The sequence below is a fragment of the Notothenia rossii genome, assembly GCF_949606895.1.
Source record: "Notothenia rossii genome assembly, chromosome: 1".
In the NCBI taxonomy this organism is placed as follows: Eukaryota; Metazoa; Chordata; class Actinopteri; order Perciformes; family Nototheniidae; genus Notothenia; species Notothenia rossii.
Window position 1 is genome coordinate 24863085 of NC_136912.1, and position 135870 is coordinate 24998954.

Consider the following 135870-nt stretch of genomic DNA (forward strand, 5'->3'; position numbering starts at 1 on the left):
TCTAGCTGTCGTGCTGTAGCCAACTTCAAATGTAAGAAATCAGAAAAAGTCTAGCACTTTAAGATCATAAAATATCTAGATGGGTTTTCATGTGTCAAATATATTGGTGCATATACAATTGCACACGTGTCATGACGAACTGTTATCAGTTTAATATGGACTATATTTTTCTTCTCCAAAATGTGTGGCACACATTCTTTTCCATGTCACCATGGCAAAAACAAATTGACCATGACAAAACCAAAAGACCAATTCAATTTTGAAGGCTGTTTTTAAAGGCTTTTGTATTTTCTTTAGAAGAGTGACTCTTTAATGTCAAAAACAGGTCAGAAGGAACTACTCAGAGCTTTGCAGTCAGCTGTGACGCACACCTAACAGAGAAGAATACAACTAAAAGCTGCAGTCACTAATTACTCTATAGATTAAGATGAAGAATTATTGTGAATTATTTCCAAAACATGCACATGTATTACTATGTCTGTCTTTGTGAAGCCCTTTGGTGCAATACACTGATTTTTTAAGCGCTCTATTGATTAACTAAACGTATTCCTTGAAGATTTTACCAAAAGAAAAAACACATGATCGTTTCTACAATATGATACTGTGTTTTACATTAAACTACACCAAAGAATATAGTTTAACATTTGCTCCACATGTAGAAAATACGTAATTAATTCACTGCTGCCATAGACCAACATGGCGACTTTAGCCCAAAAGAAAATCCCATTATCAAAGAGAATTGGATATCCTGGATATGAAAAACACCAAGTTATAGTCATGTAAGTACACACTCTAGTGAATGTGAGGTTTGGGGAATAACAATAAAACTAGAATGAACTATCAAAAAGCAGCAAGTTATGATCCAAAGCAATATTAAGTTAATTCCCTTTTGCTCTAGTCATTGTCCTCTCTATTAAGTGGTGAGCACCAACCGGGTTTCATATATTATATCATTGCAGTCTATCTTAAACATTCACAGAATAAATTCATGATTGATCCTGCTTACTAACAGTACCAGAGGATGCAGTAAAAAAATGTTCAAGGCAGTCATATAAAAGTGGTAGAATAAATCGATTGACTATTGTTGCCTGGGAACAATGGAGGATAAAAAAATAGAAAATAAAGCTGTGGTTTATGTTGCTATAATATATGTAAAAGTACTATATCACTTCATCTTCTGAATAACTCAGAAGGGTCCTTGGAACCCTTTGGGTGTGTCATTATACAAATATTTTTTTGCTTTTGCTGAGAGCCTATGGATCTGCATTAGTTTTTGGATCATGGCAATTTTTTACAGCGGTTAAATAATACATTTCATTTTTTTCTTTCAAAAGCTTCTACTTTTTTATAACACTCTTTTTGTGTATGTGAATTCAAAACAGCATTAGGATATGATGCCAGTCGGACAGTCCCTTGTGAATCGGATTGAGAAGGTTTTTACTTAATGCTTCCTGTCATTCAATTGACTTGCCCTCTTTTTTCTTTTAATCTGGGGGACACATGGCAGACAGGCTGAAAGCCCAAAGGGTCCTTTCCTTCTCCTGTTGGTAAACAAGTCTGATGCGGAAAGACAGGCAGAATATCCTGGACTCACTGCAAGTATATTATGATTGGTATCCACAAAACTGACCCACACTATGTGTCTCCTGCTAGAGGACATATTATCTAAAATAAGGTAAACATGCACATAGAACAATTTTCCCAGATAAATGTAGCCACGCCCTAAATCATACCCTATGTTATCCTCTACTTCAGTGTTTCCCAACCGGGGGTACGCGTACCCCTAGTGGTACGTGGGTGGTCCCCAGGGGGTACGTCAAAAGATTTTGAAAATTAAAACATTTTTTTTTTTTTAAATTGATTTTAGATTTTTTTTAATTACATTTTTTACAGGAAAACTGTACCCAAATAAGGAATAATGCATATTCTGTAATAATGTAACCACAATTGGGGGCATTCAAATTAAGTAATAATTTACTGGCTATATATTATTATTGGCGCGGCGTTCAGTTTCCCGCCGGACTGTCAGGTGTTACATCATCATCATCATCATCATTGTAGTGGCGCGCTGGTTTTCTTGCTAGTTAGCAAAATATCAACATCCTATCAAGTGAATGCGCTGGTGTTTATTGAGATCAAAATTTATGTTAACATAATCATTATGGATCAATGGCTGAGTCGAGCGGGTTCATCCAGAAACAACAGCACAGGTGATACTGCTGAATCAGGAGAACCCGTTCTCAAGAAAATGAAAACAGAGAAGGTGAAGAATCGTCAGTTTGGTGAACATTATGTGCTCTCCGGGTTTACGGTCACAACTACAGAGCCACGGCAGCCAATGTGTTTCATCTGTGGCGACGTGCTTTCTAATAATAGCATGAAACCATCCCATTTACATCGGCACCTTAGTAGGCTACTAGACATCCCGCCTGTGTGGGTAAGCCTGCAGAGTTTTTCCACCAAAAGCTGGCTGAATTTAAGGGAAGCCAAGAAAAACCAAAGAAAGCGACATTGGTCTCAACCAAGGCCTTGGAGGCATCTTATGCCGTGTCGCTATCGTTGCTAAATCGAAAAAGCCATTTACCATAGCCGAAGAGCTAATCTTGCCTGCTGCTATAATTCTCGCAGAAACTATGCTCGATAAGAAAGCAGCTGATGTCCTGAAGAAAGTGCCGTTGTCAAATAATACTGTGTGCCATCGGATCGACGACATGGGAATTGACATTATTGACCACGTGGTGGAAAGATGTAAAGCGTCTGGTACGTTCGCTTTGCAGTTGGACGAATCAACGGATGTCAGTGGGGAAGCACAACTGATTGCGTTTGTGCGTTACAAAGACACTTTGGAGATGAACGAGCACATCCTGTTTTGCAAGAAACTCACGGGGAGAACTACTGGACAGGACGTTTTTAACGTTATTGACAATGTTTTCTCTCAACACAAGCTGGATTGGAAATCCTGCTCTCATGTGTGCACAGACGGCGCTGCGGCGATGACCGGCAGAGTAAATGGATTAATGGCCCACATAAAAAAGTTAAACCCTGACGTTACATGGACGCACTGCATGATTCACCGAGAAGCATTAGCTAGCAAGAGAATGAGTCCAGAGTTAAACGGTGTTTTGAATGATGCCTTAAAAGTGATCAACTTCATACAGTCCAGGCCTTTGAATCATAGACTGTTTCAGTCACTTTGTGAAGACGGTGGGTCAGAACATAAACAGCTCCTGCTTCACACTGACGTCCGCTGGTTATCCCGAGGGAAGACGTTACAGCGGCTGTTCGAGCTACGCAATGAAGTGAGGGCATTTCTGTCGGAGCACACACACCCACTTGTGGCTATGTTCGACGACGCTGACTGGGTAGCTCGGTTGGGATACCTCTCTGATATTTTCAGCAAACTCAACCAGCTGAATCTCTCTCTTCAAGGTAAAGACACAAATGTTCTTAGCTTGTATGACAAAGTGTGTGGATTCATGGAGAAGATCAAGCTCTGGCAGAGCAAATGTGAAAAAGGGGATACAAGTTGTTTCCTGCAGCTGAACGCATACATTGCTACTGGTGAATGTGACAGAGCTCCAATTGTGAAAATAGTACACACACATTTGTCCAAGTTCAACTCCTACTTCCCTGATATTGACAACAAGTCATCCACACTGGCCTGGGTGCGTAATCCATTTGTGACGTGCATTAACACCAGCATTCCCGCCAGACTGCAAGAAAACCTCATAGATGTGTCCTCAGATAGGAGCCTGAAGATGTGGTACTCAAGCACACCACTGAGACAGTTCTGGTGTGGTGTGGAGAAGGAGTATCCTGAATTGAGGAAACATGCCCTGAATGAACTGTTGCCTTTTGGGTCCACATACCTGTGTGAGGTGACATTCTCCGCCATGACCCACATCAAGACTAAACACAGGAACAGACTCAGATTGGAGAATAACCTGGTCACAGCTGTTGCAACAATCTCCCCCAGACTCACAACACTGATGAGGGAGAAACAGGCTCAAGTGTCACATTAATTGGTGAGTTACCTTACTTTTTTTTTTAAGTCTTTAAACAATGGCTATTATAATGTATATGATTATTTATGATTGAATATGATTTAAGTGTCACATTAATTGTCGCATTGGGTCACACAGACAAAAATATCCCCCTCTTCTCTATCTCTCCTCGTCACTTCTCTCCTTCTTCCACTCCCAGGTTTCACCTTAGCTACACACACACACACACATTTCACACACACACACACACACACACACACACACACACACACACACACACACACACACACACACACACACACACACACACACACACACACACACACACACACACACACACACACACACACACACACACACACACACACACACACACACACACACACACACACACACATATTCAGATCTAATTCTATATTTCTTTCTTTCTGCTATTACCCTGCCCATACCTATACCCCCCTCCCCCATGCTGCTATGGCACCCACATTTACCCAAGGGGATCAATAAAGGAATATCTCATCTGATTGTATCATATCGTATCGCATCGTATCTCATCTCATCTCATTTCATCTTATCTTAGTTTTGTTGCAGATTCTTCAGTGCTTTGTTAACTTAATGTTACAATGGGAATGAAGTGATGATGTCAGACCTCAGAACTAAAGCTTTACTTCAATAAACTGCCAACCTGTGTGACCATGTGACTTTATCCAGGTCATCCACACACACACACACACACACACACACACACACACACACACACACACACACACACACACACACACACACACACACACACACACACACACACACACACACACACACACACACACAGACACACACACACACACACACACACACACACACACACAGCCGGTCTGCCACAATATATAGACTATTAATATATCCTGGGGATCACCACGATTGATTGCGTAGTAGGGGGTACTTTAGGTTGGCTTGAAAGGCTTTGGGGGTACAGTACTCAAAAAAGGGTGGGAACCACTGCTCTACTTCAATTGGAAAATAATATTTATAATTAACATCATACTGTATGAAAGAAAAGTTAAAACTACCAAGTGAAACCATAACATATATTATAATAGTTGGATAATTTTCTCAAAGCATTCTATCAAATCTGAACTTATTATGCAAACCAGTGAAGTCACCACCTGCTGTCCATATCTTTAAAAAAAAAGATGGAGTCAAATGCAAACAAATGCGTAAGCACGCGCGCAACTCTGCCCTGATCAGTGCATGACTCATCTGAGCATATGTAGGGTTGTCTACATGTATCACCTGATTGGCTGCTTTCACGTGTTGTTTTGTGTAGGCTCGGTGAGTGTCAACGATTGGTCTATTCAGTGTCAGCTTCTGAAAGGGAGTCAAAGTCAAATCTGCAGTGGCAACCGGCTTTTGTGCTGTCAAGCTTATAACTAAATAATTTGTAGCTGTCTTTCAGTTCGCCATAAAACATTACTCATTTCCCATTTCAGCCATTTCTGAGTTCCACATATTTCCATTTATGAAACGGCCTCCTGTAGTCAATGTTATTCACAAAGCGTCTTTGTTGAAATGTGCAATGCTTTTGAAAAGCCCCTTTGATCTTATAAAGGATCCAAAATGTCTTCATTAAATATTCCTGTCACTTCCGACAGATGTGCTTCTCCTCAGTAGCGCAGAATGTCCTCTCCTTGTGCTGCCAACACACTAACGCTATAGGCCATTCTGCACTATTACAAGCCTAGATAATGAATTATCGTGACAATCACACTTTAAAGGCGGCACCCAGGGAGGAAATAATGTCCATATTTGGAAACCTTCCCCCATAGTGATGAGGGCAGGTTACACATTCCCTAAGGTTCTTAAAACATAACATAAATAAGGTTAAACTGAACAGCAAGTAAGAAGGGTTAGTCTTAATTTGATTGCAAAGCCACAAATGCAAATAGCAACAGTTACATGAAAAAACACGTTTTACCGTAAAAAAAAATACATATTCCATACAGCTTATTTAAAACATCCATATAATAATTTATTGATGGGGCATCAACAGTTTCCTTGGCATACGGTATGATTGTTTTTAAAACTAATTTCACATCTCATTGAAATGCTATTCCATATTGGAAATGGAAATGGAAACAGAAACGATTATTACAAATAAATAAAAGGGTGTGTCCATTAGAGCAGCGTCCACACGGCAGCGTGTCTGAAGCTCGACTAACGACCAATCGCATGAATCTCCCCCCCCCCCACACACAAGCACGCGGTTTGATTGGCTCGCTAGAGCTTGAAGTCGAAACTTGAAAAGTTGAACTTTTCTCAACTTTTGAAGCGAGCAACGGAGGGAAAGCGAAGCTACGGAACCACAATGCAGTTCGGCAAAGCGTGACGTCACCCCATTCAAAGTGAATGGGAAGCTGCGTTGAAGCTTCAACGCACGCTGCCGTGTGGACGGGCCGTAATACAGTATAGATATATACATGCATGTATCGATCCAATTTTCCAAATTTAGAATTAGACCATTTTTAACTTAATAGTTATGGTTCACCCTACAGATAACATTCTGTTTGTTCGAGCCTCATATACAGTATGAACTTATTGACCACCAAAGGCCAGACACATAAAAATAAGCTGAGAAACATATGATCGAACAGTTTCCCCCATAACATAGGCTATTATCCAGCAGTCACAGAGACACATGTTTTTTATCCATCTGAAGTCAAACACTTTTTATTCAAGCCGTCACTAAAAACCGCCAGCTTTTGATACAAATGTGTATTAAGTTATCTGGATGCCAATGCATGGTTATCAACCACTATTATTGGTCTGCCTACTCCCTGATCTGAGAAGGCAAAGATAATACTAGTGTCCCTGCCTGAATACACTCAATTAGCACCCAAAGGTATAAATAAGCCCAATTTATAATGATGTTATGAGCGAAAAGCAGATGCAAACAGAATTAACTATAGATGTTGACTCAGAAATATCTTCTAAACTCATGTGGTGTAAATGTCTTTTTAACTGTGAATTTGACAGTAGTCAAATTTCTGTGCTGCACTTATACAGTATAGAGCCGTGGGGAGTTAATAGAAACAAAAATCTTCAAAGCGCAGCGCAGCATGTGTCAAAAGCTCCCCTTTAAAATGCTTTTGTGGAGGAAAATGTACAATAAAGAGAAACAGTCTAGAAGAGGTATCTAGAGAATATACTGTAATACGTCAGCCATCCAACTCGCCAACTCAATTCTCAGAAGTACTGGAGAGTACAAAGGTTAATATAGATCTGGTCTCAATGTCAGCAGTGGTAATTATTCCGGCAAAAAAACAACCTCTGATGACGACAGTGGACTGAGGCAGACCTCTTTAAATAAGCCCTGACAGCAACATCTTAGCAATGTGTGAAATATGTCAAAGGCCCCTCAACATTGATCTCACTAAAACAGTTCCGGCCATGCACACCATCACAGCGATTGCCCTTGAAAACGCATGTCAGCTTGTTAGTAGATTCTTCAAACTGTGGCAAAAAGAGACTTTGATGACATGAAAAGACGTTACAGGCAAATAGCTCATTGCAAGCAGACCTCTAGTGGAGGGGTGTACAGAGGTCAAGTGATGAATGTAGGTATTGGAAAGAGAAGAGTGGACATCATTGGGCCTAAGTGACGTTCTAAAATAGAAATATTGGCACACACTTAGGTTTTGTGGTTTCATTCCTCTCAAGGAAAAAAGATGTGGATGGAGATCTTGTTGAACAATCAGCAAAGAAGTTACAATAGACTTTTGCTTTATGGCACTTCTCCAAAATGTCATTCAAAAGCAATTACCTCTCCAGTGCCGAACCCTTCGCTCTGAATTTTTTTCCCGCACGATGGGATGTCTGTTTTTCAGAAGCCAGGCTATTCATAATTGTGGCAACTGTAGCATTCAGACCATTTCACTGCAGTGTTGCTTTTAATAAGCAATATGTTGCATATACTATATCATCAATATTTTGAGTTTACTTTATGAAAGAGCAAGCAAAGTCTTTAAAAAATGTATTAGAGTTGGAGACCAGGCAGACCTTGTCGGTTATCCTATCGGTTGAGTGGAGGTGTAAAAACGTGTGAGAGCAACTCAATGAGATTTTCTTTCTTTTTCTGCTGTTAACTATGAAAAAGGGCACATCAATATAAAAACAACAACAGTCAATACAACTATTTTTGTTATAGCAACATATCGCAGAAGTTAACTTCTAACCTTTGGGTCCAAACCATTACAGGATGCGTTTCAGGAATCAATAGTTTCAGTTTAATGGCTCTGTAAAACCCATATAAATATATAAAATGCTAATTTGATGCTGTTGAAAGCCTACATCTCGGTCTGAAGACATGTTTTGGAATATCAACATAATAATACAATAGTTTTGAATGAATGAATAAGCAAAGTTAATAGGTGCATGTGAAATGTAAAATGCATGGACAATGTTTTCAAATGTTTCCCCCCAGATTTGCCAATGGCAACGAAAGCATAATGGTTATTACACTGAAGTAACTTTGTTTAGGTAAGGGAACGATTGACTTTTGTCTATTGAAATCAACAGGGTTGTCTATGTTTCACATTCACCAAACTAAAGCTCAGCGTTAATTCTATCTGAAAGACTACCTTGACATTTATTTCATTCTCAATTTTCTTTCACTCACTCCTCTAACTGCTGATCATGGGCAACCACTTTTTTAGTTAACCAACAAGGCGTTACCCCAATCACCAGCAGCCAATTATTGTGCTGCTGACAAACTTTAAATCTCTTCTCCTTTCTTTTGCTGTCAGATGTCATCTCAGGTAATATTGCTGAAGCCCTCCTCCACCCCGTTCACCTCCTGTTTTCACATCCAGTGCCCGGGTTAAGCTCATCAGAAATCCACTCTTCATCTACTCCAGACTTCATTTTATATTATATGATATTACAATTTGGTCTCACCACCATCATTATGGACATTTCTCATCATCTTTTGCACATGTCAATAAATATATTTTTACTCAGAAATACGTCTCTCTTGATTGAAATGCTTCTGTGGGCTGGAAAGATCATTCTGTCGAACACAGAATATGTTTGATCCAACATTTTAAACGGAAATTAATGTTTTGATAGCACCATCCACTCCCAGACAAAAGTAAACGATCTCATACAGATTCTTTGTAGCAGTCTCAAAAGCAGCAGGAAGATAAAACAACACAGACTCAGTTTATTGATTGGCAGCTCCTGATTCATCAGATGTACTCCTATTCAACTCCTTCAGTCCTTTCAGGAATCACAAAGAAAATGGAAAGAGCTGGCATTTAATTAACCACTGACGTGCAATTCATATTAGACGTGTTCGTAACTCAGTCCAACACATTGTTATCTTGACAACCCAGCGCCGCACAATGCCTTTGGATCACATCTGGGCCCTGACACAGTGTCATACTCCTCTACGACCTTTCACTGGTTTGCCAAGAACAATCCGCACCACAAGCGCTGCTAATAATGAAGGTGACAGAAAGAGAGAACGGCGCTCTTTTGCCCTGGGAGGTGAGGCTGATGAGGTCAACAAGGTCACAAAAAGTTTGCCTCTGCCGGACAACAACTCGCTCTCAAACTGACACCTATTGAAATAAAACTCAAGGAATTAGGTCCATGGATTTGATCAATAAGGTTCGACTCTAGACACATAAGTTAAGCTATAAATATATCATATACAAACAAAATGCAGGAGCCTCTCTTGCTGTTTTATTGAAGAGATTCTGTATTGCATCCAGCATAAAATCCATCCAAATATTGCGCTAATCTTTTTTGATGACATTACAGACCTTACATAATTTGGATGGATTTTTGACCCCACAGATTGATGAACCCAGAAACAGTAGTGCTGACTAAGCATGTTACACTATGAAGGGTGCGACTATAGATTCCATATATTAAGATATTAGATGATTCACGGATGAATGATGAATGATGAATGATGAATGAATGATTCTTTCAATGTTTACCTCATTTGCATTCACAGGGGCTTTTGTCGATGAAGTTTCCCCTGAAAGGCTTTATCGTGTTATGAAAAACCGTCCATATATAAACACCATATTGGCTCAATTTCCCCAATTTTAAATAGTTTGAAAGCCAATCACCCAACTCCAGGTTCTTCATGACATTTGCAGGACTTCACAGCTATGCTTTTATTTCTCTAACAGTTAACCTTCTTGGATTCTGTTGAGGGACTGACAATGGCAGAATAATAATCTGTGGCTCTGTTCCACTTAGTCATGTAATGTATTTGGCTTAGAAAGTTCTCCTAATAAAACAACAAAAAACAAAGTGTGTCCATGTCCTGTGGAAAAATAAATAGAGGTGTCTTCTGATTTGACCCCTATCAGCAACATAATTTGTGTGTGCAAGTGTGGTATACAGAGCCATCAGTGGGTTGATATACCTACAGTATTAGTAATTACATGGTTAACATGATTTGCATTTAGTATAGCTCATGTTCAGAGTGTGGTGAGAATTGTCTGTGTGTTTTCTGATAAGGAATGGTTGGTTTATTGTTTGATAAATGTAGTGTTATCTAGCATTATGTGATGTCTAACTCCGACCAGCAGAGGGCGAGTTCGCTACACTGTGTTCGGGGACAAAGAGAAGTCTCGCGTGAATACATTCAGAGAACGTAAACACACACTTGAGTGAAGTCACGGGTCCTTTCTCATTTCGTCAAATCCCCCTCCTCGATTCCTCGACTCCTCTGTCCTCCGGTAGTGACCCGGAAATGAATTTCAGCGCGCCATGTTGAAGGACATCTAATTTCTCTAAATGCACTTCGAGGACCGAGGATCGAGCGTCGAGGAGGCTCTCTGGATGAGCTATAACCGAGGATACACTGATGGGTCCTTCGCGGCTCCTTCGCGGATGCATTTCCGGGAACGTTGGGTATAAAATAGGCGTGACACACCGCTGTAATCATTTCAAAACCATGGCGGGAGCAATGCACAAATGTAAGTGTTGATAATGATACGTTGCATTAGTTATTTAAGAAGTGAAATGCGCGATCCAACTCCGCCCGTCTTTATGCAATTCGAGCCCTCTAACCGCATTCCTTAGACATTTCACCTGATATTCTTTATGTTTTTAATCCACATTTTAACTACACCCAATCCTGCTACAGCATGCCATGATGTTTAAAAGAACAGTGGGTGGTCACTGAAAATGTGTTCTGATATCTGTTTTTCACAGAAAATTCAATTCAAATCCTTTATTTATCCAGGTGAAATCCCATTGAGATCATTGATCTCTTTTTCAAGGGAGTTACATCAAGCATGAAGCCTTCTTTACAATTAGACATACAGAAACACACACGTTTACTGAAGATACAAGGAGATCTTTATTTTATACAAAGCTGAATATACATTTTATGATTGTGACTTGACTTTTTGCAACCCAAGGCATAACTGTCTATAGTCATACAGAAAGTCTGTCACGGTTTGTGAAACAAGCAGGACCCAAATGCAGATATAAACTGAAAACTTCCTTTATTTCAAGGCTATGATCTATATAGACAATGACAAAACAGAACACTCACCGCAGAACGAGTCAGGGAACAAGACGAACCGACCAAGACAGACAGACAACCCAGAACTTAAATACACACAAGACTCAATCACATAACAAGACACAGGTGAGGAGGGAGGAGAAAACACAGGGGCCCAGGTGAACATAATCAGACAATTAGACAAACCAGGGAAACTAATGACAAGAGGAAAAACACAGGGAAAAGGACCAGACAATAACCCAAAGGAAAACATGACATGGAAAACAGCAAAAACACCCAAACCTACAAAACTATAAACGTGACATAACATGAGAATCGTGACAAAGTCATGGCCACTGATTTCTGCTTTTTAAATCTCCAACTCAAATAATTCTGCGCATAAACCAACCGTGTAAAGTATCCAAATGCAATATTATTATAAATGATATTAACGTTGAGGCAAGTTACTGCATGTAGCTCAAACCCTACATAAGTAAAATTGCTAACACATGTCTCTTCTTTCTTTTCAAGTTCAGTCAAAGCATAACAATATATATATATTTTTTAACACTTTCTTAAGAGATTGTGTGATGGCCTATTTCACATACAATTTGTAATAAAGATATGGGTCTGTAAAGTCCTTTGCTCTAAATAAACTTGAGCAAGGTGAAATTGGAAATAAGGCATATAAATGGACTAACAAAATAACTGAGTAATGCATCTGGCCAGTAAATGCATTTTTCATCGGTGATGAAAACAAACGGGTAACAAAAAAACTGTCCATAAATAAAAATCCTCTCAACAATAATCGTGGTCGTTCAGCTGGACCGGGTTGTGGTCAGGAGCCGAGATTTGGTCTGCCAATCTGTCTCTCCGGCCCTGTCCACCTCGCTCCCCCCTCACAGGACGAGGTGGAGACCTCTGTAATCGAACACTCAAATACCTCAAGAAGAAGCAGGATGGCTTTGCGCATTCTCGCTTTCCAGCGCTGGGATCGGCGTTTCTCCTGATTCCTGTTGTTGGTCAGAAGTTTTTGCGGCGGGTTTCATGACTCAATTTGTGTCGTGTGGTCACTGAATATGTTTTTCGTTGTTGAGATTTAAATCACAAGTGTGCCTGGACCTTATATAGCCTGTCAGGTCCCTCATGATTCGTTAATTATTTGGATTAGAAATTCGTTACAGGTGTTTTGTGAAAGAGGTGTGAGTTGATGATTTATCATGTCATTTAGCCTACTATTTTAAAAAGGTTAACATAGCCTATAGTATAGTGTATAGACAGTCATTGTTTTTTTGTGTGTGTTTGTATGTGTGCATGTGTGAATATATGAAACGTACATAAGCCTCCTTTATGTCTCCCTTTATTTGTAGGGTACTTTTTATAATAATGTTTTAGTGCTGCCCAATACAGAAGAGATGCTAGTATGTGTCGAAAATACTCATACATTCGTGTCATACTTGTTGCAAATGGAATTAAAAGTAAATATGTGGGGGAACAGTGTTCAGTTGATCTAACAGAGATTACAAAATACAGCGCTCTAACAAAACACTCACAGCTGATGCAGCTGTTGCCACGTCATAATTAACGGACGTCGCTTTAATATGACCGCGCAGAGGAAAGGAGTTCTCATTTCTCTAACCGCCTGCTGCTTCCCCTCCTCTCTCCTTGGTTCCCCTCCTCGGCTCCTCGGCTCGCATCTCCTGTGGGCGGGACTAAGTATCGAGGATAGGAGTCGAGGAGGGGAGTTGGAGAAATGAGAAAGGGCCACGGTGTGTGTATGTGGCGAACCGTGATAATAAGATACATATTTTTGCTCTTTGCAGGTAAGAACGGAGAGTTGGAATTGTGTAATTGATGGGTGAATATGTCATGTGTGAGTTTATGATCCCGGTTGGATTTTATGTAGTAGTGTTTATGTAGTAGTGTTTATGAACGTTACTTGTTCAGCAACTGCGTACTGAAAATGGCTAGCCAGTAGTTAGCACTGGTGGCCTAGTTAGCTTGAGCGAGCGTGAGACGGGAGAGTAGAACAATGAGCCGGTCTAAAGAGCCCGGACTGCTCGTGTATAGTTAATAGATAAATAAATAAGTTAAAAGAGATACATAATTGATATTGAATGTACAAGATGAAACTGGTTTGGAATAGCAATGGAATAGACATGATTATTGTTTGGATGTTGATGCAAATGTTCATTATGTTTCTGTGTTAGTATAGGGAATACGTGCAGAGAACTTAAACAGACACTTGAGTGAAGTCACGGTGTGTGTGGTGAACTGTGATAATAAGATACATATTTTTGCTCTTTGCAGAACAAAATAAAATACTTTCAAATTAAATGTGTAGTGGAGGGCTACTTCACTCCGTACCACGCTACATATTTTGGTAGCAGAGGATGGTTAGATTCCGCCCCACGCCCAGCCGCATAGAAGCATAGACGGACGAGCAGAGGAGGACCATAGAGGAAGCAAGGGACTAAGTAAGCAGGATACTGCTGACGCTGGAGGAGAGGGAGCTCATTTCCCTGTGTGAGCATCTAAAGTGTAACGCACCTGTTGGGGGGTTTGCCAGCAAAACAAGACGCACCCTCAACAGGTTGGTGGAGACGACGTTAGATGAAATCGAGAAGGATGAAGAGTCCGCAGAGTCGTATCAGCAGTATCTGCAGCATGTGCTGTCCTACCTGGCCTCTCTGAAGCCGACACCGGGGGAAACTGAGGCTGAGATTGTAATTCAGGAGACAAGTGAGTTAGAGAAGTTGAAAATGCAGTACCAGAAGTTTAAGCAGCAGATGGAAGAGGAAATTGGGGCGTTGGAGGAAAAGATCAAGCGGAAGAGACAAGCAGCAGGAGGAGACACTGCGCCTGCCAGCGTGACCGCAAAGGTAGAGGACACAGGGACTGCCACCACAGCACCAATCAGACTGCCCGAGGTGATGCTGAGGCGGGAGTTCCGGATAATTGGACAGATTGGTGAAGCGGGGCAAAAGGACAAATTGTCCTACACAAGCCTCATCAACCAGATCGAGTCTGGACAGAGGAAAGGACATGGAGAAGCGGAGATCATTGAAGCAGTCACACTTGCTGTGAGCCCAGGTCTTCATCTGCAGGAGATGTTGGAAATAAAGCGAGAGGTGACGCTGCACACCCTCAAGACCATACTCAAGGGTCACTACAAAGTGGACTCCTCCTCCGACCTACTGCATCGCCTGATGAACATGACACAAGATCCAAAGGAGTCAGCGCAGAATTTCTTATTCAGAGCAATAGAACTGAAAGAGAAGCTACAGTAATGAGAAAAGCCAGTGATGATGATGCAGGTGAGGAAGGTGAGCAGTTTAGCCCAGCGCTAATTCAGAAAAAATTCCTCCGCTCCATAGAGACTGGTCTTCACAGTGATGCGGTTAAGTTCCAGTTCAAGCCGTATCTCAGTGACCGTACTGTCACAGATGAGGTGTTAATTGAGCGAATCAGTGAGGCCGCAAACTTAGAACAAGAAAGACAAATAAAACTGAGAAAGTCAGTAATAAACAAGGCCCCAAAAGTCAGTGAAGTGCAGGCGGAGGTGTATCCACCTGACGCCTCAGCGGCAGCAGTTGACACTGTTACTCACCGTGAAGCAGGGGGGGAGAGTAAGAAAAGTCAGGGACCCAAGACAGAGACAGACTCAATAGGAGCGCTCAGGGCGGAGGTTCTAGAAATTAAGAAGTTGATGTTGCAGACAGTGGAGGCCACAAAAGCTAGACCGACAGAGAAAAAGTTCACACCCAGCCGTAGTCGGCCCAGGGGTTGTAGGGCGTGTCAGGAAGCTCACATAGGTGACTCCTGCAGACATTGCTTTAAGTGTGGGCAAGAGGGGCATCTCTCCAGAAGATGTCCACGGGCCAGAGAGCAGCAGGGAAACGAGACCGGGCTGCCGAGCCGGGACCCTCGGTAGCCCGTGAATCATCCAGTCTCAACATGCAGAAACCTGTCCCCCCTCCCGCACCTTCTCAAATCTCATCAGTCAACTACCTCCCACCACGAAGCAAGGAAAAACTCATCAAGTTGATTGCGAAGAGACACATTGTCCACTGCACACTGGATATGGTTCCAGTAGTAGCATTATGGGACTCAGGTGCGCAGGCGACCATCATTAATGAAGAATGGAGAAAGCTGCACTTACCACACAGCACGGTGCAACCTCTCAGTGAATTGTTAGGCTCAGAGATTTTGTTGGGAGTGGCCGCCAACCAGACTGAGATTCCCTTCATGGGTTGGCTGGAGGTAGAGTTTAGACTAGGGAAAGAATCCGCCAGGACAAAGCCACTTCTAGTACCTATTTTAGTGTCAAGTGACCCACACGTAGCAGTGGAGCCCATAATTGGCTACAACGTGATAGAGGAAATAACAGGAGAGTGTAGTCAGACAACAAAGACAGAGACCATCCATACTGTGTGTCAAGCCTTCCAGATAACAGTCAAGACAGCACAAGCAGTGCTTCAGCTTATCCATGCCCCTATTAGTGAGGAAGATGTAGGAGTTGCACACACAGGAAAAAGAACAATCACTCTGGGCGCTGAACAGATCACAACAGTGTATGTTAATGTCAACACTGGGACTCAGTATCATGGCCAAGACCTGCTTCTAGTCCCAAGTGTAGAGCCGACATTGCCAGAAGGGGTGGTGATAGAGGAGGGTCTAGTCAGGGTCCCCAGAAAAAGGTCAGGTTATGTACCAGTCCCCATCGCCAACACAAACAAATACAGTGTTACCCTGACTCAGCGCACTGTGGTTGGTTACCTGCAAACAGTCAAACCCGCCTATGCGGCCAGTGTTGAGCAGATAACCGGAGGAGAGGGATTAAAATCACCAACTAACACCGCATCAGCCCCAGGTGACAACTCAAAAAAACATAAACCCGCCTGGTGGGATCCCCCGGTCGACCTTAGTCACTTAAACGAGGAGCAAAAGAGGATCACAAAACAGCTGCTGAGAGAGGAGTGTCACGCGTTCGCATACGACGATGATGACATCGGCTCAATTCCCTCACTGAAACTCCACATCACGCTGCACGACACTACCCCAGTAAGAAAAACGTACATGGCAGTCCCAAAGCCACTACACCAAAAGAGTGAAAGAGTATATCCAGGATTTATTGAATCGGGGCTGGATTACTCCTTCACGCTCTCCGTACGCCTCACCGGTCGTGTGCGTACGGAAGAAGGATGGGACTTTAAGACTGTGTTGTGACTACAGAGAACTGAACAAAAAGTCAGTTCCTGATCGCCACCCCATACCCAGAATCCAAGACATGCTGGACTCCCTCACTGGCAGCTCCTGGTTCTCTGTACTGGACCAGGGGAAGGCCTATCACCAGGGGTTCCTGGACAAGGAGAGCCAGCCCCTGACAGCTTTCATAACCCCCTGGGGTCTGTACCAGTGGGTCCGAATCCCATTCGGGTTGAGTGCGGCGCCCGCGGAATTCCAGAGGAACATGGAAGATTGTTTGCGTGGCTTGAGAGATGAAATGTGTCAACCGTATCTGGACGACAATCTGGTCCATAGCTTCAGCTTTGAGGACCACATTGAGCACCTGAGAACTGTGTTACAGAGATATCAGGGGCACGGGGTTAAACTCAGCCCCCGCAAGTGTGAGGTGTTGAAGAGGACGGTGAGATTTCTGGGACGGATGGTGTCTGGACAGGGCTACACTATGGACCCATCTGAGGTGGCTCCAGTCCAAGCCTTAAAGGAGAAAGCGCCTACAACAGTGAGAGAGCTGAGAAGAGAAATGGGATTCCTTTCATACTACCAAACATACATCCCAAACTTCTCCAGAATAGCCCAGCCTCTCTACCAGCTGCTCTCAACAACACCTGATCAAATGAACAGAGAGAAAGTCAGGGCCACTACCAGGAAGAAACCTAACACTCCTATACATTGGACAGATAACCACCAAAGGACATTGAACTCTCTCATAGACAAGCTGGTAGAGCCTCCCCTTCTGGGGTATCCAGAGATGACCCAACCATTCGTTCTCCACACAGACGCATCCCAGGAGGGATTGGGAGCAGTACTGTATCAGAAACAGAATGGTAAGATGGTAGTTATAGGCTATGGTTCCAGGACTCTAACACCACCGGAAAATAACTATCACATGCACTAAAATGGGCAATATGTGAACGGTTTCGGGATTATCTTTATCATGTCCCACACTTTGTAGTATATACAGATAACAATCCCTTAACCTATATCCTCTCAACAGCTAAGCTTAATGCTACAGGTCATAGGTGGGTGGGGGAGATGTCCGAGTTTGACTTTTCCATTAAGTATAGGCCGGGAAAGAGTAACGCAGATGCGGATGGCCTATCCCGCATGCCATTAGACATTAATGCGTTCATGAAACAGTGTACAGAGGAGGTGGGTCAGGAAATGTTCAGTGCAGCAGTGCAGGGAGTCAGTGTGCAGGGAGACAACCCCTCGGTCTGGGTAGCAACAGTCCCCATAGAGACACTAGATTTAGTGAGAGATGCGAGTGCACACCCTCGATCCAAGTCTCTGACACCAGAACAGATATGAGACAGTCAGGAGAGAGATCCTGTCATAGGCCAATTTCTGCATTATAAGAGGGACAATCAGCACCCGTCCAGGAGAGCTTTGAAAGCAGAACCGGCAGATGTCAGAGTATTAATGAGACAGTGGGCAAAGTTGAATGTCAATGAGGAGGGAATTCTCTTTAGGAAAGTAGGAGATAAACAACAGCTTATCCTCCCAAAAGAGCATCGTCAAAGAGTATTCCACGAGCTTCATAGAGAAATGGGACACCTCGGGGTCGAGAGAACTTTGAACCTGATCCAAGATCGATTCTATTGGGCTCGTATGTACTCTGACATAAAACAGTTTGTCACCCAAGAGTGTGAGTGTCTCAAGGCAAAGCGACCTCACAAAGCAACCAGGGCTCCCATGACAACCATTGTCACAACACGCCCAGGTGAGCTAGTATGCATTGACTTTTTACACTTAGAGACATGCAAACAGAGATTTGAGTACATTCTCATTGTGATCGATCATTTCACTGGTTTCGCCCAAGCCTACGCCACGAAAAACAAATCTGCTAAAACTATTGTTGACAAGCTATTCAATGAGTTTGCACTCCGCGTCGGATTTCCAGAGAGAATTCAACACGACATGGGGAGAGAGTTTGACAACCAGTTGATGGACCAACTACAGAAGAGCTGTGATGTGCGGGGGTCCTACACAACATGTTACCACCCCCAAGGCAACGGGAAGTGTGAACGGTTCAATAGAACTATCTTATCAATGCTCCGCACCCTCACAAGTGAACAGAAGGTTGATTGGAAGAGCTCATTGGCAAAACTGGTGCACGCGTACAACTGCACCCGCAGTGGGGTCACAGGGTTCTCTCCCTACTACTTGCTCTACGGAAGGTCACCTCGTTTGCCAGTAGACCTGCTTTTCAACCTACAGCCCAGAGAGGCAAAAGAGACTTACACCGAATATGTACAAAACTGGCAAAACCGAATGCGACAAGCCTATGAGATCGCATCCAAAACAGCGGCCCGGGAAGCTCTACGGGGCAAGAAAGGCTATGACAAAAGAGCACATGGAGCCGACCTGCAACTTGGTGGACGGGTGCTCGTGCGTAACTTGTCAGAGAGGGGCGGCCCTGGTAAACTGCGGTCCTACTGGGAAACTAAAGTGCATGTGGTGGTGAAGAGAAGGAGCAGTGACAGCCCGGTGTATGAAGTAGCACCAGAGGGAGGAGGTAAAAGTCGCATATTGCACAGGAACCTCCTACTCCCATGTGACAGTCTGCCCTTGGGGAAACCGGAACCCGCCCCTGCAAAACAAGAGAGGAAATTACAGACACGGACAAGAACAAGACAACACCAAACCGGCGAACCAGAGGAAGATTCAGACAGCGAAAGCAGTGATGAAGTTGAGCTGGTGTGCCGTTTCCCTTACGACCAAGAACTAAGTCAGAGAGCTGCAGAGTTGAATCCAGCTGCAGATTTGAATCCAGAGGCAGAGCCATTTGCACCAGCTCTGACGATGCAAGACGGAGCTCCAGATCTGGAAGATGCAACGGTTGCTCAAGAGGAGACAGAGACTGACAACAGAGGCATCACAGCTGATGAAGATGGTGAGAACGGCACGGCAGAGCCTGGGGAAAGTCTACAAGAGTCATCAGAGGAAGATGATCCTGACCCTCCACCAGCGACCAGCTATCCGCAGCGACACAGGCACCGCCCCCGAAAGCTGACCTACAACGCTTTGGGTGAGCTGACGTGGGAGGAAGCGGGAGCCGAGAGTCTGTACGTCGTGAGTATGTCACCAGCCTGCAACCCACCGGTCATGTGGCGACCGTGGGCATCACTAGACGTTGAGGTAATGGGTTGAACTCACATTAGAAAATGGACTCTGAAAAAAAAAAAGTAGAATGGTGAAATTATATGGACTGTGAAGAAGAGACAATTCCGGAAAAACATATTGCACTGATACTGTACAAAAGAAGAGACTGGTAACAGACTAAAAGAACCGAGGCCGATATGAGTTCTGTTACATTTGAGAGTTGATCTGATTGGGATCCAGAGTACAGTAACTGATGTTTAGTGGTATAGATCTAAATGGGTCAGATACTTGGATAAATGGGTACTAATTGAATTGAATGTCAAGTACCACTTTAACATAAGTAATACCATGTTTTCAGTGTGAAAATTCAATGTGTGAAAAGGTACACTTTGGGTATCTGAAATGTCCGGAGACATTTATTATTGGGGGGGAGAGTGTGGCATACAGAGCCATCAGTGGGTTGATATACCTACAGTATTAGTAATTACATGGTTAACATGATTTGCATTTAGTACAGCTCATGTTCAGAGTCTGGTGAGAATTGTCTGTGTGTTTTCTGATAAGGAATGGTTGGTTTATTGTTTGATAAATGTAGTGTTATCTAGCAGTATGTAGTGTCTAACTCCGACCAGCAGAGGGCGAGTTCGCTACACTGTGTTCGGGGACAAAGAGAAGTCTCGCGTGAATACATTCAGAGAACGTAAACAAACACTTGAGAGAAGTCACGGTGTGTGTGTGTGTGGCGAACTGTGATAATAAGATACATATTTTTGCTCTTTGCAGAACAAAATAAAAGACTTTCAAATTAAATGTGTAGTGGAGGGCTACTTCACTCTGTACCACGCTACACAAGTTATCACCAATAACTTTTGATTTGAATTTGTCCTTGGAGGACTGTCTCCTTCGGCTCTTTCTTTGTAAGAGTTTGCAAAAGATAAGTCAGCAGCTGTCGGTAGAGAGTACCACCATATCTGGTGAGAAATAAAACTGACCAAGCCTTTGGTCCTATTGACTATATTTTAATTGCAAGGCATGAGCATAGTAAACAGTTCTCATCAGGTTGTTTCAGTTTCTGTTTTATTTTGTACTTAAACTGCATTAAAAGTTGAGATAACGGGCTCATTTCGAACAAACAAAAACACAGCAAAATCCTCAAAAAAGTTTACAAGAGCTCCACAGCTTCTGAAGTATACTTAAGCTCTTAGAAGTTGCCTCACAGGCCGTTCAGGCTTTTTATCTAATCACTAAACAAGCTCATCAATCAAAGACCGGCTGGGCCAAGTTTCCCTAAATTGAACAAGATTAGAAAGTAATACAGGTTTTAGGTGCAAAGCCAAAAAGGAACAATCTTTCAAAGTATTATTGATTCAAACAAACCTTTCACAGCATCAGAACATATTTAACATTATGTTTCTGTCACTAGGAAGCTCTCATTTAAAACCATCACAAAAGGCTGAATTTTAATGCGGTAGTGAATCATTTGAGCAGAATTTTAAAAATAGAAAAAACACAAGCAGTTTCACGTTTAGAATAAGTATTTGCCAATTGTGTAACAGGACCAAGGGGCTACAAGCTAAAGGCTAACTTTTGCTCTGCTGTTTTTTTTTAATAAGATATAGACGTCTGATGACTTAAATCCTTCATCCTGTTAAAGTTTAACTTTAAAACCACTAAGTGTTTGTAAAAAAATAGGCTTCAAACTGAATAAAATGTCAGATTACGACAGCTTTTGACAGACAACCACAATGCAGAGGGATGCACAAAGGGCCTACGTCAGCCCAGGGTGCTGTTACTGGAGCTTATTAATGGGGCGAAGCCCGCGAGCTAGTTCAGGCAGTCAACTCGAGCACTTATGCTGCATTCATAACGCCCCTTGCCACTCTACAACCAACCAAACAGAGTCTTGTTGATATGCCGCTCTATTTAACCTGCCAGATATCTCTCCATGCTTTGCTTGCTGCTGCTATTGCTGCAGCTACTTCCACGACGCTGCTGCTTGCCTGCCCCACCACCACCCCAGCTTCCACCCCAGCTTCCACCTGTAGGCTCGGGGGTTAGTTATTTAATCATCACTCATCATGCTATGTATATCTGTGGAGTGATGAGGCCCGAGCCTAGTCGCCAAACGTAACTATATGCAGCTTCTAATAAGGGATGCCAGAAACTGACCATGATCAAATTCGAAAATTGGACAACCCTGGCGAATATTAATCGATTATTCGCCGCCGCAAGTTCGACTTCCTCCAAGTTTACAGTAAAATAAACTGGTGGTGTGACCAATGGCCATTTACAATTATTAATACTATTACTATTATTAGAATTAGTCTATATTTTAGTTGAAACTAAGCCAGGAAACAAAAGAAAAACATAAATAATAATAAAAAAATATATAAATAAAATCGAATTTTAAAAATAAGTTTCGATTATGGAGACTGTAACGAATATTCGTAAAATCGAATAATCGCTGGCATCCCTACTTCTAATAAACATGTTAAAAAAACTGGTGAGTTGTCTGACTGAGCTACTGCAGTGATTTGTTAAGTCTGTCCTTTGGAGCATTATCCTACACATACAAAGACATAGACAAACAATCACATCCAACGGTGTCCCTAGAATTTGCACTTCTCAACATTTTTCTCATAGCACAATGTGTAGGACAAGCAGTTTCCCTTTTTTGGTCTGTTTATTACCAAAATTATTTCCCAACAGAGTTCTTGAATCTAGAAGCCCCGAGGCTTGAGGTGATGAACGGCACAGTAATACAACACAAATGGTTTGAGTTTAAATCTCTGTGTAGTTTGTAATCAATAAGTTATCCACAGTCTAAAAGTAAAAGAGGATAGAAGTAAAAAGAGGGTAGAAGGAAAATGATTAAGTGGCTTTCATTTTCCATTTCAGCCAAACATTTGAAATATACGGAAAAGCTAAAATATATAACTTACACTTGTAGTTTTCTCCTCGTGTATCTTTTTAATGTAAAGGAATAATACATTTTCTGAATCAGTTATTCATCTTTTTTAACTGATAATTGCATTGGGGAAGTTTCTTCCAAGTCAGGGAGTTGGAGCAATGATGAATCACCTAAATCTGGAGAAAATGGCTCTGAGAAGCAGGGGCAATCTATCTTCGTACTCTGTTGATGTCCATGAGGTAGTATAATGTCTGACCTGAAACTGATAATAGTTGATGGAGGAAGAAGGTGCTATGATCAAGCTACATCACCTATATAATTTATATTGTTGGTCTTTTTAACGTATCTTCTAGGTACTCCATGCTTAATTTCATCAGTGAGAACTCCAATATACAGATGGACATTTTCTACTTTGATATATCATGGCTGTAGATAGACAAACCCATGCAGCAATAATACTAATACAGTAGCCTACGTGTTTTCTTTACGTTTCTAAGAATCCTCTAATCATAACCAGGCATTTTTCATTTTCATTTTAAGCACAATGAAGTTTTCTCAATAGCATTCACGGTTAAACATCTTTTGAGATCTAAGTTGATAAATGCCATTGAGATGAAATCACTACATGGTGCATTAAATCAAACGCTCTCCAATCTCATTAATTTGCAGGAGGACGTGTTATATAACTGCATGATTTTCTAAATGCCACATAATAAAAGCAACATTTTTCAATTTGTTGACCTTTATTAATTAACAATTACTGTTAAATGAAGATGGTAAATCATTTTAGCGTTGTGTTCATGTTTTTCAATAATATGTCAGGCATGAAGAACGATACATTCTTGATGCAAATGCAAAATGTCAGATGTGGCACAAACAAGTTTAGGATAAAATCAGTAGGCGGAAGCTAATGTTTGAGGTCATATGAAGAAACAGCTCTCAGGTTATTCACATATCATATTTTCTCTGCACCGCACACACCCATGAACACTTATAATACTTGCAATGGAAGTCATCATAATACGTTATACTTATGTAAAAAAGATGATTTAAAAGGTTTATTAATCAATGTTTTTCAAATTGCTATGAACTTTGAAACGCGACTTAAATAAAAGGTATTATATCAACAAATTACACATAATTGTATTTGGTTATTGAAAGCAATCATATCAAAGGTGGGGTAGGTACTTTTGGAGGAACCAGCTCGAGTGCGCTAGAATTTGAAAATACACAACCGGAAAAAATCTGCCACTTCCTTACAGAGCCCCTCTTCCAACACATTTTCATAAATCATTGTCATTCTTTCATTTGGCAAAGGAACAAAAACGATTCCATTGATCTGCTTTCTGGTTCTAGCTTTCTAGAAAGCAAAATGTAAAGTTTTATATGTTATTTGTTCATATGTTCATATGGAGCTCAGGTTATTTCATACCTCCAGGCGAGGGACCGGGAAAACCAACTCTCTGTAGCCCCTCACAGAGCCCCAAAGGACGGACTAAGGACCTCCGGCAACAGTGGCACTTCCATAACCTCGCGCACCGTGAGACCCCAGGCCCCCGGACTTAAGCACTCAATATGAGTGATACAAATATGACATATCATATGTTATGTAACTCTGTAAAGTTGCTGCAGGAGCCTGAGAAACTCCACCGGTGGTCATACGATGGCTTAAGATGCCCTCACGAATGGCCCGATGTTGTTACGATCAGAGCCACATTTGAACATTTCCATTATCGTGTGTCCATCGGGTGTCAATTTCGGGACAGTGTGACAGGGGCTTTAGGCAAAGACATGTCCTATCCAAAAGATTGAAAATGTTTCAAATTGAGATAAATGTTTTTGTAAGCTTGCATGGTTTCATATGCAAAGAGACAATGCATTAACCTGCAGGGAAGATGGTCTACAAAAAAGAAACTCAAACTGGAGTCTTTGCATTTGATTTAAGTGACAAAAGCTAGACTAACAGACAGGCGGTGCATACATTCCCAGTTAGAGCTGCAGTTACATGTTCATTGTCTGTTTTAGCTAGTGATAACATACCGCAGTCAAACAGTTAAATACAATTAAATGTGACATAATTTCACTTTGTGTTTAATATGAATGGTCTTTCAAAGGTTTAGTTATTCTATTCAGCTAGCTCCTTTGTTATGTATTCATGTCAGGTAGGTGGTGGAGGAAGCAAATCAAGACGTCCAGGCAGACAGGAACAGTTCAGTCATTTGTTAAAAAAGTGAAAATGCAAAAGCTTGCAGAATGACAGGTATACAGTAGGGGTTCAGGCTCAGGCAATCTGGTGGATTTAGATAGAGATAGAATTGTAGGGATGAAACCCTCTTTAATGGTCACACATGCAGAGCACAAAGTACACATAGGCCGTGTCTTAATTCAGGGGCTGCACCCTTCAGAGGCTGCATCTGTAGACTAGGGGTTTCGCAACTACCAATATTTACTAGTCGACACGTTTTTCAAAATAGCAGTCGACTAGTCGACTAGTCGTTACGTCATAATAAAGACACACAAAGAGAGGTGTACAACTGTATTTTATATTGGAACTCATATAGTAACATTAAACACTGCATTTTAATTCGTGTTACATGGCTGAGTAAATAACAAACAGTAACTGGACTCACCAAAATCGACAGCAAAAAACTCTTGTTTACATAAATGCCACGTAAATCCAGTGCGCAACAGCGCATTGCGCAACACTTCGCTGTCCTCCACGATAACGTCCACCTTTCCATATTTTTGGTTTGGTTTGAACACCAACGCATCGACATGTGAGGGAAGGAGGCTTGACCGCTTTCGGGTGACAGTGTTGCCTGCCAGGGAAAAAACCCTCTCACTCGGGGTGCTTGTGGCTGGAATAGCCAGGTAGCTCCTCGAAAGCTGGGGAAGCGATGCACGTTTTCTGCCCACCACTCCAGTGGATTATCCATTGTGGGGATATGTGGTGTCCGCTGGCAGTAATCCCGTAGCTCATCATCCGCATCACTGTTGACCCGTGTTTTCTTGCTGTTCGTTTGCCTCTGTTCAGTGCTGACGCCGGTCCGTTGCTCACTGGTGCTAGCATTACTGCTAGTGCTAGCTGTCGGCAGCGGGTGTTTCATCTTCAGATGGTTGCGCACAGCAGATGCATTTGTATTGTACTTCAGTACAGCTGTACACAACTGAAACTTCACTGTGGAGTTGGTTACATCTTCGTTGAAGTTCTGCCATACATAAGAATGTCGGACGTGTTTTGGAGCATTTTGCAGCACCTCGTTTACCTCAATTTTTTTCACGACTAGTTGACTAGGGCCTACAGCGCCGACTAGTGGTAAAGGTAGTCGACTAGTCGACTAGTCGATTAGTTGGTGAAACCCCTACTGTAGACCACATACGTCACCGCCGAAAGAAGGCTGTCCCAGTTTAAAAAAAAGATGAGACTCCTCCGAATGCGGCCCACGAATGCGGCCTCCCAGATTTGAAGGATACATCTGATGTATCCTCCACGGTCTACCATATCCCAGGGTGCAATGCGCGCAGGGAAGAGTACGTTTTTTTCAAATGAAATGGCTGTGCGGTCTCCCCAGCAGAGTGCATTTAAAAGCGGCAGCAAGCGGAGGAATCACTAATAAATGTGAGTATTGGGTTTTAACTTACTTTAAATTAACTTATGTCACACACGTCAAAACCAAGAGGCATTAAAACGTACATTTTCGTTAAATAATACGGATAAATACGCGACGTTAGTGACGCTAACTACTAGCTAGCTGGACGTACTGTTAGTTCACACTTATTCTTAATTCAATTCAGAAGTTTACTAAAGTCATACAGGGATCTTGACTCTTTTATAGATAAGTTATACTTTATATTACATAAATACACCAAAGTGAAAACATTTCAACCCAGTCTCATGGCATTTCGTGTTCACCAACAAGATTTTTAATCTATTGATTCGTGTTCACCAACATGATTTTCCCCTTTTTTTCGTGTTGCACAACACGATTTTAAAAGCAATGTATTTCTACTGGTAATGTGTTTCGAGCCTGCAGCACGTCTTTTTCTCCGGTCGGGTCGTGGAAGACCGGAAGCCGTGTGGTTCATAAAAACCAGCGCCGTATAGACAGAGTTGTAACGGCCCGTCTACACTACAGGCATGAAAAAATCTTGAAGCTGGGCGCGTCTGAAGCTTGGCGATTTTTTGCGAGCAACCAATCACATGAATCTCCCGCCCCCGACATACAAAGCAATAGCAATGTTAAAACGAAGTAAACTGAATATAAACTCTCCAAACATCAGTTTCACCCACTGTCTCTGCCACCTCCCTCCATGCCTGGTTCCTCCGGTTTGTATCCCGGTAAATAGTTCCGGTCGTAAAGAACCGGGTGATTTGCTACCGTAATATCTCGTTTGGAATATGAGGAAATGAACTGCGGTCTGGCTCTCCCAGCTTGCACGCGGTTTGATTGGCTGAGCTTGCACTGGCGGGATTTGCATAAACGGAATTTGATTGGCTGATGCCAAGCATCGAGCTTCAAAAGTTGAACATTGTTCAACTTTTGATGCCGATAGATGCTTGTGATGCTTGCAAAGCCATGCCATGCTCCCCACAATGCAGTTCGGCGAAGATTAAAAATCTTCTACGTCACCCCATTCAAGTGAATGGGCGAAGCGTTGAAAGCATTTTTTGATGCCTGTAGTGTAGACATACCGTTACGTCATCTCCGTTCACTCCAATGGACCACTTTTTTACAGCAATGGCGGATCGTGGAGCCTCTCAATCGTTCCCCGGAAGTTAGCGCCAAGGCTAGCAGATCTGTAGAGTTGCAGCATAATAGACCGTTTGTGACAGACTTTTAAAGGTAAGAAGAAGTTTAAAGATTTATATTGCGGATATTATCAGTACATCTGATTCAAATTAACATGTGTATTAAAGGATGTCAGTGGATTATCCCTAAATTAGTAGATTTAGGGAACGTTTACAGATAACAGATAAAGCTAGGATACCAGATCAAGTTAGCAGCACACGTTGAACAGCCTTTTAATTGTAAATTCTGTTCTCTTAATGTCATTTCGTCCAACGTTGTTGAATTAGAGAAGAGGGTCTTCTAAAAAGGGATTGTATGCGGGGGTGGAGGGAGTTAAATATTAGATAAATATAACTTTGGTGCGTGTAAGAGTGAGTGTTTTTAGCAGAGCCATATTGTGTCCTTGTGATTATGTTGATTATTACCTGTCTGTATAATGTTGCAGCTCAGCTGATTTTGGATTGATGGCAAAGGGAGAGGGACTTAAGTGAGAGTGAAAACACAAGGTAAGTTTAATACTACTGTTTTATATAAGTAAGCATACTAAACATGTATTCTATCACTGTATTATATAAGTAATCTTGTTAGTAACCTACTGTATGGTAGGTGGAGGGGCAGTGATGTTACAGGTGGAGGAGCAAAACTGCAAGACTGCAAACTCACAAGACAGAGAAATCAAAGTTTGTTCTCCAGAGAAGAGGTTGATTTCACTTCATTTATTTCATATTTTCTAAAGATGTGGAAATGGCAACAAAAAAAAACTTGAGAGCTGCAACCAAGACAACTGTAACAACATGAGTAGAGAGCCACCAAGGTTTTTCAAGTCCATCTCTTACTCCATTTTGCCAACCCAAACTTCCAGGTACATGACGGGACACCTTGCTTGTTTTTGTTGTTTGCGCTCCTCTGGCTGGGTGCTGGCAGGTGGAGGGCAGTGATGTTGTTAGGTGGAGGGGCATTGATGTTACGGGTGGAGGGGCATTGATGTTAGCTGTTACACACCAGGCTCAAACTTAACACATTGCATCCTTCTTTGCAGTGTCCTTAATCCTGGAAGGGGAATCTGCAATTCCTGCAGAGTTTTGAAACCCGTTGGTCCGCACGCAAAGCAAATTTTTAAAGCCTTCTTAATTGTCTCCTTGCTCCATTTCATCCCCTTTGAGGTGAGTCTGCCTAATGCCTTAGGTTGGTCTTTTTAAAACGTTTTCTTATATTTGTTGTCACTAATTTTCATTGTTTTCTTGAGAGCTGCATTTTCCTTCCTGATTTTTCTTAGTGCAGACTTTGCTTTTTTGGTGATTCCTTCTTGGCTCTTTAATTTTCTCTTTAATTTTTTTAATAGATCTGTTTGACTGGCTGCTGGTTCCCTCGTATGCTGACTGGCTGCTGGTTCCCTCGTATGCTGACTGGCTGCTGGTTCCCTCGTATGCTGACTGGCTGCTGGCTGAGTGGGTGGTGTCCACCCTCCCTGTCTCTCCTCACTAGCCATGTCCTCTCTTTCTTCACCCTCACTTTCCTTTCTCTCAGTCTCCTCATCCCTTCTTCCCTCAATCTTTGAGACTAATGTAAGTAGAAGACATGGCACTGTAGATTTTCGAACATTTAAAATATTATACCACTTAAAAATAAGAAATATGACTTTTGTTACTAAGAGTTCATACTTATTATACCTGTGTCACCTTTCACACTATAGCTGTGATCATGAGCTATGGGCTTTGTAGATACAGGTCCCGGGGTGAATCGTGGTGCAGGGGCCCTTCTCTTTTTGACCACAGGGCGATGCACGAAGATGGTGGGTATAGCCTCTGCTCTCAGCCTAGTCTTGCCCTTTTTTGTCTTGACAAACTGGTCTGCATCAAAATGTGCCTGCGGAGTGACTTGAGGTTACTTCACACACAGAACAACTCAGTTTTGTCTGCCCACATACATATTCCATAGTGGTTGAATACACAGTATTAGGAAACACTTTATACTTACTGGACATGTTATACTCATTACATACTGTATATAAAATATGACCAAGAATGTGAGGCAACTTTATAGAAATTCATATCACATCTGTTACTGATGCCATTTGTCATACTTTGTTAAACTCACAAATAATAAAGTTCCATAACTTCAGTTGGGAACAAAGACCACACCTTATCTCCCCAAGGCAATTTCCCATCCAATAGGTGTGCTATATAGGTGTGTATAACCCTTTCTCCTGTCTGTTACTCCCTCTTTCAGCAAAAGAACCAGAGGGGGATTCAATGGAGCCTGAATACCTGCATTGAGACCCTCACCCTGCACCCTGAGTCTCAGCTCTGTGTTTTTCAAGCCTTTCCCTGTTTTTTTGTATTAAACAAAACATTAAGCTTTCCCAATGGTGTGGTTTTCGTTTTGTGAAAAAGTGCAAATGCAGTGTTTGTATATAATATCCTCACATATTTCTTTGCTGTTGGTCGTGAAATTGCTCCTGCTGACTTGAGCAAGCCATTTTTTCCTCCGCTCTGTGTCAGTGGGGAAGCCGTACATTCATACTCCTTTCTCGGAGCGATTTGAGCATCCCCAGGCAGCACAGCAAACCATGGTGGCGACTAGGAGGCAGCACAGCAAACCAGGACAACACGGAGGAAAAGGCACAGACAAACTGCATGATATGCTATTCAATTTTTATTGAATTCCATGTATTTGCAATGGATGTTCCTAAAACAACACATTTAACATCATCATCATGCTGCTGTTGCTGCTGCTGCTGCTAGTCCTTTGATAGTCACCTGTCGGTCTCCTGTCCTTTCTGAAAGCCATAAAGATGACATTAGTCATTTAGATAACTTGTGTCCTCAATTACCATGGGATTACTGAAACTACCATGAATTTAAGAAAATGGTAGAAATGAATCTAATCTGAATTTTGAAGCATTCCTTTAGATCGCCTCCCTCTAAATATATCAAACATTAGAAAGTGATGCTCCTGACTACCATACAAGTTTAAGAAGATAATATTGGTTTTAAAGAATTCAAAGCTATAAACAGCAACAGCCTCTTTAACCAAGGCACTGTTAGCCTAACATGTAAACTAGTTTTTCACACTAATCCTAATATTATCACTTAATATTAGCAAATTCTATTTTATTTTTTAAAACATATTGATGTAAATACATACACATATCGATTTGTTTTATAAATATTGCAAATCAAAACCTTTATTCACTAATAATTACCAAAAATCGTAGTTCTATCTCCTGTTATCAATGCATTCACATTGCCTGCCATGAACTTCCGGGGAACGATCCTCGTCTGCATGAACCACGTGACGATAACCGTTTTTGGACTTCCGCTGTCGTAACTCTTCTATCTATACGGCGCTGATAAAAACATGTTCTTACCCAATATCAAGCCACAATTATTGCTTTTATTTTAAATCGTATAATTTCGGACTTTTGTTTCCGTCTGTGAGGGAAATAAATGGGGCTCAGAGCCTCAGAACACTGAAATCTGTATTTTTTAAATATTTTTTTCTTCTAATTTGTTATTCTTTTCCAAATAACACACTGTTATTTACTCACCAATAACACACAATTATCCTTGCTTTTATTTATTGGTTTAATTCCATAATCTCTGGCTTTTTTGGCGTCCTTCAGGAACTGAATTTCAAAATAAAAATAACCGGAAATAGACGTAGGCATTTCGAGCGATTACCCAAGATCCTCAGCTATGGTTTAAGCTCGCTGATTGGATGGTTTAGCCGCAATGTATGGTGGGATTTGGTGTTTATATGATATGAAATCGGGAAAACATTTTAAAAGAATAAAAGAATACTTAATTCCGAGTGTTCTTGCTTTTCTCTTTGAAAGTCATCACATAGCGGCATTGTAATACACGGTTCGGCTGCATTACATATTACAGATCTGCCGTAGTTCTTTATTTATAGAGCCCTGATGAGAAGACCTTTGGAAAAACTGGAAGAAATGCCGCCGAAACTGAATACTTAACGTGAATCATAAATATATCAACAATTAAACAACATCTTCAATTTCTCTTCACACAATACGTCTCCTTGCAGTATCAACCTTAATTCGGCGGACTTTTATATTTGATCTAATTCGTAGATAGGTTATATTTACACCATAACGGTGCACAGCTGATATAAAAGGACTTTGATTTTCTTTGAATATAAGAATGTAAATACTGAGTCTGAAATAGTATAGCAATATGCTATAAAATTATGTGAAAACATGAATAAGACTACACATCTTCAGATGTTGTACATACATAAGTGTCCTACACTAATAATACAAAGTTATTATAGCTGTGTGTACCTTGTGTGCACCGCCTAGTGGTTAAAGCACGTTATTTAATTATTGTTTTTATGTGTTATATTTGATTAAAAAAATATTAAGAGTACATACTTTCATAGGGGGAAAGTAGAAGGTCTGTGATAGAAATATAGAATCTAAAAAATCAAGAAGATACTGTAAGTGATCTCTACAATAAAACAGTTTAGAGCAGGATGTACAAAGATATTAATATGAGGAGGTGCAAAACAGAAAAACAAATTAACCTTTATTTAAACATTAAATAATACTTTAGATTAAGGTCCTCTTTTAAATAAGAAAAACACTTTGGGGGTATCTACAGATAAATATTAAGCCTGACAAAGTACTTTACGTCTAATATATTGCTTTCCTGCAATGTTAACTATGTTGAAGCACTTATTTTAGCTGATATTATACATATGAATTATACTCTTATGTATGTAGATAGTATAAGAAATGTGCAGAATATGACAGTTTAATGGTGGAGGTACAAACAAATATTGATAGATGTCTTGTAATGTGCTGTTGAGGAACCTGTGACCCAAGATTTTCATTCATTGCATACACCGTAGTTGTGTATATGATAAGTCAATAACCTTTGAAAATCTTGAAATCTTGAAAGGGATGTGCAAAATAGCCATTATACAGTCTTTAATTAACTATTAGTAGAGAATAACGAGTACTGAATATACTTTATTACTCGTTTCCATTCATGTCAATTGCAGATAAATGTTTAGTCTTCTCAAGCACCAACTATCAAATATCTCTCCTGATTGTTGGCACTTGGCAATCAGGTTAACCTCTGTATTGTGGAGTAGAATTACAAAGTAACAATGAGCTGTCACGTGGGTATATATTCATGCTGCGCATTATGGACACAAGCGATTTTCACCCATTTATTAATTATATGTTTTACATTTGATAACACCAATGTGTTTAATACTGGCAACTTCTAATTGTGGGAAAAACGAAAACGTTCAGTAGAGACGTCCCATGGAACATTTTGCGAAACACAATGGCCAGCACCTGTAGTTCTGGGGGGGGGGGGCGTTCGATTCCAGTTTTGGATAGTCTGGCGTGGTTTTGTTCCATTTCAAACAGCTGTTTGACGCTCGGCGTAACCTTGGCACACTGCCACTCCAACATCCAATCCCAGCACTTGAAGATTAATCACGGGGACTGTAGTCCTAAACGATAGCTGGGGATTATGGGTAGTGTAGTGTTTTCGGCCATCTTAAACTCCTAGAGGCCTACGTCTATTTCCGGTTCTTTTTATTTTGAAATTCAGTTCCTGACGGACGCCAAAAAAGCCAGAGATTATGGAATTAAACCAATAAATAAAAGCAAGGATAATTGTGTGTTATTGGTGAGTAAATAACAGTATGTTATTATGCGTGAGACTTGAGAGCTCTGTTGATGTGCACATTAGCATAATTACTAGCTAGCCGCTAGCTGCTAAATGCCGCCTCGTTAATATCAAATCCATCATAATAACAAATCATTACCATGCTGTCATGAACATGCGGTGCTGTTACGTGTACGCAAATTGACGTGCTTGATGTGAACGAGCATTTTGGTTAAAGTTGCGCATGCGCTATGAGCACACATACGGGTACTTCTCAGGCATGCCGGGTAATCTGTGACGTTTTGCTCTCTCAAAAGTTGGGACATTTTATCATCATGCGCCAATGAGCAACTCTCATAGGAATGAATGAGGCCCCGCCTCCCACGCTGTATCCAGTTCTTATTATACATCCATGATGGTAAACCCGAACACATATGGTACCGACACCGGACCGACGCAGTAAAGCTCTACACCGTCTAACAGCAGACATGAAACAATAATTCAAAACAAGACGTAGCCTATAGACATGCAAACATGCCGCAAGCTCACCCATCAGCTATGACTTCCCCCTCCCCACTGAGCTCGGTTTAATGTGCATAACTTTGGGCAAGGTTCATAGTTTTAAATATTGTAAATCAAGCAACTGCCGGACTTAAGCTCTACAAATACTCACAGTATAAAAACATGCTAAACACAAGTCAATCAATATAAACTCACCTTATGATTTTCATGGCTTTATCCTAGCTAACACCAGTGAGTGACAATGTCTACAAATTGACAGTGTATTTACGTTGCTCGTTGCAACGGCAAATGTGAACTCTGCTTTTTGCAAACAATGCGTCTTGTGATAACCTGTAACTATGACGAACATTTGATGACATTAAATAACTTTTACCTTGGAGAGATGTTCTTGGGAAAGAACCAGCTTACTCCTCCGATGCGGGAAGAAAATATGGTAGAACCCCTCCCCCCCTCCTTTGTTTAAAAAAGAAAAAGCTTCACATTTTTAAAAATAAACATATTTTGCAATTTTTTTCTGCTTTAAATCTTGTCCATTAAAGTGCCATATTGTTCAGGTTCAATTACGAAACTATTAAAGTACGGGTTTGAGTCCAACCATATTAATTTTTGAATAAAATATTTGTAAATATGTAAAAGTAATCGGCTGCAGAGCAAGCTGCTGACGTATGTGCTCAGTGGGCGGAGTTACAGAGATAAACATAACTTTTTTTCTTATTTCTTAACATGATTGAGACTTATAGAACGTACAGCCCTCAAGATTAAAATAGTTCTACATGATTGATTCATGTTTCGATGAGAAACATTAATAAATGATGTCTCATATATTAACTGCATATTTGCAAATTGAACAACCCCACTTTCCCCTTTTTTTCAGTGCACCTGGACCCCCGAGGTGCACATACAATGCAAATAAACAACTCGATAAACACACTTTTGCTGATATTTGTTTTACTGCTGATGATGTTAAATAACATGATTGATTTCCTCTGTCTCAATGATGAAAGTTATAATAATAAAAGACATGAAGCTGCAGAGAGAGGATGGATATATGCTTCTACTTTGTGATAAGATGAAAATACAAAATTAAAATGGTTTTAACCATTATTTCCAACATGTGTACATAAGCAGTGGAATAATAGGATATCTCTAGGTCATTAAACTGTCTTGAGTTCAGTTTAATTTTATTAATACAAAAAATAGGTCATTGAAAATGTTTCTTGTATGTAATCTTATTTACCTGGCCATCGTCTCTTTATTTCATCACTAACTGAGCCACTGCCGGAGAAAGTGAGAGTGTGGAAGGAAGGAGGGACATGGAGGCAGAATGAGCAGAAATAAACACAAGGGTGGAAGTTGGACTTGACAATTCAGACGTTTGACATAAATAATGTCAACATCTGCTTCTGTTTTAAAATAAGGGCGAGTTCACTCCATATGCGAGAGAAAAAGTACAGGTACCTGCTGCTATGATAAATACATCATAGTACCAGTTACTAACCACATATCATCAAAACTATGTTCAAGAACAAAACTGTGTTCAAGAACAAAATCCTTTATTTCACCCAAAAGAGCCGTTGGTTTTGTGGCATGCAAAATAAGCACAACAAAAACACAAGATAAAAAGCCACACATGAGCAGCCGCATAAACAAGAGTAAAAACTTTAACACAGGAAGTACACAAGCAAGGGAAAAAAAGACCAAAAAAAAGAAAGCAAAGGAACTTTCTAAACTAAGCTAGAGGCAAGCAACATGGACCAAACATTGTATCTAGATGTGTCAATATTTTCTATGGAAAATCAACCCACCCATTGTCAAACATGTCGCCTTTGTGCTGCAGTCAACACCACCTCAAACAAGTCATCAGCGTGTTTGTTGCCTCCTATATTGGACTCCATCCTTGCCTGCTGCACATAAGACTTTCTTTATTGAGCAGGCAAGTGAGGCTGCTGGCTCATAGATGCTATCTGTTGTGTCAATGTCCTACTGGCTCTTTGAAGCTTGCCGTCTGGTCCTCTTCCTGCAGTTTCTCGGTTTCATGTTTATCCATCTCTACCTCCTGCAGTCTATCCCTCTAATGTATCCAAAAACCTCTGTGTCTCCTTTTCATTTGCCTCTTGCACGTAGCTCTTTTGTGCATGTTTCAAAATGCAGCAAACAGCTGTTAGCTTGACCAATGTGAGACTTCAGCATTTGCTATTTTAGTGGCAAACTATCTGTTCTTCTACGCACAAAATTCTTTATTCTTATTATTCCGCCCGTTATTCTGCCGGTCTTCGTCTCCCGCATTGAAATTCGCAGAAACTCCGTTCAAGCATCAAAACGTTCAGCTCGGTCGGGAATCGATTGCTATTACTTTCATCATTCATAACTTTCATAATTCCAGAGATACATCCCATAATTCATCCCATTTTTAACCATTGAAGTCAATGGAGAAATTCTTCAGACTTCAACAAATCTTCATGCGACTTCACTGCTAACTGTTCATCCATACTTTCAGTCAGAAACCTCATTCCAACTTTAAAATGTAACACATCTTTCTGACATTATTCGTGTAACACATTCCTGAGACATCATTTTTCAGGACAAACATAGGAAACATGTCCTAGCTTGAAAAATGACAAATAATTAAGCAACAATAATTAAACAAAATGCCTCTTGAGGGCATGGAGTGACAAAAACTTTCAACATGTCTCCATTAAAGCCCATTGTAATTTCAGGCTGATATTTCCTCACAGCAGCAGCCGCACGCCTTTAGTTAATCTGCCAAAAAAGCCACATTATTGACCCGAAAGTACACAAAAAGCACACTTCAGATACTCAAGGTCCTTGAGATGCTTCACGCTTTGAAATTTCACCGATATCTGTTACGGTTCTTCAACAAAACGTTCACATGTAAGAGGTTTATCTCTCGTTCAGAACAATGGAAACCTTTTTTCTCTGGACACCTCGTTAGCTCAAATATAAACACCTGTGTGGAACACGATGATGTCATAACTCCAACTGACATGCTCAGAGCAGCAGAGTTCAGATGATGGTTAATGGTCCTGCCCTCAACAGCTCTACGTCAATTATGGGGTGTCATCATATGCCGTTTCCATGGAAACGCATCCCTTGCCATAAAAGACGATGTCACTATACATGAACTCCTATGAAAATGTTCAAAAATTGCTCAAACTTCACATGTGTGCTAACAGTCCAGCCGTGAAGACATCTACGGGATAGTTTTGAGATTTATTCAACACAATGCTCGCCATGAAACACGGTTTTCTCATAACTTCAGTGAAAATACTCCAAACGGCCCAAAACTTCACAGGTTTGGTAATGATGCAGCCATCAACGCATCTAAGCGTATTATGGGGTGTCATCAAATGCCGTTGCCATGGCGACAGACCACTCGCTATGAAACACAATGTCGCTGTAAGTCCAAGGGACACGGTCCAATCGTCCCCCAATCTTCACTTGTATATCACCGGTCCATGCCTCAACAGCTCTAAGCCAAATCTGAGATCTCACCATATGCCGTTTCCAAAGAAACGCATCCCTCGCCATAAAACACGATGTCGCTATAATTCCTATGAACATTTTCAAAAACTGCTCAACCTTCACATGTGAGCTAACAGTCCAGCCGTGAAGACACCTACGGGACATGCCGTTGCCATGGCAACACAATGCCTGCCATTAAACACAGTTTTCTCATAACTTCAGTGAAAATGCTCCAAATGGCCCAAATCTTCACTGGTTTGGTAACGATGCAGCCATCAACGCATCTAAGCGTATTATTGGATGTCATCAAATGCCATTGGCATGGCGACAGATCATTCACCATCAAGTTAGTTTGAAAGTTTGCAGTTCAAATATTCTGCTGCTTTACCAAGCCTTTTTTACTTTCTTTTCTTCTCTCATCACACATTCAAGTATCATGTATTCATGTATCATTTCAATCTAAATTCTTCACTTTCTTCTTACACATTACATTTCAGCTTAGCAGTTTAGCGTCAGATTTTCAGCATAAAGCATTCCCACTTGCAATTTCTTCAGGAATTGCATTCTCCAGTTTAACCTGTGATTCAATCAGATGTGTTACCTGTCCAAACTTTAGATTAGAAGAAGCTCAATGCATACGTTTTATCTTATTTTATTACCTTTAGTTTTGCAGCCAGTTGCATCCCCAAAGGTATTTTCATAATCGCAAGCATGTCTAAGTCAAGTCACAGAAACTCTGAGTGATATAAATACATACATTTATAAGTAGGCCCACAAGTACCTGGTCTGAATAAAAAAAATCTATCTATCACATTACCACAAAAAATAGTGGTACTTGAGAGGAATCAAAACAAAACTATGATGTGAAGTGCCATTTATACTGCATGTTACTGTTGATATACAATATGAAAGATCATGGTTCAAAGATAATAATGAAGTAGCTCACAGCGTTTCCACAGGGACAGTCGCCTGTGTGAGGGGCCATAAGGGTTTTGTGTCAGCTGGCATGTTTTTCGCCCTTATTCAATGTTATTGTGTGGTTTATTATATATCCCCAAAATGCCAGGTTATAATATTAGTGTGTGTACTAATTTATCAGGGTAATTAGAGAATACCCTCAGGGGGCGGGTATGTAGAAACTTCATGTATGTGGAAGGTATTTGGGCGATGTCACACATCCCCCAACAGCACAGCTGTATAATTAAAATAATCTGCATTGTCATTGTGACCCTGATATCATTAGACACCATAATACGAGTTAAGACAGGAATATAGACAAATGTGAAAGCTATAAAAGGAGATCCGAACACAGACATAATTGAATCAGCCTGTCTTTCTCTTTCATGAATAGAGAGATGCGTTTTTCTTCACAACATATGTCATGCTCAGGTGCTGTACCTAATCACTGAAACAGAAATGAGCAAATTCTAAGCAACAGCTGCATCAAAGCTTGATTAAGAATTAATGTATGCCATAGAGGTTAATTGCTTTAAAATTATAAGTAAATTATTGACAGGAGTACAAATGTATTCACCCCCACTGTTCCACCTACAGGAGGCCAACATTGTTTTCAACTTCCATGGACTACTACAAATATTTTAAATATAAACACATTATTATGTATTAATTGAATAGACAACTGTTGCATAATCGAGCCTGTCAATGAGGAAAAGTCTGGACATTCGGATTTAGATTTAAGATTTTGTTTAGCTTTGTGGTAGACTGATGCTAGGGGAGTTTATGTCATGTTTTAGTGTTAGCAGAAGTCTGTGTGTATCCATGGAGCATTTGGCCTTCAATATCTCTCTCATTTATCTGATTGTAATAAGTATTGATTAAAAGTGTTTGTGTCTAGACCCTGCCCACACATACTAGAACAAACTGGAGATTAGATTATAGACTGATTGTGGTTCAACAATACACAGGATGGTGTCCTGTAGCCATCAGTTAATTAATGTTGGCTAATCATTGATTCATACTGTAGTCTATCCTGCTTTGCACTGACAGTGTAAGTCACCATGGAATTAGGTAAGGCATTAATCTTAACAATATTTAAATGATACTGCCACAAATCCTCTCAGTGTGTTTTTATCAAGATTACCTTTGGTTGGTTGGTAATATCAGTGCTAGAAATGATAATACAACCTGCTATTTTAATCTTAAAATAAGCATAACAACATCACCACAAGAATGCTGAGCTCAAACGTGTGCTGGGTTTTATCAACATTATTTATTTAAGGGTGCATTAAGTAAGGAGCTCATAATAAACTGCTCTTAAATTATTCACATCCATAATTTATTTGTGGTAAGTGTAGAATCCGTGCCTCTTCTGGTGATTCATACCAACAATTGACTGATGCTCGGTAAACGTTTTAGAAAAACGACGGTTTCATACTCCTGGTGGAGTTTTATTCAGTCTGAAGTCTCCATTTCACATTCTTACTCTCAAATCAAGTGTTCAAGGCGGCTCAAGAGGATGCAGCTCGAGTTAAGCATTATTTTTAGGGCTATTACTCATGAACAGCTCCTCAAGTGCTTTTTTTCAGACATTGCTTTGCAGACAGACACACTTTAACTGCACCGTTGTTATACCTCACTCTCAATGTCCTAGCTATATACAGTATACACTTATAAATCCCTGTTGATATAATTTCTTGCAGCATATACTATGTTTTTTCATAGCACAAAAATGACAGATGTAACACATAACATTAATGATGGGTCAGTTCATATTAGGTGTGTTACAATGGCCTGAGAATGAAAATACCTTCGTGGAATGGAGCCATTATTTATGTTATTAATTACAGCAGTGTTTGACAAGTCAAAATGTGTGCTGTGCCGCTGAGAAAGGTCTACTATATCCAGACTGTCACACAACACCCGCATCTGTCACTACATTGCTTTGTCCTCACAGATTGGTTTTGTTCGCAAAATCCAGAAATTGTTAACATCTCGGGCAAAGCTTTATTTTAAGATAACCTTTTTACCTGTACAGTACAATGCTCAGCGTGGTACCCTTAAGATGATGTTAACTTACAAATAACTATGTTATCAATTGTTATTCGAGGCGAATGCACTTTGTCCTGAATTAACCTAGTAGTTTAAACATAACCGTGTCATTTTTTGTATTAGTTTTCTTTCAATTTACAATCCCACACATATTTGAAAGTGGTAACTATGATCTGGAAGGTGAAACATGTCCCTTGAAATGCAGTTTAGTTGTATGGGAATGTAGTTTTGTAGGAGAAAGGTTTGCAATACAAGACCCAACTGCTTGGAACATCATTCATAAACTAGTCCAGTGACTCAAACCTTTTTCAATCATGTACCCCCTTTGAAAAAAAAATTCAGCCAAGTACCCCCTGATCAGCGCAAAAAAGATTTGTTAGGGACAAAATGCCTATACAAAGAGGTACAGTACAGCGCTGCACCATCAGTGTATGATTTATTAAAACAACAACATTGTAACTGAGAAACACTTAAATGCTACATTTAAAATGTTTACAATCCATCACTAAATTCATGGCAAACCAATTTTAACATCATGCAATAACACTCAGACGACATTAGTTGCATTGAACTGATCTTTTTAATAAGTTGTACTTACAATTTAGTAAGAAACATGGGCTTGTGCTTCACTGAGGATCTTTGTCATTCTGAAAGGGAGGCTAACTGCATTTATTACATTTCGTGTTTTGATATGTGTAACTCTAGTCTATTAATATAAAATCCACACTGCTCAAACTTTGTTACTTTTCCTAAAATTGGTATATTTATCTTTTTTTTCTCCCTTTTTTTTCATTAACATAAAATGAATCTCACGTACCCCCTGCAGTACTCCAACGTACCCCTAGGGTTCCGCGTATCCCAATTTGAATAAATTGCTATTGGGAATGCTTTATACTGAAAAGCTTACGCTGAATTGCTATGCTGAAATGTAATGTGTAAGAAGAAAGTGAAGAATTTAGATTGAAATTATACATGAACACTGGGGGCTTGAATGTGTGATGAGAGAAGAAAAGAAAGTGAAAAGGCTTGGAAAAGCATCAGAATATTTGAACTGCAAACTTTTGAACTAACTTGATGGTGACTGAGACATACCTAAACCTAACCCTAACATTTTAAAGTTGGAATGAGGTTTCTGAGTGAAAGTATGAAGGAACAGTTAGCAGTTGAAGTTGCATGAAGATTGCTCAAGTCTGAAGATTTTCTCCATTGACTTCAATGGTTAAAAATGTGATGAATGATGGGATATATCTCGGGAATTCTGAAAGTTATGAATGAGAAAAGTAATAGCAATCGATTCCAGACCGAGCTGAACATTTTGATGTTCGAACAGAGTTTCTGCGATGTGGAATGTGGGAGAAGAAGACCGGCAAAATAACAGGCGGAATAAAATTAAAGAATTTCGTGCGTGGAATAACAGATAGTTGGAATGCTGTTATCAGCATTCCCACAAAATAATAGCCACATCAGGTGAGGCAATGTGGGGCCTATCCCTGTGTTTTGTTGACATTCACAGTGTCTGAGCTGAAGGTTTGGTTGACTCACCAAGGTCCAGGATTCAGGTCAATGCTCTGATCTCAAAAGGTTTCACTGGACCAGCTCAGTCTTTATCCATATTTCACTTCCCATGTAGATCTGCCATCATTAAGTTATTGACATCTGTGCCTTTCCTCAAAATGTCTTCCATGAAACCAAAATGGCCTCTGCCACAGGTGTTTCCAATCAAGGTAATTAAGATTGATTAGCCTCAGCTTAATATGACTGAGTTTATGTCTACCTTTTGTCATGTCCTATAAACACAACTGAAATTAATTTAATTAATATTTGTTTGTGGTGCTGCTGTTTATTACATTCATTTTAAGAGTTCAATTAAAACAAAAAACAACAGTCAGTTAGAATTTTCATCCGATGCACACTAGTTTAGGGCCTGGGAAGTTTGTGATATTACTTCAGAGTTAGCTCACATGAAGTAGTTTCCCAATATGGTGTTCATTTTTTGTGTATTCAACCACTTAACTTTGGGCGTACTGGAAGTAGCCCAATGGTTTAAGTATAATGAGTCTGTTGTTTGAATAACTATTTTATCTCCCATTATGTGCATATTTAAGTGTGCAGGGGTTGGTTTAATTTGTTTCATTGTGCTACAATGCAAGTAAATACCATTGAGCTTGCTTTTAATTGTTCTCAAGCTAATTTCTTTACATACGAAAGTGAATTTATTCTGTCATTATTTTAAACCTGTTTCACCTTTCTGGCAGAGAATGGTTAAAAACCACATGGCAGAGACCTCGGAGACAGAGTAGCAACTAGCAGTATAATGGAAATGAAAGAAAAGTTTCTGAAAAAGAAAATGTGTTCTTTAGAGGATGGAGAAAATGTGCAAAGTCAGACTTGAAGAGGGTTTTCCTGAGGGCGGCTGGGGAGATATGCCCTGTGTGCCCTAACAGGGAAAGACCCCACTGACACCACAACTCTGTCGACTATACTGGAGAATACAGAGAGCTTTTCATGTCAGAAATAGCCTCAATCAACATTGATTGAACTTGTTTAGCAATGGCAATTCATTTAAAAGTCATTATAATTTAGAGTGTATGTCTCGGTAAAAGCATCTGTGGCTATTGCAACATTTCATATTAGTGATTTTATATTTGTACTTTATCTAAAATGATACACACAAGTCAACGCACTGGTTTCCATGTAAGCCAGCACACCAAGGGCTTCTCCAAACATTTCCACAAATCTCTGTGATACAGCACCGTAATCTCTCTCATTATGATAATTCACGCCTTGATCCACGCATGATTTCCTTAAATATTTATTGAACCATGTTTGAAAGAGCAAGAACAAAGCTTTCACTCATGCATTTACTAAAGTTAACAAATGAACTGGAGGCTACTGGTGAATCATGCCGTCGTGTACAATATAATTTGCATCGCATAATAAAGTGGAGTTATCCATGGCTGTAAATTCACAAAACCTAATAATGAAAAAGGAACGAAAGAAAAAATAGATATTTTTGGCTTTTTGTGGTAGTTATTTCATTAGTGTTTTGGTGTAAAATCAGATATACAGGATTGACACATGGACTATCAGAAAGAAAAATACAAAAACCTATTACTGGTCAAAGTGACATTTCACTGCCACAAACTATTTACATGTCAGATTTCAGACTGTATAGTTTATCAAAGCAGTTTAGGGCAGGAGGGGAAATGTCACATTCAGTTCATTCATCAAACATTAACCTTGATATTCTCCACATTGGTTGAAAGCTTAGTTCTGCCTGCACAAACTCACACAGGCATCAAAGTAGTTCAAAAAATAATTCAAAATGATATCTGTTCTGGCTCCGCCAATTATTATATATTTTGTGTGTTATAGTGACTCCTTCTGGTGACTTCTCGTAATGCATGAAGCAGTTATTTTTAGTTCCCATGTGACAGGAAGTTAGCCTGAGACATTTCAGAATAGCATATGTGCTCCAGCTAAGGTGATGTCTGTTCATCCTATGCCATCCATCTAGTGATGGAAAAATGAAGCTTTGAATGAAGCGTCGAACCACTTGGACAATTGTGTCGGAAATAGGTTCCTTTCTCGAAGCTTCAGTTACAGCGACCTCTCCTGGCGAAGTGCAAGGCTGGAGTGGGTTTAACGTATATTTGCCTTGAAAAATATTCTATGCACGCAGCACACACACAATAAGACTGAATATCATGTTCTATTTGCAATTAAAGATTGATAATTGTGTTTATTGGGTTATTGAGAAGAGACTAGAGAGTGCTAGAATTTTTTTGGGTAGAGAGGGCCTTTTATCAGTCATTAAAGTATTAAAGTTGAAAAGCAATGATTAAAAGTTTAACTCTTCTAGACTTTGAACCAGCTGCGCAGAGGACATCACTCCATCCTGGCCGCCGGCTCTATCCACTGGACTATCTATTCCTCATTGAAGTGTTTTTATATTACTCATTTTCTTTTTGTTCACAACCTTCCACATTTCGAAGTGTTTCACGAGCCAGAACGACCTATTTTTCTTCCTGGCTTGCTCTATAATGATCCAATTCAAATGCAATGCCAACAACAACAACAATTCAACAGCAACAACGCAAATTACGACAACAACCCACACATTGCTTAGAGCGGTTATAAAGTGTGGGAGGGCTCAAATTTGAAACTGTTTCAACCTGTCACCTGTCAGAATCGAGGCGAGGCAGTGCATTGAATCACCTGATTGGACGGCGAACCAGTGAGTTGATTCATTCAGGAAATGAAGCAGTTGCTGGTTCGGACGTCACATGTCACGTGATTTGAAGCAGTTGCTGCTTCGGACGTCACATGTCACGTGATTTGAAGCAAGCTTCGAAGCACTGCTTCTATGGAATTGGAAGTCCAGGGTTGAAGCTCCGTTCGAAGCTTCAGTGTCAAACTGCCATCACTACATCCATCATTCATAGCCCTTGAGAAGGCATTTCCTGTAAGTTTTTATATTTCTACTATAGGGCTGTCAGTCAATTAAAATATTTAATCGCGATTAATCTCATGATTGTCCATAGTTAATTGCGATTAATCGCAAATTAATCGCAAATTTTTTATCTGTTCTAAACAAGCGGCAAAGTGCCGGGTTATGGCTAGAAAGGATCCGTCTAGTGTAAAACTCTCGCGAGAGTTTGGCTGAATGTCACGTGGCTGAATGTTTACGTTTGGCAGGCAGCCTTTCAGTTACGATCGTTAACATCAGTTGGCCACAGTAAAGATGTGTTTCCGAGACGCTCCGATTACAACGAGAGTTACAACGAGAACGTGACGTCATATTTACACTAGACGGATCCTTTCTAGCCATAACCGAAGAGCCGACGCTAATGCGGAAGTGCCTCAAACTGCAGTTCATCTAGTGGCCAGTAGGAGCAGTCTGCAGAAGGGAGCAATTTCCAAAGACCCCAATGTTAAAATGCCCAACTTTAGAGCAGAATTAAACATGCTTACATCGTGGTTCAAAAAACCATATTCTCTGTATAGTTAGATCCCCCCTTCATGAATATGGATTGGGGGGGTGAATTTTTTCTCAAGTCATCTGTTTAATTAATATTAAGCCTTAAAGCTTTTGCATAAATTAGGACGTGGTCACTTTGATGGATATGTAAATGCCTCACTGTCAGCTAACAGCAATTTGTCCACTCTGAGAGGCTACAACCATACTAACGTTAGTTAGTTGTAGTTACTGTAGTTGACCCTTTAGCTTTAGCCGTGTTCGTGGTGATTGTGCCTTTTAGGGAATATTGTTACAAATACCAGACAATTTAAATGTTGTGCTGTGCGCTTGAATGTACTAATAGAACTTCCAAGAAGTCTAAAATGATAATATTATACATGTCCCCTTCGCAGGTGTTTGTGTGCTTGGTAGCTTAGCTTGTTACGGTACGTCTACACTACAGGTATCAAAAAATGCTTTCAACGCTTCGCCCATTCACTTGAATGGGGTGACGTAGAAGATGTTTAATCTTCGCCGAACTGCATTGTGGGGAGCATGGCTTTGCAAGCATCACGAGCATCTATCGGCATCAAAAGTTGAACAATGTTCAACTTTTGAGGCTCGATGCTTGGCATCAGCCAATCAAATCCCGTTTATGCAAATCCCGCCAGTGCAAGCTCAGCCAATCAAACCGCGTGCAAGCTGGGAGAGCCAGACCGCAGTTCATTTCCTCATATTCCAAACGAGATATTACGGTAGCAAATCACCCGGTTCTTTACGACCGGAACTATTTACCGGGATACAAACCGGAGGAACCAGGCATGGAGGGAGGTGGCAGAGACAGTGGGTGAAACTGATCGTTATTTCGCCTGTTTGGAGAGTTTATATCCAGTTTACTTCGTTTTAACATTGCTATTGCTTTGTATGTCGGGGGCGGGAGATTCATGTGATTGGTTGTTCGCAAACAATCGCCAAGCTTCAGACACGCCCAGCTTCAGGATTTTTTCATGCCTGTAGTGTAGACGGGCCGTTACTTATTAGCCAGCTAAGGACGTAACCCTTTATACTATATACATTTTAGTTTATGATTCAGCCTTGGGTAAGACTTTTATAGTCTATGCCTGGCTATGACGCCCATAATGCTAAACAGGAGCAAATGTTAATAAGGGACCCAATTATCCCAGTGGTGGCCGCCGGAGCTAACGGAGCCGCAGGGGGCTAGCTCCAGCCGGCGTCCCGGAGCTAGCCCACTGCGGCTCCGTTAGGTCCGGGGCCCGGGCGGTGGAGTCCGTCTTTTCTTAACGTGTGAATGACAAGCATTAAGAATAACAAAACATAGCTAATTCTCTTGCAGATTGTCTCATTTGATTATGAATGTAACGTTTATATAGGGGAACTACACTGTTAGCAGTAACTTGGTATGCACGTATTTCATGTTAGCTTAGCTTTTTAGCCTGAGCTAGCTGTTTACTTCCAGTTCGGAGGCAGTAGGTCCCGCCTCTTTGCCCTTATTTGGAGCGGGCGGGATTAGACTCTGACGTCGCTGTCAAGCCGTTAGTGGCCGACTCCGCCTGCTAAGGGCTTCTCGGCAACTCTGCAGAATCCTATGGGTGACGTCACGGACACTACGTCCTAAATGTACCGAGGGATATTTTTCAAGTTTTTAATACTCTTATCATCATATGAGTGGACAAACATGCTTTATGCAAATGTTTGTTTGTCATTTGAACAATGACAAATATTCTCATGAATATTCTCAACACAACAACCTCTGAACATTAAAAATATCCGCCTCAATTCAACCTGGAACCTCTCTCATAGTGTGTGTGTGTGTGTGTGTGTGTGTGTGTGTGTGTGTGTGTGTGTGTGTGTGTGTGTGTGTGTGTGTGTGTGTGTGTGTGTGTGTGTGTGTGTGTGTGTGTGTGTGTGTGTGTGTGTGTGTGCGCGCGCGCCTCAAGGCATATGTTCGAACAGGAGCTGCCTGGATGCTGCAATCATGTTGCGCGCACTATCCGTGCTGAGTGCGCTGACTTTTCGTACAATGTCCCACTGTCTGGCTACCTGTATAAAGTCAAGTGGTCGGCGCAGTTGTCGGCGAAATGCCGCTCCTCTGTTTTCATTGAAACAGCTCTTTGTATCCGTTAGCGCAGCTAGCTAGCACCAGATGCTAACAACAACAATACACGTAAGGTGTGCGCGTTCTCCCTCGCGCCACACATACACCTCCCGGTCCTCCCGATGGCCAGTCCGGGCCTGCCGGTGAGCGTGGAAGTGTGGCCTGCCACAAGCGGGCGGCAGGAGCGGGGCTGTTAGCATCAGCTTGTAGATGGTATTTTAAACTTGATGCGCTCTGAAACTACGGGGCGGCAGAGGAAAAAAAATACGTATGCGTTAATCGCGTTAAAATAATTAGTGGCGTTCATTTTTTTTTGCGTTAACGCGTTATTAATTTGACAGCCCTAGTTTATACATTATATATCTTTACCTTGAGTGCGTTATTGTGATCATTGATCCCAGCTGACATTTTGTAGTTGCTGGATATGCAATACAACCTAAACATTGCATCTGTACTTTGGCACTGACCTAATTTCATGCCGTCTTGGATATCTATCTATGTAATTATTATGTCATGTAGTTGATATTTACAATTGCTCTCGTTTCTGTATTCCTTCAGTTTCACACTGCTTGCTTGAGTTTTACTGTGTGACAGTGTTTATCTCGCTGGTTAACCGAGAAGGAGATTTCGGCGAGGCCAGTATAATATCCAAATCACGTGTATGGAAGATAGCAGCATATCCCCTTATCGATCTGAGAACGATGTCATTTACAGAGGTTTTTCAGACAAAAATAAAAAGGTACAGCACATTTTCTTTCCTTGGAATGAAACAATTAGTGAATCCTATTATAATATTTGTAATTAATTATTTGACAGTGGCTAATACCAGAACATGTAAATTGCCTTTGTTCTTAAACGGCTTTTAAAATTAGGATTGCTGTTAGATGCATTCACTGTAAGCAGTCTTATATGGGCTCAGAATAGTCTCATAATACACACATGCACACAGAAGGATTCACACTTGTATTTCATGATGTGCAAAAGGATCCACACTTGTATTTCCGGATCCACACTTGTGTTTTTCAATGCACACACAAATGTGTTCCGTTTCATATACATGTAAATAAAATCCAAACACTGAAAAACGTTTTACATAATGTATTTTTGATCCACACATATTTGTTTTCCGTTTAAAACCCCATAACCTGCAAACACAAACCGCTTTCTGTGCACGGATCGCTGTGCATTCGTGTGTGGTTTTTTTTAGACTCCCCTGACGCTCACCCGATTCATACTTGTAATTTCTCTCATCTATAGCCAATCAGATGTCTCCTCCAGTCTAAGCCAATCACATGAGCGAGCCCCCACGAGGGTATGATTTCTTGCTTTCATGACACTTCATATACGCATTTTGCGCAGTCCGGTCAGCTCGCTAAACAGGGCGGAGCATCAGGTGATCATGCAGAGCTGCGTGTCTCCGTCAGACTCAGCAGCTGATCTGATCTCAGACTCGCGTCAGGTTATACTTCACTCGCGTTTATGTCCATATCGATCAGATCCAGCTCTCCTGATCGGCCTTTATAGAGAGCACCGAACAAACTAGTTGTACAAATATAGTGAATATCGGCCGATAATGACCGGCGGTCCTCCCCCCGTTGACAGCTCACTTTCTAGCACTGGCTTCGTAGTGCACTGATCGATTAGGCTAAGCTAACCTGTAGCTGCTCCCTCCACACTCACAACAACTTCATACAGACATCAGAATACCTGTATTAGTCCCACAGAGGGGACATTTATTTGCATAAATAAAGCAGCTGTATTCGCCATACAGGAACACACATTTAAAAAGTTTTTTTCTGCCGTTTTTGTGTACACACAAGCATTCATCAATGGTTCGGAAAGTGACGCTGTACCTTAATAATATAAAGGCTTGTAATTGCGTGCATTTCCTGTTCGGAAAGAGGCAATGTACTGAGAGTGGAGGTGTCCTGAGATTAGCGCCTGCAGGCTCCATGGACCTGTCAGCACCGGACTGCGCAAAATGCGTACATGAAGCGCTACGTCATGAACGCAAGAAATCTACCCGCGCTCATGTGATTGGCTTGGAATTGAGGAGACATCTGATTGGCTATAGATAGAAAAAATTACAAGTACAAATCGGCTGACCATCAGGGGAGTCTCAAAAAACCCACACACGAATGCACAGCGATCCATGCACAGAAAGCGGTTTGTGTTTGCAGGTTCAGAGGTTTTAAACAATATGTGTGGATCAAAAATACATACTGTATGTAAAACCTTTTTCCTTGTTTGGATTTTATTTACATGTATATGAAACGGAACACATTTGTGTGTGTGCATTGAAAAACACAAGTGTATACGGAAGTACAAGTGTGAATCATTTTGCGGATCATGAAATACAAGTTTGAATCCTTCTGTGTGCATGTGTGTATTATGAGACTGTTCTGAGCTCATAGTCTTAGTGGGCACACTAAAGATCAAAAGGTTTTCACTAAGGCATCCCCGACAGCTTTATGAAGCTTACTAACAAAGAGATCCTTCAATCATCTCACAATTAAATGGTGGCAAGAACACTAACGCATGTTTCTTTTGAGAGGGGTAGAAGCAGTAAATTATTTTAACCACCAGATATAAACATTTCTATTTTGAAAGGAACAGTGCTAAGGACATTGACAGCTTTATGTTGCTTTGCTTCTCCGGTGTTGGGGTGGGTAATAGGCTTCTTAAAATGAACGACCTTCCAAGTAGTGTGACACAGAGCAGCAAACCAGCACTCCTTTGCAGCAGTCATGAGTTGTTGTGTTACAAATACCTTACTTAGAGTGTGGATCCAAGCTTGCTCTTAGAATACAACAGCATGTCTCCTTTAGAAAACAAGACATGGTGCATTATGTTTTGTAATTTAGCATCTAGTAGAGTCGGTGTTTACTGGGCCTCAACATAGGGAATACATTGAGCTGGAAAAGAGACTCCTATAATGTAGTACCCCAAGAGTAATTGTAATGTTTTCTGGTACAGTACATATTTTATTATAATAAATGGTTTCTTATATCTTGTTCTTTATCCACCAATTAAAAATTCAAATGCAATATAGAAAGAAATCCTGAGTGATGAACTGCGAGAAAAGACTGAAAAGCAAGGTTGAACAGCAGAGACACACTGCTGCATACCTATTGCCTTATTTAGCTGTGCTCACCGCTCTAGAGTAAAATAATAGTTTAATACAGCTGGGATGAATAATTTAGCAAACATGTGCTCCAGGAATGAATATTCCAGCATTGTATATGTACCCTTATATTCTACAATTAGAATCTGAGAGGATCAGGTCTGAACTTCCCACATTTTTCTTTTCTTTTACAAAACAAATTATATGTGATGATAGAAGTTAATGTTTTTTTTAAAGAAACATTAGTTTCAGATTACCATTAGACTACAGTGATATTTCCAGAACCGCTACATGCTGCTCCTTCATGTCAAATGATCCTTAAAAATCAAAACACCCTCAGACATGAACAAATACTGTGTTACCTTGTCAATTGAATTGGTGGTAAATCGTTCCATTTTAATTTATCTTTTGTTGTATGCTCCCTTTCACTCTCTTTCTCTCTCATCATCTGCTTCAGCTTCAGTTGATGGTTCATTACATTTCCGGGGATGCCTACTGTATACAACCTCCGGTAAATAAGCTGTGGTGGCGTTATAACAAGAAAAAAATAGATGTCTAACCAAAAGTTATCTTAGCCACCAGCTGCCACCTGTGTTTTTTTTTATCATTGTATTTAATAATTTTTATAGGTGGGCTTTTTCTGTAACAAATCTTGTTTGTTGTGCTTCAGACCATTGCAAAAATACACATAGATAAGCTAAACGGTCTAAGTGATCAAGTAATCTCAAAGGTGGTTGTAAGATGTATGTTGCCTGGTAACATGCACATCTGTCAGCTGACAGAACATCTGGAGGCTACAAGCGCACAATTCTCAAAGCAACTTTTAGATTTGGCCAGCTACTGTATACTGCAATAAAGTTTGAGAAAGATGTCAAATAAGACATTGAATCCATGAAGTGTATAGCAGAATAAGGAATACAGCTGCCATTTTCCCACTTTGTGTATAGTTAAACTGCTTCTTGTTCAATGTTTAGGTTTTTCCTCAATTGTCTACCCATTGAGTCAAAGGTACTCACTGTGCAGTGAAGAGATGTTACGATTTTGCCTTGATGTATTTTTAAAGGATTGATCCTAACCGTGTATACCCTTTAGCATATCATATGCCATGAACTGGTTGTCACGGAAGCTGTTTACATGTTTGTTTTAAATGTAAAACTTCAGATCGTAACAGACTGCCTACTTTTATGATACAAGCAATACATGACAGACTGGAACCGAACCCCCTCTGCATGAACATGATTTTTCTCTGTGTAGCAGTAAGAATAGTTTATTAATCCATTTTGTAAAGCAAGACAGAGACAACAACACATATTAAGAATTTCATAAAGTCAATTTAATGTTATAATCCGCAACATTTGAGTTGATCTCAATTATGTTGATGAGTTGACTTTGCACTGCATTTCAATGGCGTGACTGCACTCCTAAAATGGAGCACAAGTTTTTGTGTTGTGGTTAAAGGGACTAAAAATAACAGAATGACCGCAGTTCAATCTGCGCTTTACAGTGACTGTGCCTATATATATTGATTTATGTTTAAGAATATACATACTTACATATTTTGTTGGGTTTTGAATCTCAAAGGCTGTAGTGGAAATTCATAATTTACTTTCTCCTTTAATTCTCATATCAACACATGTTGCTAATAGAAGATTAGTTTTTGTATGGATGTGGGTTTTCAATATAAGAATTTCCTGTTTGCAGGTAATATATGTAAATGTTCAACAATCTGGAAAGAAGTAGATATGGAAGGACATTGCCATTACAGGATAAATATCTCATTATAACAACATCTTAAAGCTTACATGAACAGGTAATTATGAGATGTGGTAGAGGTAACTGCAAGAAAACATTGTCCTTCATAAAAGCAGGTTGCTCCCTAAGGGTTGAATATTTGTTGCTGCATGGAACAAAATTGAGAAATATAAGGAATTGAGATATTTAAAAGTTGCGGATTACTACAGGAAACTGCATTGTTTCAGACAACAGACAACACTATTTTGCTCAGTTTTCAAATAATCCTTTCATTGAATTGGACTACTAACAGCTACATTTATTCATAATCATGACATGTCACTTAATAACACTATTGTTACTATAAAGAAGAGAGTTGCAATGAAGCTACAAATAAACAAATACATCATCACTGACCAATGCAGAGCAATTAATCACCTTTCAGACGTCTCATTATAAGAAACATGGTATAGACTTGTAGAGTCACTTAGTATCACATAACAAAGAGATCCTATAATCGTCTCAAATTACCAAAATAAATTTCATTTGCCAGCAATAATAATGTAAGAATAATTAGTTTAAAGGACAAACAATAATAAAAGCAGTGACAGTAGTAGTTAAGTAAGTTGAACAATTGAATGTAGTGAAGTTATCACAACGTCATAATGGTTTTTGTGGTGCGAAGAAACAAAAATGTAGACTCAGGTCGGAATGAACAAATGATCCTTTAACAACACCACAAACAATATGGTTACTTACTTCTTCACATAAATAGGCACAGATTGTACTGTATATTCATACAAAAGACACATATGTATACAAAGAACCAAAACATTATATTGATTACCACATACAAATATTCAAACTTCAAATTAAATATAATTATTAGACGACAGCATAAAAATACATCGCACTGAAATGCACAACTTATTTTTTTCACATTCTTGAGTAAATACTTTCAAGATGTCTTCTAACATTCATAACTGTTGGTTAGAATAACTAAGGACATTTATAATGTGTCTCGAAATTTATTTTTCAATCTAGAAGATGTAAGCTTTAATTTTCCAAAATCAATGTTTGGAACCCTTTTGCTATTTTTTAACATTATTAACAACTTTAAAATACAAATGACACAACTCCAAATTTAGATTTCACTGCAACGAGCACTAAACCTAAACAAATAATAAAAACACGTGTCTGCTACAGTATGGTTTTATATAAACCTGTCACAGTATGGTTCCACTTATATTGTAAACCCAACATGGCAAAGGCTAGTGATTGCTTGGTGCAGATTCAACAATTGATGTGCGCACAAGCAGGGAGTTGAAAAAAGAGTCAATACCAACAATAACAAAAGGCCCTCATTACACATTGTGCGGAGGCATTTAAAAGAACATTATGGAACATTCAAATGAAGGTTGCACTTCACTCTGCAGCTTCCTTTATGTTCTCATTCCCTTGGTTGCAAATGTCAATATGAGAGACATTGAACCGCTGGTCTGTAGTTGGTTGGTACGCTTTCAATCTGCTAATTTTGCAGCACCCTGTTTTTATTGACATGCTGCAAATTGGATTTTGCCTCTGGCTTGTTGCTAGTTACAGGAAACATGTTATTTACAACCGTTACATAACTGGAAGCCAAGCACAATTTCAATGCTTTCAGAGTCAGACTCAAAGCCACACATAGAGCCTAATGGAGTGACAGCAACTCCATTTCTGCTCATTTATGGCTTCAGGGGGACATGAATGCAGAGTGCATCCTTTGCATCACATAACGTTGAGAGTGTAGTTACATGAAAAATTTGACATACTTACATAGTTACAATCACCATGACATATTTTCAGATTATCTCCATTACGTGATGGTTTTACAGTCCTAGCAGTGAAGCTCCAAGCAGACCTGATTGATTCTCTAACAATCATTTAAACCGTGCAGAGAACATTACGAAACAGCAGTGCACTGACTGTAACTATGCTAATTTCAATCAGAGCAGAATTAACTCAATGTGTTGCAATGGAACAGATAATTCCAGTATTAGATTAAAGCTAGAGTAGGCAACTGTGGGAAAAAAACTGTCGGAAAAAATAAGTTGGAAAAATATCCCTTCATGCCTCCATCTAAAGATACAATTCATGAACATGCATTGCAAGACCACCTCTGGAGTTTGAGTTCATGAGAGATTGGGTAGATGAGTGTAGAGCATGTATTCATGTATCCTTGAATCCTTGAATCCATTTATTTTATCAAGTTTTGTGAAGCTGTGTGCATATCTCTGTATTCCTGGTTGCAAGATAAATATCCCCTCAGATACAATAAAGTTAAAGTTGAGGTCTAATCAAATTATTTGATGGGGCTGCTCATAAACATTCTTATTTTTTGTCAGAGCATGTGATTGATGGATTGATGTTGGGATGTACATTTGACTAAGAGGACAAAACGTGCTTTTGAAACTAATTGCCAACTCTAGCTTTAATGCAGAGGTGATGAGAGAAGAGGCCTTTGTCCCCAAACCGCAATTTGTAAAATTAGATTTTTTCCTCTCCTGCAGATTTTAAGACGTATCATTAATCACAACAAACACCCTATTCCAAGCCCTGTTTGAGGATTGAAAGCCCCTAAAATACATGTATCTGGAATTTGCAAAGGACAATAGGCACGTTCACACCGCAGTACTTTAGTTCCGATATAGTTCCGAAATGTCCCGTTCACACCAAAAAGAGCCGGAACTAAAATGAGTTAATCACAACCTTTTTTACCCCCTTTTCCGTCCCTGCTAGAGAGCAGGGACTTTCGTGAGAGAAAAAGGTTCCTATGTCTGATTGGCTGGGCGGAATGCAAACCACGCCCCGTGAAACTCCCAAAAGGTTTTGTGAAGCCGCCATTTTATTATCCTTGCATTAGCATTATTAGCATTAGCCCAGCGCACAAACACAGAGAGACTAACTTATGGCAACACAAAAGAAAACATGGGAGCGGTGGAGATGAGAGGAGGTGTCGGCGTTCTGGCGATTTACTCGGAAGGCTTCAGTAGAAGCTGCTGGGAGTCCCAGCAGCTTCTACTGAAGCCAGTCCCCAGCTCCGGGGACTTCCGGCCGGGGACTTCGGGTGGTAGTATACGCCGTGAAGTTGCCTAATCTTTCCCACAGGAACTTATTTTCCGGTGTGAACGCGATCTGTACTAAAGAGTTCTCATGAACTAAGCTCTCATGAACCTTTGTGGGAAAAGTACTGCGGTGTGAATGCGCCTAATCCTTTGTGAGATTTTGTTAAACAAGCCCCATTTCCACATCAGCCCTCCTCTCCAAACATGATATAAACATTAGATTAGACTTGTTATCTGCTTTTGTATGGAAATCTGCTCCATTTTAACTAGTGGTCCTGCTGACAAACAAAACAAATCAAAACACAACCCAGTTGGCTTAGGCAACAGAACAGGATTATAGACAAAGTCTGTTTGGCATTATGTAGGAGCAAATCTAATAGCATATAATAAAAAATATTTCAGGTTCACCCTTGATATCGGCTGACACCAATTACTGCAGAATAAGTAGCAAAACACTTTATGGGGACTTGATTGAGCTGTCTAACTGTTAAATAAAAACTGCTTATAACATTCATTTAAAGCTGACCCGCTCAACGATCCATCTATGCTCAAGAGAAGCTTAAACATCAATATTATCCATCGAGGTGCAGTATTAAATAATCTCTTTATCCATGCTGTTAAAGGAGACGCTTTGATACAATGCTTCTAAGTCTAATCAAGCAATGCGAATTAAGCGAAAATCTCTGCACCGTCTGAATGTACAATGTGTGGAGCATGATGTGTGTACATTTTTACATGCATATGTTTGTGTGTGTTTTTGTGGGAATACACTTCAAGAGAACTCTTCAGGTTGAGCGCTTAGAGCCCCTCCATTTTGCGATGGCACACTGCCCCCGTTGCTTGCAGTGATCTCTGTGTGGCGTGCTGTGATGTAGCTTCGCTTCTTGGAAGACAGGGATTGCTTCCTCCCAGAACCGCCGCCATTGCCCTCGGCAGGGTCGTAAACCACCACCACAGTGGTATCCATTCTGGACAGCGTGTACATGCTGCTCTGGCGGGTCGGGTGCATCCGCGTTGAGCGAAGTTCCAACTCATCGTAGCTGGATACCTTGATGAAAGGGCACCAACGAAATGCATGCTTGAAGCCAGCGCGAAACCTGGTGCCACATAAATAGGGAGAGGGAAAGGGTTGAAAAACACAGGGCAGAAAAGTGAGTAAATGTGTGAAGTGCGTATTTTGAGATATACAATTAAATAAACAACCAGTTGTATATAATACTTTATAAAACGGACAAGTCAAATCAAGCAATCTGATTGGTTCTTAGCCGTGATATACTGAGCGTATACCACGGGTAGAATTGTAAGTTACTTTTCACAACAAGTCAGTATCCCTCCGCGTCTGAGAAAAACAGTATACCGTTGGGCTGTTTGCTTTTCATACTGGAACAAGAAAGCAGCGGAGAAGCAACGGGGCAGAAGCCCTCCTTTTTGACGCAGCGGTCCAGACATAGACATCAAACGCCAAAACATATTCAGTGTGCAGTTCCTTTGGCATTAGGGCAGGGATATCTAGATACTTTTGAATGTTTAACAGAATGAATTGTGCTACTTTTAAAGCAAGCAACGATGTTTTCAAATCTGTAATCAAAGAGGTCCGCAAAAACGCTATCGACCAATCAGATTGCTTGATTTGACTTGTCAGTTTTATAAATATATTAAAATTTCTTCCGTTACGAAACAAATTTACAAAGCATAAAATGGAAACATTTAAGATTAACTTCAACCTCCGGGGGGGTCTTACTATAGTATTGAGGAGTGGATTGAGCAGTGCCGATCTCCAGAAAAAAAGCACCTAAACTACGACATGCAGAGCTACGTGAAGAGCAGGTAGACCAACTGGAAAAGTAGCACCATTCAAAAGCTTTCTGATGCGGGTCTTGAAACAAAGCAGAGAAATGATGACCGTTAGTGGCCACAGGTGCGAAAGCTCTCTCCAGAGCTACTGGAAGCCCAATCTCGGGGACCGGAGAAAGTGGAGCAATATTCTCGCCACGCCAAGCAACAGACTCGAACAACCTCAACCTATACAAGTGACCACGTAAGCCATGCTACTGATGCTGGACAGTTTTTCAGTGGAGGCACAATAAACGGCAACATACACATTAATGTAAATAAACAGCCAAATAATCGATCAACGCTCTCTGTCTAATATGTTCACTTGCTGTTAGTGTTGTTGCATAGCAACCACCTTGCACTATGTTTTGTGCAGAAGGCAACGGAGGGACTATTTTATTTTGAACATCATTATTTACTAATAAAAACTATTTAAATTAGAGTGTATTTTTCTTTCATATTGCCACGCTTGGTAACCGTTTTATAAAAGCAATAGCTCACTTCAGGCCGTGATATATGCTCATTATATCACAGCTAAGGGGGTTGTCAACCCTCCGCTTCGCGTCGGGCCGAACCACGCCCCTTAGCTGTGATATAATGAGCATATACCACGGCCTGTCGTGAGCTATTGCTTAAGTATAGTTCAAAACAATACTGCACAAAAGGTTAGCTGACAAGAGATTCTATTTAAGGTGCCAGTGAAGCTTTTTAATAGGTAGTAAGTGACTCGTGTCTAAATATTTGGCTAGTTATGAAATACAAGTATGTGATGTGGAAGTGCAGTATTTATGGTGAGTGTACTCCACAGTAAAGAGACAAGACTTGTGATCCTGGCTTGGAGCTTTTTCAGAAGGCAATTATTCTTTGAGACAAAAAAATAATTACATTTTTAAGAGCAATATAATTTCTTAAACCCCTTTTTTTAAACTGTCATAACAACTCATTAATACGGCATTTTAATCACTAGAGAGATTTTATGTTTTCCCTCCAATGAGATTACCAGAATATCGTTGATCTTACATATAAAGCACTTAATATAACTCAAGAGGAACTTAACTGTATTACCCTCAGTGAAGAACATTTATTTTATCAACAAACACAAATAAATCCCACTGTTGTTGTTTGATGTACAGTAGTAGCGGTGTCAGTGGTAGTTTGGTAGTTACTCACCTGCTGTTGAGGCAGCAGTAGATGATGGGGTTGTACATGGTGGAGCTCATTGCCAGCCACAGCACGGAAAGGTAAACCTGCTGGATGTACTTCCACCTGCTCAGACGCTTGTTAAGACCCATCACAATGAAGTAGGTGTGATAGGGCAGCCAGCAGAGGGCAAAAGTCACAACAACAATGATCATCATCTTCACCACCTGCGAGAAGAAGGAGAGAACGAGGATGAGACACATTCACCAGCTGTCATTGGTAGCTCTGTTTAGGATTCCTGGAAGCATTAAGAGAGACAGAGTGAAGGACAGCACTGTGTGAGGAGGAAATCATAAACCACTGCTAACCCGCCACTTCCCTGGAACTGAAAACCTTGGTAGAAGAGTGTGGAGCATCTAATTTTAGTAGCTTCCGGATTGCAGAATGTTGGCAGGTCCTGGTAATTGTTATGGAAAATAAGAGAGTATGTACTTGTTGTTTGTTTGATCTTGTCAAATGTATGGCATATAGTGCCACAGTAAAACTCTGTATAGAGTCTATCAAATGCAAATATATTGCATCAAGATAAAACCCTTTCAAGGGGGTCCCAGAACAAACTCGAAAAACAACACAAATCACAAGGCACACCACATAACACATCAATGTGAAATAAAGAAATAGATAACCTTAACAATAGCAAAAATGAGTTATAGCCTAAGCACTGCAATTACCATCTTGTGTTGAAAGTTAGCTGTCTGTGATAGAAAGTGATCTTGGTATGAATCTGCAAAGCGTATTTGTATTACTATATGTTACATTGAGAGGAATAAGAATAATTTTGAAAGATTTTGGATAAATAATGTCGGCAAAGTCCAGACTGCGCCACATGTTCTGGCCAGTCTTACTTTCTTGTTGCATGATAAATGGTAATACATTCCTATTCCTAGAATACAGCGGGATAATATTTCTGAAATATATGCTATAGGGTAAAGAAAGATAAACTGTTCTTTATCTTACAAATCGTAAAATGGTATTAAACCATTTTCCTAGTAGTTACACACATTATTAAATAAAAAATGTCCCTTATTTTCTCAATTTTCTCTCTTTTTTATGAATCATTTAACAACTCTAGGAAGTGAAGTTAATGAATGGTTCTGCATTGTCTCTGTGTGATAACTGGAAACACAATCCAATATAATGTGTGGCTTCTCAAAAGCAGGCAGCACAGGCACGCTACCAGAGAGAAAACAGACATCATTGCATTCCTTCCAAAAACTAAACAAAAGTCCTGGCACCCCTTGTTCGGAGTGCATGTCTCAAAGAAGTTTACGGCATCCTGTAAACGGTGCTGGAAGGCTGTTAAACAGTGGTAAAGCAGTCAGTCAGTAGTTTTGTTTAATGCCAGTGTGAACATTTAATGAAGACTTATATTCTCTATTGTATTTGCTGGGGATTATTTTTTAGCAGCATATTAAAACACAATGTGTTACAGTTTTTTAAAAAGCTGTCCTTTCCTTTTGAATGAAGTTAAGTTTCTCAATATGATTGATATGTAAATAAACTTGAGGAGGAGAAACATTTGTTAAGGGATCTTGGGTTGAGTTTAAACAGTCCATATTTAGACTGCCAATGAACTCCATACAACATATATTACCCACACACGGTATTTCCAACACACTCTCACTCCCTAAACGTCCAGGAGCGACACTTGGTCAGGGTCCCATGGCGTGCAGTTAGGATGCGCCGAGGCTCCTTCCGCTTCATAAACGGACGCAAAGAGCTTTCAACTGATTGCAGTGTATTCCCATCGGCGGCGGTATTTGACGCTCATGGAAGCACCGAATCCATTTATGTCGGCGTTTGTTAAAGGCAATGTGAGCATCCATTCCCATTGGATAACGTAGAATTGTACACCTGGAAGTAAGTGTTCTCCTTACTGTCGATTGATTTGACAGTGATATCTCCATACTCATCAACTCAAAAACACCAGATTGCCTTTGTTAATTAAACGACATTGATAGGTTTAAATTGTGTACAATGCTTTTGTGTTTTTCCCCTTCAATTCTGAGAAACAACTTGTTTTCTCTGAAATGTGGAGCGCCAAAGAGACTACACTACCCACAATCCCCAGCTATTGTTGTGACGACGCTTGTCTACTTTGCGACACACCTCGTGATAAGTCAACAAGCTCTGAGATTGGATGAAACATAAATTCATACAAAAATAAATCCAACCCTGTCTCTTAAAAATTACGTTCTCACAGAACTAAACTGCATTCTCAATTACGTTTAGCTAGAAACTTATTTTCTCCCACGTTACGTTGGTTATGAATGTATATTAAATACGTTTATTTTCTACATATCTTTGCCATTTATTGTCTTGCTTATAATAATGATAATAGTCATTTGTAAATATCATTTTAGAGCACACATTTGAAATCAAGAATCGGGCTTGATATATGGTTAAATTAAAATCAGGAGACAAGGCTGTAATTTCGCCAGCTCTCATGAGTGAGACAGAAAATAATAGTTTTAAATAGCACACTGTTATTTACTCAACAATAACACACAATTATCCTTGTTTTTATTTATTAGTTTAATTCTATAATCTTGGGCTTTTTAGCATGCTTTTTAGCCTTAAATAAAGTCACCGGAAACAGGCGTAGGCCTATAAGGGACATTTCGAGCGATACACACCACAAACCCACTGAACAGATTACCCAAGATCCTCAGCTTGAAGCTCATTGATTGGATGTTTTAGCCGCAATGCACGTTGGGATATGATGTTAATGCGATATGATATCCGAAAACATAAACAAATAATTTAAAAAAACTTTATTCCGAGTGTTCTTGCTTTTCTCTTCGGAAGTCATCACATAACAGCATTGTAATACACGGTTCGGCTTCATTAAATATTACACATCTTCCGTAGTTCTTTATTTATAGAGCCCTGATTAGAAGACTTCTGGAAAAACTTGAAGAACTGCCGCCAAAACTGAATATGTGATGTGGATCATAAATATATCAACAATTAAACAACATCTTACATTTATTTTCACAAAATACGTCTCCTTGCAGTGTACATAGTAATTCGGCTGACTTTTATATTTGATCCAATTGGTAGATTGGGCACCATAACGGTGCCCAGCTGATGGAAAAGGACTTGTAGTTTTTAAAGATATTGCTGATTGTCTTTGAATATAAGAATGTAAATACTGAGTTGAGAGAATAGTCAGGGGATTTGGGTGATGGGAGACACATCTATTTATTCCCAATTTCAATAGCTTACCATTAAATGACGGATATACCTTTCTGTCTGTGATGTTTTACAAATCAGATATTAATGTGTAGAAGTAAAACATGAGAAATAGTATAGCAATATCCTGTAAAATTATTTAAAAATATGAATAAAACTACACATCTTCAGATGTTATACATACATAAGTGTCCTACACTAATAATACAAAGTTATTATTAGTATGCTGTGTGTACCTTGTGTGCACCGCCTAGTGGTTAAAGCATATTATTGAATTAATTTTGTGGAATAATGTTATTTTTGTTGAATAATGTGATTTGATGAAAAAAATATTAAGAGTACATAGGGGAAAGTAGAAGGTCAATGATAGAAATATAGAATAGAACAAATCAAGAAGATACTGTAAGTGATCTCTACAATAAAACAGTTTAGTGATGGATGTACAAAGATATTAATATGAGGATGTGCAAAACAGACAAACTAATTAACATTTATTAACACATTAAAGAATACTTTAGGTAAATGTCTTCTTTCAAATAAGAAAAAAGCTTTGGGGGTATCTATCTACAGATAAATATTAAGCCTGACAAAGTACTCAACGTCTAATATATTGCTTTCCTGCAATGTTAACTATGTTGAAGCACTTATTTTAACTGATATTATACACATTAATTATACTCTTCTGTATGTAGATAGAATAAGAAATATGCAGAATTTGACAGTTTAATTGCTGGACGTACACACATATTGATAGATGTCTTGTAATGCACTGTTGAGGAACCTGTGACCCAAGTTTTTCATTCATTGCATAACTACACTGTAGTTGTGTATATGATATGTCAATAAACCTTAGAAAATCTTGAAATCTTGAAAGGGATGTGCAAAATAGCAATTATATACAGTTTTTAATGAACTATTAGTAGAGAATAACGAGTAATTAATATACTTTATAGAGATCTGCAGATAAATGTTTAGTCTTCTCAAGCACCAATATCTCTCCCGATTGTTGGCACTTGACAATCACCTTCCCTGAATTGTACTCAGGTGTAACTAAAGTCTGCTTTAAGGGTTGTTTATATTTCACATCATTTATCATAATCTGCAAAGTAACTAAAATAAATGTAGTGGAGTAAAAATACCAGGTTAACCTCTGAATTGTAGTGGAGTAGAATTACAAAGTAACAATGAGCTGTCATGTGGGTATATATTAATGCTGCCCATTATGGATACAAGCGATTTTCACCCATTTAGTATTTACATGTTTTACATTTGTACACACCAATGTGTTTCCTATCGCCTAAACCTCCAGGGCTGTACACAGTTTAATACTGTCAACTTCTAATTTTGGGAAAAACGAAAACGTCTTTTAAAACTACAATTCCCAGTAGAGACGTGCCATAGAGAACAGGTTGCAAAACACAATAGCCAGCATGTGTAGTTCTGGGGGGGCGTTCGAGTCCAGTTTTGAATAGTCTGCCGTGGTTTCGTTCCATTTCAAAGAGCTTGATGCTCGGTGTAACCTTGGCGCACTACCCCTCCAACATCCAATCCCAGAGCTTGAAGATTAATCAAGGGGTTTGTCAACGGGACTGTAGTCCCAAACGATAGCCGGGAATTATGGGTAGTGTTGTGTCTTCGGCCATCCTAAACTCAGAATTTTTTTTCGGATATCATATCGCATTTACACCACATCCCAACGTGCATTGCGGCTAAAACATCCAATCAGCGAACATGCTTTACTTGGAAGTTACTTTGTTTCATTTTACACTGTTACTGTAAATAACAACTTGTAAATACTGTGATTACCTTTACAGTATGTAACTGGCAGCAATTGACAAGTTACTTACTGTAATTCATTTTACAGTATGTAACTTGTCAATTGCTGCCAGTTACTACTGTGCATTTCACGGTACGTTTCTTACAGTGTGCTTTAACACATCATTGTTTTGGCATACTCTTTTTTGCTATGCAACTGTGCAAATAATGAGGTATGTTGCATTCCTGACTCAAGAGGTTGATGCTCTAATTAAGCAACAAATAAATGTAATTGTGCCTGTGTTATTAGCATTGATCATCAGCAACAGTCCAGAAGGGAACAAGAAGACACAGCATGGGTTGAATACTTTTGAAAACACTTTGAGCATTATACACTGGCAACTACTATTGATAGTTAAATGTGCCAGAGCAGACCAAGAACGTGCATCCATCCCAAGTTTCTATAGTGTAAAATCCATGGGGGCCAAGATTTTGAGCATGATATGAAGCCATAACCCATAGTCTTTTGCTCATGCAGTTAAATAAACATTGTTGAAAGAATATCCTGTAAAGCACAGGAGGTTAGCTCATGCTGTGGTTTATTTAAACATTGTTGGAATCTCTACTGGGATGTAGACAATGTCTGTATGGGGTGGGGATTAATGAGAATGTGAGAGAACATATTTCAAGCAATGTCTTTTGTTCATATTATATAATAGTGTTGATAGTAAGAGCATGGCTTTGTGTTATAATGTTCTAAGCTGAGCATCGGCATTGTGCAAAAGTTTGAATGAAAGTTGAAGGCCTCACTGGTGCACAAATAGAACAGAATAACAAAGAAAACAATAGAGTTTCTGTTTTCACGTGTATTGTTTGCAGTATATTTTAAGGGTTATAAAGTGTTTTATAATATTGCAAGGATGAAAGGCACACAAGCGTGAGTATTTTAAGATATCAAGACAGGAAAATAGATAAGAACTCTGATTAGGACAATTAAAACAAAACAAAATACAGTACAAAGAAAAACAGTGTTAAAACATTTCTTTGTACCAAGTGACTTTAACTGTAAGAAGGTCTTCCACTTGAATGTTTAAGAATTTATTACATTTTAAAATGGAGGAAACCAAGCTTTTACAAGAACAGAAAGCTGTACATCACCATAGATTGTGTTTTTACAATATGCATGGCCTAATGGAAGTAAAAGGGGACACAAATGTGTTCCTTGGGGGACCCCACAAGGGCAGGGGAAGCAAATACAGAGGAACATTCAAATTAGAAAAAATGTGAAAACAGAGATATGTAATTTTTTATGTTGCACACGGTTATAAAGCAAATATACTGATCATGCCCGAGTACATTTTTGAGTGAATGTATTCATGTTCACATTCAGAGACCCTTTGACCGTTTTTTTCTTTAAATTGAAAATCAAACACAAATTGGCCCCGACAGAGCAGAGAGAATACTGGATGAGTGAAGAACAAATATAAGACGTGTACATATATTAGAGCAAACCACAAAGGGAGGATGTCTTTTTACCGGTGCTTAATTTGTAAAGTGGGAGGTGCCGGAACGCAGAGGGGGGGTGGATCCGGCGGCTCAGTACGGGGGTTAGAGGTAAGGGAACAAACAAAAAAATACACTTACAGACGATGTTTCTACATCAGGTCAATTTTTATTTTTGTAGCCTGTTAGCCTTCAGATTACAGAACGATGTAACATTGCACCAAATGAGTGCGGAATGTAAAAAATATATATACTGCAACATTTTAACAAGCAGCAATTATATCTGTCCGTTAAATTAACGGGAGAAACAAAACAACGTAACACTGCACCACATGAGTGCGGAATGTAAAAAATATATATACTGCAACATTTTAACAAGCAGCAATTATATCTGTCCGTTAAATTAACGGGAGAAACAAAACAACAGGTGGGAAAATTACGATTTCTACGAAGTTACGATTTCAATATAGATTTGCAGACATATTAAACCATAGACCACCCAATAATCAAACACAGCATGGACAAATATATTCCTACCATCATTTGTCCAAAACGGCCCATACAGCAGCCATAGAGCCCCCGGCCTCCATTTTCCTGCTTCTGTCTCTGCACCTTGTGTCCAGTGCAGTTCGATGTCCTTTTGCAATCCATGACCTCACATATGGAACGGGGTTGAACCGGGTAAGTGGCGGGCCGACAAGGCAAAGGAAGAGTAGGGAGGAGATCGTTGAGGGGAGAAGAGACGCCCTGTTTTCTGAACAGATTAGGTTCATCTGTGAAAAGCCCCTCTCACACTCAGCACTTGAGATGGGGACCGTGTTGACCGCAGCCAAGAGGTCTTTCAGTTCATCTGGGATGAATGTCCCATCATTGTCACGGTATTCCCTGAATGCCCTGATGACCCTCCGCAGGCTTTCGATGCAAAACTGCTGGGAGAGCGTCTCAACTTCACTCTCTCCAAACAGCGCGTCTGCGTCACGATCCTGTGGCCAATATTGTGGATAAATAACTTTTAAATCCTCAATTAGCTTGTTGTATCCTGATTGGTCTCCCCCAAGTGATAGCATGCGTTTCTCCAAGTTTCTTGCCAGACTCCCAAAAAACGTCCTCTGGTCCAGGGTTCTGTCAGTGAGCCGACCTGCATGAAGGGGTACTCCCTGAAAGGTGTTTTCCTCGACCCCGCGCTGGCTTAATAGGCTGTGTCGTCCGGGCCGCTCAGACATAGCCTCGAACACCCTGATCTGTCGGCAAATGGCTTTATGAGCCGTTATGATATTGCATTCTCGATTTTGGAGCTCGAGAGATAGCTCTGACAATTCTTGCAGTGCGTCAAACATAAGTCCTAGATTGGAAACAAAGGCATGGGATGAAAGGCGCTTTGCCAAGCCATGGTAGCTTTCCCGAGATGTGCTCCCGCGAGCAGAATCCTCCGCTGCGTGTGTAAAATGTGTGTTGAGGGCAGCAAAACTTTTCCACACAGCTTCGACTGTTCTGAGACTGGATGCAACCCACCTGTTGTCTAACATCCGGCCAATTTTGCACAATTGAATGTTCAGACCGTCAGCACACTCTTTGAGCTCCAGACGGTTTTTGTTTGATGTGCTGTAAAGTGTGTAAAGCTTATCCATGAAGATCTTGAAATGATTCATAGCCCCCATCTCTTTCATCACATCACCAACTGCAAGCTCAAGTCGATGCGCAGAGCAGTGCCACACCATGATGTTTGGGAAGAGATTTTTGAGTCGAGCTGCCACCCCACTGTGGCGCCCGAGCATCACTGACGCACCGTCACATGTGAGACCGACGAGAGTTTTTGAGAGGAAGGCCTCGTCTAACTTGGCGTGCTGTAAGGCATCCAGCAGTTTGCGGGCAATGCCTTCTGCACCAAAATCACACAACTCCACGAGCTCAAAGAAAATGTTCTCGGGTGAATCCATCTCTGGCAACTGCACTCGTAAATAAACGATTAATGCGCTCTTTTTATTCAACCCTGTGGCCTCGTCCAGCATGAGTCCGATTTTTGGAGCGCAAGTGACAATCCTTTCAAGCAGTTTTTTTTTCATGTCAGTTGCAATGTGCTGTTGTATATGAGAACATGCGACGTTTGAGTGGAGAATCCTCCCCATTTCCACACCATTCATTTCCTGACAGTCTATCTCATGTTCAAATCCATAAGATGGCCTATGACGCTTGGCCTCCTTGTAAGCTGTGCGAAAGATTCTGGCAGTCGTTTGCACCTGGTCATTTTGGGCATTGACTACTGTGTTAACAAATACATTTGCCTTTGCCTTATCCAAAATAGTTGATGCCATTGCGTCTGCTTTGGTATTCCCATGCTCAAAAACCTTTTTCCTTAAGGCTCTTTGCTTTTTTTTTAAATCGGGCGCAGATGATGTCACCGAGCCCGAGATCCATTCTTTTGCAAGTTTCACACCTGCAGTTTTTTCCGGACCCAGTGATCCCACTTGTTTGCAAATGGCACAGCCCAGTCCAGTGGTTTCCATTGTCAGCCATGGATAACTTTTTTTTTTCTGTGTAAACTGGGCATCTGTCCAGATTTGCCCATCGTGAGTGTCCCTGACAATACCTGCTTCATCGCCATCACTATCTCTCGCAGATTCCAAGTTCACATCATCCGTCTCGTCCCCTTCATCTCCTTCCCCGTGGGGGTCGCTAATATCCCCTCTAACGACAGGTGCATTAGCAGCATCGATGGTAGGCTGCATACTACTGCTCTGTCCACCGTGGTCTTCACACTCATGATTTTCGGAAACTATTTTTGATCGTTTTGGATCTGACTGCTGGTCACTGACTTTGAAAAAGTTAAGTAAAGTTTGTTGTCTTTTTGACATTGTCGACACGAAGCTAACTGTTATGTATTCAACCAGCGCAAGCGTAGGCTATGTGTCACACCTCTAGTCTCCCCCCCTCCCCCCCTCTCCCGCTAAAAACCTTAAAAATTGAAACGCATCAAAAAGGCAAACACAAGATTTTTGAGGAACTTCAATGGGGAATAAACACGAACAAGACATATAACAACATTGAACACCGAACAAACAGTCGGTTTTTTTTTTTGGCGTTTTGTTTTTTCATAGTGACACGGGAGGTGGCGGATCCAATAAAAAAGGTTCCGGATCCAATTTCAGAGGTGCCGGAACATGTTCCGGCGTGTTGCGGCTCAAATTAAGCCCTGCTTTTTACCCTTTACCACTTTGATGTTTTATGATTGCTGTACTCCAAAGACCAGTGGAGAAAAATGTCATATAATAGTAATAATAATAATGGGTCGTGTACCCAAGAGTCCTGAAGTCGGACTACTCATGCTATTGTGCTGAAATACATGCTGGGACGAGAGTTGTTTTATATTTTGTAGGATTCAATTGACATGTTCTCCAATCCCAGAGTCCAAAGAGAAAGATGATAGACATGAAAATAAAAATAAATTACTAAATGGAACTAACCGGCCAACAAGCTAATCCTAAACTTTAGCATAGCTGAAGTCTGCCTTCACACATGTTGTAAAATATAAATATATATACTCGCTAATCATATTTTTTTTGACATGGGTTTGCAACAATAAAAGTAAAGAATAGCTATAAGCACTGTACTCTTTCTCCTTCCGCTACTTGCAAAAGGTTTACCAGATGTGTCCCACTACAGCAGACGAGGTAGCTTTAATGCTACATGGCTTATATTAAAGTATCATGTGGCAGACACTTTGCTCTTGTTGTATTTTACTTTCGGTCTTTACAGCAAAACACATACAAGGTTATGCTTCTCGCATTAGCATACAGTAAATTCATGCAAGTGGTTCACATCAAAAATCCTCACTAATGATGAATGCAACATATCTCTCTCTTCAGCCAACAGCTGCTCCCTGCAGTGAATCTGCAGCCTGTCTTTGAGAATAAACTAGTCAGTTATATTGATTTGAATCTAATCATTTTCATGGCCAACGCAATTTTCTTCTAACATAATAGGAAGGCAGCAGGCTAGCGGATGAAAGATACCCACGGTAGAATACATATTCCACCAATGTCTTATAATTGAACATGTGTTTTGTTTCCTTGTGTGAGAAGGTACCGGGACCAGGAGAGATTGTAAGCATGTGGCTTGGCCCTGCAGTAACAATGGTGTTACACTCTTCCATCATGTTGAGCGTACAATCCAAAGTGTTTGTATTCACTGAACTTCTCAAGTATGGAGGGTCAATCCACATGAAAGTAGCCCATAGCAACATGTCTGTGTAATCCAAATGCGATTTCATCTAAATTATATGATAGGAAGGTGAAGAGGGCAGTGGAATTTTTTTCCACTAAATGGCAAAGTAGAAAATATATTGTGAGGGTGTTCGTAGTCCCTTGTTGGTGGCAAGCAAGGGAGACAAATAAAATGCCCACAGGCAGAACATGTTTCACTGAAACATGTTTAGGCATGCCTGCAAGTAGAATATAACACCTGCAGAGCAAATAGTGTTAATCAAATGTGAGCGTATTAAGTGTCAAGAAGCTACCAAAACTGTACTGAGCGCTCAGCAGCTTCATCTAATACAGTTATAATACATTTCATTCAGCTGGCGCTTTTGTCCAATTTGATTTACACAATTGAGTGCATTCAATCATTCAAATTCAGAACAACAATAATCCTGCTAAATGATCTTCAAATAAGCCAAACCTTTGTACCTTTTGCATATAGGAATGGGATTTATGTTCTTATTTGTATGGCATAGGTGCAGGTGAAACAGGTGCTGGAGTGTATCGTTAACCATGTCTTGGATGTAGGAAGGGTCGGACAAATATTCCTGATGTTGTAAAGAGTGAATCTACAGGAGCAGGTTGTTCCATCAATGTTTGCAGTGAAACACGGTTTCACAGTCCAGTGTCACAACCCAATTTATTGCAGGGAAACATATATCATGGATGGGAGAAAACTTTCCTGGAAGTAAAAACGTCCTGTTCTGTTTGGGTAGAGCTTTAAGTGATGTGAAGAAATCCATTGAGATGTCAGCCAAAAGAGCAGAGATTGTGTAGGACGGTTAAGGTGATTAAGCAAATGAAGCGCTTAATAATAAACATAAACTTTACGTATAGAGAAATGTTCACGAGATAATTAGACCACAGTGCTCTACAAAACAAGGGCAAAAAGACAACAAAAGCATAAAGAAAAGACACCATATGCTTAAATATATTAGTCAAAAACCATAAACCACTAAGAGTTAGTCAAAAGTGTTTTCTATAACTAAAAACAAAGTATTCCATGAAACTGTTGAAATGGCTAATGAAAATGAATATTCCACTAATGTTCTTGTTTACATGCAGCCTAGCATACCCCGCATATTACTTTGTTGATCATGACAAAATATGGTAATGTGGAACAGCTTGAGCTGCATATACTATTATGATTTGTTGCTTTTTCTTTGTGTCATCCATATTGGCTTTTAGACCTTAAAATCAACTTAAACAAGCCTTTATCAAAACATTTTTTACATACTTATAAAGAATGTGCATTTGACTGGACATGACCCATAACAAATGTGAAATATTTATCATATTCGGAATAATAGTGGACTATTGGAGTGCAAGTAAACTGGTCAATAAGAAGAATTACATACATTTAAAGTCAACATGTATTTGATTGGTTTTCAGCTGCCATATGAAAATGGGCCGAAACTGCATTTCTAACAGGTCTTTACATATTCTTGTGCAAATATTTGTTGGTTTTAAAAACCCAGCACGAACACGACAAAAAGTCGTAGACTGATCCCCAACCATTAAGAGCTTCAAAAACAAGTAAATTAACCTCTTAAATATACTGGGACCAAATGGAGTTTCAATAAACTGCATTATGTTAGTAATTACTTATGTAAATGTGAAACATTTGATAGTCATACATTTCAAAGAGTTTTATAAGGTCCAACTATTATGAATTGGTGCTTATTTTGCTACACAGCCAGATAAATGAAGAGCAGGAAATAATTAAAAGAAGTCGTAATAAACTATTTATACTGACTCACTGTACCATGCGATCAACATTTCCATAACGACACCATTTCATTAAAATTCAAATAAGCAGTTGGAAACAAATAGGAGTGGAGGAACAAAACATATTAGTTTGATGATGAACAAAATTAATGAAAGACGCATGCTAATGAGGCTTATAATGGATAAAATAGAAATTGAGTTAGATTGTACCATGCTTGGGGCTTGCCCCAGCAATGGATTTATGTTTCTTCATTAATCCAGTAAATGAGTACCTATTAGTTAGCTTGAAGCCAGAATGAGTGAGTCCAACCAACAATTTGAAATGTGAAGCGATAAGAACAAACCTCAGCTATAGTTGCGTTCCTAAATGCCTGAATGAGTTATTAAACAAGTGAGAAACTGATTCAGTAACAAAAAGGTGAAACTAAGAAAGATCAAATCAAAACAGGACAGTGAATGTTCACTTACAAATCAAATCCCAACCGCATCTACTAAAAGTCATGTAAGCAATTTGAGAACATAATATCATATAACGCCACCACCCAATTTTATTTTTACCAAGTGTCTGCAAAGTTTACCATGTTAAGTCTTATGAATGCCATCCTAACCACATAATGAATTTCAGTATATCTTTAACTGCTACAGTATACCGACCAACGTATAAGGTCAAACGGAAACATTATGACTTGGAAATACCTTATATCAAATCACATTATCTTTCAAGAATTCCCAGCTGTATATATAAACCATAGTTTCTAATTAGACAATTGATTAAAAGTATGTGAGAGACTTGGAAGTTTCATCCATTGAATAGATGGACTAATCAATTGAAACTATGAATTAATTTACATTCATTTAAAGTTTCATCTAAAATTAACATTTGCACATTTTGTGATGATGAGCTGTAGCTAGCAGTAGTGACAGTGTGTGCTCTAGGTCTGTTGGTGGGAAGTGAAACCCCGCAAGAATATTGTGCAGCCTTCTCTGCACACAATACATTGTAGTTGTTTGACATCCTGTCACCAATTATTTTTATTTATTTTTATTTAACACCACTTTACAATTTTAAGAATATTAATTATGTTGAGGATTAAAGTTGAGCCTCTCTAATATCCTTGTTATAATGATTAAATTGCCAATAAAGACTTTATTTAAGAACTACATTAACCTCATTTCTAGAAGACAGGGTTCCTCTTTGAGGCTACTGTAGTTAAAAGCCTTTGCAAGAAAGAGTAGGAAGGTGCTGGGGGGTCTGAACAAAATAAAAGCCTTAATTCAAGAATGGCCTTAGGCAATCACTGGTGTAAAGAAAAAGTGCAGCAGGCTACGAGGCTGTGAACACAGTACTTCACGCCAGCATTCACTCTTAAATGAAAGCAGCTGACTCCTTTGTGATACAGGATGGTTTGGTAAATGGCCAAAGACCCTTACAAAATGGTTCTGTTTGGACTTAAAAATATGGATCAATGTGCACTTAGCTGTGCACACTCTTAGGACAAAAACACCAGTCGATTCAGGATTAGAAATGTCCCATTATCTCTGCAGGTCACCTAAATACACGGCAGCTTAACAATATAGTACTTCAGTTCAGGAAACATTTGATATTGTAGAGTTAATTCAAACCGCACACACACACTCACATCCATTTGAGTGTGTGTGCATGTGTGTACAGACAGAAAAGAGGATTGGCAATCGATGGTGCTTACAACAAAAGTGGAATACAGATTGACAGATTTATGATGGTTATTAGTGCTGCACTTTAGACTGACATATCGATCAAAAAGCAACAGGAATGATCTTTAAATATAACACCTGTGGCTGGATGGTAGTAACAGAATTGATTAACTCAAAACAACGATGTCAATCTGTGTCTAATAAAAGATGATGAAAAATTAGAGAAAGATTCACCTTTTTTTTGCTTCATTTCACATTATAACACTCTTCATGTTTTGTGTGAAATTACCATCTTCCAGATCTTAACTTTAGTTTATTAGTTATTTTCATTAAAGTTCACAACTATTGAACTATGAAAAAAAAGAATGACATTGTCAATCCTTTGAGAGGGTTACTGTTCCGCACCATGGATACATTCTGGTCATGGAAACATCATACAGTAAATGTCTCCTCATATGAAGACACTTTATTTGAAGGGGATGTGCTAAAGACTAACTGTCATCCTTGTCTAATCAACACTGTCATAACAATAACATGGCACCTGCCATGGACATGAAGGAGTCATTATGAGTGTCATTCGACCAATTTAGTGCAACGTTGACATTGCTTGAAATGTCTCTGTCGTGACAACCTAATATTTATCAAGACAACATATCCTGTTGATGTTTTGATTATGACAAAATACAATTAAGCAAAAACACAAGCTTTCATGATAGGCCTAACCATCTCACAATAAAGAAAAATGGTCGAATGTGTAAACATTAAATTGCATGTGGCCGATTTTGACCTAACCTTTCATGAGACAATTATACATTTTTCATGAATGCTTACTTTGACAGCAGTGCAATTTGGACATGTCGTCAAGATGTAATTGAGCGAGCAGCTTAGTTAGCTGCCAAAAGCTAAACCCCGGAAAAACAGACCATATGTGTTAGTGCACACACTGTACACACACACAAAGCAGTATACACACTTGGGGAACTGGGAAATTAATAACATGTTTTTTATTTGAGTGTGGTAGATTCCTTATTGCTTCAATGGCCTCTTGTTGGCCTCTTGATGCTCATTCAGGTTGAAAACCAGCAGCGTCTTGGTTGAATCCTTGAGTCTCTTCTCCTCTCTCACAGAGAACTGTTTGTCCTCTACTGAGAGTGTGTTCCCAGGTGTGTTGCATTTAGCTCCTTAATTAGGAAGCTCACACTCTTCCTTTGAGCCACATTCTCAGTGGAATCACACCCTAGGCTCCCTGTCTCCACCTGCTTGACTTGAGCCAGATGTGAATTGCATTTCTCAAGCTCTGACAAAACACCTCCCACTTGAGCTCCTGGTTCCTGAACCCAAGGAGGTCACAACACTTTTTCTATTGATGTTACAGAAAATGATTCACTGCTGATGAGTTTGGTGTATTGTACTATTTCCGAGTCTGATCATCATATTTGATGTTCTTGCTCCCAGCATTTTGCTCTTCAATGGGAAACAGAACCACTATGCGCCGGACGTCTCTGTGAAGTACTGTGGCAGGGATTTTAGTAGAGAGTTTTTTGTTCGTGCCCACAACCTTTCTCCTGCTGGGTTGTTCAATAACCTTTTCCGATGGGACTGGGTAGTTTGGAAAGGTGCGGACATTTACATCTCTCACAATGCCCTTTCCATCGGTGTTAACACCAACCACTCTGGCAAGTCTGTATTGACCTCTTAAGGCATTCTGGTCTGCCACCCAAACAACATCTCCTACAGTCACATTCCGCTCCCTTGTGTGCCACTTATTTCTTACAAACAGATTGGGCCCTGCCAACTGACTCCACTTCCTCCAGAATTTTTCTACTTCGGCTTGGATTTCCCTTAATCTTTTGTAGGGATAGCTTTCAAATGCAAAGCTCCCAGGGTCTCCTTTTGGTCCAGACCTTCCAAGCAAAAGTGAGTTTGGGCAGATGTACCCTACGCAGTCCTCCCTGCTTTAAATCCTGGCATCGATCGGTCTCTCGTTGGCCAAGTTAGCTGCCATGTATAGGAATGTTTGAAATTCTCCCCATGTGAAGGTTCCATCTCCTCCAAGGTTGTTGAGGGCCCTTTTCACGAAACGAACAGCTGCTTCAGCAGCTCCATTCCTGTGAGGTGAGTCTGCAGAATGAATTTTCCAGCTCCACTCTGTTCCATGTTTGGTAGCTTCATCCTCCAGCTCAGATTTTCCTAAGCAGTCCAGAAACATGTAGAGCTCCTTCAGGGCAGGTCTGGCTCCTACAAAGTTGCTTCCGGGATCCGACCATATTTTCTTCGGATGTCCCCTCAATGCAGTAAATCTTTTGTAGGCCAGTAGGAAGCCTTCAGCTGACTGGTCTCCAACAACATCTACATGTATTGCTCTGGATGCCATACAGCAGAAGACAATGCCCCATACTTTCAGCCTTACTTTCTTCCATACTTGGTCTTTCACCTCATATGGCCCAAACAAGTCCACAGTTGTGTATTCAAAGGGTCTTGCTGGATTTGTCCGCTCTGATGGCAGGTCACTCATGACTTGTTTGCATTTCCTTCCTCTGGCCTTTCTGCATATCACGCAGCTGTCAACCACCTTTTTAGCCAATCTTCTGCCTTTGACAACCCAGGCTTTCTTTCTCATCTGTAGGAGTGTTCCTGCTATTTCCTCGTGGTTTGCTCTGTGGGCCTTTTGAGCAAGAAGTTTGGATATCCATGCCTCATAAGGTAGGATTGGTACTACAACTTTGTCCTCATTGAAGTATTGGATCCTTCCTCCACATACTAAGAGTCCCGACTCTTCCTCCTTATACACAACCAACCTGCTGAGAGTAATGTCTTTAAATGTTACTTCTTCCTGGGCTGAAAGGAAAAGATGTCTGAGAGCATATTCACATTCTCTAACAGAGAGCACAGTTTTCTTAGTTCTCAACTCTCTCTCTTTTTTTGAAGGAATTACCTCCCACTTTGACCTGTGGGGAATTGGGTTCATCGTCCTCCTCTTCCACTCCTTTCCACTCCTTAGCAGCTCTCAGCACCCAGGCAACAACTTGGACCACTTTATCCAAGCTGCTGAATTTCTTCACATCAATCAGTTGCCCTATAACTGAGCCAGCTGGTATTCTTCGGGTTCGAGTCTCCTTCTCACCCTCAGAGGGTTTTTATAAGGGTCACAGGTTCTTTACCATCAGGATGCTTCATCTTTGCCTGAGCTCTGGTGAGTGCTGCTGTGAATGTTTTCCTTTGGATTTTATTGATGCCCTCTTTTGCATTTGCCGCAACCTCCTTGGCTGACTTCTTTGGTCACTCCTCCACTGGCATTTTCAGAAAGGAAGGTCCTTTCTGCCACTCAGATTCCTCATTGAGATCAGCAGGGGTCGCTCCTCTTTCCACCATTTCATGTACCTGTGCCTTGTAGGCAGCTTGCCAATCTGGCTCCCTCTTGAGTTGTTTTTCTGTCCTCAGAAAAGTTGCTCCCACTGCAGTCCTGTTGTTGGGAAGAGAGATTGGGTCCTCGATCCAAGGGTACTTTGTATCCCAGTGTGGAGCACTACTGTGGGCATCAGCTGTAACATAGGTAAGGCCTTGTTTTATGATTTCCAGCTCTTTTTCCTCAATTAATGTAATTTCCTTTCCTCCAGGATGACAATGACCACATCGACATCCTCCACATTTTGGTTCACAGGCTGCTCCAATACTGTCCCACTTCCACCAATCCAGAAACTCTCTGTCAACAGCTGTGCTTTTTGTTTCAGCCTGAATCGCTTCAGCTCCGATGATTTCCTCGTATTTCACTGCGGCCATACGCATGGAGCAAGCGAAGTGTGTTTCAGACTTACGTGTTGTCAGCTCCACTTCCTGAAAGAGATCAGGGTGAGCTCCAGCCACAGTTTTACCCAGTGGGCTGTCCCACAAAATGAGGTCTCCGACAATCTTCACCCTCTGTGGGATCAGTCTACCTTCTCGGTGGCTGATAAGTAGCTCAATGTTTTCTGCTCTTTTTAAATCCTCAAGTTTGACTTCTGGAAAGAACTTCTTCAGCTGTTCAGGTTCGATGACTTTTTGCACTTTGGCTATTTCATTGAGGCCATAACAAACAAGTTGGTGCGCTTTTTCTGTACCTCTGGGTGTCTTGACTCTAACTCTGCGGAAATTTCTTCTGCTGTTCAATGTGATTTTTTCACTTTCCAGGTTTAACCGGTTGGCGGCTCTGTGGGTTATGTAGTTGGTGTCTGATGCTAAATCTATCAGGGTTCCAACTTTCTGATCTGAATTTGCATTAACTTCCAGCAGCATCATGATAACTGGTATCTCGTCATGTCTATTTCCTTCCATCAGCACAGACCGGTCCTTTTCATTGCAGTTTGTTATTGCAGTCATCTTGGTAAAGGCGTTCTTGCATTTTTCTGCCATTTCGGGAGAGAGTTCAGCAATACATTTCACTTGCTCTTCTGTGAGTTTGGGTCTTTTCTTCAAATCTTTCCCACCTTTGTTCAGCTCACGTTCTCTGTACTCTCCTTTAGGACAGAGGAAAAAGTGGTGGTCTGAAGAGCTCCCCTTCTTGCATTCACTTTTCCTGCAAAGGTAGGTGTTTTCACATTCATGTCCTTCTTCATGACACCTCAAACACCTCTTACAAGCTCCCAATCTCTTCACAGCATCTAACTTTTCGACCAGATTTAGGCTCTTGAACTGCTTGCAAAAGAATAGTTTCTCTTCATGCCTTTCTTCTCCATAGACAATACAACGTCCGTCTCTCCTGGTGGAACGTGTTGAGGAATATTTTCTTTCAAACTTCCTTTCCGGTTTCTCTGACTTTTCAGTTACTCCAAGCTGCTCCAGTTTTTCCAAGATCTCTTCTTGTGTCTTCAGAAACTCGAGGAGACTGTCAAAATGGTTCTCAGGGGTGACTCTATTACTGGGATTTACCATGAAGACGAGCCAATCCTTCTTCACAGGATCCGGCAGCTTGCTCTCTATGGACCTAGTGACCAGTGGGTTCTTGATGGCATCTGTCCTTCCAAGCTCTGTCAGGTCTGCCAGTGCTTTCTCCACAGTTTGGATTAAGTCGATGACTCTTCTTGGTTGATCTGCTCTTAAAACAGGAATTTTCTCAAGATCTTCAATTATTTCTATTTCAATTGTAGACTTATTCCCATATCTATTTTCAAGCACTCTAAAGATGTTCTCTGCTGTATTGTATGTTGAAAGTCTGAGGTTTCTTGAGATTTTCTCATCCATGCTGTCCAAAAGCTGAATCTTTTTGACTTCACTCAAGCCTGTTGGTTCTCCCTGTCTTTGCAGGCTCTCCCAGTCTCTCCTCCATCTGTGGAAATCTCTTTTACAGCCATGAAATTTGGGCAGACTAATTGGTTTAATTCTCACCAAGGGCGTGGTGTTTGCTGCATGTGGGGTTGATGAAGCAGCCGTTAAAGTCAGCAGATATACTCTTTTCTTCTTCTGAATTTCTTTGTGCAAACGCAAACTCTGCTCTCCTTGCTTCAAGCTTGTTATTCATTGACTTTAAGTCCTTGACTCTGCCTTCTAGATTACCTTTTTCAGTCTCTGGAATCCACAGTTCCCAAGATGCTAGGCTTTTACTAGCTTCCTTGTCCAGCTTCTCCATGAAACCCAACTGGATCTCATAACCATCCCGATTGAGTGTAGATACAGATGTTTCAGCAGCATTATCACAAGCCGTTTCTGCTTCCTGGATTGAGGTTTCCAGCTCCTTTTGCCATAACGAGACCACAGGTTTCTTTGAAAAAAATGTCTCACTTCATTCATTCTGAATTCACTTTCATTGATAGTTTTCTCTATGTCAGCCTCCTGTTCCTCGCTGAGCTCTTCTTCCACCTCTTCAGCAGTGCTGGCTTCTATGTTTGCGAGTAGGCCACTCCGAAAGTCATCATTTGCTTCACTGACATTTCTTCCCATCAAAGTGAGCTTCTTGAATTCCTCCCGAAGCTCAGTTTCAGTCATGCTTCCTGCTCCTCTGCTAAGAAAGTTAGCTACTTTTGTGAATAAACCTTTAGCCATTGTCCTCTCCTGCTTGAGCTGCTTGACACTCTTCCCATAGGCTTCCTCCGCCATTTTGTTGAGGTGTGTGGTTACTGCAGACAGTTTGGTTTATTCCGACTTTTCCAGGCTCTTGGTCCTTTAGTCCTTATTGCTTGGCAATGGTTTTCAACTGTCAAGTTGTGATTTGGTTGGTTTTATTGACTCCTGCCTAAACTTGAAAATGGCTTGATTCACTCCAGAAGGACACATGGGACAACTCAAATTTGAATCTTTTTTCTCTTTATTTGAGTGTGGTAGATTCCTTATTGCTTCAATGGCCTCTTGTTGGCCTCTTGATGCTCATTCAGGTTGAAAACCAGCAGCGTCTTTGTTGAATCCTTGAGTCTCTTCCCCTTTCTCACAGGGAACTGTTTGTCCTCTGCTGAGAGTGTGTTCCCAGGTGTGTTGCATTTAGCTCCTTAATTAGGAAGCTCACAATCTTCATTTGAGCCACATTGTCAGTGGAATCACACCCTAGGCTCCCTGTCTCCACCTGCTTGACTTGAGCCAGATGTGAATTGCATTTCTCAAGCTCTGACAAAACACTCACCCCTCACCCCTTGTCCTTCTTTTTCACTCCAGGGCCAAAGTTTCCACCTTATCTGGAAGCCACCTCTGACTCATTTAGTTGAAACTGTTGCACGTCATTAAAATCCTTCTCTCTAGGTTTTGAGAAGTAGGACAAAGAAGGGGAAAAAATCACACACACACACACACACACACACACACACACACACACACACACACACACACACACACACACACACACACACACACACACACACACACACACACACACACACACACAGACATTTAAAGGTGGGGTAGGTAATTTTGGAGAAATCAGCTTGAGTGCGCTAGAATAAATACAAAACCGGAAAAAATCTGCTACCTCCTTACAGAGCCCCTCCTGCAACACACAAGAACGCGCACATGACCAATGAGGGCACGAGACAAGTTTGTGCACAGATGGAAGGCTGACAGGCAGGTAGGCCATCCAGTTATTTTAGCCGGGCCGGCTAAAATGATTGGTCGTGCTTTTTACACTGCTACAGCTTCCACATATGACATTTTTGATGTATTTATTGTCAAGGCATTTAATATATTCATTGGTATCGGGATGTTAAGAGCATTCCATGGAATATAACAAAAATTGTTTCTGAAATAAATTACATACCCCACCTTTAAAGCAACACCACAGTGCTGTATTCCGTCATCAAAATGGCATTGGTCAGTCAGGAGGCTGCGGTCAGAGCCAGACTGCTGTTGGCGTGTGTCAACTAGTAATCAATATCCCCGACTTTCACTCTTTGATCAGTAAGGATTAATTATCTGGAGCCCATAAATGTCTAGCTTCCTGGTTTAACATGAAACACTTTAATACGCAGAATCAAATATAACTGTTATCAAATTCATGGAAACTTGCTCCTAGTGAATACAGCCTGACACCTGGACGTTGATCTCCAGAGCCGCATTACTCTCTTCCTACCAGTCCATTTTATAATCAGGAGGTTGAGGAAAAAACTAAAGATAGGAATCCTGCTCGGACAGGATCCATCTCATCATGTACTCAACAACTGTGCAGCTCAACTGGCTACAATGCTCACTGACATCGTCAACACCTCTCTCAGCCAATGTTGTGTCTTAAACGATTCAACCATAATTCCTTTGACAAAACTGACAAAGCCTCAAAGACTTAGACCTATTTCTCGAACATCTGTGGTCATGAAAGCGTGCAAGCAGTTCTTTCTCTTTTATTGGAAATCCATCACAACCCCTCTGATGAATATTTATCAGTTGCTTCCCAAGCCAAGGATGCCGTTACAGTTCTATACCCACACACTATAACAGATGGAGTTAACCAACACCTATGCGTACGTCTTTTTCATTGACTTCAGTACCGCCTTCGATTCAATAAACAGAGTAAATCACTTAAAGAAACAGTAAATCATGGATATTGAGCCCTGTATATGACACTGATGAGGAGCTTTCTGCGGAGGAGAAAACTCAGTCTAATAATGGTTTTGTTAGAGAACGCAACCCTGGAACAGCCTGTCCTCCTCCAAAAACCTACCAAATAGGTCGATTGTTCAGCAGCTTATTACGACCTATAATCACGTTTGAAAGTTTAGCACCTCTAGTGGTCGTGTAAGAAACAACAATTTGCGGCATATGCTCCCGTTGATTGCAAACACTCCGGAGGTCCGTATATTCACTAATAACCCTCTCTGGGAAATCCTAAATTGTAGGATAGTTTGGTCAATAAATGCTTTTTGATTAGATTTCTAGCGAGAAGTGTATATTGTACTTTTATAATCTACGTCCAGTGGATGTGTAGGATCTATAGTTTGATAGATATTATGAAGATGATTTGAGGTCTCGCCAGGAGAACGTGTATATACTGCGTCTTTCCGCAGCGTCCATGTAAAGTTATGATATCTGCATTACTCATCCACTAAAAAACATCAGTTTATTCTTGTTAATTACACAACATTGATTGGTTTAAATTGTGTACATTCGGAGAAACAAATATTTTTTTCAGAGTTTAGGATGGCCGAAGACACTACACTACCCATAATCCTCAGCTATCGTTTGGGACTACAACATCCGCTTTGCTTGACAAACCCCGTGATTAGTCCTCAAGCTCTTTGAAGTGGAATGAATCCGCGGCAGACTACCCCCCCCCCCCTGGATGAAAATTGGGCAGCATTAATACACCCACATGACAGCTAAGGTCAGAAGAGATTTATTTAACAGCTGGCCTTATGTATGTGACCCCTCCTGTTGTTAATTGATAAGCCTGAAACATGCACTTGTCAAGGTTCAGAGGCACATTTTGCAAATATGGCAGTAGCCATCGATCATCTTAAGATAAGATAAGATAAGATATACTTTATTGATCCCAAGTTGGAACATGTTTTTGTTACAGCAGCATTTACAACATGTAATTCTACTCCACTACAACCTAGTTAACCTAGGAGGGTCTAATGCGGGCGATGTTCTTTAAATGGAAGTAAGCGTTTTTTGTGACCTGGTTGACGTGAGGGAGGAAAGTGAGGGTGGGATCGAGGATGGTGCCAAGGCTACGGATGTGAGTGGAGAGGTTGACAATGGAGCCATCGATGGTAAGAGAAAAATCTTGGGTTGAGCAGGTAAGTGAGTTTGGGCCAATGATTATAAGTTCTGATTTGCAACATGTTCTATAAGACGAGTGCTACCATTGTGCCAATGTTGGTATGCTGAAGTCAGTATTTCTAACAGCACTGCTATCGACAAAACATCAGAGCTGGACACTCTTCTGTCCACAGGACATGTAATGTTCACAGTCACAATCATAAGTAAGCAGATTAGCAGTGCATTCTGGTAGTGCCACACTTTGAGAGTTGGGGTGTCACATTGGCTGCTTTTAATTAAATGTGCAATATGTAGGTTCTATGCTTCTTTATGCAAATCAGGAGCATCCAGCACAAGCTACTCCTTCTGGAAACTCCAGGACAGCTTTCAAGTGAACCATTGACATTCTAAAATGAAGAAAAACCTTTTGAAACGGTATGGCTTTATGGCCTCAAATAATTTCAGAAATACATTTCTGTAAACAATGTGTATATTGTTATTATCATGTATCACAGGTGAAAAAAGTTGGTTGGTTTGACATCTTGGAGAGTGTGAGCCCACAAGTAAAAACGGGTTGTCAAATGTGGGACTTGGTGCCTTATGCAACATCCAAATCTAAGAAGTGACGTAACACTGAGGGCCAATAATGACGATCTATTGCATTGGGGATAACCTCCATGCTAACAATACCAAATACAGCAGGTACTAAGCGTGATGACAGACTCTACCTGATAATTAAACTTGACCTAGTAAAGGTTTTACACACACTTTATTCCTTTTTTTCTGATGTTTTCCTTTTTGAATATATTAAGGTTTATTGCCACAAGACTGGAGCAGGGTTGCAAGTTATTCACATTCATTCTTTATTGTAGCAGTAGCCGTCTTATTGTTAAAGTGTGTTTTGAATGAGCTGCTGAGAAAAACCTTGACTCCAAAAATGTCCTCCAAACAATTAATGCCTTAAGAGGCTGTTAGTCTTCAGAGCCTGTGCCTGTCCCTGTGCATGGACAAGGAGTTGATTGAGTGTTGGCGACAACCACAAAGTTGTTCTGAGAACTCAAGGTTTCCTTCCCTGAAATGTTCACAGTGAGGTGTATTTACTTGCTGCACACACATACAAAAGGCTTACAAAGTAATTATTGTTGTTTGAAGCAATGTGCTGTAGCTGTTGTGCTCACTTAAAAACTTAAGAGATAATTAAAACACTGAGCAACTAAGAACATTTAATTATCTGTTGAGCTTAATCTAAATGATTTTGCTTTTCCATCCCACCATGAGAATCAGATGCAATATTCCTATTTATTTTATATATTCCTTTAGAGACCCAAGTGTTCCTGCTTTAGTGAAGAAAAACAATGTTTAAGGTTTCTTAATAGTCCTGCATGAGCTGCATGTTTTATACTCATTAAAGACAAGTGAAAATATGTAATATAGCTTCAAGTGATTAAACACAACAGAGAGCTTAAAGGGAGTTATTTCCGGTCATTTCGATTTGTTCAAAATGATACAGATTGTGTTAAGAATAACCTTCTTGTGTCTTGGTCTTATCTCCTTAGAGCAGGGGTCGGCAACCCCTGGCACGCGTGCCAGCATTGGCACGCGGCACCGTAACCAGTGGCACACTAGGAATAAGTGGAATAAGTGTGCAAAAATATTTAAATTGTATTTTCGGATCCTGAACGAGACCGCCGCCAGAGCGCGTCTCCCGTTACCTGCAGAAGGAAGCCATGCACGCAACGCAGCCACGCTCTCTTTACTCCATGTGACTTTCTGCCGCTTTCCTCCGTGGTGCAGTGCTGATCGTTTCAACACGGAGGAAATCACTTCACAAATTGCAGTACCCATAAGGAGCTGTACAAATGCCGCAGTTTTTGCGTGGCTGTGTATTTAGTTGAAAGCCCAGTGGCGATCTGCTCATCTATCATCGAAATAATATGCTACAAAGGGGGCGGACTGGCCATCTGTGTGTTGAACTTTCCTGTCGGCTCCCAGACCGTAGCCGAGGAGGGCAGAAGCAACAAGCTTCAGGTTCAATAACCCACTTTAGCTTAAATGACTGGAGAGAGGTGAGCTCTTCTTGGGAGGCCGTTGCATTTATTTAGCTGTTCTTCTGTTTCACAAAATACATCACAGACCTCTGTTTTTCTGCTTTCCCGTTTCACTTCCAGAAACACGCTCGCTCACTGTCGCTCTACCATCCAAAAAACACATGCACAAGCCACACCCCTCTCTCTCTATCTCTCTCTCTTAAAGGGACAGCGATCTCATCTCACTCTGCATGACCCGACGCGACCCTAATATCATAACATGTGTGCTCTGGAGAATCACAGAACGGACGATCGTCCTTATTATTATGCCGTTTAAACCAATTACTTAAAGTTGTTTGTTAAATTCGGCATCGTGTATGTTGCGACACTGCTTCCCCGCAGCAAGGCTCCCCCGCCCTCCTGCGGATAGTTGACGAGCGTTAAGCTCCTCAACCCCCCCCCCCCCCCCCCCCGTTGATAATTCTCGATAGTTGGCACGCTGATAACAATTTTTTTTTTTAAATGGCACTTCATATCAAAAAGGTTGCCGACCCCTGCCTTAGAGTGATGTTATGTTTGCATCAGTTTATTATCAGCAAGATAACCTTAAGTCTTAATTAGATTCAGTGGGGTGGGATTTTCCCTAATTAGACCAAACATGTTCTTGCTTCAGCAATCAAATTAACAAAGATAGAGGCTTGAATCCTAGGCAAGAAGTAACAGCAAGGTGGGTAATTTTTCTGCTGTGACAGATACGTTTTAAATGCCTTGTGTAAAGAAAGAGATCTCCCAATTATGTCAAGTCTATGGCATATTGGCTCAAATTGTCTTCAGGCTGCTCAGTGGCAAAACATTACAGATTATGCCTCGTTCTCTGACTAGTGGCATTCAAAGATCATCATGTTCACAGTTACTAATTGGGATGCCCCGGGTCATATCTGAATTGTTGAATGAATGGTGTATTATTACTGCGCAAGCATGCTTACCTTCCTTTTAGCCCTAAGCTGTCCGTGGTAGTTATCAGATGAGTCTCCTGGGATCTCCCCTCCCCACAAAGTCAACCCTACGACGGTGTAAGTGATGCCCATCACCACTAGGGGCACCACATAGACCAGGGCCGCCACTATGATATGATACCTATGAAGGAAAAGGAAGAGAAAGGAGAGCTTTTGCATTTATGAAATATTTTGAGTGGTTTGATTTTCAACAGTCACTTTATTCTACTATTTACTCAGCCTCATGTACTTATGGGACCTGTTGTGCCAGAGGAATGTCGCTTTTATCTACATTTTGAGAGTCACCACTTAGACAAACAGACTGTTACTTTATAATTGATTGATACTGTCCATAGTAAAGACAGTGTCAGTCATTTTAAGCAAATGCCGCATGACAAAATAGAGTATATTTAACCAAATGCTGTTTGTAGTAATTATGGAAAGATGCAAAGGAGAGAGCCAGGTGACATTTTCAGGTGAGATGCACAGGCTGCAGTGGAGACGCTGCGAACAGCTGATCGACAGCTGGGACACAAACCACCAAATACAAAAACAAAATTCAGATCCACTCGTCATGACTCCACTCCGGAGGGATTCCCCGATCATTTCTTACAGTTTCTCATCAAGGGGGGGTCTTCTGTCCCTGGTACAAACACACTGCCTGAGGAAGGCTATGTGTATTTTTTTTGTCATTAACTTTTTCGGACCACATATTTATTTATTTTGGTGACGATCCGACCTCCATGCTGCTACTCTGGTTCAAACTGCATCCACCAAAAAATATGATTCATCTCGACCTTCCCAAAATAACCAAAATCTGACATGGTGTGATGGTTTTTTTTCAGCTTTTCTGTCGTCATTTCCTGCGATCTTCTCCATGCAGTCAGTCAAAAATGAATGAATGAAAGGGCGTTTCTTTGACTATTTATAGGCAAATATGGGCGTTACGTGAAGCCCGCAAAAGCTGCACCGCATTTAGAGTCGGTTGTGATTTATAAAGGGAAACCGGCGTAGGAAGTGCCATACGTACTTTCCTCGCCGGTACGCAATGTTTGGTGAATCGGAAAGTGGCGGAAAATGTATGGACCTATTTTTCTGATTTCTACTACGTAAGCAACCTTCCCACGTCAATCCTACGCACGGCGTTATAAATGAGGCCCCTGAAAACTCTTCTGGGTCTTTCTCTGGGGCATGGGAACCCTTTAAATTAAAGGTCACCTAAATCAACTTTTTCATGTCTTTTATACATAAATATGTGTCCCCTCTGTGTAAACAGGTTCTGAAAGTTTTTAGGAAAAAGATTCGCTCTCTCTCTGTCGTGATCCATTTATATAAAAACCTGTCTGAAAATGAGCTGATCAGATTTTGGCCACTTTATGATGTCATTTGTTTGACATCATAAAGAGGGCTCTTGGGGGGTCCGAAAACCAGTCAGGTTTAACCCTAACATGTCACCCACTGACACATTAAAACATGTTTTACGGTTTAACCCTAACCCTAACCCTAACATGTCAGTGGGTGACATGTTAGGGTTAGGGTTAGGGTTAAACCTGACTGGTTTTCGTACCCCCCCAGACCCCCCCAATAAAGCAAAACTGCACGTTTCAGAGTGGCCTTTTATTGTGGCCAGCCTAAGGCACACCTGTGCAATAATCATGCTGTCTAATCAGCATCTTGATATGCCACACCTGTGAGGTGGGATGGATTATCTCGGCAAAGGAGAAGTGCTCACTATCACAGATTTTTTCAGATTTGTGAACAATATTTGAGAGAAATGGTTATTTTGTGTATATAGAAAATGTTTTAGATCTTTGAGTTCATCTCATGAAAAATGGGAGCAAAAACAAAAGTGTTGCATTTATATTTTTGTTCAGTGTATATAACTGAGACCTATTATATATTGATGAAAAACAGTATAATAGGGGACCTTTAAGACGGCAGCATCCTTGTATTGCGAGCAATTCACATTACCAATTAATTATTGGTCTGTTGTGCTTCGAAATGTTTACTGAGTTGAGGATGGCTGTATCACACATAAAATACATGATATATCCTAATTTATGTTACAACAAAATGACGACAACCTGTTAAAATATGCAACATTGGAACTTAAACCAAGCTAATGCAACGGTTAGCAGAGGCTGAAATTACTGAATGAAACACTGTTGGCTACAAAATGTTTCTCACATTAAGGGGTCTTGAGCCATGCGGGGCCAGGCAACGTAGCAGAGGGTCCTGCGGGGCAGTGTTTGGGTGGTGGAGAAGTAGCAGAGAGGGAAAGCAAGCACAATGGCCAGACTCCAGATACAGATGATAACTCCTGTGGTGGCCTTCCCCGACAGACGAGGCTTCAGAGGATAGATGATGGCCATGAACCTGCAGGGAAGAGATGAGAAAGAAATCATTATGTTGAAAGCCTCGACAACATGTATTGTGGAGCCTAGGGGAATGACTGCTGATTCAGTTACAATAAAATAAAGAAAAATAAATAACTGATTGGTTTACTCTGTATTTACCATGGAAGCCACTTCACTGTTTAGTTGTTGTTTATTCAGGTATACTTTAAGAGTGGTTAAGCGTTTACACATCAACTTGGACAGGTTATGGCATTATATTGATTATTGCTAGTGTAATCATTATGATTCAAGATTTTCAAACTTTTCTTCAACAATAATATACTATGTTTTCTGTCTCTCCATCTGTAAAAGTCCACTAACACTGTGATGTTGGATTCTTCAGAGAAATTGATGCATGCTCCAGATTTAGTTTGAGCCTAACAGTGAAGGTCTCAGAACAGGAAAGTGATTACCAGCTGGACATTAACCAATGTCAGGATGCTTCATGATTTCCAATAGTTGCTAACGCAGGCTTTGAAATGCAAATGCAATCTGCATAAAATGGTAAATAATAAGTCTTGTCCTGTCACCTCAGTGATTGGAACTCTCTGAGGGACAACAACAAGAAAGCCCCGTTTATGTACCAGTAATTGCTTGGCATTTATTCACAGTGTCTCTTTGGCCCTTGTGGTTGGCAGTGTGTGAACAGATTATTAGATATCCAATCAAGTATGTGCCACACAGTCCAATCCTAGGAGCTTGGCTGAACTAATATACCTTAAACCACTGAACAAAGCTAATCTTCATTTTTCCTCATCCGGCTTTATGCAACTCCCCTTTACCCAAGACAGGCAAGTTTAGCCTGAAACACGAGAAAAATATGAAGACCCCCCCCCCCCCACACACACACACACACACACACACACACACACACACACACACACACACACACACACACACACACACACACACCAGTGTATACATCACTTCAGGGGACATTACATTGACTTACATGCATTTCCTGGAGACTTATCCTAAGCTTAACCATAACCAACACATGCCTAACCCTAACCCTTACCCTTACCCTAATCCTTACCCTTACCCTAACCCTAATCCTAAACCTAACCAAGTCTTCACCCTAAAATTAATGATTCCCCTCATGGGGACCTCCAATTTGTCCCCATAAGGGAAGCCAGTCCCCACACGTGACTGTGTAAACAGATTTAGGTCCCCACAAGTATAGTAATGCTAGGCCACACACACACACACACACACACACACACACACACACACACACACACACACACACACACACACACACACACACACACACAGTCCTGTTCGGTTTCCAATCACACATTTTAAGATCACAGAGACATTAAAACAGCAAATTAATAAATCATTTCACCTTTTTTGTTCAACCTGGGAGTCTGTTATGCCTTAAGCTGCATGACAGCTTACAGGCCACGTATTGTTTAGAAAAGTTGTGCTGTGACAACACAAGCTAAACACTCACTTTATCACAGCCTGGTGTTTAACACACGGAGATTACCGGATGACACTACCAGCGCGAGAAGTCTGTCATTTTGCACACAGCTTAATGTCAAGTGTTGGCTTACATGTTCTCAAAGGAGAGGAGTGTGTTTGATGTTTCTGCCACACTTACTTCAAAGCATATTTTAATAAAATACTTAAATGGTTAGTTGAAATGACAACACTAATGGTATTGAGCAATGCAGATAGCTTGAGTTGTTCTTGTTTAGATTAATCCACCTCCGATACTTCTGCTCTCACACAATACAAAGGTAGTGAATGGACTGTTATTTGTGTTGCTGACAGTATTGTAATAAACTATTCCATAAAAAAACATCTCCCAGGAACAAAGTCCACATTACACATAACTTTGCAGATATCATTGTTTACAATTTTCAAAGAGACTATGTTTCCGATTTATAGTTTTGTTTACTTTGAAGGAGGATTTATAACTGCGTGAAACGATTCTTGAGTGTTAACTGGCAGCCATGATAAGAGCTTACCAAATTCAATAAATGCTAAAGTTGTTTCCTCTCTCTATTTACATTAGCAATGGGAACACTAGAGCATCCTTTACCAAAGGAAAGGAGAAAATGCCATCACACAACTATTAGCAGCAGGTACATTTAAATAAATAAATCGTTCTTGAATTGTAGAACATTTCTCACTGGCAGACTTTGTTCTATGTTTAATGAATAAAGATGCTAAAAAAGGGCAGTCAGATTCTCATTTCACCGTGTATCTTTTCCTAAGTCCCTTGAATTCTCCTTTACATCTATCCTTTACCTCATTATGTTTCCCATCAAGTCAAGGAAAAGTGGTTAGGAAAATACATAGGTTTTAATGATTTTGGCTATTTGAGCTCAGACTATTATTAATCCCGGAAGTAGTTAAGGCAAATTATGTGGATCTTCCAGAGGAACAGGATTATTGTCTCATGAAAGGAATGTTGCCGTTTGTTTTGCTGCTGAAGCAAATTCCCATTAAAATACAATACATTGTATTAGGGTGGAGGCAGGAATCTCACAGTTGCATATTTAAAAAACCAGACCAATTTAACCAATAAACTACAGTTATGATCATATGTCTGCCTTTGACCCCTTCTTCAGTCCTACCTGCACAAGATAATAAAGTGTATATACATCCACAGAAGAAGATAAAAAGGTGTGAGAAATAGAAAAAGGCAATGGCTGTTTTATCAAAAAAGCTTCAAGGCTTTGCCAGTTATCTTTTAACTTTGCTTCAGTGCCTATGGAAACACACTTGGCAGTAGAGAGTCAGTATAAGGACAAATTCACAGATGATTCTGAACTGTGGCCTCATGCCATTTCAAAACATCAGCGTGGAGACGGCACCATAGTGGGGTTAGCGAAAGCATGACCGGAGGTTACATCTGCATCATTTAGGTCATTCCGATGTTCCCTATCTTAGTACACAGTGACAGAATCAAACAGACATTGCAGGCCAAAAATACAAACCCAGGGAAGCTTCTGTAGAGGAGCCAAAATGAGAATGGCTTCAGGAAATGCATTTCTCCCTTTGTGTGTCAAGGAGAAGTACCGGAGGAGGACAACACCTCGCACAACACCCAAACACACTGTGACACTTCAACACTAGCTGTGGACACACACTGTGCCTGCATGGAGATTCTAAACCCATTTTGTTTTCATTATGTTCGGCTTGTGGCTTCTTCCTTCATCAGTCTAATCCCTTTATTCAAACAGTATGACATATGATGGCTCACTGATCAGTATCAAAGCCCGGCTGATAATGATGACTGCATCAACACATTACTGGAAACAACAGCGCCAGGAAAGAGATAGAGATTGGAGGAACAAAGAATAAAGAAGTGCGAAAGAGGAAAAAATATGAATAATAGGAGTTCATGTGGAAAACCAGGGAATCAGAGGGTGTAAAGCATGATGGACATGGGGGGCCTTTTCAAGGGTGTTGGCACACAAACAGTAAGTGACTGCATTGCAGATTATTTCAAAAACAACATCTTGAATCTAAGATGAATTGGCAGTGAAATGTAAAAATGAATGTTAGGAATAGGCTGATTGGGGGGAGGTGGATGGACTGAGAAAGTGCCTTTCCATTTTTCTATAATGGTCTGAAATGAATGTAAAGGCTACTAAAATCAGCACTAACTCTATTAGAACAATAATAATTAAACTAATAGGGACTCCATACAGTGAGTTCCTGCGAGCAAGAAGGCATGAGCTAGAACATTAAATCAGTTGAACTGCATAAGCATTGCCAAATGGAGTGCAGCTTTTGTTCAAGCTAGACTTAACACTGATGTACGTTTTTCTTTTTTTAAAGCACCAGATTCAATTTTCCACCACTTCTTGTGGAAAGTGACCAAGTGGAATAATCAGAAAAAGGATGTCTGAAACATCATGCTGAAGCACTTGATATGGAAGTCTTTAAGGGACACATATTTTCTTTCTTGGAAAACATTACTCTGTGCATTTGATCCCAAAAATTCATCTCTTCTTTGATGGTCAGGTCTTTGAATGGTTGTGCAATACAATGTATTAACCTACCTCAGTGGCTTTATTGATGTAACCCTCTTCACCACAAATTAATTGATTATTAATTAATCAAAATGCAGATTAGATTTAGATTTTCATTTAACAATCTTAAATCGGCATTATTGCAATACATTTTTTTCCACACACATAAGCTACCAACTATAGTATATAGAAAGAGTGGTGGCTTGAAGACAAATCAACATAATATCCCATTCTTTTAATAATTTCCTTGCAGCATTTGACAAGCCCACCTGTCCACAGCTATCGCAGTCATGGAGTAGATGCTTGCAAACACGGATGTGACCGGGAAGAAGTTGTGGAATTTGCAGTAGGCTTCCCCGAAGTACCACTCCCCGTGGGCAGCGTAGATAAAGTTGATCAAAGTGTTAAAGGCGGCCATTGACGCGTCTGAAAACGCCAAATTCAGGAGAAAATAGTTGGTCACAGTCCTCATACGCTTGTGGGCAAGGATTATCCATATCACGATGAGGTTTCCAAACACCGCCACCGCCAGCACCGAGCTGTAGGCTACGGACCAGAGAGCGATGCGCCATGGCGGCTGCACGAACTGGTTAGTGTAGTTCCCCGTTATGTTGGATCCGTTGTGTGGAGCTGCCATCCTTTTTTACTTTCCACGAAACTTAAAAGTGTTAGTAGTTTCACGAGTATGAGCTACTTACTGAGCTGAAAACTCAAATGGAGAGAGCAGATTTGTGTCTATGCACCATTGCGCGCAACTTAATTACATTACCATCCCTAAAAACATCTCCTCCCTAGGTCCCTGCAGTTCAATTCTCCAGTCGTTCTGCACTCTTCAGTTTCAATCAGTATTATTAATATAAACGCGGTGAAACATGTAACAAGTAGCCTCCACTGCCTGTTGAATGTGGGTGTGAGCGCACCTCCTTTCCTCCAGCAGCAGTAGAAGCAGCAGGCAGGGAGCCGTGCGCACTCAGTGACGCAGGAATGGCACACACGATGAAAGAGATTGATTGATGCTTGTGGCTGCTGTTTTAAACTTCATAAATACCAGATGGACTAAGCTTTCCCTCTTCCTGCTATCAGCCAGCCCACAGTGTATACCTTTATCTCCTGTGACCTTTCAGATGATCTTGTGTCAACAGCATGAAGAAGCCACAAACAGGATATTGAAATATTGCAAGTAATGTGTGTACAATACAAAGACACAATCTTTTCAAGCCCATAATGGCTAAACCTACTCTCCTTCGGTTGAGTTTTCAACCACCATCAAATTGTGTGTTCTCCTAAATCAACCTCACTGTTCAGCACAGAGAATATAATTGTACAGTCCTGTATCTGAAGTGACTCTCCCCCTTTCTGTCAAATTAATATTCACAACCAACAGTCTGAAGTTCCCCCCAGACATCTGAATGTTCACATCAAATAAGCATCCTTCATTTGCTTTCATGGCCTTTAGTGACCTCCACACGGGAACTTTTACATTTTTGCATGACCTCATCAAATCAATCGAGTAGAGCTGTTCAACAGATTATGTCTATGTCTATCACTGTACAGTTGCACGTGCTCAGAATCATTTAGCTTTTTGAAAAAACAGCCATCTGATAATATGAGATGTCAATCAAAATCCCCAGTTCACAGTAATGTGAATTTTCTCAAAACTCAAAATGTTTAACTTGTAATAAATATTGAAATGATACAGAATCATGGACATGTATAATTTGAGAGGTCAGTCACGGGATATTGTCGCTACGTCGAACTACACTGCAGAAGAATGCAGTGATTGCAGTTCATTAGGTCTCACGTGTGGCACTGTGTGAATGCATTATACTACTGTATAGGAAAAATCATTATTCCATTTCACACTTTCTCACATTCTGAAGTTATTTTTAGTGTTCACAGACAAATACGTGGAAAAGTTTCAAAAGATTACCCTAACATCATATTCTCAATATTAACTGGATGCTCTTGACTGCATCTGCAGTCAGGGTAAAGGAGAGGGATGTTGTTTGATGCAGGAAAAATACTAATTGAACTCTTATTTAAAACAACACTGATTCATTGCAAGATGTTTAAATGATTGATGGTACAGTATTTTAAAAGCAAAATACCTATGTAAGGCCCATGCTAAGTAAATCAAATCATTTGTTTGCTCTGCCAAGCAATACTTTATGTAAATGCTGATTGAAACTCATGAGAAACTGTGTTGTCCAAGAGGATATGAATACTTCCAAAAGCTTCATGATGACAGTTAATTTAATAATACAAACGTTTTTGGAATTTGCCAAGAGCATATATATTCAGTGATTCAGTTCATTTGAATGAATATGATTTAAGCATTTTGATTCAGGTTTTGACGTACAGCAAGTTGGACATTTACTGTGATCTTTTGTGTGTGCTTTTTAAGAAAACATTTAATTGAAGACATGAATGTCAGCAAAATTAAAACCAAGATTTATACAGTGTGAAGGAGTCCATTGGAGGAAAAAGGGTTAAAAAGAAAACCTAGAAACCACAATGCAGTTTGTTTTCAGGTTGCCACTTACAGAAGTCTTGGATCTTAATTCTATGGCTTTCAGTTGAGTCTTTGATCACTATTAAAAACCCCTGAGGGGCTCTCCAGTTGTCAACTGTGCAATCTGAGAGGCTTTTATTACAGAGTGCGGGAGGTCTAGCTATTACTTTGTGATTGAAAGGCCACAGATACATGCAGAGAAGAACAGTGGGAAGTTAGATTCACCAAAATGGGAAATCGATTTGCATAAATATTGTATTTAGCAAGAAGGAATACATTGAGTTGTGTACACATTAGGCCTTGAATGGTAACAACTCTAGTTAGGTTGATAACAGGATAATGAAAGTAAGAATAATGAACACAATGTTTCTCGGGTTCTGTAGAAAAACTGTTGTTTTTTGTACATCCTTTGTACATTGTGAGTTTTTTTTGTTTCCTTTTGTGGATCAGCAAATGTACACCTTAGAAAGACTGACACTGACAGGTCCACTCTTGGACAATTTTGAATTACTGACACAGGCTTAAGTTAAAATTGTTGCAGTTTTGACCTTTTCAGATATACACTTTGATGGAAACCTCACTCAGTTATGTGAGGTTTATAAAGTTAACAGGAGAAGAAAAAATGATTCAATTTGTCTATATAGACTTGACACATCGGAGGAGAGAGGGATGACACAAAAAGGTCCCCAGACAGAATTGAACCAGGGATGCTGTGCTCATATTGATTTATCCTGACACGCCATATTAAAAAGCACAGCTGAAATTAGTCTTCTAAAAGTGGAGGGAAGATAATGATTCAAGATTGAGGGTGAAAAGCATAGATTCAACCTTCAAATGCCTGATTAAACACTATGGGACCCCATTAGGCATATTGTGTACATTTTTTTAAGGCAGCATGTGATTTACAGTAATAGTTGTCATGAAACACAGGGAGATAGAAAAATAAAAGGTTATTTGTGATGCATATTTCCACTGAGACTCATCTTGATCCCTGTCTCTTTCCTCTGATCCTTTACATACTGGCTGATTAATGAGGTGCTGTGAGCCCATTGTCTGGCTGGGGTGTTGCCATGTGCATGTAGAATCCTGATTGTCGTGAGGTAATTACATGTTTGACACAAAATGTCATTTTTACACGTCTCCCAGTGCATATTACTTGAACATGTTAGGGCAACGGTTTGGCTGCAGAGTAGTCCACAGCTCTTTTCACAGCTGCCTCTGTGGTGTGTCAGCATTTGTGTCAGGCCTCGGGGCCGTTGCCATTGATCAATTCCAAAATGTAACCGGGGACAGCAATTTATTTGCTAATGAAAGAGCCATGCTCTTCGAATGCTTATACATTCAACCTTACTTCAATACCCTTACATTGTGGCTTATTGTACTCTTGTGTGCAAAGTGAGTGACACATTGATCAAAATAGACATAAAATAAATTAAAAGCTATTCAATGACATGTTTGTGCTACTCATACATTACAGCACACAGTCAGAGTGAAGACAGTTTTGCTTCGCCTCCAATGAGGGGTGCTAATTATACATGTACTACTGTACATGGTGTACACCTCCTGCGTAAGCAGGAGTGGACAATATAGAGCTTTAAGATAACTTAAGGCACCACAATTACCCATGAATATGAACTGCTTCTCCAATAAGAATACTTCACTCTTGTTCCTGACAATGACCCTATAATAACAGGCCTAGCTATGTTTTATGAAGACATCTTAGCATATCAGACGCATGGAGAAAAGGCTGTGGTTTTCCTTCCTTCTATTAAAGCAGTGTTCCTATAAGATTGTCCCTCAGCTCCAATCAATGGACGTCACTTTCACCCTATTCATACTTGCACTCTCCACTTGGCAGTTTTAGTCAATACAGCTCCATTAAAGTGAGTGAGTGTCTTGCTCTGCACTGTAAAATATTACCATGATTTCACAATATTTAGCTGTAATATTTTACAATAAATTACTGTTTTACCATTTGACAGTCTTTACCTGTAATGTTCACAATATAATACTGTCATTTTGAATTTCACAGTGAAATCAATACAGGCACAGTTAATTACTGTGAATGTACAGGATAAATGATTACCAGGATTTCACAACATGTTACTGTATTATTTCACAGTAAAATACTGTATTCAGACCATCCTCTGTGATAACACAACAAATTAAGTGATTTTCTTGCTTTTATCGCTCTTGCTTGGCTTTAAATACTAATTTCTTTCTTTGGTGCAGGTTTTACTTAAATTGAAAGAGGCACCGCTGCATGCTTTAAAATAAACGATGCAACATATAAATATGTAAAATTGAAATTCTTGTCTTGGCTTATTGTTTTCAGGTGCTTCCTGGGCATTAATCCTGAGACGGGCTCGTAAGCCAAAAAGAGGCATGGCAATTTAAACCCCAATGTCAGCACATTCTTCAGATTTTTTTTGACTTTGAGTGGATGTCTGTGTAGACATGTGTTAAGTGCTCCCCTCCTTGTTTTCTTTTTTGTCTCCCTGGCTCCGCCTCTGCTCAGGTGCACCTGGTCTGCCTCTGGCTCCGCCTCTGCCCAGTTGTTCCAAATTCCACTCAGCCGTATGTATATATAAAGAGAAGCTGGAGGAGAAGGATGTCTCGCCTATCCTAACGCCGGAGACACTGTCCTTAGAATACCTCTTTGCTATTTTGAGTTGTACATTTAGGCCATATTTTTGCAGATGTGTTTATGTTTAGCCTGGAGGACCTGGTAGTCCAGTTTTCGCGGCTTTATTTTGTTTCCCATAGGGTTTATAATTGATTTCTGGTTAGGGGGGGGAGCTCTGGGTCCTACGTTCCGTGGTGTGGCTGGCTCGGGTTCCCTCCTTCTATTTGTTCCTTTTGGCCACTCCTCCAGACATCTTTTTGTTTCCCATTTCGCTTGTGTGAGCAAACGGCTGATTATCAATACATGCTCGTTACCAAGTACCTGTTATTGCGTGTATTCTTTCATGTTGCGGGTCTCAGCACGAGCCACTACTGCGGAGTAGAGGTTGGGGCCGTAACAACATTTCCAAGACACTGTGAAATGTACTTTGCACTTCAATGGAGTAATACAAAGTTAAAATGGGTATTTTCTTTGTTTTTCTTTGTTGATTGAGCTGATTGAATTGTGTAGTTATGGTACAATCCCAGTCAAATTTACAATATATTATTGTATTATTTAGATTTGTATATTTATAGTAAATTACTGGCTACCGTGTTGCATTACTTCTACAGTAATAGTGTGAACATACAGGTAATCACTGTAATTTATGTACAGCAAGGTACCATAATACCACGGCTCTGTACTGCTATATCACAGTAATTCCATGGGCATGGCAACTGTAAAGTCACAGTATTTAGTTGTACTTTTATTCTAATTTACTGTAAAATATATACTGTAAATTACTGTGAAATATTTACAGTCAATTACTGTGAAATATTTACAGTCAATTACTGTGAAATCCATGTAACTAGTAGCCAGTAATTTACTGTAATTTTACAGCCAAACATTTTACAGTGTGGGTTTTAAGAACCAGAAGGACAATATGACCCTAAGTATCTTGGTGCCCTATGAGATCCAGCGGTAAAGGTATCATATAGATATATCCTTTACTCATTAAAAAGAAACACCCTATGAAAAACACAAATACAAATTGTAGAAGTTGTCGATACTTCTTAATACATGCATGTGTGTATGTACAAGGAATACACAATGCATAGGCACGTGGTGGCTTTATTTATGACCACAGCATGAACAGGGAACATGTACGTTGCATGCCGACTAACAACTGAATGCCTATTATCTTAACACGTCACCGGGTGGCGCACCAGCTACGGTGGCCTGCAAAGGACAAACTTAATCATATGAGAATGATCTACATCCCTTCTCTTTTGCTGATGTTTCTATCTGAAAGTAAATAACATTTAAGGCAGAGGATATTGAACATTCCTCTAGCATTTGGTGACACAAACAATAAACCATTACTAAATACCTTACCAGGTAACAGGAAAAGGAAATGACTAAACATATCACTTTAACAAGATTGTCCAACAGTGTTACTGCACATATTTAGGGTTTGGTTTGCATGTGCGACCTGATCGTGTTATGTATGGTGTGTCACTGTTGTTGCAAGGGAAATGTGATGTGTGTCTTGGTAGTCAAGGGGAACTGTTCTGTGTCATCCTGCTGTTTCTCTCAGGTGTTTGTGGTGTGTGGGGTACACAGTCCATCATAGAGGGGTCGGTGTTTTGAGGGTCGAAATCTTGAGGCTGCTGTTGCTGGGGCAACGGCTCGAGAACAGGAATGATGTGACGACGATTCCGTCTGTATGAAGTCCCGTTGGCTTGGATTATGTAAGAGCGTGGTTTCTCGCTCACGTCCTTGACAACGCCAAGCCGATCGTATCCATTTGGGGTCTGCATCCTGATCACTTGTCCCTCTTCCAGGGGCTTTAGAGGAGAACTTGAGATGTCATAGTGGCGCTTTAGGATGAGCCGCTTGTTGAGGAGTTGTGTTCTGATTAGTTGTGCATCTTTTGGGTTTGGCTGTAACAGTTTGGTGCTCACAGGGATGGCTGCACGTGTTTGTCGCGACATCAGGCGTTCAGCAGGAGAGCCTAACGTCAGATCACGGGGAATGTTTCTGAGATTTACCAGGTTGAGGAAGACATCTGTGCCATCTCTGTGTGAACGTTCCATCAGCTGTTTTGCACTGCGAACTGCTCTCTCTGCTAGTCCGTTTGACTGTGGGTATTCAGGACTGCTGGTGATGTGAACAAAGTCCCACTGTTTTTGCAAAGTCCTTGAAATGCTGACTGGCGTACTGTCCAGCATTATCAGAGATGAGTGTGTGTGGTTTGCCGAAAACAGAGAAATGTCTCTTCAATTTAGTTATCACAGTTGATGAGGTCACATCTCGGAGAAGGTCGATCTCAAACCAGCCAGGGTATGAGTCAACCAGCACCTGATACCGTTTTCCATGCCACTCGAAGATGTCTGTTGCCAATGTGGACCATGGGAGATCTGGCACAGGATGAAGCTGGAGGGGCTCCTTTTGCTGATGGGATCTGGTGCTGTTGCACACCGCACATGAAAGCAACTCCTCAGTGATGTCTCTTGACATTTCTGGCCAAAAAATGATGCTTCTTGCTCTGCGTTTGGTTGCTTCAATGCCGGGGTGCCCTCTGTGCACTATTTTGATGTACTCTCTGTGCAGGGACTGAGGAATGACAGTTTTGTGGCCTTTCATGACAATTCCCTCTTCTACTGTCATTTCATCTCTGTAGGGAAAGAAGAGACGGACAGCAGGTTGGAGCTGATTCTGTCGGATGGGCCATCCTCTATCAATGACTGCACTGAGGGCTTGCAGATCTTTGTCCTCTGCTGTGTGCTTTCTGAGTTCTTCCAAGCGGGCTGTGGAGATGTAGCTCACAGACATAACTTCATAAGCATCATTTTCAGCAGGGCTTTGAGATGTTTGTGTGGTTGGGGCACGTGAAAGTGTGTCTGCTACATACATATACTTGCCCTTTTTGTACACCAAACTGATGTCGTAGCTCTGCAGCCGGAGCAACATTCTTTGCAGACGGGCAGGGGCTGTGTGGATGGGCTTCTTTAAGATAGTCACTAAAGGTTGGTGGTCAGTCTCCACCACTACAGGCTTTCCATACACATAGTCTTTGAATTTTGTACAGGCAAACACGACAGCTAGCAGTTCTTTTTCAATTTGTGCATACCTTGTCTCTGTGTCAGTGAGGGTGCGTGATGCAAACGCTACTGGCCTGCCATCTTGCATGCACGCTGCTCCAAGTCCGTAGCATGACGCATCACAGGTGAGCGTGACTGGTCTTCTGACATCATAGTATGACAGGACAGGTGGACTTGATAAGCATGATCTAAGAAGGTCAAATACATCCTGATGCTGCTGGAACCAACACCATGCAGTGTCCTTGTGGATGAGTTTTTTCAGTGGTGCTGCGATGTCGCTGAAGTTCGGGATGAACTTGCCGAGGTAGTTAACCATACCGAGGAAACGCTGTAGTGAGACAACGTCTGTGGGGACTGGCATGTTAGTGATTGCATCTGTCTTAGAAGGGTCTGCCTTTAGGCCTTCACTTGTGAAAATGTGACCTACATATCCTACATGATCCAGGCGAAACTTGCACTTGGCTGGATTCAGCTTTAGGTTGACTTCTCTCACTCGTTCCAGCACCTTCTTGAGGTTGGCATCATGCTCAGCAACTCCGCGGCCACCAATGATGATGTCGTCAACGATGACAGAACATGGGTAACGTGCAAATAGCTGTTCCATCGAGCGTTCAAATACCTCACTAGCAGAGCTAATGCCGAAGGGCATCCTTAGGAATCTGTACCGCCCAAATGGAGTACTGAAGGTTGTCAACATGGAAGATTTCTTGTCGAGACGTATCTGCCAGAAGGAGCTTTTAGCATCTAGCACAGAAAACACTTTTGCTCCTGACATCTGTGCTGCAACTTCTTCTACTGTTCTCATAGGGTGATGTGGTCTTTTCAGCGCTGTGTTGAGGTCTTGTGGATTGATACACAGTCTTATTTCCTGCTTGTCTTTTTTGTGTGCTGCCACCATAGATGAGACCCAGTCTGTGGGCTCAGTAACTGGTATAATGACACCTATGTTTTGCATGCGGTTAAGTTCAGCTTTAACTCTGTCTTGCATTGCAATAGGAATGCAGTGGGCAGGTCTAACCACAGGTTGTACACTAGGATCAACTGTCATGGAGTAAGTGATTGGTAGTTCTCCAAGTTCATCATCAAACAGGTCTTTGTACTGCATGAGTGTCTGTGTGGTGAAATCCGTGTTGCTTTCCGTAGTGATCTGGTGGACATCTTTGCTCAATGTGACAATTCCCATGTCCACGCATGCCCGAAATCCCAGTAGTGGCTGCACATCTTTGTTCACTATGAAGAAAGGCAACAAATGGTGCTGCTCCTTTAAGCAGCAAGGCAGTGTGGCCAGGCCTTTGGTCTCAATCCTGCTTCCTCCATAAGCAACAAGGTTTATAGCAGTCTCTTGCTTCACAAGTTGCTCGCCATTGGTCACTTGTGTGAACGTTTCTTGAGACAACACATTGCATTTAGCTCCTGTGTCAACTTTCATTTCAGTTGGTATGCCATTAATGTGAATTGTAACAAATCCTTCTTCTTTGTCTTTAGCTTGAGGATTAACACTATCAACATGTCTTTCGATATCTACGCCATCCACGTAGAACGTGTCTTCTCTGTGTGTTGTGGGCTCTTCCACTGTTACTTCATGTACAGACTGGTTAAAATTATTTCTATTTGAATGACTGTAGCTGCGTGGTTTAGACTTGCAGCATTTTTTGTAGTGATTCACTTTTTCACAGTTATGGCACTTTTGCCCGAAAGCTGGACACTTTTCTCGCATAACTGCCTCCGCAATTATTACAGTTAGAGATGCTCTGGGAGTGAGCGAGTGACTGTGGCTTTGGCTGATATCTTCTGCTAGAAACAGGTCTCACTGCATCAACACTGGTAGCTTGAACGGCTAACGTCCTGCTGCTTTCCTCTGTCATTTCGTGTATACGGCAGACTGAAACAGCTTTAGCAAGTGTCAGTTCACTGTCTCTCAACAGAGTTTTTCTTAAAGAGTCATTGATTATGCCACATACTATTCTGTCACAGATTAGTTCCTCAGCTAAGTCTCCAAAATGGCAACTTTTAGCTTTTATCTTCAGATCACTGATGAATGACTCAATGGTCTCACCTTGCTTCTGATTTCTTGAATGAAACCTGTGCCTTTCCATTATTTTGTTATGTTGAGGGTTGCATATTTCTCTGAATTTCCGTATCAAACAGTCCGGGTCCTCCCTTGATTCAGCTGGGGAGACCACTGCACCGTCGGGGCCTGGCGCGCGCACTTCAGCTGCATACATAAAGGATCGTTCACGTTCAATGGCTTCTGGTCCAGCAAGATTGAGGAGGATGTAAGCCTTAGTCCTGGCAGCCTTGTCTGGGTGCGCTGCGGCGATGAAGATGTCATATTCCCTCTCAAAGATCCGCCAGCTCTCCGCGACGTTTCCTTCAAACATAACAGGGTCCGGACGGCCAAATCCATCCGCCATTGTAGCTGGGGCTAGCTTCAGCCAGCTAGTTAGCGTTAGCAGGGTCCGTGGAAAAAAAATTCTCCAGACGAGAGGAGAGGCTCGTCCCGTCTTCTGACACCATGTAGAAGTTGTCGATACTTCTTAATACATGCATGTGTGTATGTACAAGGAATACACAATGCATAGGCAAGTGGTGGCTTTATTTATGACCACAGCATGAACAGTGAACATGTACGTTGCATGCCGACTAACAACTGAATGCCTATTATCTTAACACGTCACCGGATGGCGCACCAGCTACGGTGGTCTGCAAAGGACAAACTTAATCATATGAGAATGATCTACACAAATTACAGTTCTTTCAGTGTGTTATAATGAACATACCAATATAATCACTTGATAGATATTACTGATTTATAAAAAATATCAGCAGCGTTTCAATGTTGGAGCTGTTTGAGGTAACCTCATTTATGATTTCTATAAATATAATTGTAACACAAGTTAGCACCAATACAACTATTCCTATGTATTTTGTTTTTGTAACTTCAATCTCTAAATATGAGCGCTCAGACAAAATAACAATTAATTTCACTTCAGGATATCATTCCAAAAACTTCAAAAAAACTATTCAGACAATATGCACAATGGTATGTGGTTTGTATGTAAAAATGGTGGTTTGTATGTAAAAATAGGAATATAAACACAAGTATATGTAGGCGTGTGGCGCAGTGGATAGAGCCTCTGTGTTGGGATCAGGGGGTCACAGGGTCAAACCCGACTGCATTCAGCATGTCGTTGTGTCCCTGGGCAAGACACTTCACCCCAAATTGCTCCTGTGGAGATTGCCCACAGTATTGAGTATGTAAGTCGCTTTGGATAAAAGTATCTAACAAGTGACATGTAATGTAATGTATATGCTCTTAAATTAATTATGCATGACATCCAATAAGCAGTAAATAATCTAGATTAAATATAATTTACTACGCCATGGGCATTCATTTGTTGAATACCATTGATAGTGCAGTATTCACACATTCTAGATACATCCAGGATGAACTGTTTTAGCAGCAACAAAATGCCAAGTAAACAGCTTTGCTGTTCAGCTACACGTCTTTATCCGTAGCTAATATAACATATGACTCTTTTACTCTTTTTCCTTTTCAATGTGCTATTGCTGGTCAATACAATGAAGACCCTCAGGCTTTTAAACCCACTGAGAAATATGTCCACTGGGAAATTAGCCTTTTAGGCATGCATTTCCCCAGGGTAAATTACATGTGCTCCATCACTTAATCTAGCCCCTCTGCCAAGAGGTTGTCATTGGCTATTACAATGTTACATGGCAACATAGAGTATGTTACATTAATATTTATAGCAAATGAAGTGTGTCAAATCAAGAGTTGACTACACAAAAAAGCAAAACAAGAGGGAGGGCCGATGTGGTGGAATTGCCGTAATACACGACAGGATATTAAAACCAGCCTCATCTCCATCTCATCTGCTCCTTCATTTGAACACCTGGCTTTTAAACTCTCTGGTCACACACAGTTAGTGTCACGATCTTAGTTTAATGTCACGGTTTTGTTTGGTCTGTCTTGTCATGGTTTTATTTTTTAAAATTCAGTTCTCCCTGTATCTTGACTTCCTCCCTGTCGTTAGTTTCCCTGGTGTGTCTGATTGTCTGATTGTGTTCACCTGTTGCCCTTGTGTTTCTCCTTCCCTGCCCGGCTGTTTCTCGTCTCGTGATTACCCCTCCCTGTATTTAGTCTTGTCTCTTCCTGTGTTCGGTGTTGGTTCATTGTTTGTCTTTCATGTCTCCCTTCATGTTGGTCACAGTCACCTTTTCTTTGGATGCTACCTCGTGCTACAGTACCTGTTCATGGATTCATGAACAGGTACTGAGAGTCGCGGCCTTCGCCCTCGAGCCCAGCCCCCTGAGTGCCGTGGTCTTCGCCCTCGAGCCCGGCCCCCTGACTTTCTACGCCGCGGCCCTCGCCCCCGGCCCCCTGACTCTTCCAGCCGCTACCTTCGCCCTCATGCTCAGCCCCCTGAGTTCGCCCGCTGTGGCCCTCGCCCCACAATGAACTCTTGCCTTGCCCCAGGCCGTCCGCCCGAGAACCCTTCCTGGTCCTCTGCCGTGCCCTTGGGCTGTCAGCCCAAACCCGTCCTCCAGACCCCCTCCACCCACCCTTTTGGCCCTTATGACTCAACCCTGACAACCCTAATAACTTCAGACCAATCTCGAACCTACCCTTTCCGTCCAAAGTTCTGGAACGCGCTGTAGCATCACAACTCAAGCATCACCTCTCTACCAATAACCTCTATGGAGGGGTGGATCTAGACAAGTATTCATGGGGTGGCAGGAGAATTTCAGGGGTGGCATCCCCTGGCAGAAGTATATGCTGATTTAATCGCAGTCATATCAATCAATGTTAACTTGGAAAGCCAAAATATTGATATTTGAACTCAATAACATTAGGTGACATTATTGTGGCACATCAGTAAAGCCTTAAATATAAATATATAAGGTGGCAGACATAATTGAATGAATTTTAACTGAACAATAACTGAATGAGTTTGTTTCACTCTTATAGACCAGCAGGGGTACCAAATCTATGCAGACTGCTGCAATAAGTACATTAATTAACTGTCTCATCGATGTGTGTCTGTATGAATATGATAATATTAACAATCACATTATTCCTATCAGCTGTCAATCACTGTTATGATTCACATATTCAGTGTTATTATTAAATAAACTATATTTTTTGGAGGAGTTAATGATGAACGTTCCTCAAGATGCTGGCTCACCCTCCTTCAAATTTGAAAGACAAGTAATTACTATCATAAATCAAAATAATCAAAAGAACAGTTCAGCGCCCCAAAACTTCATTGCAAATAGTTACAACCTTGACTTTACATCAGAAAGAACAAACATTAAAGAAGTGACTAACTGCATCAGTTAGGGTTAAACAAACGTGTATTCAGCTAAAACATATACATCGCTGCAGTTATTATCTAGTGGAATGCCCTTACCTACTCGCCTAGTTAAATCAAAGTGGTTACTTTTTTTTGGCTGGGCAGTGCAGTTTTACACACCGTTTTATTTGACTTTCTCAGGACTTTTTGGGGCCAGACCCCCACAAAGAAGAAAAATATTATACACACTTAAGGTCATCATCTTAACAGTTTATTATTCTCGTCGACTCATCCGTGAGCAGAGCATCATGTTGGCATGCCTATAACAGCTGAATGTGGCGATTACCATCTTGATCAGCAAAACGCCACACAAACTGATTAAGATTTAAAGCTATGGTGCTTTTTGATTCAATGCTGAGTACAGCCAAACTTGACAGGCTCTTCTCTGTCATTGTAGACCGCAAACAGTTGTGGCGCCAGAGTATTTGTGTTGGGTAATCTATGGTAGGGCTAATCCACACAGTGGTGGGGCTCAAGTCAGTATTTGCAATGTAATTACATACACGCTCCCCTTGACAGTGAAACGTCACGCGTGAGGTTTCGATTATTTTCCTGTCTCAATCCAAATTGAACTGTATGAAATAAAAAGGCACATTTGTCTTTTAGTAAATAAAAAGGGCGACCTGGAGCCAATCCTGCAATTTCCCCACAGGTGAAAGAGTTGACATGCTGAAAACCCGACCCCTGCAGGGGGGTCTGGGGGGATTGTCCCCCAGGAGATTTTTTGAAATACTAACATAAAATACACATTCTGGTATTGTCTTATAAATAAAATAAATAAATCTATTATTCCACGACATATTTAAAAAAATGAATGCCATTTTAGTTTTTTGTTACTTTGTTCTGAAAGCTGAACCTGCTGCTCCTCAAAGAGAGAAGAGGGAAGAGGCTGTGTGAATTACTTTACATTGTGGATAAGGGTGGATAGCCCCCATTGTTCTGTGTGTCAAAATGAAAGACAGCCCACACACCTATTAATCATCAAACCGTTGGGTCTTATTTCATTACGTGTTGATTTCTATCAACACGTAATGTTGTACCGATGTATATAGAGATGTACTCATAGGATGTACTACAGCAAAAGTAATCTCCGTGGGGACTTCCTGCAACAACACCATGCCTTTATCGTGATTCTGATTGGCCAGAAGACATTATCAAAGATGTTCTATTGAGAAAACGATCACTACGTGACAAAAGTTTTCAAAACCGTTTCTAGTCTTCGGTATTTCCAGACAAGTGGCTACTGAAATCAATCTTACTATCTGCTCTCTGTGCAATTTACTCGCGCGCGAGTTGGCAGACTTTATTTTGCTTACTTTAACATCATTGTTCATGGTGGGGCTAAGCCATTTATTGGTATGGCTGTAGCCTACCCCAGCCATACCCTGACCGCAAATAGTTCATTCCTTCTGTCTACTTGCATCCGAAATGCTTCTCGTTTTGCGCTGTCCTCCCGTTCAAATGAAATCGCCGCTAATCATATTTCCAAGCTCGCGCCAGGGGGGGAGGGGTTATAAGGCTCGCGTCTTGTGCTACATTCACTTGCACTCGGACATTAGAGATTTTCTCTCATAAATGTCCGATGAGCCACAACTTTTCTTTCAAAACAAAGCTGCAAACTGGGGTGGCAGCTGGGGTGGCAAGGCATTTTTCTGAGGTGGCAGCTGCCACCCCGTAGAACCGCCACTGCCTCTATGAAACTTTCAATCCGGATTCTGCTCAAACCACAGTACCGAAACCACACTCCTCAAAATCACAAATAACCCTCTCCTCTCCTCCGACGCCGGTAACCTCAACATCCTCATCCTCCTTGACCTCAGCGCTGCCTTCGGCACCATCAATCACTCCATCCTTCTCACCCGTCTTGAAACCACCTTCAACATCACCGGCACTGCCCTCTCTTGGTTCACATCATAACTAGATCCACGCCTTCATCACCTCCCATCTGGACTACTGCAACAGTCATGGTAGTATGGTTCACCTTCAAAAATCATCAACTAACTCCAAAACATCCTGAACTCCGCCGCCCGTCTACTCACCCACACCCGAATCCGTGAACACATCACCCCCGTCCTCATCAAGCTCCACTGGCTCCCCATCCCCCAGGTAATTCAGTACAAAATCCTCATCATGACATACAAAGCCCTCTATAACCTGGCCCCATCCTACCTGACTGACCTGCTCCACAGACACACTTCCACCCGCTCCCTCCGCTCTGCTACTGCCAACCTCCTGTCCCCCCCCAATCCTGGGGCGACAGAGCCTTCTCTGTTGCTGCTCCCACCCTCTGGAACTCACTACCCCAACCCATCAGAGACTCCTCCTCCCTCACAAAATTCCAAAAATCACTCAAAACCCACCTGTTCAACACTGCATTCAACCACTGACCCCCCCCCCCTCTTTTCTGTTTTTGTTTATCTCTTTTTGTATTTTTCTTTGTTTTTGTTGTTGTTTCTATTCTCTGTCAAAGCGTCTTTGAGTTTTAAATAAAGCACTATATAAGTCTCATGTATTATTATTGTTATTATAACAGTATCTAATATATTCCCTAAATAATTACCAAATATCAAAACAACTAAAGACATTATTATATCTATATTACCTCATGATAAAAAATAGCAACTTTACATTAAGCAGTTGTTTCAAAGCTATTTCTAAAAGTGAAACTGGGCTCAAAAGAGTTTGAGTTTAAAAAAATCTATTTGTGAAAACATCAATTGAACTGCAAATATAATTAATGAATACATTGAAAAACTAACTCAGATTATTGATTTTTTTCCTACATAATTTCTTCATACATTTGCTGACATTTGACTCAAATACTACAGAGTTCAATCCCCTCCATTGGGATACAACAGGACAATCGATTGACTACCTAGGCAAGTATCAATGTTGAAAGTCACTATGGATAGCATGTCTTCTGAGGCACAGGGCCGTTTATTCCTATAGGCGGACTATGCAAATGCATAGGGCCCCCGCTTCCACTAGAGGGCCCCCAAGCTGAAAGTAATTAAAAAAAAAAAATGTATTCATCCAAAAAACAAAAGAAAATAATTCATACACACAAAGATGAACAAAATTAGTAAAAGCGGGAGGGTTGAAGCATAGCTTATGTAAAGTAGCCCTCCCGTGCATCATCCTAATACAACATCGGCATTATTGCGTCAAAAACGTATAGAAATGAACAACGAAATAAAGAAAACAGGAGAACAAATTAAATAAAAGTTAGGGCAGGAAAACAATAAATGCATATATATATACGAAAACTAGATATAGGGTCATTTTCTGCACATGTCAATAGCAGTTTGAACTATATTTTTGGGGAAATGAAAATACTATATATAAATATATACATACGTACACATGTACTTGGCAAATAAATAATAATAATAATAATAATGATATATGCATAATTGCATATAAACATTGTTAACACTTATTTTCAAGTGACCTTTTTTACATCATATGTTCACGCTGTGGTTTGGAACTGCTTTTTTTGTTTTGAAAATGTTGTGCATAATCAGTACTGTTTTAAGCTGTACTATGTCAACACATTTTAATAGATTGAGTTTTTTTAAATATGGGAGTTGTGTGTTCATATTTACCAACACCACAGACTATTGGTAATACTTTTTTTGGGATCTTATTATTTTTTGTAGATTTGTTGAGTACGTGTTTCTCCATATTTCGGAGCAGTAGTAAAGGTAAGGGAGAAATAGACTGTTATAAAGGGTATTTTTCTTCAAGAATGTTCTTAGTATGATACAAAATACCTATTGTTTTTGACAGTTTAGTCTGTACATAATTTGTATTGAATAACATGTAATTTGTTTTGGCCACATTAAGAGATAATGTATTAACTGCAAACCAGTTACATAGTATTTCTAATCACGATTTTAACAAGATCGCCAAGATTATGATGGGAGCAGAGAATTCAAAGTTCAGGTTCAGCCTCACTATATTTGGGGAGAATTAAAATGAGCCGTCTTTATTTGTAGACAGCCAAGCCCCCCTCCTGTGTTCGGTGAAGCATTATATGCTTAAAAATCCAATGTAGGATATAAACACGACTAAACTGCAATGATAGCAAAGCTGTGGCTTGTGTTTTTGGGGTAATAAAGTCCAAATCATCGTTGGGCTGTAAACCAATAAGTTACATCTGAGGAAGATGAAAAATGTAAATAAAAAATTGTTGAGAAAAGGCTGCATCTCTTGCATTTATTGACAGAGGAGTCTTATTGTTTACCTTTTTAATATACTTTTTGTAAGTTTCCATTGCTTGGTTTTCGTGAAATTAGCCTGTTTTCCTATTACAGTGTAACAGATTGATGCATCTCCACAGATGATCTTAAAGGCTTCGGAATCCCGCCCATTGTAGTTACAGAACTGTAAAAACTAGGGCCCCCAAACAGCATCTTGCATAGGGCCCCCAAAAAGCTAGAAACGGCCCTGCTGAGGCATGTACTACGAAGCTGGTTCAACATAACCTGGATATGTTTGAGTTAGCCGGTTGGCCTAATCCAAAACATACGCGCTCTCGCTAAGCGGTCCTACGACGCTGGTTATCAAGTGGATCGCTCAAGCCAGCCGTGCCTTATCTAGTTAGGTGTGCGTTCACATGAAAGGGGTGGTATTTGGAGCATTCGACCAATCACAAACATGGACAAGCGTACTGACAGCGCAGCGTCATACTTCCTGTATGAAAAGTCAACTATAATATTGGACATATGAAGAAGTTAAACTTTAAACATCCATGACTTAAACACTTTATCCAGGATAAAAGCCACATAGCTGCACCTGCAAGGTGAATACAGCAGGTAAAAGAAAAAGTGTTTGAATGCGTACATTAACAGGTTTATGATATCACTGCCCCGTCTAAGACACGATCTGACTTTAATCACATTTGACTCAAGTGTTTCGTCAACTTCATTTGTTGCTTAAAATAATACTTCTGCATACAGTATGTGACACTGTGAGTGTTGCACGGCCAGATACGGCTCTAGAAGCTGACTCAGATAAGGATACATCATGATGTGATATGAATGATAATGGGACACATCGACATCTGCACTCACAGTGCCGCGGACTGTAGGCTACGTAATGTTTCTTTGGTCCGGTTACTTATGTTGTGGCAGATATTTAATTAAGCTTTCTTAACATAATAGTGTAGAGCTGATGAATGGGAGTCAGAGTCAGAGGCATATAATAATAGTATAATAGTTATAGATTGCTCTGAAGATGGGAGGTGATATTCTATTCATTTTCAGGTTCACACAGTCAGTGATTTTGGCCGGCCGTCTTTCCTGCAACAGCAGTTTGAACTGTATTTCCTCCGCTCTGATTGGTCAGCAGGCGGTGCTTTCACTGAGTTGATCTCTTATCCTGCTCCGGAGCAGGCTAGCCGCTCAGTATAAGTTATCTAGCCTGCTAAAAAGTGAACCAGCTTCGTAGGACCGGAGATCCACGAAGTTAGCTCGTCAAACGAAAATCCTGATTCGTAGTATGGGCCCCTGAAAGCTTAATTAAATATCTGCCACAACATAAGTAACCAGATCAAAGTAACATTACGTAGTCTACAGTGTGAGTGCAGACGTTGATGTGTCCCATTATCATTCATATCACATCATAATGTATCATATATTTCCTTATCGGAGTCAACTTCTTGACTTTCTTCTTCTTCTCTGGCCGTGCAACACTTACAGTGTCACATACTGTATGCAGAAGTATTATTTTAAGCAACACATTAAGTTGACGAAACACTTGAGTCAAATGTAATTAAAGTCAGATCCACTCGTGTCTTAGACGGGCCAGTGATATCATAAACCTGTTAAAACCCTTCTCTTGCGTTTCGGGTCAAAAGTGACCGAATGACTTTTACTTTAATCATAAATATTGTGTTTTTCATCCAATTGCCTCAATACCTTATGTTATCCTCCACACTAGGCCTCTGAACATATACACTTGATGATCACCACTTGCATTGAATTTTGAGTGATTTATTCAACAGTGAAACACCCATGACGTTTTTGGTCAGATTTGTCCGCCATAGAAAATGAATGGGTATGAGTGTATTATGTTCATCCTGCAGATGGTTAACATCCATATACACGCACGCACGCACACACACCTCTTGGGAAACTCTCTGTTGCTAGCGCTGTATGATACAATGTATCATACCTTCTCACAGGTGCGAGCTCTGTGGCCCTCGAGAAACACAAACCTCTCACTTTCTCGCGCTAAATGAGCCTCCCTTACTGGCTCTCAAGCAGTTATATTGGTGCCTTGTTCACATTTGACTCATTGACACCGATTAGGCTATTTTCTGTACAAGGGGCTCTGGACACATTTTTTAACCAGATGAAGAGGAGATGGAGGAAGATGTCTCAGAAATGGAAGACAATAGCGATCCAGACTATGAGCCTACAACAGACCAGGAAGATGCACCTGAGGGAGAGGCCCCTGAGATAGAAGCCTGCCTGCCTGCCTGCCACACACACACACACACACACACACACACACACACACACACACACACAATCTCCTCCTCAGTTAGCTTAAAACACAGCGCAATACCCTCAGCCCAGATCAGCAGATTTGTTGAGATTTGAGTTATATTCAGATGTAACTTTCAGCAACTGATATGTTTTTGGGGGGGTAATTCACTTACAGTTGTTCTCGATTGCTAACACACTTTTTGTTTTACAGTTTTTCTTGATTGCTAACACACGTTTTTTTTTTTTTAATTGCTCAGTTTCTCAGAACACTAAACACAATTCACAAAACCACTCACCTAAAGTGCAAAACACCTAATTTCTCCTGCTAAATGAAGAACTGCACTCAAAACTACATAAACATTTACCAAATGCAAACTTTTGCACCAAATATAACACTTCATTCATAATACTAGATTGTTTGACCACCCATCTACACACTGCTGAGCAAAATCTTAAGCACTTCCATCTGTTATGGGCTATGCTCTGTACCTAGAGGTTTCTGCAGAGAAAGATTGCTTGGGTATACAGAAATACAGTAAATGAAGAAATACAAATGAGTTGTTGAAAAAAAGAAAAATCACATTTTATTCAAAGATGACATTGTGCAACATGCATCTCAGCACATAGTTACTATGCACACACACACACACACACAATTTCTCTTTCAATAAATGTTCATTGAGGAAAACAGTATCATTGTCTTATTTTATATTCATCACAGTGAATGCTGAACTTGATGGGCCCACCGGTGGGTCCGGACCATGACATGAAACACTGGCTTGCTTGTATCAAATATATACATCCCATACATCATTGGAACGGGAAGAATCTCAGCTACAACACTAACTAAATCATTTCCATCTCCAGTAAACACAGCCTACATGGCAAGCATTTTTATAATATACATTCATGTAAAATAAGCACTATCTTTGAACTTACAGCCAAACATAATATGAAATTCACCCCTGGTCTCATTCTGTCTGTCATCCCTTGATTCTACTTGCTTTGACTGTTCAAATGAGATGTCAACCATCAAAATTGATACGAGGAGTGAAGCAGGCAGGACCCAAACGCTGATAACACTTATAATACCTTTATTTCAAGGGCTAATATATAACATGGACAAACAAAACACTCCACGGTGAACTCCTTCACCAACAAAAGACGAACCAACCCTGAAAACAGGAAGAGACAAGACTAAATACAGGGAGGGGTAATCACAAGACGAGAAACAGCCGGGCAGGGGAGGAGAAACACAAGGGCCACAGGTGAACACAATCAGACAACTAGACACACCAGGGAAACTAACGACTAACTTCGAGGAGGGGGTCTCGGGCGGAAGGCCCGGGGGCAAGGCAGAGTTCGAGGAGGGGGTCTCGGGCGGACGGCCCGGGGGCAAGGCAGAGTTCGAGGAGGGGGTCTCGGGCGGACGGCCCGGGTGCAAGGCAGAGTTCGAGGAGGGGCGAAGACCACAGTGGGCAAACTCAGGGGGCCGGGCTCGAGGGTGAAGACCGGACAGCTCCGGAGGCCGGGCAGGAGCCGGTGTCGACCGGACAGGATCCGGAGCCGGTAGGACAGGTGTCGGCAAGATCCCCCATGAAAGAGGACACAGGGCCGGCAGGACCCCCGGCAGGAGAGCAGTCGGCGGAACCTCCAATGGCACAGGACACAGGGTTGGCAGGACCCCCGGCAGAAGAGTAGTCGGCGGGACCTCCAACGGCACAGGACATAGGGTTGGCAGGACCCCCGGCAGAAGAATAGTCGGCGTGGCCTCCAACGGCACAGGACACAGGGTTGGCAGGACCCCCGGCAGAAGAGTAGTCGGCGGGGCCTCCAACGGCACAGGACACAGGGTTGGCAGGACCCCCGGCAGAAGAGTGGTCGGCGGGGCCCCCAACGGGAGAAGACATGGAGTTGGCAGAACCCCCGACAGGAGAGCAGTCGGTGGGATCCCCAACGGGACAGGACATGGAGTTGGCAGGACCCCCAGCGGAACCTCCAACGGCACAGGACATCAGGTTGGCAGGACCCCCGGCAGAAAAGTAGTCTGCAGGACATCCAACGGTACAGGACATAGGGTTGGCAGGACCCCCGGCAGGAGAGTAGTCGGCGGGACCCCCAACAGGACAGGACATGGAGTTGGCAGGACCCCCAGTGGAACCTCCAACGGCACTTGAGTAAGGACTTGAGTGGGGACTCGAGAGAGGGCTTGAGAGGGAACTTGTGTCGGTCGGTATGCCGACAGGACTCGGGGAGCTGGCGTCGGCTGGAGAGCCAACAGGAGACGAGGTGCTGGAGTCGGCCGGTACGCCGACAGGACTCGGGGAGCTGGCGTCGGCTGGAGAGCCAACAGGAGACGAGGTGCTGGAGTCGGCCGGTACGCCGACAGGACTCGGGGAGCTGGCGCCGGCCGGTAAGCCAGTCCTGGAGCCGAAACTGGAGTCGGGACCATGGCTCTTGGGGCTCGGGCTGCTAGCCTGGACTTGCGACTCCTTCTCTTACAAGCCGTTTGAAGGCTCCGTGGACCTCCAAAAGCCAGACGAGTTCCAGAGAACGACTCCTGGACAGGAGCAGGAACTGGGGCAGAAGCACTGGTTGACTTCAGACGGAACCCACCGAGGCGTATGGTGCCAGGTTGGGAATTGGGAGGCAGGGAGCTAGCATGCCTGGGGCTAGCAGGCCGGGAATCACACACAGAGGAAATTCGAAATCCAGCCAGCTAAGAATCTCACCAAGCCTGGTTTCTTCGTAGCCATCTGGTGCGCCTCTGCCAAAACAGCCTCTCGCTGCTGAACTCCGGACGCTCCCCTCCATTCACCATAGCTGGAGCCAGCAAGCAGGTGAATGAATACAGCTCCCTTTCAAATGGATCATCTGTTGGGTCCATTTCTCGGTTGGTTCGTTCTGATACGAGGAGTGAAGCAGGCAGGACCCAAACGCAGATAACACTTATAATACCTTTATTTCAAGGGCTAATATATAACATGGACAAACAAAACACTCCACTGTGAACTCCTTCACCAACAAAAGACGAACCAACCCTGAACACAGGAGGAGACAAGACTAAATACAGGGAGGGGTAATCACAAGATGTTTATGTTTTGTACTGTGATGCTTTTCCTGTGTGGTTTGCTGTGACTGCATCTGGTGAATATGGTAAACCGCAAGTTTTGCTTAAAGTAGCCAACCACCCCATTTACTGACCTCAGCCCACTTTAGTTTTGGTTTCTTTTCATACACAGAGTTTTAATATTACATTTTAAGTACATATTTTAAACACTTTTTGTAATTAATAACATTTTTACTGAATATTTGTTTTCCAACCAACGATTTTTATCTTCCAGCAGCCAGTTCCTGAGTTCCTTCTTTCTGATTGAATTTAATATATATGTATTATTATTTTTGCAACACTTCCCTCAGTGAACAAACTTGTGTCTTGATTTCTTGTGAATTTAAGGGTTTTGGTAAAAGGTAAAGCATTTCCTTTTTTTAAATATCAAATGTTATATAAATAATAAAACACACTATCCCGCCACGCATAGCATTTGTTTATATTAAAGGCCTACATATTTGGTCTTGGGTTTAATATTTTAATTTTGCACCAAAATCAGCAGCAGCCAGTTTCCTTTGCAGCTGCTGCTGGAGACCAGGAGAAAGATCAGAGAGTTTAGAGGTGACATGTGCATACTACAAAAGTAAACACTTTGTACAATTCAGAACTTGCATCTTTCACTTTAAAAGACTCGTATTGTAAAGCGTCCTTGGGTTTCTTGAAAGGCGCTATATAAATCCAAATTATTATTAAATGTATGTTTTACAATTGCATTTATATCAATAGGCTCTGCAGCTGGCGGCAGCAGTTGATGCTAGGACTAATGTCATGGAGGAAGAGCCAAATCAGAACAATGAGCCAAAGGAATCAGAGTAGACAGGCACTGGAGAAGAGAAACGAGGGAAATCTGTGGCAGAGCAAAATGACTGAACCACATCAGCCTAATCCCAAGTCCACTAAATTGTGCAGAAATTGGCCCACAGTATCTTTGGGAGGGGTTATTATTTTTTTTATTTATTTACTGGGACTGATGTACATTAATCAACATTGACGTGATTAGCCATAAATGTACATTTGCAGGGGTTACCTCCACAGCTAGTTTGCATTCCCTGTCCCAAAAGTGAAAAAAACAAAACAAATTTGGTTGTTTACAAGTATTTCGCAACAGCAAAAACATTTTTGAAATAATGGTAGCGGAGTTACCTTTTTCCTGTAGCATAATGAGAAAATGTATCGGTAAAGTCATTACTGACATGACAATGTGCCATGTCAGTAATGACTTTACCGATAGATTTGGCTGCCTTTCCACACTCTGGATTCAGGATGTGAAAGTCTTACTTGAAGTTCTTCGAGCAGGTTACTGCCCAGTGTCCTCTATTGCTCTCTACTCTATCAGACATTCACTCTTTATGTCACAAAGACTGGTGGCTGCTTTATTAGTATGTTTAAATATTCAACTCTTCTATAACCATGACTGAAACTAATTTGTTTTCTAAAAAGTAGGACTTGAAGCTCTGAGGTATGCAAGTCTGCTTTTTACTCTTTTTCTTTTTGTTAAAGACATTTTGTGAATCAGGATGCCCTATATGGCCCATTTGGCAAGGACTTTGCTAATAATAGACGGGTGTCCTTTATCAGGCTAAAACAAGCAATTCACATCATGTCTGTCCAGTTAACGGAGTTTGAGGAGGCTAAACTTCACAAGAATGAATAGATCAATTAAGATTAGAATAGAATACCAAGGCCTGTGTTTCCTTAATTGCTAAATTGCTACAATCTGCAGTAGAGTGCAGCAGAACATCTGCTTTCATCGTGTCTTTGATTAACGGAAACACATTGTTCTACTCCCACATTGCATCGAAAATGACAGAGGCAGGCAAGGCGATGCCCGCAGCTCCTCAAAGATTAGCAACATCTCTGTCTTCGATATGCCCTAAATTGAAAATGGGTTTCTTTATTTGTTCAGCTTCATCAATGATTTGATTAATGCCTTAGAGCTTGTGAATGTGCTTGTGCCAACAAGTCATCAGTGCTCAGAGAAGATGATCAATATTCACATTCTCAGCCTTTTTCAGTGACATTTAGTTTTGATCCTTCAGACATCTACCTTTGAGTAGAAACAGTTCAGTTCTGTTCACAGGTGAAGTGTGGGAGGGATGTCTTTTCATATACATCTCTGACAACTGAGGAAGACGTGAGAGCCTTTGATGTGAAAATGCATTTTTCCATCTAACATGTTTAGTGATGTACAGCAATGTGCCATGCGTTTACACTTTTGAAATGTAATCTCCAACATTTGAAGTCCTTCAATCTCTTCACTGAATGAGAGTGAAAGCTTCTTCTTGAAAGTAGAAACATTTTCCAATTAAAACTTTCAGATTTCTGAGTACATAATTTCACACTGTAGCTCACAACCAGAGAAAAGACTGTAATTGTTTTTTGAATGAGTGAAAATGTAATGTTAAAGTTTTGGATCACTTCAGAAAAACAACATCACTAAGAAAGCAATTTGAGCAAAGAAGCAGTCTCTTTTCTTTCATATGCAATCATTTTCACTGCAGAGAGACAAGGGGAATTTACCATGAAATAATCCTTTTATAGACATTACGCACTGTCAAAATCTGACACTGGTCAAATTCAAACTTCACATTGCTGTTCACCTCTGCCAACAATTTAACTGTTGTCCGTCCTTTGGTTTTTAAATTCACTCCTATCTATTTCCTCTGAATTTAAATATTTTAATATGTTTCATCATGTCTTACCTTTTTACCTATTTGGAAAACACTTTGAACTGCTGTTGTTGTAGCGCTGCACAGAGGCACTTTCTAACCTGTTGTGCTTCACACAGAGAGGCAGGGTGTAACATGAGATGACCTGTAAATCCTAGCTATTTACTATCCTCATGTGGACAAGAGTGTAAACTGCAACGCTGGGAATAATATGGCCTTCCAGTATGACTCAGTCATGAAAAATACGCTTAACAGGACAACTTTACCAACATTTTTAATAAATTGAATATCTATACTGTCATGGCAATGTTTGTTCATCGAATTACTGTCCTCAATGTGACAATATACAATGGCAATACCTTTAATAAGACAAGCACCAGTCTGTATTTCAGCCAGTCAATAGCTTATTGTTTTTCATTTTTGCCGTTTTTAATTGCCTGTGATTCATTTATGAAGCGAGTCCAGTAAAAAATATGTATTGGTGATAAATATGCCATTGTTGCCAATGAGAAAAGAGCTTAGAGTTTTAAAGAAATTATGGGTTTATTTTTTCTTCTCTTCTTTTGTCTCTTCAACCTTTTATTTTTCATCTTTTCCCTTCTCCTTTTTTTCTCCTTGACTTTCTTGTTTGTATTTCTTTATCTTCTCACCTTTTTACTATTCTTCCTTTTTCTCCCCTTGCCCTTGTCCCTCTTCCTTTTTTACCAATACTTCCTCCTCATCCTCCTCTTCCATTTCCTCTCCTGTGAGGCGCTCTAGATCTGCAATGCGATCTCTCAAAGCCTTATCAGTATTATTGTTTTTTCCGAGAATCTTCTTCAGCTTGAATTGCATCAGCTCCATTGTGTTGTACAATTTATTGACCTTCTCCTCCAGCTCCTTGGCCTCAGGCATGATGTTAGCTGGGTCCAAATCTATCAGACCGTCTTTCATCAGGATCTCTCGCCCTTTGTCCTCTAGCATGCCTTTGGCATCGGGATACTCCAGCAGTGACTCCATCAGGTCATCCTTTGACAGGCAGAAGAGGTCTGAGTATCCAATGCTGCGAATGTTGGCTGTTCGCCTGTTGCCTGCTTTGCTGCCTTTAATATTGAGAATACTTATCTCACCAAAGTAGCTTCCACTTCCCAACACAACAAACTGTTTGACACCATCATCAGCTACAACTGCAAGTTTCCCTTCTTTGATTATGTACATCTCGCGACCAATATCACCCTTTTTGCAGATATAGTCTCCGGGACTGAACACCTGAGGTTGGAGCTTGAGTACCAGCTCGATCAGCAGGCCTGCCTCACAGTCTGCAAAAATACGAACTTTCTTGAGGGTATCCATGTGGACTTGGATGGCAATCTCAGCCTTCAGTTTGTCTGGAAGATACCTCAGCACCTCTCTTTCATCCTGTGCCTTACCGTTGTTCCAAAGATAGTCAAACCACTTGACGACTCGCAACTCAAGTTCATTGTCGACCTTTCGGGCCTGTGAATGAAAGAAACATACAAATATTATACATATATTTAAAATTAAAATGATAAATGATCTCATACTAAAAAGGTCCATCCACCTGCATGTAGTGCTTGATGTTGTCAATCCGTGACTGAAACTGAGCTTGGGCATCATTCATATTGGAGATCATGGTGGCGATATTTCCTACAATGGTGGCAAAGACCAAGACCCCTACTAAAAAGTCAATCACATGGAATAAAAATTCAGAGTCCAGGGCTGGTGGTGGAGTTTCTCCAATGGTTGTCAGAGTCAGTGTGGACCAGTAGAGACTGAATGAATACTTCCTTCCAAACTCCCCAAATGCAGGATTTTCAGGATCATCCAAAGCCGGGTAGACCCAGTCGTCGGCACCAAAACCAATGTATTTTGAGAAAGAGAAGAAGAAGCAAGCGTTCCAGTGGATGATAATGAGGATGTAAATGATCAAGTTTCCGATGCGGAAGATGTTGGGGTAGTTGGTTTTTGTCTCTGCCCTTGTGAAGAACTCCAACATGCGGCTGATTCTCAGCAGCTTGTTAAGGCGGATCTCTGGGTAGTCAAGGCCGAAGTACAAATAGAGGAAGTCAGTGGGCAACATGGAGAGGAAGTCAAGACGAAACTGGACGCTGGTGGTATAGCGATCAAGCAGCAGCTTCTTATCTATTACCATAAGTCCTTGCTCAAGGTAACCTGCATTCAAAGAAATGAGTAGTTAATAATTGTTTGATTACTCATCAATGATTGCCATTCATATTCACATTATCATCCAACTTTTAGAAACAAATGTGGCAGCGGTAATTATTATATAGGCATTTCATAAAGGGATGTCAATCCTTATAGTCTTGTGCTTTTGTATTTGTTTATAATTTAGATCACATAATAAGTCAAGTTAAATACCGTCTTTTATCTTGCGAAATAAATATTCTAAAAATGTTTCCTTGTATAGCCTTAGTGGTAGCACAAACCTGAAAAAACAACCCATTGATTTGTTTAACTTACACTCACGCTTACACAAGCCTACTACTGTGTTCAGATGATTCTTTGAAAAAGTATTGTTGAGTTAAACAAAAACTGTGGATTTTTCTGTCCATCACTTAAGTAAAATAGAGAGTGAACTTCATGTGCATGTGGCAATTTGAGTGTGAGCTGTTCACCTGTTCTTGTCCTGAGGAACATGTCAGCCAGGTATATCAGATCTGAGCTGTAGTCCAGAATAACCCAGTACATGATGTAGTCATGCTGCAGCTCCTCAAAGGAAGCCCTGTTTGCAGGAGAAGAAGAAGTGTTTTGTAAGTGAACAATGTTGAGCAGCTTCACCAATAGGTTTTGTTATGCTACTGTGAAATGACTTGGTCATTTACAAAGGAAATATTTCTCTAATTAAATGTGCAAAAAAAAAAAAAAAACTAAAACCAAATTGCATAATTTCAACAGCCAGTTTTGTTTGAATGTCATCATCACACAATTCCCGACAAATCGCCCACGTTTCTCAAGTTCTAAAGCATAAGGTGGGGAAAAAGATTACATTTTGATTTTTGAATGTTGTTAAATACTATCGAATGAGACACTCAAGCCATTGCAGCTCCATAGACACATACACACAAAGCTCCAGGGATGTGTTGGATATATTTATATTCGTCATTGGAGCTGAGTTTGCCATAACACACATTTACAACCAAGTCTATTATTCGGCTTTTTTTTATCATGTTATTTTTTACTCTTACTTACTATTTTTGGGAAGGTGGTCCTCTGCCATTTTTTTACAACCAGCTGTGGTCCTTTTATAAAAATGATTTAGCATACATTACTGCAGTTAATTCAAATTCAATTAAATAGCTACAAGCTTTTTAAAGAAGATTAATTATCTGCAAAAGGTTATCCCCTGCTGAACTCTCATTGATTTGTGATATCTACATATGGAAAAGGATATGAAAAGCACTTAATGCAGCTGAATGAAATCATTGGACCTTTTGAACTGCAGAGCAATGAAGGTTAAACAAAATGAAGTCACCTGGCAATGATCATGGTCCAGTTGTACATGACGGGTAGTGTGATTACGAGCAGCCAGTTGTAATACAGATTTCCTGCAGGATTAAGGATAAATATTTCTTTCGGCCTATAAAAAGAAAGAAAGGAAGTGTTAATTAACTATGTGAAAAATTTGCTTAAATGAAGTTGCTCTGAATTATGCACTTACTTATCTTTGTCCTTTTCCTTTTGTCTTTCCTTCTCCTTTTCCCTCTCTTCCTTTTCCTTTGCCTCCTTTTCTTCCCTCTCCTTTGCCTCCTTTTCTTCCCTCTCCTTTGCCTCCTTTTCTTCCCTCTCCTTCTTCTCCATACTGCAACACACATTATTACATTGGAGAAAAATGTCAACTATTCAGTTAAAACAAAAGACTTTGCAACATAACCAAATTACTCTTTTTTTCTTCCTTTCCTTTTTTCAATTCTCCCTGGAAAAGGATTAATTAACACATTTAATAGGCCTGAAATTAATTTTTAGACACATCAAAGACAAACTGTATTTTACAAGGGCTCCACTTTATCTGTTCGTGACACTATCATCGTACTTACTCTTCATTGTTATTGCTGTTATTCATATTGAGCAGATACGATTCAGCTGAACTCCTGGAAGAAACACAGCATGTCACACATAAAGTTAATTAAACTGTCTTTCTTTCTCATTTATGTAGTGTAAGCTCTTTGTTTGAAGAATGCAAACGTGTCCTCTGCTTACAGGTCATTATCGCTGGACCCTTCACTGTCTGTGGAGAGTTGTATTGCAGCGAGTGTGGGCACAGTTATGTGGGGAAGGCTGGTGGAAGAGGTCATGGCAGCAGATCTACAGTTTACAATGGAACAAATACATCTTATTGGTCCATCCCAGCATAATGATAAGCATAAAATACCTTAAAATGATGAACAATTGGAACTATTAGTCCATTATTATAATGTTTTATTAACTGAAAAAGATTCAGAAAACATTTAGATGATTTTAATCAAAGTTTTAAAGCAAGGATTGTCAATTAAAAAAAATCCATACTACCAATATCTGAAATCTAAATATTTGGTGGTTTTGTTATTCACCTATATTAAAGTGACAACATTGGGCAAAACAAGACATTTGAGGAAGTCACCTTGATTTAGAGACCCAATGATATGGAAACAATCTGCAGAATGAATGTCCAGATTTGATTCACTGTTAGATTTAGATGTTTGAAAATGTGACACTTGCAGTAACAATGTGTTTTCAGTTGCAGCAGAAATAAGAATTCAATCAAACTACTAAAAAGCACTCTTCCGTCTCCCAATGGTAATACAGAAAATAATCAAATCAAATCAACATGTTATGCAGTGTGTTGTAATCCTTTGGTATGAAATACTGCTAAGTGTGAGCAATGTTAAAAGAACCACACATCATTAAAGTTGAAGTGAATGTCCCTGTTTGCATTTGCAGTCCCAAACCACAGTCTGCCTAATAACTTTAAGATGTCACCTAATATCTCTATCATTTTAATCAACTTACCTTTTTGTTAATGTAATGAAACATCCATTTCCTTTATATCCTTTTGCAGTTTTTGAAAGACCTTGAAACTGGCCACTTACAGCAGCAGCGCTTTTATTTTATTTATCATCAGATGCTGATTAAAATAGTATCAATATGTAGCGGGACCAGTGACACCTATAAGCACTAAGTTTAACTAACTGTGTCATAGAGTCTCAGTGTCCCTGATAAGGATTTGTGGATTAGAGTAGGCTGAGAAGAGAGAGGCGAAGTCACTCGTCCTTACACTTCCCTCCAGTGGGAGATAAGATTAAATGAAGTGTGGACAACCCTCAGTTAACCTGTTGGTAATAAACACTGATAACCATTTTATCTAAAGACTCCTTTAAAAGACAATCTGAGACAGGCTATAATTTTTCTGACCTTAGTGGAAAGGATTACGCATGCAAACACACACACACACACACACACACACACATACACACACACACACACACACACACACACACACACACACACACATACACACACACACACACACACACACACACACACACAAGCACAAGCACACAATACAGCGTCTCCTGCTCAGTCAGCACCCTTAGCTTTGATCCTATTAGATTGTGCCGGGTATTACTGACTTCAGATCAGGTCGATCAGGTTCCTTTTACATTGATAACAATCATGAGAGTGATATTAAATGTGAACCTCTATCAGTGTTCAGTGCTTCAGCATTATAACAACAGATCCTCCTCCCCTGCTGCAGACTATCGACATCCTGCGGTTCAGTGGCACTCCCTGTAGGCTGATGTGGTACATGGATCGCAGCTACTTTATTAAATTAAAAAGCATTTCTGGAAGTTTAATCTTTTTATTAATAATTATCCGACTATAGTTTATGATTGCATAATGTTCTTGATGTGTGTGTTTGTGGCAATGGGGGGGAGAAAGAACAAATTAATGGACCACATTGAGATACTGTATTTTTTATGGAAATGTTGGCTTTTTATTTGAAACATAGTTGGTTTTATAGCAAACTTTTAACAGATGTCACTGTCAGCAGAGGTGTAAAAAATAACATTCAAGATTGCTGCGTTCTATTCAGCTCCTTCAGCTTCAGATTCCTGGTGAAGTCTATGCTGAACTACTGCCGTAGCTTGGACAAAACCAACATTAATGTCATTACTAACACATTTTCCTATACTGTGAACAGTCAAAATGTCTGTTGTGAAAAGTCATAAACGTACATCACAGAGTTTATCAAAGACATTACAAAAAATATTTTGATTCAAGACAAAAGGAAGAGGATAACAAATTCTGAACAAAAAGCACTCTCTCCTCTTCTCTATTCAATATGCCACAGCTTGTCATCCTTTAGCGCTACTTTAACTTCTCATTGCCGCTTTTAGCTATTGCTTTAACTGCTAACAGAGGAGCACTTAGGCTGGTTATAAGAAATATGACTACACTAAAGCAGGATCTGCTGCCACTCCAGTTGTTTCAGTCTCAGCTGCTAGGGGGGCATCAGCAGCACCAGCATCAGCAGCAGAAGGGACATCAGCAGCAGCGGAGACATCAGCAGCAGAAGGGACATCAGCAGCAGCGGGGACATCAGCAGCAGCGGGGACAGGTGCATCCACAGCAACCTCTGGGGCTGAAGGGGCAACTTCAGCAGGAACCACATCAACAGGAACCACATCAACAGGAACCAAATCAACAGGAACCACATCAACAGGAACCACATCAACAGGAACCACATCAACAAGAGGCACATCAACGACAACAGCAGCATCCACCGTGGCAGCATCTACAGGGACGTCCACCACAGCTGGCTCCACAGCTGCTTCAGGATCTGCTGCAGGCTCTTCTGGTGCCACTTCAACAGCTGGCTCAGCCTCGGCTGCTTCCACCTCCTCGGCCTCCTCGGCCTCCTCTTCTTCATCAGAGTTCAGGGGGGCACCACCGGCTGCTGCAGCTTTGGGTGCAGCACCTTCATCCTGTGCCGAAGATAAAGACAGAACTTAGTGTTGTCTAGTTAAAGTGTTCACTGAGAGCAATATGATTCTCCAAAGAAAGGGGACACTGCAGTGGTGCAAATGATAGAAATTCACCTATTGGTCGCTTTTGCTGAATTATCTGGGAATATCTGACAGCTTTATGTTCGATTCAGCCTCAGATCGAGAGTATTGGAATTATGCATGCTGGTAGTTACACTCTTGTTAATCTAATTATGTTAAATTGAAGATATCTGCTGTGAATATATGAGTGGTAAATAGTGGGTCTTTGTTCAGGCAGAACTCCAAACTGAAATTCAGTCTCTGCTTTTGTATTACTCTGATAATGCTCTCTTTGGCTGTTTTGACCATTTCCACATGTGGCACCCATCTCTTTATGTGGGTGTTTCTTTTTTTCATGCAAGGCTAATCCTTACTTTTCTGAGCTTGTTGTGTTTGGCCCCTTCAGCAGGAGGACCATTTGTGTTATTCATGCCAGCACAGATGTCTACATTTGCAGTGCATTTCTAATAAGCAAACAATATTTCAGTTTATTGTGGTATAAAGACGTCTGCTCACCTCGTTCTCCTCCTCCGATGCATCTGCAGCAATAACAGGAGCAGCCTATAAATACAAACACTATTAACTCAAAGAGCACTATGAAGTGTTTCAGATCAGATGCTGCCATGCTTTATGAGTTTACCACTGCTGCCCCAGCTGGATCAGGCTAAACAGAGGAATAATTCATGAATAGGTCGCAATCAGTAACAATGCCAGTCACATTTATTTTTTAAGTTTTTATTTAAATCTAAAACTAAAGTCATGTAAGAGTCTTACAATATATACACTTACAGGAGCATCAGCAGCAGGCAGGAAGGGGTTTCCAACTACTCCCTGAAAAAAGAAAGGTTTATGATTATAGATAATGATTTATGTCAAACTATCTTAATTGATGAGGATTTATATTACTTTCTTATTTGTATTTGTTTATCTGTAATACTATATTGAACCCCAACTACCTGCTGCTGGTACATCCTGTACATCTCCATCCACCTCAGGGCCTCATTAGCATGTGCTGCTACCTGCTGAGAAAATACCAGACATCTCCAGACATGCTCTGCTATTAAGTCAATCATCCTCTCTCGGTCAGACACTTATCCTACTCTACATTTGATGACATGACTAAAACATGGTAGGACATGCCATGGCAGACAGACACATAATCCTCACAGAAAAGCAACACTACTTACTTTTTCCTCATTGCTTTCACTCTCTGCCACCTGCAAATCAAAGAAGAGAAAAGAGGAAGTGACTATGACAATTTACTCTAAAGCAAAGCAGTGTTTAACATTTTAAAAAGGGATCCGTTGTCAGACTTAATTACACATTTAGGCTATATTTAGGAAAGACTTACAGGAGCAGCCAAGGTAGTGGCCATCAGGCACATCATGAACACCACTATCTTCATCATGGTTGTTTCTGAAAAATAAATTATATCATGATACATAGAACAATAATTGTATTTTGCTTAATGAGAAACAAATAGTTCTGAATTAAAATGAACGAAAAGGTAATTGGCTTCAAGTCCTGTAAGATTACTGGAACTATGTTTCTATAACACTGTATCAAATTGCCGTAATGAAAAGTATATCTCACCTTTTTCCTTGGTTCAGAGAGAAATGATAGATGTGTCTCCTCAGGTAAGGAAAGTAATCTACTTCATCGCTAACTTGGATCCCATTTATAGACTGGAACGTCCCGTGAGAGCCAATCATATCCAGTAAAACACACTGAGCTATATCTTTGAAGAAATCTTCTACTGTAACACTTTGAACAAAAAGAGGCATGTAGGGTTAAGGCCCCACTTTTAGTTAATTACATGCTGTGCAAGTATGCTTAACGCACATGCCCCCTGTCTTTATTGCCTAAAACCAAACGAAAAAAGACAGCTGACATAAGCACGAAATGATAATGACTGAGAGACACCACTTGGTTTGAGTTGTAAATATTTCAACAAAGTTAAAAAAAGAATTAGGGAATTACTCATCTAAATTTACCTCACAATTATAGTAACAAATGTTACATCGAAAAATATAATAGCAAAACGTCTTTGCTTGCACCACGTGGTGTAGTTGTATTCCTTGTCGGGTTTCAGAAGTCTATGATTTTTCCCCCAGTAAACCTTCACAAAAAAAGACAAGATTGAAGGATTGGCTGTACAATGAATACAGATGTGTTTATTACAACTTGTATTGGTCTTCTTTCATATCCAATGAATCATCTCACAACCTCCCAAATGCCTATGTTGACCCTTTGAATGTGAAAACCCCTGTAGCTTTTAGGTACAAAGACTCAAACAGCTACAAAAGTAAAATATTGTGTACACTTAATTGCATCACGATAAACTTATTTGCTTTTCACAATTTTGAAACAGGAATTTAGCTTGTGGTGTGTGTGTGTGTGTCTGCCCTGCCTGCCTGCCTGCCTGCCTGCCTGCCTGCCTGTCTGTCTCTGTGTGTGTGTGTGTGTGTGTGTGTGTGTGTGTGTGTGTGTGTGTGTGTGTGTGTGTGTGTGTGTGTGTGTGTGTGTGTGTGTGTGTGTGTGTGTGTGTGTGTGTGTGTGTGTGTGTGTGTGTGTGTGTGTGTGTGTGTGTGTGTGTGTGTGTGTGTGTGTGTGTGTGTGTGTGTGTTTGTTTGTGTGTGTGGAAAGTGCTTTTGTGGTGTTTCACATTCCACTGATCCTTGTGTTTGTTTTAGCTGATGTGGTTGTATATCACAGTAATTTGACACTGTCAGGTTTCTTATGTTTATTCTTTGTGGTTCCAAATCAGATAATGAAAGACATACACCTATATCCTAGACATTCTTGCATCCAAACTGCTGAGCTGACAAACGAAAAAACCTCCTCATTAGTTATTTAACTGTTGTTATCTTGGCACAGGGAGATTGTTGCTCTGCTTGTTGCCTTGAAACACTGGGCTGTTAGAAGATACATTAAGTTAATATAATGAATATTAATTACTAACACAAATGCCTAGATTTCACAAATTTAGATAAATGTGTTACAGTTTCAGAAAATAGTTTCATATCATATTGGTCATATGAGTTTAAACAATAAGAAATGTACATTTAAAAAAACTTTTCTCCAATAGTGTAAAAACATAAAGCTAAAACTGGGTCAATAAAAAAGGAAACAAGTTTACAACTTTGACAAATGTTGTGGGGATTTAATTTAAAGGTCAAAGAACAAGGCTCCTCTTGCCCAAAGAGAAACTTTGGTCTTTAACCAAGCCTACTGAAAGGGTTTATGTCATGTTTTTCCTTCTTTGTGGGTCTAAACCCAATTGGTGGCTTGTTCAGTATAATTGTTGTCTCTGTAGGCTGATAACGGCAACACATATCGCTGACTTTTTTAAACTGGCAACATTGATAGGGGAGTAGGGATGACTGTCTGTCAGTCTCGCATTTGTTTTATTTCTAAGTTATAAGTAATTATTCGCATGCTCAGACAATAAACTAAAATGGTAAACAATTACATTTGAGCATATAGAAAGGCTGATAATAGTATTTATTTCAAAGTCCAGCAGAGTATACTATTAACGTATTAACACAGCCCAAAAAAGTTTCTAATACATCTGTATACAGCTAGCCTGTTTACGAAATCCAGATTAGAAACTAATTCAAAGCAGGTTTTGTGATGGTTTTAAAAACAATTTGTAATGTTTGGTAAAAAGTAGAAATAACAAAACTAAAAGAACACAAAGCCTCCACTCTGCATGCTTTACAGTTTCTTTCGATTGCTAACACACTTTTAATTGCTCAGTTTCTCAGAACACTTAACGCAATTCACAAAACCACACACCCAAAGTGCAAAACATCTAATTTCTCCTGCTAAATGAAGAACTGCACTCAAAACTACTTTTGCACCAAACATAACACACTTCATTCATAATACTACACTGAACACAAATATAAATGCAAAACTTTTGTTTTTGCTCCCATTTTTCATGAAATGGACTCAAAGATCTAAAACATTTTCTACATACACAAAATAACCATTTCTCTCAAATATTGTTCACAATCTGAAAAAATCTGTGATAGTGAGCATTTCTCCTTTGCCGAGATAAACCATCCCACCTCACAGGTGTGGCATATCAAGATGCTGGTTAGACAGCATGATTATTGCACAGGTGTGCTTTAGGCTGGCCACAATAAAAGGCCACTCTGAAATGTGCAGTTTTGCTTTATTGGGGGGGTCTGGGGGGTCCGAAAACCCCAGGGTTAAACCCTAACCCTAACCCTAACCCTAACATGTCACCCATTGAGCATGTTTGGGATGCTCTGGATCGGCGTATACGACAGCGTGTTCCAGTTCCTGCCAATATCCAGCAACTTCGCACAGCCTCAGGGTCTGGGGGGGTCCGAAAACCAGTCAGTATCTGGTGTGACCACCATTTGCCTCACGCAGTGCAACACATCTCCTTCGCATTGAGTTGATCAGGTTGTTGATTGTGGCCTGTGGAATGTTGGTCCACTCCTCTTCAATGGCTGTGCGAAGTTGCTGGATATTGGCAGGAAATTAGAAATAGAAATTGTCATTGATAATCATAGGGAAATTCTATCCTTTCACTTGTTTAACTCAGCTCAACACCCCGTCATATTGAGTTTTCCCTGGTTGAGGAAACACAATCCAAACATTGATTGGCGTTCTGGTAAGATTAAAGGGTGGGGGGAGGAATGCACTACTGATTGTCTCAGACAGGGAGAAAGGATAGCTGTTGGAGGGGCTTCTTGGAATAGTGTAAGGACTGCGTCGCCAGACATTGACCAGAAACCTGAACCTCCAGACTTGGGATTAGTACCTACCGGCTAGCATGACCTTGGGGAAGTTCTTAGCAAGGCTAAAGCCATGACTCTTCCTCCTCATAGACTTTATGATTGTGCCATTGATTTGATCCCAGGAGCGCCTATACCTAAAGGGAGACTTTACTCAATCTCTGGTCATGAAAGAGATTCCATGAAGGAATATATAGACGCTTTGCTAAAGTCAGGGCTTATTCGTCCCTCATCCTCCCCTGCTGGGGTGGGGTTTTTCTTTGTGGGGAAAAAGGACGGTTCCCTTAGGCCCTGTATTGACTATTCCCCATTAATCAACATCACAGTCAAGAATACTTATCCTCTCCCACTCATGGTTTCAGCTTTCGAGCAGCTTCAAGATGCCAAGATCTTCACCAAATTAGATCTTAGGAATGCATATCATCTGGTCAGAAATCGCGAAGGTGATGAATGGAAGACTGGTTTCAACACCCCCAATGGCCATTATGAGTATTTAGTTATGACTTTTGGTCTCACCAATGCTCCTGCAGTTTTTCAAGCCCTTGTCACGTTTTAAGAGACTGCTTGAATTGGTTTGTTTTTGTCTACCTCAACGACATTCTGATATACTCACCCGTGTGTCCAAAAAAAATGCCATTTATACCTATATCCGCCAGCGGGTAATATTTACCTCATAGAAAATGCAGCGTAAACATGACATGTTGCTATAGCAACGCCTTTTGTCTACTGCGGTTCCTTATATATAGAGAGATAGATAGATTGAGAGAGATAGATAGATAGATAGATATATTGATAGATGGATAAAGAGAGAGATAGACAGATAGATAGTTATAGATAGTGTAACATCTTGGAGAATACAAGATCTTGGATGACTGAGTTCACGTTGAGGACGTAATGCATGTGTGCAGGTTACGTGCCAGTTGAATAAAGATGGACACTCGGAATGAGAAGTAGTCCGCGTCGTCTATTTATGTAGACAATTATATGTTCATAGAACAGAACATTACAGATATATCAATAGAGAGAGATAGAGAGATTTGTACCAAAACAAAACAAAACACAAGTCTAACACCAAGCGTTTAAATCAGCACTCTTAGCGATATTTTAAACTTCATGCTATCTGCACAACCTATATCATATGAAAAGCTGAGAGTCCACAGATTCTATTGGTATATGTTTCATCCCTGTGCGATCAAAACTCACTGTTCTGTATGATAAATAAAAGAACATTGTACCTTGAAAATCTATAGTGGGTACATTTTACCCGTTGGCGGTTTTAGGTATACAGCGACCTCTGGCGGACAACAGGGTATTTGCTTGGCAACTTATCAGGACGATTGGCTCCTTCTCACACAGTCGAAGCAAGAGGCTATTACGCAGACGAATGTCCTCGTGAAACACCTGCTCGACCTGGCTTTCGTAATAAACACAGAAAAGAGCATGTTGTCCCCAGCCCAGACTGTACTCTTCCTGGGCCTACGCCTGAATTTGGTGCCCTTTACAGCCCGCCTGTCAGCAGAGAGAGTGAAAAACTTCAGGGCTTGCCTCGCTCACTTCCAGCCATGCAAATATGCTCTCTTCAGATCATGTCTGCGGTTACTGGGGCTCATGGCGTCAGCCATCCTGGTGGTACAACTGGGACGCTTACACATGAGGGAGTTTCAGCGCTGGGTAGCTGCCCTCAGACTGGACCCCGCGCGTCATGGCGCGCGGAGAGTGATGGTCACTATGAAATGAGTAATGGCACTGCGCCACGGGCTGCACCCAACTTTTCTAGTACGGGACGTGCCTATGGGTGCTGTCCTATCGTGGAAGGTGGTCACCACAGACGCATGTCTGACGGGCTGAGGGGGTATATACGAAGGTCGACCTGTGAGGGGTCTCTGGAGCAGAGACCTCCAAGGTCACACATAAATTATCTGGAGCTTTTAGCGGTGTTCCTCACCCTGAAACGCTTTCTGCCTTTTCTCAGAGTGAGGACAGACAACACGACCACAATATCGTATATAAACCGCCAAGGGGGTTTGCGTTCTCTCCAGTTCCACATGCTGGCACGCAAACTGATCTTATGGAGCTGCGGACGTCTCCTCTCTCTGAGAGCGACGCACCTACCAGGAGTGATGAACCTCGGGGCAGATCTGCTGTCCAGAGGTGCACCAAATATGCAGACTGGACTCTACATCCAATAATTGTGAGTCAGCTGTGGGTGCGTTACGGCCGGGCCGCGGTGGATCTGTTCGCATCAAAAGAAAACACTCAATGTCAGCTGTTCTTTTCAATGCGCGATTTAAACGCACCGTTAGGCGTGGACGCGCTCGTGCACGTTTGGCCTCCGGTCCTCCTGTACGCGTTCCCACCCCTGGCTCTGATACCCCCAACTCTGGCCAGAGTGAGAGAACAACGCCACACACTGATCCTGATATCTCCGCACTGGCCTGCAATGTACTGGCTGGTGGAGATATATCAGCTGCTGTGCGGGCAGCCGTGGCAGCTCCCGCTACGCAGGGACATACTGTCTCAGGCGGGGGGGACAATTTTTCACCCACACCCAGAGCGCTTGGCACTATGGGCCTGGCCCGTGAGTGGTATAACCTGAATACAGTGGGGCTCCCTCAGAAGGTGATAAACACGATTCAGAGTGCAAGAGCTTCCTCCACCAGGTCCCTCTATGACTGTAAGTGGAGGGTGTTTGAGGAGTGGTGCCTTCAAAAGGGACACATCTCTTTTCAATGTCCTGTCGGGGTGATTCCAACATTTCTACAGGACCTGATTGATAAACACAGAGCTTTCTCTACGATCAAAGTGTACCTGGCTGCTATTGCTGCATGCCATGTGGGCTTTGAGGGAAAGACGGCTAACCAACATCCCTTGGTCTGCCGTTTTATGAAAGGGGCTCGCAGGCTTCTCCCTGTTTCCAGGTCACTGGTGCCCTTATGGGACTTGGCAGTGGTAGATGGGCTCACTCGACCTCCATTTGAACCCCTGGAAGAAGCTGACATGAAACACCTGTCACTGAAGACAGTGTTGTTACTGGCTCTGGCATCTGCCAATTGAGTCAGTGACATTCATGCGCTCTCTGTACATCATTTCATGCACTCAGTTTGCCCCGGGGCAAACAAGAGTGTTGCTGAAGCACAACCCTGCCTTTGTACCTAAGGTGGTTGGCTCATGTACCCCAATTGACATTGAGGCATTTCCTCCGCCGCTGTGTTCCTCTGAGGAACAGCGGCCGAATTTGCTGTGCCCAGTCCGTGCTTTACGCACCTATATGGACAGGTCAAAAGAGTTTCGATGCAATGACCAACTCTTTATATCCTGGGCTAACCCTCATAAGGGCAAGCCCGTTACCAGGCAACGGCTCTCCCACTGGATTGTGGAAGCGATTGCTCTGGCTTATACGAGTCAGGGTTTGCAGGCACCAACGGGCCTGCGTGCTCATTCTACTCGTGGACTGGTTACATCCTGGGCTTTGTTCAAGGGTGTTTCCATCCAAGACATTTGTGCAGCAGCGAGCTGGTCCTCACCGCTCACTTTTGTCCGCTTTTATAGGCTAGATGTCTCTGCTCTGGGGCCCGTGTTGAGACAGGGTTCTACCTGTTCTGGTTGTTTTGGTGATTTTCGAGATAAGCATGTCTAGCAATACGGGAGTTTCAATATCCCATAGTGAGACATCGAACGGAGTGTTATGAATGAGAACTATAGGTTACTTAGGTAACCACAGTTCTCAGAGTAACATGAAGTGAGATGTCTCACCAGACGGCCCTTCTTGCTAAGGCGAAGCGAGAAGAGGTGCTTATTTTGAATGACGCTGCGACGTAGCGCAAGCTACTTAAAGGGTGGGTGGATTCCCTGACGTAGACGTCAAGATCACCAGCCAATCAGGATTGGCGTAATGAGAAAGCTTCTGCATACGCGTTGAGGCGCATCCCATAGTGAGACATCTCACTTCATGTTACTCTGAGAACTGGGGTTACGTAATTAACCTATAGTTTTGTTGTGGGTCAGGATCTTTTTGACGATTTCTACCAACGCCATCCACAAGTGCCTGGGCCGTCAGGAGCCGTCCCTCGAAATGGGGGTACTGTTATATCTCGTAAAATCTGTTAAGTTAATGTTTTAAGTTCAGTCTTGTATCCAGTTTTATTTTGTAGTAACCTTTCCTTCTTGTTGCAGATTGCCTCACTTCGTCCCTTGTGTGTTTTCCCTCCACTGTGATTGTCGACTCCGCCCTAATTGTCTGCACCTGTTCCCCCTTAGCCTGCCTATATATAGTTTCGGTCTCCCTTGTCTTGTTGCCAGTTCGTTTCGTCCCATGTGCCTGACTGCCAGCGTGAAGTCCATGTTATCTGCTAAGAGCTAAGAACCGAGGTTTTGGAATTTACTTTATCTTTTTGACTTTTGATACTATGTTAACCTTTTCCTTTTTATTATCGAAACCTGTTACCTCTACGGAGAGCTCACAGTGTCACTATTTTTTCAGTTAAGACTTTTATTTGTACTTTGTTTGTCGAGTCGTGCTTTTGGGTTCATACTGGTTTGCCTAGCCGTGACAATACGTTTCACACAACAGATATAAGCACTGATATATCATTAATTATGCAGAGCTAAAAACTGGTAACTAACCTGTTTTCAAGTCTAAGTGTCCGGATTACAGAGGCAACAGTAAATTGGCTTAGATTAGGCTGAACCCTGTGTCCAGCCTCTCTCATCGTCAAACCATGGTTGATAACATTTCATTTCATTACAGAGTATTCTTCTTTGTCCACGTCCTCTCCCTCCAGCTCGACCTCTACCTCTCATTCTTCCTCCTCTCATTCTCACCCACCTCTTCCTCCCCCTCTCACTCTCAGTCCAGCTCTTCCTCTTCCTCTTGCTTCCGTGTTGGCTTTCATTGTTGCTGTAAGAAAGTACTCACCTGTGGTCTTTTTATAGTGCTAACATCCTGATTGATGGGCCAACAATTATGCTATCAGATGTTTGGTCAGGTGGATTGTGTTTCTTGATCATTGGTCCATGTGTGAGGCATTTTGAATATCAGTGTTTTAAACCTGCTAACACGTGACTTTATGTCAGATTCCTGTGTCTTACGTGGAGAAACGTGTGCAGTTGTTTGCAAAAATTGCCATGTTGATTTGCAAATTGTGTGAAAAGCTGAAAACGTGTTTAGAGTTTTGGAGATTTGAGCCGATGTTTTGCTCTTTGAGTGTCAGTTAAAATAATTGTGCTTTATGTATAATTTTAGTGTGTTAGCAATCGAGAGAAACTGTAAGATCAGGCGCAGCTACGACCTATAGTCAGGCTTGGTGCACTCGGTGTACATTTGAATCACTAAGTCGGACGTAGCTAAGCCCAACGTTAGAGTTAAGACCTACTTTTTTACGCCCAGCTGGTGCACTCCACTCCAGGTGTTTGGTCAGGTGTAACGTGTTTCTTGATCATTGGTCCATCTGTGAGGCATTTTGAATATCAGTGTGTTAAACCTGCTAACACGTGACTTTATGTCAGATTCCTGTGTCTTACGTGGAGAAACGTGTGCAGTGGTTTGCAGAAAGTGCCATGTTGATTTGCAAATTGTGTGAAAACGTGATTTGAGCCGATGTTTTCCTCTTTGAGTGTCAGTTAAAATAATTGTGCTTTATGTATAATTTTAGTGTGTTAGCAATCGAGAAACTGTAATTATTAAGTTGCACAGTTGGACAAAGAAGACTACTCTGTAATGAAATGAAATGTTATCAACCATGGTTTGACGATTAGAGAGGCTGGACACAGGGTTCAGCCTAATCTAAGCCGATTTACTGTTGCCTCTGTACTCCGGACTCTTAGACTTGAAAACAGGTTAGTTACCAGTTTTTAGCTCTGCAGAATTCATGATATATCAGTGCTTATATCTGTTGTGTGAAACGTATTTACTTCATTACTGTAATTGAATTGTTGGTATGTTGCATACTATAACTGTAAGACAATCCTGCACAATGTACTGTGGTAGACTTACTTTTATGCAACACAGACACTGACCAACCACTATATCTTTGTTGTTTATCTGAAGGACTGAGAAACAAAGAGGTGCAGGTGGAAGGCTAAGGATTTTCAATGAGGCACAGGAAGCAGCAGTTATCTGGGTTTTGGTAAACAATGCATCACACTTAGAGAGATCCGAAGCATAGTAACTATGTGCTGAGATGCATGTTGCACAATGTAATTTTTGAATAAAATGTGATTTTTTTTTTTTCAACAACTCATTTGTATTTCTTCATTTACTGTATTTCTGTATACTCAAGCAATCTTTCTCTGCAGAAACCTCTATGTACAGAGCATAGCCCATAACAGATGGATGCTTTAGATTATGCTCAGCAGTGTGTAGATGGGTGGTGAAACAATCTAGTATTATGAATGAAGTGTGTTATATTTGGTGCAAAAGTTTGCATTTGGTAAATGTTTATGTAGTTTTGAGTGCAGTTCTTCATTTAGCAGGAGAAATTAGGTGTTTTGCACTTTGGGTGAGTGGTTTTGTGAATTGTGTTTAGTGTTCTGAGAAACTGAGCAATTTAAAAAAATAAAAAAACGTGTTGGCAATCAAGAAAAACTGTAAAAAAAAAGAAAAGTGTGTTAGCAATCGAGAACAACTGTAAGTGAATTATCCCCCCCAAAAAATATCAGTTGCTGAAAGTTCAATCTGAATATAACTCAAATCTCAACAAATCTGCTGATCTGGGCTGAGGGTATTGCGCTGTGTTTTAAGCTGTGTGTGTGTGTGTGTGTGTGTGTGTGTGTGTGTGTGTGTGTGTGTGTGTACTATGTTGCCTGTCATTGCTGCTTTATCTTCCCAGAACTGCATCATTATCCTCTTTTATTACATCCTCACTGTGTGTCTTGTATGTTTGCATTTTACTTACTTTACTTTAACATAAATACTGTGTAGTACAAGGGCCATCATGCTGAGGTTGACAAGTCAAATTAAAGCTTTTAAACCTGCTTTCAACATCTCCTCTGCTGTGGTTGATGGAAGTTATGAATTGATGTGGTGAATGCTCCAGGAAACAAAACTTGTGAAGAAGAGACAGTCATAGCGTGAGAGGATGGCGCCTGTATATGTTAAACGCTTTGAAGAGATAAATGTTGAGTCATGTTGTGACAGGATTTTGGCCCAAGGGGAGTGAGGATTAGAAAACTATTCCCATGTATGGTGTTTATTTTTCTGAGACAG

The 135870-nt window shown here is 40.8% G+C and overlaps 3 protein-coding genes and 1 long non-coding RNA gene across 5 annotated transcripts; 1 reads left to right on the forward strand and 3 right to left on the reverse strand.

Annotated features, from left to right (window-relative positions):
- The first annotated feature begins 27907 nt into the window (after positions 1–27907).
- Positions 27908–29946, forward strand: LOC307013226. Its single transcript, XR_013800898.1, has 3 exons — positions 27908–28091; positions 28192–29377; positions 29815–29946. It is a non-coding gene; the product is annotated as an uncharacterized lncRNA (long non-coding RNA).
- Positions 29947–51755: 21809 nt separating this feature from the next.
- tacr3a (tachykinin receptor 3a) lies at positions 51756–91872 on the reverse strand. The gene is made up of 5 exons (XM_079666837.1): positions 91250–91872; positions 86780–86968; positions 84584–84734; positions 58283–58479; positions 51756–56376 (listed from the first exon to the last, which is right to left on the reverse strand). The coding sequence occupies exons 1-5, from the start codon at positions 91615–91617 to the stop codon at positions 56052–56054; spliced, it is 1230 nt and encodes a 409-aa protein (XP_079522963.1). The 5' UTR covers positions 91618–91872; the 3' UTR covers positions 51756–56051.
- A 25636-nt stretch (positions 91873–117508) lies between these two features.
- On the reverse strand, positions 117509–121164 carry cnga1a (cyclic nucleotide gated channel subunit alpha 1a; the record flags this gene model as incomplete). The annotated part of the gene is made up of 7 exons (XM_079649332.1): positions 117509–118327; positions 118413–119023; positions 119488–119594; positions 120345–120449; positions 120531–120671; positions 120907–120960; positions 121070–121164. The coding sequence occupies 7 exons, from the start codon at positions 121162–121164 to the stop codon at positions 117509–117511; spliced, it is 1932 nt and encodes a 643-aa protein (XP_079505458.1).
- A 1643-nt stretch (positions 121165–122807) lies between these two features.
- On the reverse strand, positions 122808–125531 carry enam (enamelin). 2 transcript variants are annotated; one of them, XM_079655362.1, is made up of 7 exons: positions 125488–125531; positions 125246–125310; positions 125082–125111; positions 124851–124916; positions 124684–124725; positions 124411–124455; positions 122808–123834 (listed from the first exon to the last, which is right to left on the reverse strand). In XM_079655362.1, the coding sequence occupies exons 2-7, from the start codon at positions 125300–125302 to the stop codon at positions 123301–123303; spliced, it is 774 nt and encodes a 257-aa protein (XP_079511488.1). In that variant the 5' UTR covers positions 125303–125310; positions 125488–125531; the 3' UTR covers positions 122808–123300. The 2 variants fall into 2 exon arrangements, with proteins under 2 accessions (XP_079511488.1, XP_079511489.1); XM_079655363.1 differs by lacking the exons at positions 124684–124725; positions 124851–124916.
- Positions 125532–135870: the final 10339 nt, after the last annotated feature.

Bases quoted from the DNA above. Each gene is read 5' to 3' on its own strand.
- tacr3a (XM_079666837.1), bottom strand. From the start codon at position 91,617: ATGGCAGCTCCACACAACGGATCCAACATAACGGGGAACTACACTAAC. The intron at 84,735-86,779 runs GTGAGAAACATT...TTTCCTTCATAG, and splicing joins ATGGCTCAAGACCCCTTAAT to GTATCATATCATAGTGGCGG. The intron at 56,377-58,282 runs GTGAGTAACTAC...ATGTGGCACCAG, and splicing joins TACTGCTGCCTCAACAGCAG to GTTTCGCGCTGGCTTCAAGC.
- enam (XM_079655362.1), bottom strand. From the start codon at position 125,302: ATGATGAAGATAGTGGTGTTCATGATGTGCCTGATGGCCACTACCTTG. The intron at 124,726-124,850 runs GTAGTTGGGGTT...TTCTTTTTTCAG, and splicing joins ACAGGATGTACCAGCAGCAG to GGAGTAGTTGGAAACCCCTT. The intron at 123,835-124,410 runs GTGAGCAGACGT...TCTTCGGCACAG, and splicing joins CATCGGAGGAGGAGAACGAG to GATGAAGGTGCTGCACCCAA.